This window comes from Rhinolophus sinicus, linkage group LG14 (assembly GCF_036562045.2).
Source record: "Rhinolophus sinicus isolate RSC01 linkage group LG14, ASM3656204v1, whole genome shotgun sequence".
In the NCBI taxonomy this organism is placed as follows: domain Eukaryota; kingdom Metazoa; phylum Chordata; class Mammalia; order Chiroptera; family Rhinolophidae; genus Rhinolophus; species Rhinolophus sinicus.
Genome location: NC_133763.1, coordinates 44,164,257 through 44,291,978, shown reverse-complemented (window position 1 = coordinate 44,291,978; position 127,722 = coordinate 44,164,257). Strand labels below are relative to the sequence as shown.

The 127,722-nt window shown below is 41.6% G+C and overlaps 2 protein-coding genes and 1 pseudogene across 2 annotated transcripts; 1 reads left to right on the top strand and 2 right to left on the bottom strand.

Moving 5' to 3' along the window:
- Positions 1-36,067: 36,067 nt before the first annotated feature.
- On the bottom strand, positions 36,068-70,767 carry LOC141568649 (uncharacterized). Its single transcript, XM_074319091.1, has 7 exons — positions 70,624-70,767; positions 69,467-70,255; positions 66,568-66,645; positions 52,617-52,660; positions 45,516-45,637; positions 42,102-42,386; positions 36,068-39,626 (listed from the first exon to the last, which is right to left on the bottom strand). Exons 1-2 carry the CDS (start codon positions 70,765-70,767, stop codon positions 69,497-69,499), a joined length of 903 nt encoding a protein of 300 aa, XP_074175192.1. The 3' UTR covers positions 36,068-39,626; positions 42,102-42,386; positions 45,516-45,637; positions 52,617-52,660; positions 66,568-66,645; positions 69,467-69,496.
- SLC16A1 (solute carrier family 16 member 1) lies at positions 69,863-105,800 on the top strand. The gene is made up of 5 exons (XM_019730400.2): positions 69,863-70,003; positions 87,505-87,765; positions 91,890-92,033; positions 96,573-97,439; positions 100,187-105,800. Exons 2-5 carry the CDS (start codon positions 87,549-87,551, stop codon positions 100,459-100,461), a joined length of 1,503 nt encoding a protein of 500 aa, XP_019585959.1. The 5' UTR covers positions 69,863-70,003; positions 87,505-87,548; the 3' UTR covers positions 100,462-105,800.
- On the bottom strand, positions 94,413-94,706 carry LOC109446717 (large ribosomal subunit protein eL37; annotated as a pseudogene).
- Positions 105,801-127,722: the final 21,922 nt, after the last annotated feature.

Here is a 127,722-nt window from a genome sequence, read left to right as displayed (position 1 = left end):
TTACGACCAGAATGTAGATTCCTATATGTTCTCTTTTATAGTAGGTTAAAAATGACAAGTCTGCCAAAATGAATCCATAAGAGCAATGAAATTCTAATAAAGTATTTTATGAAACTTCGCAAGTTGACCCTAAAATTATAAATAAGAGCAAAGGACTAAGAAGAACCAAGACTATTTTTATAAGAAAAAGTTAAGTCAAGGGCCTACCCTTCCAGATAATAAGATTTATTATAAGATTTATTATAACGCTTATTAAGAAACTAGGGAAGAGGTATAGGGACAAACAAATAGTCAAAAGGACAGAACAGAATTGAGTCATACACATAGGAAAGTTGATATAAGATACAGGTCACATTACAAAGCAATAAGAAATGGATGGATTAATCAATAAATATGCTGGGCCATAAGAAACAAAATTTAGACCCCTCCTCACATTATAATAAAGATAAAACCCTAATAGAATAAAGACCTCGGGGGTAGAGAAGGTGTGACAGAAACTACTCCTTGCCCACAGAATCCATTCTCCCAATTCTTTTGTGATAATTACACTGTAGCTGGGTACCTTTCTAGTCTCCCCTACAGACGGGTCTGGTAATGAAATTAAGTTCTCACAATGGCATGTGAGCAGAAATGAGCTGCCACTTGCAACTCTGGGACTTGACATTAGGTATGCCTCCCCCGTGCTCTCCTTCTCTCCCTGCTGGTTGCTGTCTGAATGCGGCAGTGACTCAGCTTTGACTATACAAGACGGTGATATGCCCAAGAGGACAGCAAACCCACAAGATGGCGTGAACCTTGGTCCCTGAATGCCTGTGTATAGCAAAGTCACCTCAGCAATCAGAACTACTCATCTCAGTGGGGGCCGGCCTGGTGGCTCAGGCGGTTAGAGCTCCATGCTCCTAACTCGGAAGGCTGCCGGTTCCAGCGCGTCCTCTCAACCACAAGGTTGCCGGTTCGACTCCCGCAAGGGCTGGTGGGCTGTGCCCCCTGCAACTAGCGACGGCAACTGGACCTGGAGCTGAGCTGCGCCCTCCACAACTAAGATTGAAAGGACAACAACTTGACTTGGAAAAAAGTCCTGGAAGGACACACTGTTCCCCCAATAAAGTTCTGTTCCCCTTCCCCAATAAAATCTTTAAAAAAAAAAAAGAACTACTCATCTCAGGACTGTTTTGTGAGAAATACATGTCTCTGTTCTCTATATCACTGTATTTTGGGATCTCTTTGTTACAACATCTCAGTCTTTACAAACACAGAAACATTTTGTAACCATGACTCAAACAGCACCAACGAGATGGGAGAATGTTGGTAAATTAGACTGTATTAAGACGAAAAATACCTATACCATAAAACACCATACATAATGTGAAAATGGAAGCCATGATTGAAAGAAGATATTTATAATGTCTATCCAGAGTATATAAAAAAAATTCCTCAGATCAGTGGAGAAAAGATAAACAACCCAATAGAAAAACAAAGGAAATAAACATGAAATCACAGAAGAAACTAAATGGCCAAATAAACATAAAGAAATGTTCACGTTTAACAGTAATCAGATAAATACAAAGTAAAACTACAAAACACAAAACAAAACAAAAAAACTACCATTCACGTGCACAAATAGGCACATTTAACAAATATATTAAAGTTTAGTGATACCAAATGTTGGCAATGAGCAACAGAAACTCTTATATCCAGTTTTCGTAGCAGCTTAGTCTAACCACTTTGGAGAATAACTTGGAAAGATCTAGTAAAGTTGAAGATGCACATTATTACGATCCATTCCTAGGTGTACGAGTGTATCCTACAGGGAACATACACAGGAGTGTCAAGGGCAGTTTTATTTACAATAGCTGACAGCTGGAATGCTCATCAACAACAAAATACTTTGACATAGTAGCACCAAAGATAAATCTCAAAACCTAATGGCAAATGGAAAAAAGCAAACTGCTGACAGATATGGACAGTATTTCCAAAACACACAAAGTTAAAAATATGCAAAAAATACTATGTAGCAAATATGTAGTAAAAAAAAAAAAAATGCATGTAAATGATAAACACCAAATTCAAGAACATTGTGGCCTCTGTGGAGAGAAGGGGGGGGAATAGGTGTTTGTATGTGGGGCCAGGGGCAGAGAGGGTAGGTTGTGTGTGTGTGTGTGTGTGTGTGTGTGTGCGTGTGAGAGAGAGAGAGAGAGCCCATGCTTTGGATTGTCTTGCTACGGAAAGAAATGAACCTTTGTACGTAGGCCTCCAAAGACGGAAACAAAACTCCATGAAAAACCCTTTTTATATTCCTGTAGGCTTGCAAACAGTCCTATTTACAATGCTGTTTTAATGCAGTCTCCTTCCCTCCATTGTAATTTTTTTCAAGTTACCCTTAATCATACATCACCAGTACATACATACCGGTGCTTAAATTTCAGCAAGTATCACAATCACTTGAAGGGCTTGTTTTATACACACATTGTTGGGCTGAGACCCCCAGAGTTTCTGATTCAGGAGATCTGGGGGACACTTGAGAATCTGCATTTCTAGGAAGTTCCCAGGTGATGCTGAAGCAGCTGGTGGGACTCACCCTTTAAGGCCTGCAGTAAGGTCTGTTATACACAGCGCATGGGTTTTGGGGCTTGGGGGATAATAGGAGACAGAGGAGTGAAAGAAAATGTGGCATTCTCCACACTCACCTTGGGCCAAGGCCAGCACAGAAGCTTCTGATTCTAGGTGGTGAATGGGAGTGCTCACAGTGCGGCAAGTAGGGCCAGGGGTCAGCAGAATGAGTTTCATATGAACCCCCTTTTGCCTAAATGTCTGCCTGAGCGGGTATGTGTAATGGAAGTGATTGAGGAAATAACTGGGCTGACTTCACCATTCTCTCTCTCTCTCTCTCTCTCTCTCTCTCTCTCACACACACACACACACACACACACACACACACACACCCTGCCCCACCCCAGCCTGAGGGCATAAACCAGTTTCACACCCCAATGGTGTGTGTGTGGGGTCGGGGGCGGGGTTGAAAAATGCTGACTCAGTTGTGTTCCCAACAAACCCACTTATCCGTGCTTGAGCTTCTGAGCTAACTGGTGAGCCCCGTTCTCTTCTATCCTGCTAGGGCTGGGAGGGAACCTGCTCTCACTCAGGATGAGGCACTTGTGATGGTTGAATAGGCTCTTGGGAAGGCAGGGTTGGGTTATTCTCAGCAATCAGCAGGGGCAGTCGTGCGTTTCCCAGCCCTCCAGCCTCACCCTGTTTACCAGCCTTCCGGGCCTGGAATGTACTCACAAACTCTTTGGTTGAGTGAAAGCCCAGGGAAGGTGCCTGCGTGCCTGCAACGTGCGTGTGTGCACGCGTGCACACGTGCCCATGCCCAACCGGCAGCTGACGCCTCAGGGTCGTCGTTATCTGTGGGACGGAATCTTCCAGTCCCTGAATGGGACGCTGGTGTTCTGCCAAACAGCCGGACTCTCCGTATAATGATGTTCCCACTGATTATCCTGATGACGTCCGAGGAGACCAGGGTCCATCTGCTTGCTGCCAACCCTGGCTCCTTGTTCCACGCCCCATGGAAATGAGGCCGGCCTGCAGCTCCCCCCACATCACTTCCCCCACAGAATGCACAACCCAAGGGACCCTACTCCTGGGGCTAAACTGAAATGACAGTAACAGTTTATTAATCAGACTAATGAGATGCCTGGATAGGGAGCGAGAGAGAAGCCGGAAGAGGGACAAAGAGGGGACGGAGGACAGGAACATCCTACAGCACAGAGGTCAAGGCTAAACTTCAGAGAGGAACCAGCAGCTCAGTTTCGGAGAGTCTGAGGGGAGGGCAGGCAGGGATTCGGAAGACGGTTTTACAAAACTTGTATTTGTGTATAGAAAACATGCTAAGTTTTCACCAGCAAACTGTGACAGCCCCGTTTTCTGAATGCCTGTGTCCCCGGCACTGTACTGTTTTATATGCATTATCTCAATTAATCTTCACAGCCGCCCGGTGAGCTGGGAATCCTTATATTCATTATGCCCAGGAGAAAACTGAGGTGCAAAGAGGTCTGCCCAAAACCTCTGTAATAAATAACAGAGCCCAAATTCCTAACCACTGCCATTGTGGAGAGGGATAGAAAATGAGGCTCCAAGCACACAGAAATGTAGCTTCTACTGCGCGTTCCTCTATTTCAGGCACAGAGTGCTAAACCCTTACAAGTAGCAGCACCAACAACCCTGTAACACAGGTAGGTTTATTTTCCCTATCTTACAAGTAAGGAAATTTAGGCTCAGAGAGGTGAAGTAATTTGCCTAAGGCCACACAACGAGGAAGTGTCAGAGCAGGGATTTGCTGCCTCCATCTACCTGATTTCTTAACCTATATCATTGCCTCCCTTAACCTATACCAGGGGTGCCAAAAAAGTATACAAGTGGACACTTTGGTCAGCGTTGCTCAAGCAGTAGTTCGCTGTAATCAGAAGTGTCTGGATGCTGATGGGAACCACTTTGAGCACCTCTTGTAATTGCAGAAGTCAAATGTGATTTGTATTCACCTTACTGTACATACTGAGTATTCCAATTTTAATACAGTTTTCCTTTCTTAAAATGTGTATACATTTTTGGGGCACCCTCTGTACTTGCTCTGAGCTCCTGCAGGCGTCTTGCATAAGAGAAGGTTAGGCTGTGGGGATGATGAAATGTTTTCTTTTTCTATAGAGGAAGCTCCAGTTTGACTCCAGGAGACCATGTGATTCGGCCTGTGGACCTGAAACCCTAACCAAGTATGGAGGACACGTTGCCAGGACCTGGAGCTGGAAGGTTCTAAGGCATGCCCCCACAACGTTTCCTTCAGGGCCACATAAATCCGGCTCACTCCCCTCTGCGGGCAGAGGCTCGAAGGAGTTGTACAGACTCGCACGAACCTTTCCTCAACATTTGAAGATTTAAATTGTTTTCCTGTCCAGGAGACCAATGGGGGAATCTCCACGGGCAGCTGCATCCTTCCTGTTTGTCCTCCTGAAGCAGTTCCAGCTGACCAGCCGCGGGGAACCTGCTGTTTAAGCAGCTGGTAATGGACTGCCAAACAGCAGGAGGAGGGCCTGGCAGGCAGGGGTCAGCGCCCTCCTGGGACCATGGGCCTGCCTTGTAGAGAGGAGCCAAGGATTAAGGGCATGAGCCCAGCTGATGTGTGCACACCAGCCAGCCTCTGCTCTGGCTACCATATCCTCTTTTGGGTTTTGCAATAATAATAATAATAATAATAATAGGGGGTGGCCAGTGAGCTCGGTTAGTTAGAGCGCGGTGCTGATAACGCCATGGTTGCCGGTTCGATCCCTGCATGGGCCACTGTGAGCTGCGCCCTCCTTAAAAAAATAATAATAATTTTTTTTAAATGATGATAATAATAATAAATGCTTGCAGGCAAGCTCAAACCGTACAGAAGAATACCAAGTCAAAAGTAACACTTCTCTCTCTTCCCAGACACTGCCTCCTACCCACCAGGGACAACCACCATTAACTATTTGTTGTTTATCTTGTCATACCTTTTCCTGCTAAATCTTGGGATAAATGAGCTTACATATATTAATTTTTATTATCTAGTAATAAATGGGATTGATGTTGGTCTTCAATTTGATAACTAGCTCTCCAAAATTTTATACCAATTTACACTCCCACCAAGAAAGTAAAAAGGGCCCATTTCCTCCCATCCTAGGAAACAGTAACTTATTTTGTAATTTAAAAAAAACATGTAAAAAATGCTCTCTCCCACTCTTTCCCTTTCCTTCTCTCCTTTCCCCTGCTTTCTATTAAATTCACAACTTCTGACCCATACACATAACACAAAACTCCAAACGTTTGTCAGTAGATGAGAAAACAAGGGGAGGGGAAATTTATGGATCGTCAACTGGGCTACACAGAGATGCAAAATTACTCTATAAAAGGTAATGACTGGGCCAGCTTGTGGCCGGCCCGGTGGCTCAGGTGGTTAGAGCTCCATGCTCCTAACTCCGAAGGCTGCCGGTTTGATTCCCACATGGGCCAGTGGGCTCTCAACCACAAGGTTGCCAGTTCAATTCCTCGAGTCCCGCAAGGGATGGTGGGCTCCACCCCCTGCAACTAGAAACAGCAACTAGAAACGGCAACTGGACCTGGAGCTGAGCTGCGCCCTCCACAACTAAGATTGAAAGGACAACTTGACTTGGAAAAAAGTCCTCGAAGTACACACTGTTCCCCAATAAAGTCCTGTACCCCCTCCCCAATGAAATCTTAAAAAAAAAAAAAAAAAAAAAAAAAAAAAGGTAATGACAATACATCACGCATATTTACTAGGATTCATGTGTACAGCTCTACAGCCACCAGAAAATGTGTGGTCAAAACTCCTTGCTAGGTTTGGGATCTCATGTGATCCTCAGATAACCATGCAGTTGGAGCAAGCAGTAGCCCCCTATTTTAGAGATAGTAAATAGGAAGCCAACAAATTTAGGTGCTTTGTCCAAGGTCACAGTGATAGTCAAAAGTGGAAGTCTAAATCAGTGTTCTCTCCCTTGTCCTACATCTGTAACTTTTATACGTGTGTAAAATAGAGGGGTGTGTGTATATATAGATATAAATGCTAAGTGTACAACGCGTAACTTGTGAACACATATTTAGATCTTTCTACCTATAGATAGATACTAGGTATAATCTGTGTGCATAATACAATGTATATGAAATGTGGTAGATGGTACAGGAGACACTACGAGGGGGTCTAAAAACAAACCCTCACCTAAATGTCACCTTGCAGACCCTGACAAAAGTGTGTCAGGGACTAAAAAGGATTGGAAAAAGAAGTATAAATGAGATCGTGTATAGTTATGGTTCCAGAACAAACAATGTGTAAAAGGGGTTAAGTGCATGGAATTTTGGAGTCGGGTACACCTGCGTTCAGGTCCTATCTTAACCACACACTAGATGCATGACCTTGGACAATTAAGTGAAGGTCTCTGGGCCTTGGGCTTCTCATCTGTGGAAAAGATGATATTCTCTACCTCATAAGATTGCTGAGTGGATGACATGAGATAATGCATGTAAAACACCTTGCAGTGTGCCTGGAACCTATACGTCTCAATAAGTGTTAGATGTTATTAATTTTAATGATGCCTGCCTAATTCTTATTTCTTTAGATTCAACACAATTCAGCTGTCCATAAAACTAGGCCTGTGACTGAAGAAGTGGCAATAGTGAGAGATTAAAGCAATGGTCCTCAGCCCTGGCTGCCAATGAGAATCATCTGTCTGGTAACAAAACACTGATGTCTAGGCCAATGAAATCAGCATCTCTGAAGGTGATGAGAATCGCTGGATTAAACAGAGGCCTCCATGAGTGTGAAGTCTCTGGGGCTACTAAGAATCAGTGAATGAGGTTACGTGGAAATCAACGCTTTAACGAGCGAGTCCTCTGAATCTCTGACACCTGACTGTACACGATGATTGTCACTAACCCGTCCCCACTCTCCCAGTAGTCCTGTTTTATATTTGGAGATCGGTGTAGTCCTAGGGAAACTGACTCCTTCCCTGCTTTCAGAGGTCAAGCAGGGTGTCGTGCAGGGGACCCTGCTCACTGCACCATTTGTTGTGCGGGGCGGCCTGCGGGGTCTCTGGTCCCGCTCCCCACACAAGAACGCAGGATATGGCTAGGCCAAAAAGGAGCACCCACGGAGCCATAGGTAGGGAAGTCATACCACTATAGTCTTACTGGAGGCTGGATCCACACGACCTGCAACCTGCCATCCACTTCTCTGCATGCCAACCAACCAACTCACCAACCAACGCAGCTCTGCCGCAGCAGTTATATCAGTGGCCAATTGGCTAACTGGCTACAGACGGCCATCTACTACCCGAGCCAGCACCTTTCCACGTGAGGCCGAGAGCCTGGAAACTGCTCCCTGGGACTCTGTCCCCACACAGGGGACCCCTGAAGGCTGAGGCAATCATTGCATTTTATCCAGAGCCACCATGAAGCATGTGACCACAGATGTTGTAATCAGGGTGACACTCGGGACGGGGATAGTGGGACAAAGGCGCTGTCTTTCCTGCTGAGGATGAAGGGGACTAGTGCGGTGAGCCGTTTTTAGCCATCTTGGGACCCCAAAGGGAGTCAAGGTGAAAAGACAGCAGAGAAGAAAGAAAGGCATTGTTTTGCTGTAGATGAAACCTCCTCTAAAGCTAGCTGCCTCCCTACTTGCTAACATCATGAGCTGATCAATTCCATACTCGAGTCGATTTTTCCATTCGTTGCCACTGAAAGCACCCGAAAAGAGTATTTCTCCTGCAGGTGGCAATAACAATGGACAAGAAAGCATGCCTGGGGTTTCTTTCTATTTCACAGGAAAATAGCAAGTGTTTTGCTAGTCTCTTCCTATTCCTTCTAGAACCACCAGCCCGAGGTTGACCACCCTAAGCAAAAGCCAATAAACAACAACCGAAAATTATTTGCTTTTCTCCAAATCTGGTACGCTTTCAGGTTTCATTCTCCAGGGCCTTTTGCACACATAATTCCCTTTGCCAGACATACTCTCCCCCTCTTCTCTACATGGCAAGCTTCCCTTGTCCTTCAAGGTCCAGCTCAAATGCCACCTTCCCCATTGCCCCGAGGCATGGCAGAGGTGACTCCCTCGGTCCTTTCATGGTACTTTGCACACACCTTCATTATCGTGCTTATCACATGCTACGGTCAGTGTGTTTCTGTGCCAGTGTCCCCACCAGACCACGGGTGCCTCAAAAGCAGGGCCTCTACCTGTTTCACTTCCGTATCCCGAGAGAGGCAGTAAACGGGTCCTGGAGGAAGGCTGCCCAGATTTCACCCCAGCTCTACCATTTATCAGCCGTCACCTTGGGTAAGATACCTAACTTCTCTTTACCTCAATTTCCTCATCTGTAAAATGAGGATTAAAGATATCATAGATGACCGTTAGGATCAAACAAGATACTGCATCTCAGTCTTCTGGCACAGGTTAGCTATGATGATGACGATAACAACTGACAACAAAGACAATCAGCATCCACCCGAGTGCCTCCAAGTACTAAGGACGAAGCACTCATTCTTGTTGAAAGTGAACAGTGACCAGATTTCTTACGCTCAAGACCCCTAATTCAGTCCCATAGAGGCAAAATGCTACTCTCTCATTACTGCTGTGTCTTACACACTTTTTGACTCCAAGGGAAGAAGAACGTGAGGAAACCTTTGAAAGGGCTGACAGCTCAGGCTTTGCAGTTCTCAGGAACTAGGCCACCTCTGAAAAATTCCTTACAGCAGACTTTTTTGTTCTGCATGCAACCATTTTGAAGTTTTTCCAAATCCATTAATTTCTGGGCTCCAAACAACCTGATTTTTTTGTTTGTGGTTTTTTGTGTGTGTGTTTTTTTTTCTTGTGTAAATAGTTTTATTGTTAAACCTTTTTTTTCATAAAAATTTAAACAACACAAAAGAGAAAATTAAGTCATCCCTTCCCCAGTCCTAACTTCAGAGGTAATTACTGCTTTCTGTTTCCTGTATTTCCTCTTGGATATTTTCTTTTTTAAATTTCAGCTTTGAGGTGTAACTGACATATCATAAACTGCCTATATTAAAAATAAATAAATAAAATAAAATAAACTGCCTATATTTAAAGTTTACAACTGGGTGAATTTTGACACATGTATACACCTGTGAAACCATAACCATGATCAAATTAATGCACGCCCTATCACTCCCCAAAGTTTCCTTGTGTTCCTTAGTAATCCATCCCTCTCTCCCCAACCAGCCTTTGTAATCCATTCCCAACAAGCAATCACTGATCTGCCTTCTGCCACTATAGATTAGTTTACATATTCTAGAGTTTTATGTAAATTAAATAGCACAACATGGACTCTTTTTTGCTCTGGCTTCTTCCACGCAATATAATTATTTACAGATCTATCACGTTATTGTGTGCACCGATATTTCATTCCTTTTTATTGCTGAGTAATGTTGCATAGTATAGATGCACCGCGATTGGTTAGCCATTCATTATCCATTTCCAGTTTTCGTCAATTACAAATAAACCTGCCCTGAATGTTTGTGTAAAGTCTATGTAGATATGTAAGCCAGTCTTATCTGAATAACTGTTAAAATATTAACAGCAATAGGTATGAGTGACGGAGGAGGGGCTGTGGGGAGAGTGACAGTAATAACATGGGAGCTATTTCTTTTTGGTGTGTGTAGCTAACATTTGTATAAAATCTTAAACATCAAATTATCCAACTATTTATAAATAGAAATCATTGAGTTGATTGCGAAACTTAAGTTTCACCAGTCCAAGTTTCCACATAGTATAGACCCGACTCAACTGTCATCATTTCTGGCAGGAATCCAGAGAAAGTCACCAGCCATCTTGAATAAATACACTTTGCAAAAAACTCTGAAACACTGGCAAGAAACTCTCTGAGAGCAAGAACCTTGGTCAGTGCCATATTCCAGCACTTAGAGCCTGGACACACACACACACACACACACACACACACACACACACACACACACATTTCTCTAAGCAGCTCATTCCATTTTTGGACAGTTCTAACGACTATAAAGTCTTTCCTTATGTGTAACAGATATTGATCAACCATTTTGTCCTAATTATGCCCTCTGAAGCCACATTTTCCACATGAAACTAAAAATATTCAAAAATACAGATCCAGAGTCTTTAACCATTTGTGTTAAGGCATAGTTTAATTTAGGACTGAGGGGGAAAGAGTTTGCCACCCCAAAATATGACTCTTTGGAACACCGATTATTTTAAGCTGGGTAATTTTAAGAAACACAAACCTCAGAAGAAAATCTTCCCCTGACTGCCTACAAGAATTTAGATAGAGGACCTGCTCCGGGAAGGGAGCCATCATCGCGATCACTATAGTTTAATACGATCTAAGTGTGACAGATAGAGAGGAACCCAGCAAGGCCTGTTGCATCAAAGTCCTCTTTGAGTCCCATTATAAAAGATGGCCCAGCAGACGTCCATTTACCAAACACTTGCTTTTCCATCTCCACGTGAGTTGTCTTCCTGCCCTTTGAAGTCCCAAACCACAACCCCACTTCTCCTTAGCTCAAGATGGCATATAACCCTCAATAACTGCCAGATCTGTCGTTGGGTCCCATATTCTTAGGGAACCCTCATGTGTACATATGCAATAAATTTGGTCATTTCCTCCTGTTAATCTGTCTCACATTCATTTGATTAGCCTAGCCACAAGAACTTAGGACTGAGTAGGAGGAAAATTATTTTTCCTTCCTCACAGGACCTTAGTGACCTGGTCATTCTCCTGAAAGGCAGTGTGCGTAGTGGCTAAGCAGACCGGTGGAAAAGTCTGCCAGATCTGTGTTCAAATCTTAATTACAGTTGTCAGATTTGGGGCAAATGCTTAATCTTCTTATGCCCCAGTTTCCTCATTTGTGAAATGAGGATAGTAATAGCTATCACACAAGATTGCTGCCATAATCAAATGAGAAAACGTATACAAAAGCCTCATGCACTGTGTTATCATGATTGAATATCACCCAGTTTTTAAAGGATCTTCCTGAGGAATGACACACCAAACTATATACAGAGCTCCAGATGTGGCCACCCAGGGAAGAGTTCTTTAATTTTTTGTTTGTTTCTAGCAGTTGCACTAAAAATAATGAACATGCCCCACCCTGCCAGTGTTTTTCATAGGTTTTCCTTTGAAACATCATCCAAAAATTCATACCTGTTCAATCTGTTTCTAGACTTAATTGCAGCATGCAGTAATATTCTTAATTGGTTTGCGGTAATTATTTCAAAATAACAAGATCTTTGTAAATCTTGACTCTGTTATCTAATTCATTAAATATTGCTCCCAAATTTGTCACTTACAAATTTAATAAAAATGCTTTATTAAGTCCTTGATAAAAACAGCAAGCACCACCCTATTTACACATCTGGTAAATGTATCATAAATATAGATGGCATAAAATATTTCTAGAAAACTCATACTCATTCCATGTTTCAATTGCTTCCTTTATGAAGTGTCCACAAAACAAGTATCACTACACTATTCAGGGATTTTTTTTCCCCCCGTGATTGGCATCCTACTTCCTAGTATGAGGTTCTAGAATCTTCCCTTTTTCCCATTTATGAAATTTATGTTTTCATGTTTCCTTCAGACACCCTTTTATTCTTACCACAACTTCTCAAGGAGTTTTTAAAATTAAAATATATGTAACTTTTGTGCTCAAAGAAAGAAAATTGCTGGTAGATCCATGATCCCATCAACAAATTATTTTACTATGATGGAACATAATTCTCTGGGCTCAGAGATTCTAGAGGGCATTTTTCAAAAGCTCATTTACCATCTCCTTACTCTCCCCGACTCCAATTTCTGCCAGCATTGTTCTCCATGTCTTTATACTTGTTTTGCTTTTCCTTTTTTACCTTGCTATGTCTGCAGTGGCTAGAGTTTTGGTCTCCGTATTTCCTTAGATTGGGACAGACAAATATAAAACAAATAAGACAGTCCTGGCTCACTCTCCTCCTCGCTTTATCTCTCCATTAATGTTAAATTTGATAACTTCAAATTTGTTTGTCAGGTATTTGATGTATAATTTTTTTGAACCTTTTGAATGACTGGCATTTAAATAAATAATAGCATGTTGATATCTAGTGATGCTTCAAAATACCTTAACCATGAGTGACTTTAGGCAAATTACCCTCTCTGTGCCTCAGTCTCTTCATTCATAAAAATTGAATAGTACTGACTTCATAAGATTATAATGAGGATTAAATAAATTTGTGTATATAAAGTACTTAGAATAATATGTGATACACGGGAAGTATTAAGTGTTTTATTAATTGTTAGCCCAAGGCATTTGTGTGTGTAATAGACTTTACTAAAGATTTGGGGAGAGAAAGAGATTATTTACATTATAGAAACACAAAAAATTCAAACTGAATTTGATCATTTCTTCCCCCAAACCTCTTTGCCTATCTAATTTTCAGCCCCACCCCTTCCTTTGAACTCACAGAAATTCAGTTCCCCTCACTAATGCGAAATAACTGACCTCTCCTACTCAAACCCAGGCCTTCTCTGCAGAACTAGTAACTGTGTTCTGCTAAGTTCTGAGCATTTCCCCCAGTTCCAATCCCTCTTAGAAAGCCCTTTTCCTTTTTTTTTCTTTCCCCAATAATCCCTGGGAGGATCGGGGACCAAGACAGAAATTTATTTGTCTATCAACTTGCATTTTGTCATCTCCCTTAGAAGGAGTTATTGAGACTCCTAAACGTTTCAAATACATACTTTAAGCACGCTTTAATATACACAGTTTAAACATTTTTAAATCTATTTTATTATCTTCCTCAATATTAAATTTCATCAGTGTGTTGTCTCGATCTTGATATTTTACGGGCTGATGTCTACGAACAGTGAGGTTTTGAATGCTAATCAGTGTTTCCTAATTCTGAGAAAGCAGTCAGCAAGGAGGGAGTTGGCTCATTCACCCACAGATATAAAAATAGCACTGATATAGCCTGGGAGGGGAAGGAAATGAAGCAGAACTTGGGGGTGCTGCTTTCCCAGCTTCGGTGAACACCCGACAGCATCGCCTGCAATGGGAGCCACTCCTTGTTGCTGTTTCTCCTCCCAGATGAGACCTGGCCACTCCTGCAGAAGCCCCTGCTCTTGGACAATTCAGAGGGTGATGGGAAGGTCTCTAAGGAGATACTGGACTTCCTGCCACTGAAGGCAATTGGGGGCTCAAATGATTCACGGAAAATCAAAAGATGCGACCTTATTTATACCCCAAGCTACAAAGCATGTCATACCACTCACACCGGATTATGCAACCAGAAGTGTCCCAAGATTCATTAGCCTACTAAGACTACAGAATCAGGTCACATTTCTTTATATACACATTGCAGTGACTCCAAGTTTTCTTTTCTGAAATATGAGAAGCCAACTCTCATTGGAGTCCCACTTTACTGTCTTGTTTGTTTGTGGCAGGAATCCACAAAGAAAGTCACCATGGTCCTGGCGTCTGCAGGTTTTCTCCCCAAATACATCTGCCACCCTTGCTGCTGGCTCCCCAGCTCCAGGGCCACTTGATGCCATCAGAGGATAGGCTCCTCCCCGATACTGCTGCTGCTCCCCACCAGGTGTGTCTCTCCAACCTGGACACAGGCTCCTCCACCCTCTTCTCCCCAAAGCATAGCTAAGACCAGCAAGTCCAGCAAGTGGGTGTCCAAAAAAGCCTGACAGTAGCCTGGAGAATCACAGAAGGAATGACACTGAAATGGAGGGAAACCTAAACTGGGAGGGACCTATCGCTGCTCCTTGAATGTGTGAGTCCACACCCCCCCTAGGAGACTCTCTACCAGGGCCAGCTTCGTGGGCCTTCGACCTGTGCGATCCACAGGCCCACACACTTACCAGGGCGCCACGCTTCATGTTCTGCTGTCACCATCTTGAAATTCTTTATAATTTTGAACAAGAGTGCCTCTGTTTTCATTTTGCTCTGAGCCCTGCAAATTAGGTAGCTACTCACACCCTCTATTTTTTTTTTAATTGAGGTATAATTGTCGTATATCACTATATTAGTTTCAGGTGTACAACAGAATGATTCAATGTTTGTATATATTGTGAAACGATCACCACAATCAGTCTCGTTAACACCCATCACCACACAGCGCTGCAGTCACACCCTCTATTAACCATTCCTCTGCCTAAGCCCCTACCTGCCATGTTTGCAGAGACCAGGCTATGCTCACCAGCCAAAGTGCTTACGCTTATGCCCCATCTTCTTGGAGTTCTGGTTCAACTCCAGGCACAAAATGGCTTCAGCGACGCAACTCTGCTCACGATAAGGACAGCCAAGTAGACTATTTACGAGGTGAAATTGTCCTTCAAGTACCATAGCCATAAGGCAGTGTATAAAGTACGTTGATTTTAATACAAATAGATAAGCAGCATATACCTGGGGTCATAGAGGTAAAATTATAATGTGGACTCCAGATATTTGTTCCTACATAGATCAAAAACCAAGCCAACCAACCACATTTTTATCTAAAGCTATCTGTTTTGGTTGAGGGGCTTAGCATCACATAGACTGACTGCCTCTGTCCAGGAGGATGTTTTGGGGAGAGGCCAGTGTTTCCTGACACCAGAACATTCTGAAAAATATGGCTGCTGCTCTCATCTCCTCCCTGCCTCCACTCCATCCTAGCCCCTTTAGGGCAGTTGAAGTGATTTTCCAGACCTGACCCTGAAGGTACGTCCCCAGAAGGGGCCCTGCACTCTCTCCAGAAGTCCCAAGGGCTAGGGGTACAGGGGTGTGGCCCCCGATGGCCAGCTCCAGTCAGAGGTGGGATGGGGCCAAAGCAAGAACTGGAAGGAAATGGGTCACTGCCCCGTGGTTGGCAGCAGCAACTGCTGTGCTTGAGCTTTTATTCTGGGAACAAATCTTTGCCCTTTTCACCGGTGACCTATATGAACCGTAATTCCCAACAGCAATAATACGGAGCAATAAAGAAGAGCTGACTCCACATCTGCAGGGTAAGAGTTCCCTGGCAAGAGAAGAAAGACGGAAAGGCATGGTGCTTTTATGGAGACAAAAGAAACAGAGACTGATAAAATGAGATATATTTTTTTAAAGTCCAAGACTCGACTAACTGCCTCTCGATGCCTCCACACCAAAAAATTCCATCCACTTTTTGTTTTTTAATCCCTCTTCCTATTTTAAACACCCGTTCTTTACAAGGTGAGGTAAGGGTGCGCATGAAGGGGAAAGGGTAGCTGCAGAGCCAAATCAAGCTGGGAGGTTCAACTCATGGGAGCCGGTGGAGATCTTGGCAGAACCCTACTGCTGAGGTTGCGTGGGTCCTGAAAACACCCACTGAGCTGGCTACCTCTTCCTTCCCTGCAAACAAGATTGTAACACGATACTCTACTGCCTGAAGTGGTGACTTTGTGACCTCTAGGCCTTTCTCATGCCTTCTCTGCCACCCCAGCCCCAGGGGCTGTTCCCCTTTCCTTGGCAGTGCCAGAGTCCCAGAGTGTTATTTATCAGCCAGCAGCAGAGGGCGATCTGGCCTTGGAGAATGACCCGGTTAACCCGAGTGTCAGTGATGTCGGGATTGCTAATGACTTGCAGCTCCGTCAACATAAAGCGAACTCTTCACAAAGGCACATTGTCACTAAGCATTTTCCTTTTCATTCTTGAAAGCTCCACTGCCTTAGCTAACCCCTCTCCCTCCCGCCCGCCTTCATTCTTGCTCTTTCCTCTTCCAACCTCTTGGAAGCAGCAGGAAATGAACAAGGTCCACAGTGGAGAAAAACAAATCCCAGCGCCCTGCTGAGGGAAATGACCAAGTGGCATCAGCAGCTGCAGGAGCTATAGGCCGCTCTGTGTGTGTGTGTGTGAGAGAGAGAGAGAGAGAGAGAGAGAGAGAGAGAGAGAGAGAGAGAGAGACACGAAGATGAGAGGAGGGGAGGGGAGGGGAGAGGAGAGGAGAATGGAATGTGTGTGTCCAATACAGCAGCACTTTCCAAACTTTATTACACAAAATAATCACCTGGGGACCTTGAAGACATGCAGCTTCCTGGGATCACCCAGGAATTCTGATTTAGTGGGTCTAGAGTGGGACCCAAGACTTCGCATTCTTAAGACTCCCAAGATATTCTAAATGCTGACCCTGGAGGACCACATTTTGAGCAGCGCTGTTCTACCCCAAATAGCTCTGGATCAGAGGCTGGCTTGGATAAAGTCCTAATAAGATGAACTCGCCCAGAGCAGTCAGTCCAGATCCTTCCAAGTCCAGGCCAGAAGATGTCATAGATCAGCCTGCTGCTGCTCCCTCCCCTTGGAAAAGGAGCAGAGAACTTATCAACCCAGCATTGTTCGGAGGGGACTGACTTCAGATAATAGGCTAGTTTTCCACTGACTGTTACTTTCATCCCCACTGGCAGAATCACAGTCCTCCCCTCCTTCACCCCTGGGCAGGAGATGAATATTCTACCTCTAGAAGCCTGGCCTTGTTCAACTGTGCCCAGAGGCCTTTGTCTTCTCCTCAGCACCCTGCAAATCTCAGAAACTCTAGGTCACAGAGACCAGTGGAAAGAGCTAGTTATCCTCAAGAGAACTAAGCACCCAAAGGCACTTAGAGTGATTCAAGGAGAGCCACCAACTTCTGTTCGTGCACCAGAAGAGAACAAGACAGAAAAGTATCAAGGGACAGTTTTTACACACACATCCTAACCCCCGTTTGTGACAGGCCCAAATCAGCGGGATACTTCTATTATCTTTTTTTCACTCTAAGTTTCTCCGACTGGCGTTACATACAATTCAACAAACATTCTCCAGCACCTACTCTGTCCACTCCTTAGACAGACAGTGGGGGTGTATGGTCTCCAATAAGCCTAGTCACAGCCCTCAAGAAGCCCATAGTTTAACTGGAGATCAAGACTAACAAATATGTGAGAACGGTTGTACCAAAATGTAGTAAGAGCCTGGGGATACCAACCAACCAACCAACCAACAAAAAACCCTCCAGGCCATCAGAGGAAAGGGAAGGCATCCTGAAGGAAGGGACTGCACTGAGATTTGAAGGGTGAATGTGAGTTCACCAAGGAAACAGAGGGGCAAGGCCAAGAGGAGGGGCCAACTGGGTCTCGGGGTCTAAAGACTGTTGGGGTAAACGCTGAAATGCAAAGTACAGTTTGGGATGCGGCCCCTTTTCTAGCACCTGGTTCTTCAGCCCAGTTTGAGTATTTGTCACCACTCCAAAACCACAAGGGAGAACAAGTTTGTTTCATAAACCCCTGTAAGAACAGTCAGCAGGAAGTGCTCTCCCTGCTAAGTCCCCCTCATCCCAGGGAAGGACACTGGGTGGGGTGGGGGCGACTGATGGAGCCAGAAGAGGCCTATGGGTCTGGGGTCTGAAGCTCAGCTGCCTCAGATGTAACAGTCTGCGTGTCTCTGGCAGCTAAGGGGCTACTAACTCTATAGAAGATGAACAGAACGGGCAGAAACCACAGCAGGGCCAAGAAGACCAGTTCTTGAGTACAAGAAAGCCACCCCCAGAGCCTCTAGAGTGACTCAGGAGGACGTTGAGGGGCTGTCAGTTGTGTAACTCTGGTGGGTAGGGAACAGAGAGCAGTGCCTGGTGACTGTTACCGGGACCCAGTTTCGTCCATTTCCACATCCTCGGTTTCCATTCGTGTTCTTCCCTAAAACAGATGCGCCTCTCCAGCCCTGATTATCTCTTTTTCTCAACTGCCCTCTCTCCACTTTACAAAAAAAATAAAAAATAAAAAATTTATCTCTCATTCTCTGATTCTGCTAAATGATGCGTTGCTCTAGGGTATGAATACCACTGGTGCATCAAAGGGACAATTAATTCCACAATTATTTCAATAAAGGAACCAGCTACACCCCTTCCACTCTTTCCATCTCCTTAGACAAATTCCCAATATATTTTCATTTCTTAAGAAATGAAACAATGTTTATTAATTTTAAAATTTTGTCACATCTGTTGTTTTGATAAATGCTGCTACGCAATAGTAATATGTTTGAAACATATTAGAAATTTCCGCCACTGGAAATACTTTTTAAATGAATTTCAATTTATGTATTTTTGTTGCAGAAAGTTATATATAACAGAGGATTGATAAAATGCTTTCAGTCACTAAATTATATTAAGACAAGATTACATGAAAAAAGAATCGAAATACGATTTCAAAGAAAAAAGAAACGATATGAAACTTCCAATTTAGAGAGTTTAATCATGACGTAGCTAAAGCGATGATGGTAATATTAAATTACTATAGTATTTATATGAATTCTTTAAATTCATTTAAAGGAGTGATTTCATGGTTTTATTATATTAATATTTACAGAAGGCCAATAATTGTATTTTACAACTCTTACAACTCTTTAAGCTTACAATGAAAAATGTTAGATGTCAACTTTAAAATGTGCAAGTGAGTGTATGGTTTTTAAAAACTCTTTTAGAAAGATACTGGAGAAAAATAGTTCTACACAGTGTCATTTCCGGAGGAAAAACCTAGAAGGGCTGTGACTCAGAACTACTACAAGACTCTTCAGGGCCAGACCAGTCTTTAGCTTTCTCTCCAGCTACTTCCAAGTACCTACTTCCAGTTATCTACGCTATTAACTCACCTTGGAGTCACACCACCTCAGGTGGTGACTGATTCAGTCATGTACAGAAATACCTGGGCACCTTCGGGCAAGGAACTACACCTCTCTGTGACTCAAGTTCTAATTTATAAAATGGGAATAACACTTACTGTTTCTTCTATTTCTACTACTTTTTCCTACTACTACCACTACTTTTAAATTTATGTGAATTACCTTAAAAAGCACTTGGCACTAGAAACCATTATTGTCTATTTGAATACTCATTTAACAGAAATGGAAGAATGTGAAAGAGAGGTCAAGCCAGGTGTCAAAGGTCATTTGATTGGTCAGATACTTCCAAAGGACTATAACCCTGGAAAGCTAGCATTTACTCTACCCACCTCTAATTCCTGGCAGTGACTCAGAGCTTGTGGAAAAATCTAGAGGGATGGCCAAAACATCTTTTCCTAACATAGCCATTGAGAACAGTCCATTCTTTCATGGGTTTCTACTAAGCCCTGTCCAGAAACATCAGAGCCAGAGTAGGGAACCTGGGCTTAATACACTAAGGTTTCTTGTCTCCTTGTCTTAAGGCTGAGCTCCTCCAATAACAGAAAAGAGTAGGTACCTGTTAAAATCTCTTACAATTTCTCATTTGTTCATTAAATCCTAAAAAATCTTAGTTTTTTTAGAATCAGATAACTAGAAGGGCCTCGAGAAACCATTCTGAAGCAGGGTTTCAGAGACCCATTTCTGTCTCTCTCTAGTTGGATCCTCTCAATGCTGGCTGGCTTTGTCACCCTGAAACAAAGACAGATGGGTAATGGGAGGCACTTCTGACTATTGACCTGTGATTCTCAAACTTTTCAAGCAGCTCATGAAAATGCCAGCGTTCTTCTCAACTCAGAGAAATAAAGACACGAGACAGGTCAGAGATTTAAGGCCGGGAAGGAGAGGAAGCAAGGGCCTAAATTACACAATTCTCTGTAGGATTTCTAGTTTGTACCTGTCTGGTGCTCTTCTGTTAGTTGCTCCTGTTCTGTAGTTTGCATACTATTTTTGAGCTATTCTGATTGAGCTCTCTAGTTCTTGCCAGCCCATCTTTCCTCTTGTGAAAAAATAATATAAACGAAACCACTTTAAAATCCCAGAGGAACTGCCTTGCACACTTTAGTCCTCAAACCTTTGGTGTTAAAACTGGGCAAAATAACCTTTGGACTGGGCTTAAAGCAGCACTGTATCCCAGACAACTGTTTGCTATGACTATCGGCTGAAAATTAAAGACATTTTTTAGAATTAGCATCACTGTGTTAGCTTATCTGCACCTACAGAAATTCCTCCCTTAGCTTATTAACACCCATGGAAATTTCTTCCTTCTAGTCATGTAATTGTTCACCTCCCCTTTCTCATAAAGAGCCCTTGCCTTCACCTCCTAACTGGAACACTATTTGGGCTTCTGCCTGAATCAGTAATTCCTGAGTAGCTGTTCTTTTGGATCTCCACTTGTTGCTTCCAAGTTAGGCCTTTTACTTTTAGGTTAACATACACAGTGTCAGAAGCGGGATCTAAAGTAGCGTCCCCTTCGTGGACCCCTGGAACTCAGTGCAGTACCTACAGGGCCTCTTTGGCTCTCACTGCTTCCTGGAGAGATTGGGGAGATAGGGCCATTCATTTGGAAAAGACCCTGGCTCTAGGGCTCAGCATCTGGTCTCAGGTGAGAAAACAAAACAAGAAAGTCGGGAAGAAGCTTGAAAGCTAAAATTAGGCCCCGGAAATATCAAGACGCCAATCCAGTGGTCTTGGGAACTCCAAAAACAGAAATAAACAAAAAATTATGTCTCGGAGCCGACCCGGTGGCTCAGGCAGTTGGAGCTCCATGCTCCTAACTCCGAAGGCTGCCGATTCGATTCCCACATGAGCCAGTGGGCTCTCAACCACAAGGTTGCCGGTTCAACTCCCGCAAGGGATGGTGGGCTGTGCTCCCTGCAACTAGCAACGGCAACTGGACCTGGAGCTGAGCTGCACCCTCCACAACTAAAATTGAAAGGACAACAACTTGACTTGGACAAAAGGCCTGGAAGGACACACTGTTCCCCAATAAAGTCCTGTGCCCCTCCCCCAATAAAATCTTTAAAAAAAAGAAAAGATTATGTCTCAAGATCTAGCTTGAAGTAATGCTGCTTAGTATGTTCCTGGTGATCTTCATGTTGACAATAATTACTTCTTGGTCTAAAACTGATTGAGATGATGTTAGAAAAGCTAAATGAGAATTTCCGGGAGACAGTTTGGCAGCGTTGTCAACGGTCTGTGTTCCCGGAGGATCATTCACGTCATGCTCATCTGTCTGGCTGCCCATTATGTCTACTGAAAATATCTGAGATCTTTCTACTTTATTTCAACCATTACTTCTTAGAGATAACAGACTAGAAACTCATAAGAAAGTGCTAATTACACAAGTTGTGTAATTCGGAGGCCTCTTAAATCAATACAAAATAGTAGTTCTCAAGACTTCTAGTAAATGGCTTTTATTCAATGCCTATTAAGCCAGGAATTCTTTTTAACGTATTCTATCTTATACATAACAATCTTAGGAAAGAACTATTTTATCCCAAGAAATTCAGAAATTAGGCAGGTAGTGAGAAAAAGCAGAAATTGAAATCTGAAGCGCCTCTCTTCAGAATCTGTCCTCCCATTCTGCCTTCACAACTGAACCAAAACAGGCTCTAATTCAATCAATTATCTAAAAGCTACAAGCATCATCCTCGAGGCAGGAGACTACCCAGAATGCCCCTCTTCCCCCTCAATATCTCCTTCCCTCTCTCTCAGCATCGCTTCCTCTGTCATTCCTCACGTTCCCTGCTCTCTTCCCTTTCCCAGCTCCCTCAACCATCACAGGGTGTTCTCTAAAATGCCAGCACTCAAGCATTCCAACATAAAAGGCTGGAGCAGGGGTTTCCAACCGTGATCCAGATTTCACTTAGGCACCACACCACCCCCCACCTCTCCGGACCACTCCTTTGGAGGGGGAAGGCTCCAAGATGGTCTGGGAGCTATTGTCTCCAATTCAAAGAAACTATTGTCTCCGTTTCAAGCCTCAGAGAAACTTTCCATTCTTTTCAGGCTACTCAGGTTCCTTTGTTTTTTGTCTGGAGTCCCATCAGCTCGGTGTTGTAGGCCTGGTGGTCTTATGGGATATGGAATTAATTAATAAATGATATTTGTCTGGCAGGCCAAAGTCTCCTGAGGCACTGAGATCTACTCCTGAGAGCTACTTGGCAGTGAAAGGTTAGGGCTTGGCAGTTTAATTGCCAGTAACAAAATCTTAATCTGAAGGAGCAACTCCTTGAGTAAACAGTGCTACAGTGTTGGAGAGAAGCATGGATTGAAGGACTGAGTCAAATCATGTCACGTGTTCTGAGTTACCGACCAGATTATTGAACTTCTCTGTGCATATTTCCTCATCTATAAAATAACAGTCTATCCCACAGAATGGCCAACTAAATACAATGAGATAAATGCATCTGAAGTGCAAGCTATATAACTGCTCAACAAATGCTGTCTACAAACATTTTTCAAGGATCATTACCGCAAGTCAGCCTCTCACGATGACACAGGCGTGTGCCGACTGATTATTTCCTGTTTTCACCCTCAGAATTCATTGCATGTTTTGGATGATGTTGAAAATGCCTGAAACAAAAGGAGAGGGAAAGTGTAGGCTGGGTCCAAAGGGCATGTGCCAGTCTCTTCACCCTGAGTGAGGGCTGTGGCTGGCTGTCGCTTACTGGCTTCTGGGCTTACTGGCACAGAGGAAAAAGAGGAAATGAATAAAGGCCCAGTTCTCAGGAAACTCCCCCTTTAATAGGGAGCCATGAGTCATGCTTGGGAGAGACACCCCCTCAAACCAGATTTGGGTGAGTATAAATATTGAGTGTGTAAAGTGCTAGGAGGGAAGTTCTTCCTTGCACAGCATTTGACACAGAGTTTCATTGTGGCTGCCTGGTCAAGGAAGACTTTGTGTGTGACGCTCTGCCATCACCGGCCCGGAAGCAGCTATTCCTTTTATCCCTCCAGTATGTTCCCTCCACCACAGCGGCCACAGAAATTGTTCTGAAGCATGATTTTAATCAGGTCAGTTCTCAAATAAACATCTGCGATACCTACAGAGTTAAGCAAACCTCTCAGCCTCTCCAATGTGGACTCAACTTATCGCCCATTCCCCCCTGATGTGGGCCCGATAGCTGTACTCATTGTCCCCGGAACTCATCCTGAGCTTTGGCCCTTCTACACCTTTCTTTATTCTTTATCCTCTATCAGGAATGTCCTCTCCTTCCCTTGGGAAATTCCCCTAATCCTCTCCTAATTCCCTCAGCATTCTTTCATCTGAAACTTAGGCCTCTTACCATGTTCTGCTTGGGGGTTAAGATTCTTTGTAAAAATTTTCTTTTCTTTTCTTTTTACCAGTTATCAGATTGTTAACTCCGTAAGAGTAGGTATAATGTGTTACTCTGGCTGGGATGCTCTGCCAGCACTTAAAATGTCCTCAAAAAGTGGTTGGTGAATTGCGCCACAGCTGAATAAGTTACTTTCCCCCTTAAAACTGTATTCATATTTATTCTCCTACCAGTGCCCCTCCAAGGGAAACAGAATTGTGTTTCCCTATTTTACTGAACAGGACACTGAGGCCTGGAAAATATAAATTGGTCCGGACAGGGTAGGGGGTAGGAGTATGACAGAGGCCGATATGGAAACGTCCAGACCAAAGCAAATCACTGATGACTCTGCTTGTCATTCTCCTGTCTGTTTAGTCTCTCTTGTCTCAAGGCTATGGTGACAGTCTGGAATGAACTAAACCCTGAATAGCAACTGCAGGTCTGTAGGCCTGGGATGAAGTAATATGTCTCTTAACTCCTCAGAGAGAATTTTTAAAAATGAAAAGAGGAAAGGGAAATTTAGCCCTCAGAGAAATTTACTGCAATGTAAAATCATACACAGCTTTAAAATTCAATGTTTTTCTTCTCTGGAGACGCCCTGGGCAGTCTGTCTCTGCTGTTTTTCATCGTATAAATTGCTTTGCCTGAAAGGCAAGTGGGGGTAAACATAGTAGTATCTCTGATGTAACATTCTCTGACCAGGCCTGAACATGTCCTTGACACCGTCCCTTAAAAAAGGAAAGAGGAGAGACAGTGTGTCCTTGCTACTGTACAGAAAAAGAAACTACTATTCCCAGCCAACATCAGGGTACAGGGGGACTGGTGAGTAAGAAAGAATACAAATAACAAAGTGAAGCATGCTAGTGATTTGTTAGGTTTCCTGTGTTTGGCTGTGTCTGGCGGGTGGGCCAGAGCCAGTCCCCTCAGCAGTTAAGTACTGAGGTGGAGGTAGCCAGATGCCCCGCGCTGGAAACCACAGGCCGCTCAACTTCCAGTTCTGCCCATTGTGTTTTGAAAAGGGTCCTGCCTACAGTATTTTTTAGTTACTGAATCCCACTTTCTCCTCACTCTTTCAGGTCTCTTTTTCCTTAAGGCAACAACTTCAGGTTAGCGTTAATGAAACTTGAATTCGAAAATGGCCTGGAATACGCATGAAAATGATACTTGTGGTTATCTCTGGTGAGAGGACTTGGGAGGATGGGAGAGGAAGGTCAGGGGCTGGGGGCTGGGGGGAGGGCAGGGTGGAGAAGGGCTCAGAACTCTTTGTTCTGTATCCTCAGGCTCTTTCACAGGGACTTAGTGAATTCCATGTGTAAGTCTTTCAAGTAGGGGAGGAAGGGAGGAAGGAAGGAAGGAAAAAAGGAAGGGAGGGAGGAAGGAAGGAAGAAATTGCAAAACAGCTCACCTGTGATTTATATGTGAAACCTGATTTAGACATATTATGAACTCTAAATCACCCCCAAGTAAAGTATCTGTTTGGTTATCTTCAGAATAATGTGACATCTTATTTTCAGTGTCGAGGATAATGTCTCAACTCTCCCAAAAAATTCACACCCCTAATGTAAAATGTAAACTATGCACCACACATAAATATATAATTTATATATGTATGAACTATTTTTTGTGTGAACTATTTATAGTAACTTTATTTATAAATATATAAGTTAGACACACAACATACCCCCTGTTACAGATTCCTTTGTTTTCTGGTGATGGTACCGCTGGCTTGCGTGCCTACCCCGTTTGAAGACCGCCAGTCAAATTAACAGAGCAATTCTGTGCTAAGAGTTAACTGAATGCACTGACGTACATAAAATCCCTTACACAATGTCCGGCAGATGCTAGTTGCTCTACCAAAACTAGGACCCTTTCTCTCCTCCCCTTGTCCACAGCAGAAGGCAGGGCTGACCACAAAGAATTTCAATTTGTAAGCATCTGGCAGAGGAAAGTTAGAGCCAGGACGTGTTCGATATTATTTCACCAATTCTCCTCATCTTAACCCAGGGAAATGGAGGCCCAAGGAGAATTGCTTGCTTAATAAAGGACACAAATCCACTGAGTGGCAGAGCTAAGTATCTTCACGAACCCTTCTAAACTTCTACTGTAGCTCTGGCTCATTTCTAAACTAATTAAAATGACTAAATGACTAGTTTTTAGGTTAACTGCCTTCTTTTTTCCCTTTTCTTAACGAGTCTAGTTCAGACTTTTTATTTTACACTGAGATGTGCCTGTAGACGTAAAACTTGAGAGGAGATAGACATGCAATAAAATCTTGAATAATCACATAAAGTCCTGGGCTGAATGAAGGCACTCTGACTTCTCTCGGATCCCAGCACACGTCGGGAACAGTAGGTGTGGTTTATTATCACTATTTTTATTAGCATCTCTATTATTAGTGTTTCTAGCTTCATCAACATCCTCCTCCTCATCAGTTTGGCTTCCGTGTGGGAACTGGGTTTGAATGACGTGTTTTAAAACCCTGAGCAGGGGCCGGCGGGGTGGCTCAGGCGGTGAGAGCTCCATGCTCCTAACTCCGAAGGCTGCCGGTTCCATTCCCACATGGGCCAGTGGGCTCTCAACCACAAGGTTACAGGTTCAATTCCTTGACTCCTGTAAGGGAGGTAGGAAGCACTCCCTGCAACTAACAACAGCAACTGGACCTGGAGCTGAGCTGCGCCCTCCACAACTAAGACTGAAAGGACAACAACTTGACTTGAAAAAAGTCCTTGAAGACACACTGCTCCCCAATAAAGTCCTGTTCCCTTTCCCCAATGAAATCTTAAAAAAAAAAAAAAAAAAAAAGCCTGAGCAGCTTCTCACCCTGAGGGAGTAAGCCAGCACCCAGGTGGCTCGAGCCCCCGAGCCCCTTGTGCTAATGAGGAGAGCCCCAAGCTGCCTGGGTCGAGCTCCTGGAATTTCCTAATTTCCATCTAGGAAAACAGAGCTGTCCTGTGGAATTCACACACCATTTAGAGACATCAGAGAACTTCACAGCCGGGGGCCTTGTTATCTACCAGGTGCCAAAACCACCCCAGATTCTTCCCAGTTTACAAAGCACTCGAAGAGGTAGGGGATCTGACAGGCAGGTTTTACAAAGTTAAAAGAAAACAAAACAAAAATGGAAAGAAGAAGGTGGTGAAGAGGAAAGAAAAGACACTAACATGGCTTGACAGCCCACGTGTCCTGGACACCAGACATCTTGTATCTCTCGTCTCACGTTCACAATCTCCCTGACAGTAAGATTTATTTCCGTTTTACAGACGCTCACAGGCCAGGCAGGGCCAGACAACAACACAGTGGCAGAACCAGAAGTTGAATCCACACCCTTTTGCCCCTGATCAAGTGGGTGCACCTTCCACAGTCCCACATGGGGAAACTGAGTCCCAGAGCATTTTCCATGACCTGCAAAGTCACAGAGCTAGTAAACAGCAGGCTGACATCTGCCTGTGACTCAGACCTCAAGCTTGAGGCAATAGGGTGGTTGCTGGTGGGAAACCAAACTGAGGCAGAAGAAAAGGAAGCAGCATAAGCCGACCTGTTTAGACGATTAGTTAACTTGGGTTGGGGGTATGGTTTGCAGGGAAAATGTGATGCAAATGTGACACTATGAAATCATGAATCAAATGAACAAATAGGGTATGAAATGAAGTAAATCCTGGATGCTATGCTGGCCAGAGAACAAAATCTTAAGTTTCTCTTCTTGCCCTTAATTGAGTCTTGAAAACAACTACTTAAAATTTTTTTAAATAAGGTGATCCATGTTCATCATACAAAATTCAAAAGATACAAAAGATTTAACATGAAAAGTCACTTTCTTTCCCACCTCTGATCCCCCAGCCAGCCTGACCAACATAAAGTATGCAGAACTGATTCAGCCTAAACAGTGACGGTTCTAGGTATTAGAAAAGAATGTTCTTTACATGGTATGATTTGGGAAGTGTAGGAAGATCCAGTGCTTTGTCCAAAATATATCTCCCCTGGCCTGGTACCACCTTTCCCTTGCGGCCTAACAGGAAATTCCTCCCAGTGAAGGATAATCCTTACATTAAGCAAAGGTGGGAACATTACGTACTTCCAGAACTACACGGGAAAAGAGTAACTGTCAAACTCAGTAATTTTGCCGAAAGGAATTTCTGTTCAACCTAATCGTTATTTTTCCCGATTATTTTGTTCTCTCCACTCTCTTGCGCAAAACATACACCCATCTGGGGAAGCCCTAAGTGACCCTTTACTAAGGCAAATCTGATTTCAGGATTTTAAGTGTAACTCATTTGCTCACAGCCCCTCATTTTCCAGAAGAGCCAGCTGTACAAGAACTATTAGGTTGGTGCAAAAGTAATCGCGGTTTTTGCATTAATTTTTAATCTTTTAAACTGCAATTACTTTTGCAACAACCTGATAGCTTTGCTAAGAGGTGAAACGTGAGGGATTTACAATTGAGTGGCTTTCTCCCCTTCTCAATGTCCTGTTACTGACCTCTCAAAAGGATAATTTATGAAGACCCTTACCCTCTGTTCCCTTTTTATAAAGTCAAGAAAAAGGGGAAGGTGCTCTCTGAGGATGTGCCAACTCTCCAGTGTTGATTAGGTCTTCTCTAAGCTTACAACGGAAAAGTGAAGGAGGCAGAACTCACTCTGGTTTTGTCTGCGCCTTTCCAACAAGCAACAAGCGCTTTGCCCAACTTCACTGCTCTTTAAAGACTGTCTTGTTTCTATCAGTCTTGGGCAAACTCCTCTAATAAATCATTTGACCTGCAGTTATCTTCACTTTTTAACTTCCAATAATTTGGTTTTGGTCTCTATTGTAAATGTAATTAGGGGCCATTGTCTGCTCCTGAATGGGCGGATTCAAATGCTCCTCAGTCTTGACTGACAACCAGTCTCCTATTGAATTTGTTACTGCAAATCACAGCCTAAGAGATGGTTCTTTTTTTAAATTAAAACAATTTAATTTTTTAAATTAAATTATTAACTACATGAACATTTTAGCAACATTAATATAGTTCTCAATAAAAGGCAGAAAAGCCACCCATAATGGCACTACCACACCCCCCCCCAAAGAGACACATTTTTAAAAAGCTGTGTTTGTAGGGCACTAGCTCAATACATTATAGTTCCTCTTGTGGAATGTAATGCAACATTTGAAAACAATGAGATACATCTACGGATATAAAAAAAAACCCCACAGTAGTTATAAAGTGAAAATAGCATGATGTATAACAATATACATTATGCAATACTATTTGTGTATTTTTATAGATACATATCATGCTGAGATATGTATGCAAATTTTCTGGAAGGACATACAAGACATTAAACAGTAGTTAGTTGCTTCTAGAGTCTAGAAAATGGGAAGAGCTAATAAGAAAAAGGATTTTACTTTTCTACTTACACTTTTCTAGGTGGATTATTGTGTTTACAATGTGAATGTATTTAATTTAAAAAGTACTAACATTTAAAACAAAAGTTATGCTTGTACACAATGATTTTTTGAAATTAATAAAAATTTTAATTAAATGTCTACAGATGTAACACATAAGTTCATTATAAACTAATATTCAAAAGAAGTTTATTACATTTGGAAAGTATGTGAAGATTAGATTTCATTTCATTCTACATAAATTCACAAGATTATGTAATTTTTGAAAACCAAATATAAATTAAACATTCACTTAGTTTAAATAATTTCAAAAGAAAAATTATACAAAATTGTCAAAATTTGATTTGATTTAGGATGTGATTATGTATCATTATTATTTTTTTTAAGGAGGGCACAGCTCACAGTGGCCCGTGCAGGGAACAAACCGGCAACTTTGGTGTATTAGCATCACGCTCTAAGCAACTGAGCTAACCGGCCACCTCTGATTGTGTATTTTAATATGTATATGATACTACAAAGGTAACAATGCCTAGAACACGAAATTCTTAGGATGGACCTGGGCAGTATAAACTCCAAACTACATAAGAAATAAATCTATACTCCAAACTACATAAGAAATAAATCTATATCAAATTCTGCCTATGATATTTGATAAATGACTATCTGATGTGACTAGGGAATGACAAACTAGTTATGAAAGGAAATCGTTGAAAGGAATTCACTACCCCTTTCTGATTAGACAAAGTCTACGCCTTCTTGCTTTTCCCTGCCTCTATTTACCTGCTCTCACCACTGCCCCCCCTCCTTATCTTGGCCTTGGAACCCAGGCCATCCTCTAAAGTGAGCAAGAGATCACTGCTTCTAAGAAAGCAGTAGCATGTCTGCTGGTAAACCATGTATAGGGTACTTTTCTTTCTAGTTTCTTCAAGAAAGATACTTTTTTCAAAAGGTGAATTTTACAGTATTATATCTCAATTAAAAAAAAGAAAGGTAATTTTCATGCTGGAAGAGAAAGAACAAATATAGGTAAGAAATGTGAAATATCATTGGGGTGAGATAATAGGCGATGTTCTGCCACTTTGAACAAACAAGATTTCTAGTCCTAAACACTGAAAGAGAAAGAAACTGCCAAAGGGAAATATAAACATCACTGGTAGTCAGAAAAGCGTCAGATATGAAATGTACTGATTTTCAAGTGTGAAAAAGGACTGCTTTTAAAGAAGATTGACCAAACCTGCTTCAAACAGTTGCCTGTCTAGAGAGTTAAGATTGAGAAATAGAGCAGGATTAATTTTTTTTCATTATAATTATTTGGTACTACTTTGAAATTACATCCATACGATACAATAACTAAATTTTACCCCAGGACTGTTTTTCATGTGGGAAAATGAGACCTTTCTAATGATGGTCTGAACATCTTCAATGATCCCCGGAAATTTCTGGCATGGATTAAACAATGTTTCACGAGCACTTAAAGGAATTGACCCTACGTAGGCGCTAACGTAGGTCCACTTGAGCAATTTCATTAATCAACAAATATTTATTGTGCACCTATTGGGTCCCAGTTATCGTGTAGCAGAAATCAAAACAGGCCCATTCCTGCCCCTTGTGGAACTCTGGTTAGAGGAAGACAAATAACGACAAAAATTACAGCATTACAACTTGTGCTAAGTGTTGTGAAAGAACACAAGGGGATTTATGCGGGTACGTAATTAGGGAAACTAGCCTCACTGCCGCAGGGAGCAGCGCCAGAGAAATCGTCTGTGAGGAAGCAGCATGTAATCTGAGCCCTGAAGGATGAACAGAATTTAGGTAGGCAAAGTGTGGCGAGGGCTACAGAGAGAATCTGAAAATAAAACCCAAGTGAAGAAGGCATGAGGCAGCCATCGACGTGGCATGCTAGCGGATGGGAGACGAGGCTGAGGTGGCCGGGACAGTTAACAGAGGGAGAGTGTGAGAATGAGACTGTCCGGGTAACTAGGGGTCATCTCACACAGGCACTAATTCATGCTGTTTCCTTTTTTGAAGGGATTACTGGACAGGTAAATGATTACTGGACAGTACAAAGACACGCTAAATTTGTTTTCAGGAAGACAACTGATCAAAACACTTGGGATGAACTACACTTAGTTCTACAACCAAATTCTATCCAAAATCCACCCACTTCTCCCTACCTCTGGCTGTTCCCTAGATCAGGCCTCCACCTTCTCGCCCCTGGGCCACTGTTTTCACTTTACCTCCCACAACCCGTTCTCTATACAGCAGCTGGAGTGATGTAAAAACTGAATCATCCCATTTGAATCCATTGCTTAAAATCCTTCAGTGGCTTCATGGGTCACAGGCTGGGTTCTCTACCGATGTGGAGACTGAGTTTGGGATCAAAGATATTGCTTAGGGTTTGATACCTGGGAAAGAAAAGGGGCCAACCTATCAGGGAGCTCTGAAAAGGGTACTGTCGGTCAGAATTGTCCAGATCAAAATAGCTGAGCCTTCACACACACACACACACACACACACACACACACACACGCCTCTGCAGACACAGATGTGGTCTGCCCCAGGAAGGATGTGTCCTCAGGCAGCTATGCTCTCCACAGCAGAGGCAGACCCTGAAAGAGCTGTCAGCTTAAGGCTGTTTGCTGACCAACTCTTCACGGCTGGGCCTCCAGCCATTCCTTAAAGGGAGAGCTGGCTGTGACATCTCCTTACGCATGTCACCATTGCATTTAGAATTTTAGGACTTAGACCCTAAATGAACTGGCTCCTTTGCTTCTCCACTTGCTTCTGGTCACGATTTGCTCTTGGTTCACTAGCCTTCCTGTTTTCTTGAAGTTCACCCCCCTCCCCAGGGTCTTTGCGCTTTGCCCGCTTGTCTGGAACGTTATACTCCCAGGCTTCACATGGCCAGCTCCTTCCAAACTTGTCTGCCTCTCCCTCCTTACTCCCCCGTCTGCCTCTCTCCTCCTTACTCCCCATCTGTTTCATTTTTCTCATGCGCTTCAAGAAAATTGTTGAAGTTATTTTTGTTTACATGCGTCTTATCAACTAGAATGCAAATTCCATGTGAAGGTGGGGATCGAATCTGTTTTGTTCCCTGCTCTATCCCCGGGCGGTACCTGAGACATACTAGTAGAACTTCCGTAAATATTTGGTAGATTGAGTAGGACCAGGTACAGAAATGTACGTTAAATAATACTACAGATAGCTCCAGTTTCAGCTAATTGAACAACCTGCCCAAACAATATTTGTTGGTGCATTAAGGTTAACCTGAAGGGAGATTTCTAATTGGCTGACACAAATCTGGCTGGTCCTGTCAAATGGGTAGAAAGTCAATGATTTGTGTAGAAAGAAATGGTGTGTAATCATCCACATTTCTGGTAACACAAAGCTGGGAATATTTTGGTGGTTAATATATTGGATGATACATTTCAGATTCAAAAGGACCTGCAAGTCTATCAAAATTAGGATGGTGAATTAATTATGGTGTATTCTTTGTACAATGAACTACTGTGCTGCAATGAAATGAGTGAACTTCTCCTATCTGCAACTTCCAGGAACTTGACAAAGAAACTGCGGGGTGGGGGGTACAGGGCGGGAGGGAGGGGGGAACCCAGACAGATCAAAAGACAGTATATGCTGCATGAGTCTATTTCTAAGGATTTCGAAACCAGGCAAACGATTCTATGGTTCCCTTGAGGAAGTAGGAAGGGGCAGTGATTGGGAGGGGGCATGAGGAAGGCTTTTGAGGTGCTGCTAACATCTATTTCTTGACCTGGGTGGTAGCTACGTGGATGTGTTTATTTTACAATAATTCATTGATCTGTGCATGCTTCCATGTGTATTATACATCAATTTTAAACGTAACAGATAAAAGACCTGGGAGATGTATTGAATTAAAAGCTCAATGTATAGCTCCTGATTTTGAATGAAAGAGTTTGAATGTTTTGCCAGGATTATAACTGCTGTTGATTTGCAGTAATCTTTATTATAGTTAAGTAGTTTCCTTTGATCGCTTATTTCATAAGTTTTATTAGAATGGCTGTTGAATAGGCTGTAACACCTACTGCTGCAGGGATGTGGTGTAAAGGGTATTTCATGTGTTGCTATTAAAATATAAAGTGTGACAGGCTTTTTGGAAAGCAACCTGGTAACAGCTATTATGTAAAAAATATTTATATCCTTGACCCAGCAGTCTCAGTGGTGGGAATCTAGTCTACTGAAATAAAAACACTCGTTTCAATAAAACTGTTGAAGTAAAAACATCATGAAACATATTCAAGGATATTAGAGCAGCATCTTAAGTGGCAACACACACACACATACACATAACACACCGGGGGTGCTAAAAATATGTATACATATGACTTGTATTCATCTGTTGTTATTGGTATATATTATTACAATTTTAGTACAGTTTTTTCCTTTCTTAAGATGTGTATACATTTTTTTGGCACCCTCTGTATTGTAAATACTATGCATGCCCATCAATCGGGGAATGGTTGCACGAATTATAATCCATCCACATTTTGGAACACGCATTAAACAGAACGAGTTTATACTCTACCATGTGATTTAAAGGGATTTTACACAAGACATTGTATTAAGTAAAAGAGGCAAAAATGTAGTCAGTTTTTAAATGACAGAAAAGCTATACTGAATATGCATGCATTTGTTATTCGTCTATATATGATGCCTCATGTATGAGCACGTTGAAAAATGTCAACAACTCCGTTATAAAATGATTACTGGAGGCATAAGAGCTGAGGGATGACAGAGGAGAAGGGGGAAGAACCAAAGGATTTTTTGAAAGCTCAGTTGAGCCAATCTCCTATCGCAGGTGAAAAATCAAATGCAGTCCCAGGGACACTTAAAAGATTGTACTGTGTCCAAATCAAGGGAAGTAACAATCAGTGTACTGGGTCCGATTCAGATCAAACCGAGCATATTGTATCCATTTCTGGACACCACACTAAAAACAAATTTTGTTTTTGTTTTCCCCCAAAAAAGAAATAAACTGTTTTTCTTGTTATCAGAGGGATGGTTAAGAATCAGGTGAGTCTGGGTCCCAGTTTCTTTCTTTTTTTTTTTTTTCAAGGAGGGCACAGCTCAAGTGGCCCATGTGGGGATCGAACTGGCAACCTTGGTGATATCAGCACCATGCTCTAACCAACTGAGCTAACAGGCCGCCCCTTCAATTTCTTTTTAGGCACTTACTTAGCTGTGTGCCTTTGACAAATTATTTAATTCCTCTATGCCCTTGTTTATTTATCTGTACAAAGGGCTAATTACAGTTCCTGTCGCTCGGGGTTATTGTAGGATAATTATATATGCATGCCAGGACTGGCATCTGGAATAAACTCAAAATAATTAATGTGGTCACTATTATTAAATATACATTGTGAAAATTAGAATTTACATATAGGAAAGAAAATAAAAAAAACATAACCATAATCTTCCTTTCAGAGTTAACTACTGTTGACTTTAGGATGTTTATGCGTTTACTCAAGGTGATCTGAAAACTTACAGACCTGGTGAAAGCTTAGTTGGGACAAATTAGCAGCCACCAAATGTGTGAAGGGTTGTCCTGTGGGAGAGGGGTAGACATATTCTGAGGCTCCAAAAAGAAACACAGCAAGAGGCAAGGGTTATGACGAGAGCTGTCCTGCACCAAAACGGACCCAGTCTTGGCTGGCGACCATTTGTCAAAAAAGTTATGGAAGAAATGCCTGCGTTGGATGACAAGTCAAGCCAAACGGCTTCTAAAACTTTCTAACATTTTATGATCAAGAAATATTTGCTGAGCATATATATGTATTAGACTCACAGTCCTCATAAGACAATTTGTGTGGCTCTTACTATTAAATACTCGGTGGGAAGGACAGTTCATAGGTCAGGTAGAGGATCTGTCCCTCATACAAAACTGAGGACATGCAATTCCACCAATCAATCCCATTCGATAAAGAGAAAGAAATAAAAAAGAGGGGTGGGCCTGGAAAGAGTTTACATCTTATCTTCAAGTACTTTTTTCTGCTTTAATAGGCATGGTCTTTTCCTGGGAAAAGTTCCTGATCTGGAAAAAATTCATAGTAATTACTCAAGGGAAAGGAAAAAAACAAACAAACAAAAAATACATGAATGTGGTTGGAAAAAATCTAAGAACGTGGTGTTGGTGGGAGAAAACACTGAAGTTCTGCGTAAGACCCACCCAAATGCTTTTGATGTTTGACCAATTATTATCTTATTATTCTTCCTGCTATAGATGCAGCTGCAATTTATGTAGCAGGATGTTTAAAAAGATTAAAGAGAAGCTGTAGGAGGGTTCTGAGGTGATAAGAGTCCCTAAAAGATGTATTTATGAACGTTTAGAATATAAGTTCCTGTACAGTCTTAGAATAAATCATCCATTTGTTTTTCTTTTTTCTTAAAGAAACAGGTAAAATTTGTATTTCAATATGACTGCTTCCTGCCTACAAGTGATATAGAGATAACAGAGCAAAGCTAGGAAACAAATAGAGCAAAGAGAGGTTGGTGGTTCACTCTGTGATCCATGCTAGTTTTTAATCAACTTTGACTTTGGGGTCCAAAATATTTTATCCGTATAGTCAATAGTTTGGAATTTATAATATTTGGATTAAGCACGCTCATCAGAAAATGGATTATTCTATTGTTCAAGCGGAGAGTTGTATGGAATTTGTGACTGCAATGACTCAATGTAAAGAAACAAATAATTTTTGGTAGAGGAGTTCCTGGAATTGAAGTTAAGATGGGTTGAAGTGACTTAGGGTTAGAAGAGGGTTGTAGAGGTGCCTCAAACATAAGCAATGACTCACTGGTATTCAAGACATTCTGCCATGTGGGCTGCTTCCCTGATGTTACATCATAAATTTGCACTCAGTACCCAATGAAAGGGTTCTGAGGCATGTCCTCAGAACTTCTGATGTTAGTCATGAATAAGCTGCCTGTTAATTTCAATTTTCTCCTAGCAACCTAAGCCAATGCCTAGTGTGCTCTCTCTCTCTCTCTCTCTCATTTACCATTCTTTTTCTGAAATTTTTTTCTGACAGTGTTGTAAGCATGATTCCCTTTTCCCCTAACTACTTCCGTAGGTGTTTCCTAAAAACAAGGACATTCTCTTTTTATCAAAAACTTTTATTTATTTTAAGTGTTTTTCCAGGACCCATCAGCTCCAAGTCAAGCAGTCGTTTCAATCTAGTTGTGGAGGGTGCAGCCCATGTGGGGTGGCCCATGTGGGGATCCAACCAGCAACCTTGTTAAGAGCACCGTGCTCTAACCAACTGAGCTAACCTGCTGACACAAGGACATTCTCTTTCATAATCACAGCACAAGTATGAAAATTAAGAAGTCACCACTGTTCAATAATATCTAATCTACAGACCTCATTCAAATTTTGTTGGATGTTTCCAATAATGTCCATTAAAGTAAAATTCTAGATCATGCCTTGTATTCAGTTATCAAATATCGTTATTTTAGTCTCATTAATCTGGAATCGATTTTCCTTACCACCAATCTTTTGATTTAGAAGAGCTGCTTTAAGAGCCTGATGGCTCACAGCGATTTTATGGAAACTACTCTTTTGGGTTTGACATGTCCTTTATTTCAGCTCCTTTTCCCTAGGATTCCAACACGAATCTGGTCCATGCCCAGAATCACTCTCTTCTTCCAACCCTGTCTTGTGGGCCTCTCTTCCATTAGGATGAGCTTTCTTAATCCTTCACATACATGGAACCAGGTCCTCCAGACACATCCCATACCAGACTGTCAGCTTAAATTCTCAAAATGCCCCCACCCCATCACATTTGTTATTCTCTTAAATTTTCTGCATTAATGGTTTCATTCAGAAACTCTCTTGAAGACAGAAGACTAGACCACAGAAGCAGCACAGAAATAAAAGGACTGCAATCCAACCCCGAGGATTTCATCCAAGGAAAAGAACTCCCTCAAGATTTTCCTGGCTGGTGGAGACAGAAGAAGCCCGGAGAGCCTTTGGCGTGAAGACTGCGGGGGCCACATTTGATCACAATGGATACTATTGTCCTGCAAGCCTCTTGGAAAACCATCATCAGGGTGTGGATGTTGTTTTTCCAACAGGATAACAGACACCTAATCTATTTCTCCCTGATGCCTTGAAGGAAGACTGGCCAGGTTAGCAAAGTACTCTGGCTACGAGCCTCAAGGGTATTAACTGATTTGTGCATAGAATAAGCCCAAGAGTTAATGACCTTGAGGTCATTCATTATACCTTTCCCTTTCTACTGAGCTAGCTAGTCACAGGCTGGTTACAGCTGAGCATTTTATTAAGTTGATATTTTAACAACATGTAATTATTTGGGCTGAGATAAAAATCTCCTGATTACATGAAAGATGAACATGCAAGACCGGTGATTCTGAATTAAAGCCAGTGTTAAATCTGCAGCATGACGGATCTTAACAGCAGGCTCTCTACTGCGGTGACTGACGGGGTTTCCTCTCCCACAACGGAGGCCTCCTGAGGGCAGGGAGCTTTGCTCTGGTCACTGCTCTATTCCCAGCATGCGAGTGCCCGACTCATACCGTGTCTCCCCGAAAATAAGACCTGGCCAGACCATCAGCTTGAATGCATCTTTTGGAGCAAACATTAATATAAGACCCGGTCTCATATTATAGTATAGTGTATAAGACCGGGTCTTATATTATATTAAAATAAGACCGGGCATTATATTAATGTTTGATCCAAAAGACACAATAGAGCTGATGGTCCAGCTAGGTCTTATTTTTGGGGAAGCATGGTAGCAGGAGCTCAATAAATATCTGCTGAACAAATGAAAATGTCTGGTGGCGTAACAGGAGGAAATTAAAACTTACTAAATAAAATCCTGAAGGAATCATTGCCTAATTACCAGTATTCCACAGTATCAGTGACAGTTCTAAGGATGAACAACGCCGACTGGTACGAATGTGGCCTGAAGAATCAAACCTCCCCTCCACCTCCAGTAGTTCAAAGGTGGAGGGAGAGGGTTAAGTCTTGCCAAGAACTTACCTAGATCCTTAAAGGAACATTTAAAAACTTCATGTGTCTGGGAATAGCTAAGTGAGTGAACTATTATAACTTTAAGATCCAAGGGGCAAAGTTTAAAGGTACAAGGGGAGGAAAGGAGGTATGTTCACATATTACACAGGGTACAGTAGTCTCCCCTTATTCACAGGGGATACATTCAAAGACCCCCACTGGGTGACTGAAACCACAGACAGTACTGAACCATATATATGCTATGTTTTTTTCCTATACATATACACCTATGATAAAAATTTAATACATAAACTAGGCACAGTAGAAGGTTAACAATAACTACTAATAAAATAGAACAATTATAACAATATACTGTAATAAAAGTTATGTGAATCTGCTCTCTCACTGATCTGGTAACTGACATGGCTATTAAGTGACCAATGGGCAGGCAGTGGACACAGCATAAATACGCTGGACAAAGGGATAGTTTCATGTCCTGGGTGGGACAGAACAGGACGGCGCAAGATTTCATCACTCAGAACGATGCACAGCTTATAACTTATGAATTGTTCACTTCTGGAATTTTCCATTTAATATTTTCAGACCTCGTTTCACCGTGGGTAAGTGAAGCAGAACCACAGACAAGGGGGGGACTACTGTAATTAGGAAAATGTGGATCTTGCTCCTTATGAGTTTAGGTACGAGGATCTCAAACTGAAATGCTTTCAGAGGGCAGGCCAGCACTATGAAGCATTCAGACGTAATATAATAGGGAGGAGTAGAGACTGGAGGGAAATGGGAAACACACACCTCTTCTAAAGATGTTACAAATCATTTAAAGACAGCAACAACAACAAAACACCGTGACAGTCAGGCATGTCGATTGGATGAATGCACTTTATAGGCAGTTTGAGAGCGTTAGTTTAGATTTCATATTATCTGTCATTTAACAGTTGCCCTTGAAAGCTGTGTATGTGCATCGGTGTCACTGTGCTCCAGCTGTTATTGGCTGGATAATTTTAAGGAAGAAGAGGAATATCTGCTCTTCACAGCGGTGAGACTTAAAACAGGGACCACACTCGGAGGGCCCATGGGTGCCCTGGACTGGTCTGTGGGAGCTGCTTGAAGCATCTGGGTTTTCTTCACTGAATAACTCAGACTGAGAGAAATGAACTGCTGAAAGCAGCAAGAAGGCCAGCTCGGTGACTCAGGTGGTTGGAGCGCTGAGCTCCTAATGCCAAGGTTGCCAGTTCGATTCCCACATGGGCCAGTGAGCTAAGTTGTAAACAACAGCTCTCCCTGGAGCTGGGCTGCTGTGAGCAACCAGAGGTCGGCATGAGTGGCCGGCAGCCAGTGTGAACTGCCGTGTGCTGCTGTGGGCTCCCCTGTGTTGCCATGAGCAGCCGACCTACGACAGGCGACTGAATGCCTTAGCCGGGGGGACGGGAGGACGGAAGGCTCATAATAATACCAGCATGGGCCAGGGAGCTGTGTTGTACACAACTAGACTGAGAAACAACGGCTTGAACCGGAGTCAGGGGCGGGGAGGCGGAAGAAGTGGGGGGAAAAAAAGCAGCAAGAAAGCGTTCCTGGAATGAGACCAACTCCACGGTAACGACGAGAACTTCCCAAAGGCAGGTGCACAGCCCCGCAGCAGAGGTTAGAAAATGGCAGGACTCTCAGACCTGAGGGTAGGGTAGAAAGATTACAGATTAGGTTATCTACAAAGCAATTTCCTGGGAAGAGTGTCATGTCCTTAGCTTTCCTCAGACCATTAAAAAGGCCATTTAGCAAGACTACCATTGATACACTAAAACTAGGATGTACAAAAAATACATAACTTGATCAATTAGTATCACTAATCTCATTTTGTTCTCCAATCCCTGACTTCCTCTTATGGTTGCAGAGGTGATAGGGCACTTAATTTTGCTGGCCTCCCTCCTGAAGTCTTTCGTGAGTTCACCAGGCTGAAAGCAGTGTGACATGAGAAAGTTTACAGTGGAATATGGACTTTACCCTTGAATAGCAGGTCTACTGGCCTTGAGTCTAAATTTCTAATTAAGGGCAAGTATTGATGGACATCCAGGGAGGCAGCTTCCATAGAGCTCCTACCTATCAAATGCACTATGAGTTGTGTGATTACAGCAGATTTCAAGTCCAGTTTAATTATTTTCCCCCTTCCTACACTGTGATTCCCTCAAGTTACTCCAACTATTCGCTAAGTCCAAGAGACATACACCAACCACCTTGTGTGGTGGGAATGTGGAGATTAGGGATGAACGGGTAGAGACGTGTGCCCTACTTCCATGTACTCCTGTGCTACACTCATCGCAGGGAACAACATCCTGCAAGAGAACTGTGTCCAGGAGCTCCAGACACAGCTAATTGAGGGTGACCCATGATGGAGGAAATGGCTGGTGAAGAAGCACATGACGCATTGGACACCTGGGAAAAGCATATAATTTCCAATGAGGAGGGGGACAACTCGTAAGGGACATAAACTAATGCCCCTTCTCCTTTCTCCACTTCTACTAAAGTAAGGAGGTCAGGATAACTCTAGGATTGATTGTGGTAAGCCGTTCTTTTGGTGTCCATTAAAGTCATGCAGAGGTTATGGCTTGTTATTACATTGCTGAGATGTCGGAGGGTGTAGAGGACGACTGTCCATTCTTCAATAGCCTTCCCTCAGCCTAAAACAGCTTTGCACATCATTACTGGTTTTTTTTTTTGTTTGTTTGTCTGTTTTATTTTTATTAGGGAAAGGTTACAGGACTTTTATTGGGGAACAGTGTGTTCTTCCAGGCCTTTTTTTTCCAAGTCAAGTTGTTGTCCTTTTAATCTTAGTTGTGGAGGGTGCAGCTCAGCTCCAGGTCCAGTTGCCATTGCTAGTTGCAGGGGGCACAGCCCACCATCCCTTGTGGGAGTCGAACTGGCAACCTTGTGGTTAAGAGGATGCGCTCCAACCAACTGAGCCATCCGGGAGCTCAGCGACAGCTCATCTTAAGGTGCCGTGTACCGTGTTCAATCTTAGTTACAGGGGGCGCTGCCCACCATCCCTTGCAGGACTCAAGGAATTGAACTGGCAACCTTGTGGTTGAGAGCCCACTGGCCCATGTGGGAATCGAACTGGCAGCCTTCAGGGTTAGGAGCATGGAGCTCTAACCACCTGAGCCACCGGGCTGGCCCCTGCACATCATTACTGTTAAACAGAGCTTATGAGGCTGTCTATAGCTAAAATAATCATATTTTACAAACTGAAAAATTTCTGAACGTCATGATCTGAGGAGTGAAGGACTTTTGAGATAAAATATGTAAAATCTGTACTTTCCTGGATAATTTAGGACATATGGGTTACCACAACTGAAGCACACAGGGAAACTCACAGACATGTAATGACCTTCATCCTCTTGCAGTAGTAATTCATTTGGCCTCTCCTAACTTAGGGGCTCATGAATAAAGGATTAAGTTCATTTTGCCATCTCAGAGTAAAGATTAAAAAGGGTTTAAATCAGGGGATGGGTCGGACTGGCTACCTTCTCTTTTTCAGTTCTGGGTGACTTTTTGGTAATTTATAGAAGGATGCACACACAGCCACGAGAGTGGGAAAGTTCCTGCTCCTTTCTTTGCTTTTGCTGTTCAATCATTAAATGACTTTTGGCCAAATGATTCAGGAGGTTGTTTGTCAAGTGAAGGCCAACCCTTCTGAAATTTGCTCCCAGCTTTTCCTAGACCTAGACCTAACTGCATAGAGTCTTCTAATTGACTCCTACTATCAAAGATCAATGTGTAAAATATTCTGAGAGGTGAACGAATCTGTGTCCATGTTCTCCCGTTAAGGAGACTAGCAAAGGAGAACTGAGACCTCCGCTTTAAGAGTGAAGGCCACTGTATGTCAACAACACTTTAATTAAAAAAAAAAAATGCTAAGGCTACTTAGAAAATATGAAAACTAAAGAAAATATTACGTGAATTTCGTTTGTATGGGATCTTCAATTTGTAGTATTAAAAAAATTAAAGCTAAAAGATAAAACATGAAGGCCATATTCTACTCGCTCATGTTTCTATTGTTTGGCCTAGTGAACTTTTACCCACAAAAGTCTTTCTTTGAACAGTCTGATCAAAAACAAGGTCTTTAAATTTTTTTTAGATTGTTTACTTACAGCCAATCCTTTAGACAGGAGGCCAACTCCCGGTGGTTTCAAATAGGTGAACTCTGGACTGAAGCGATTTTTCAGAATTCCGCAACTTTCAAACAAACCCGTGAACGATGCCAGTATGCTTGACTTTGTCTGCTCTTCTCAAGTTATTTCCTCTCCCAGGAAACACCTCAGGGGTGGACTATGGATTTATGAGAACGATGTTAGTGGGTCATCTTTGTCCGGTCTGAAGTGAGGAGTGCAGCTGACTACGCCGTGACCCACAGATTGGGGCTGCAGTGGTTAGCTCTGCGACGGGAGAAGAGAAGGGTAGAAAAGTCAACAGAGCCATAGGAAATGTGACTCCATGTCCCTTTATTCATTTAGAGCCTTCTTCTTGTGAACATTTACCTACTGCTTGTTCAGTATAGGATCAAGGGTCAAGTTATAAGGGAAAAACAATTACTGTCTTCAAAGCCTCCTTCTTGTATTTTAGGAATGACCTGTTCCTGGGCTTCCCTGAGAAAACAAAGTTCAGATGCCCATTTTGTCCAAGGAATGCTTCAGTATCTTGAGGAACCATAACAATAGGACTTTTTTGGACAAAATGGGTAGTAGAACAAAGAGGAGACCATTGTAAAATTATGTCTGAAAATGATTATCTTAACTTCAAACTGCTGGTAACGCTGGCAAATCAATTGATTGATTTTTGTAAGGCTGCACTTACAGTTAGGAAATGTTTCCAGAACTCCCGAGCAGTGGGAACACAGTCCAGGGACTAGATATAAATGAGTAAACAGCTATCAGAAAGTACATGCACTTTGTTCCTTCGGACATTTAAGTGCCTTCACATAGTCACTCATCTGTGTATAAAATAAAGGCATTAAGTATACAGACCAGAGGTACTGAGAGCAGACAGCAGAGTCTGCTCAGATGACCTCGAAGACAAAGCAACTGGCCAGAGCTATGGAGCCCAGACAATAGCTCTGCTGGTTATTAACAACAATGATAAAATACCATTGATTGAGTGCTTATTATGGTCTACTAGGCTCTACTCCATGTAGTAAGTATAACTATTGTCCCCAATTTACAGTTGAGGAAACAAAGGCATAGACTGAGTAACCTTACATGGTATAATTGAAGGAAACAAGTTCAAACCCACTTCTGTCAAAACTTTAAGTCTCAACTACTTCGCTTTATTGCCCTTTCTTCCAGTTTTTTGCTGATGTATTTTTTAAAAAAGACAAATCTATAATTCATATTGCCTGAAAAAGAGCATAGGAAACTATGTAATATGTTTTAGGACATTTTAAATCTAATATACATAATTTTTTTTGGTATCTAAAAAACTTCAAACATCTAGAAATTTCACTTATATGTAAAAGGCAAGACCTTCATCTATTCACGTGTTGGTTCAATGAAGGTTTGACTGCATATCTTTTATGTTTGTCTCAACCGTGCCTTACACGACCCATTTTATTCAAAACTCGCTCAGCCCGGGGATGATCAACTCATCAGCATTTATTTACATGGGACTTTTCCCAGTTTCAGCGCCCTAAGCCCTGCACCCAAAAGACCTCTCAGTCCCAGAAAAATCAGCACAGTTGATCACTCTAGCTTCACAGCACATATAGGTGCTTTAAGGTTGCTTCTGAATGACAGTAGTGGTTATAAATAGGATCTGACAGGCTTGAGTCCTCTCTTGGGGAGAAAGACAACTTGTTCAGTTTCTGTTTCCGTGGGAGCACCTCAGGTGACGAGGAAAGTTTTCCCTGAAATCTCATCTCATTTTTAGTTTTCTATCACTATTACACAGCAGCTTTGCATTCTGCATTAAAATCTTTCTCAATGAACCTTCCACCCACTTTTTTCATCCTATCCCTTGCTACTATATGGAATGAACTGAATCCTTTCCCCATGTGGTTGCACATTAAATATTTAAAGAAATCAATCCTGCCCCACAATATTTTCATCTTCCAACATAGCTAACTTTTCACCATTTCTCATTTTCTTTTACTGTAATGATTACTCCCTTCTTGAATACAGTTCTGTTGAACCGTATCCGTTAAATTGTAGTTTCTAGAATTCTAATCAGCAGAGTAGAGTGGATGTGTCACCTCCTTTGTTCTACAATCTATGCTTCCTTTAATTCAGCTTAGTATCTTAGTACTTTCCTTGGCAGCATTAACTCAGAGTAAGATCCTATCTACTAACACTTCCAAGAATTTTTCTTGTGCTTCTGCTAGGCTATATTACTTATCCTGTACATGCAGTTACTCAGTTCTTTTTTTCTAGCATGAACTGAAGTGCAGGATCTTATATTTAACTCCGTTAAACTTAATATTCACCCCCCCCTTTTATAAATCCCCATTTGCAACATTTATTCACAGGTCTGCTGAGCATACTTTCATGTCAATGATAGAATTGTTAAAAGGAGAAGGCCTTCATTGATTATGAACAATCTTTCTTTGTTTATATGAATCTGATAATTAGTCTTTAGTTACAATAATTTAGCTCATATGTAGTTAACCTAATTCACTACTAATAATACATATTTCCTTACTTCATCCCATATAAGACCAAAGTGATAGGAATGTAAAATCAGAAATAGAAAAGGCTTTGTCACAATGAAGTATTTACCACTTTTGTCAAAACCATGGAATTGCTTTCTACACCATGTTTTTGTTATTCTCCACTTTATTTATTGGGGTTGGCACAAAATACATTTTGGTTACTATGAAAGATCAAATCTTCTCTTTAGGAACAAAAATTTGTCCTTGTTAAGGATGTTTAAAAAATACAGCACAGATTTCTCAGGTAAGTCCAAAAGAGGAGTTCCAAATAGGCTTAGGAGTAAGTATGCAGTCTTCCAAATTTATTCCTTTAAAGGGGAAGAGACATTATGAAAGTGCAAGTTTTGCCATGTTTGTTAAACCATCAGAGACAGTTTAAACTAGTAGTCAAATACGTTAGCTTTGGCCTGGTTCACACCCACCCGTTCTCCCGCTTGCCAGCTGTTTGACTGGGCAAATATATCAATGCACAGTGCCTGGCATCCAGTGAGAGCTCTAAAAATAAGAGGAACTACAATTTATTAAGTATCTTTTATGTTACCTACTATACAAAGTGCTCAACATGCTGTGTCCTCTCATCCCCAAGAATGCTATGAAGTGGACACTTGTTATCCCAAATCCCAGAGGAGACAACTGAGGGGCAGGAAGATTAGGCAATTTCCTGAAGTTGATAATTGAAGAAAGGATATATACCAAGTTTACCAGACCAGGATCCCAAAACACAATTCTATCCTGCCAGTCCCTGAATGCAGACAGAACCTCCCTAGGCCTGGTAACTTGAGAAGTCTGAGGAGGAAGGAGACAGACCACCAGCCAGTCAGGGAGTTTCCAGGGGCCCCAAAAGATTCTCACAGCATGGTCCTACCTTGGTGATTTCCCAGGGTCATCAGGTTCTGTCCTCAGCCCCATTGGCTTAGAAATCCAATCTCTGAACACACAGATATGGATTCATCTCCCACAGTCACCTCAAGCTCCCCCAGACTGGTACTGAAAAGCAGAGCATAGTGAAAATTATGAATAGAAATAGAAATAGAATGGCCACGGGCCAAAACATTCATGTCCTGTGACCAGCACTTGGGAATCAGATGGTAAGCAGCTTGCTTGCAGGCATGGAATGAGAAACAAGGGAGTCTGTTTTATGTCTTGAATGCTTGATAGGGGCAAACTCATCCAACTTCAAAGCAACAATGTACCTGCCTTCAGAGCCGAACAGGCCAGTACCACCTCTGACCTAAAAACACTTGGTTCAACACACCCGGTTTGCCTCTTAGATCCTTTTTCTCCCTAAGTTTTCAGGGCTCACCAGCCCTGACTCTGATATGTTCTTTCTTGAATTTAGGGTTTTTTTTTTTTTTTTTTCAGGTTACAGAATAGTTCTTTTTCACTAAGGTTTTTTTTTTGGTGTTTTTTTTAAACTAAATGTTTGAACTATAATCTGTTATGCATTGATTTTAAGATTTAAATCTAAAAGGGCAACTTGAATTCCAGATTCTTGGTTGGAAGACCTTCCCGAGGCCCCAAAGTACTGACAGCGCAATAGATCAGACCCTCTGGGAGCTGCCTTCTCCTTTCTGCTTCAGAATCAGAGACTGTTACCATCCCTTGTCACCCATCTACTGAAAATGAAAAGGTAAAACAATGTTTCTGCAGCTACTGAAAAGACAGCGTGCTTGCAGGAAGAGTTACATGGCTGTGCAGACCCCTGGCCGTACCAGCTCGGGGGCAGTGAGGCACATGGTGTGTAAAGCGATGTCTTTCATGGCTCTTTGCTGTGGGTCCAGTGGCTACACCAACAGCAGCACATCCTATTCTCACACAGAGCTTCCAGAATGCCTGGGAGTCTCCTGCTGATAACAGCATGGAATGCTTGGAACTAGTGAAAGGGAAGGTTGGAAGCCCTACCAGTTCGAGCCGCCAAGACTCCAAGGCGGGCAGCCGCCCTCAGAACCTTCAGGCCCAGGGTAACTGCAGGGCTTCAAGTTCAGGACTACAAGCTCACTGTCTGAATGTGCTATCTGACAACTGTGCAGGCAGACCACAGGGTAAGAAGGGTGTGAACAAACTCCTCTTCCGTCCTGTATCTTCAGGGGACAAGGAAAAGGAAGAGGGTCCCGACGGATCAGAAGTTTTTCAGCCGCCAAACTGAAAAGGCACAAGAACCGAAGGCCCTGCCTTCTGAGGCCTACAATTCCCAGTTCCTTTCCTCAGAACAGAAACAATCTCAGGTAGACCCAGGACTCCTGGTGTAGACACAGAACCCTGGGTAGACCTGGTCCTGTCCACAGCCTCTCCGTAAAGAGCTCCCTAGACGATGCTGGGAGAGAGGCGGGTAGGGCTGATCGGCGAAGTCAAGCGACTTACTGTCTCCCCTGAAGGCCAACGAGGGGACAAGGTCAAGTCCACTCTGACATATCATCTCTTACCTCACCCCACCAATCCCCAACATTCATCCATTAAAGTGAAGCTCCCACCAATGTTCATGGGTTAATGAGGGGGAAGATTCGGCCCCTTTAAGACTCCAGATTCTTGCAAGAAGTGTTTTCGTAACATTCCCCTCTGTGCACTCCCTTCTTGTCTTAAGTGGCCCTACCCATTGAGGTAGATTCCAGCTCTTTCTCCTGTATCTTTGGCTTGGCTCAAGCCTCGGACCCCTCCACTGCAGTGTATAAGCAGCGAGATGGCCAAAATAGGCAGTCAGGGAAGAGCCCAGGCATTCCTATCACATCTGCTCAGTCTCTCAGCCGTCCCCATGGCAGGGAAGCTCTCGAGTTTACAGGCTTGGGCCAGAGAGAGCGCCTCCCCTTCCTCACTCACCGTGAGACATGCAGCAATGTCTCTCAGAGGCTGGCTGCCGAGAGCTGCAAGTCAGAGGTGCTGCTGTGAATGTGGGTGGTCTCAGCGGCTCTGTTGTGGGTGCAATTCCTCTGGGTCAGTTAGAGCTGGGGTCTGAATGACCGTGACCCCAAAACGTCCCCTTACCCTTTCTGTTGCCATCATTGGCTCTCAGCAAGTTGCCTTTCATGATTGCCAGAGGTAACTCCTGTTATTGTTATTTTTAACACTTAGAGAGCTGGCACACAGCGTTGAAAGACCTCCACAAAGCCAGGCGACCGCTTCGGCCAAGTCTTGCTTGACTGGGTGATTCCAAAACGTTTGCTGAGCAGTGGCATGTGCAATGTACCACTTGACGCCATGGAGGGGAATGGAGACGAGTAAGAAAGCGGATTCTCTCCTCGAGCATGCAGCATTCTAAGGAAGACCCAGGAGCAAACGCAAGTCACTGTGTCATCAGATGGGGATGGAAAGGCAGGTCGCAGTTACACTCTCCACACCTGGGACAGGCGACAGGGCACTGTTGCCTGTCAGGCCACCAGGCAGATCCCAGACCCTCTCCTGGGGTAAAACTGATTCTGTTTTTGCCTAAGAAGCCAACACCAAGGTTAATAAAGCCAATGTAACATGCTAAGCACCACAAAAACTTCGTAATGCCCTATGTGCATATAACAGGAGCTCAGTGTGCTAGCACTTTTTTTTTTTTAAACGGACCTTTTAAATTAATAAAATGGGCTGCCCGCCGTTCTCTTCCTTTTCATAGCATGAGAAACAGAAGGTGCACTTTCCTTCCCTGTTCTTCAGGCCAATGAACACGAGAACAAACAGGGTTCAGCACCAGGAATAAAGTTGACTCATACACTCAGGCTTCTCTCCTTTTAGAACACACTGATTGAAGACTTGGAATGGGACAGCATTCGTTCTCACAGGGAAACAGACAAAGCTGCCAAGGGAGAGAAGGTGGGGAGAACAGGGAAAATGAGGTGAAGGAATAGGCGGCAGTGGCCGCTGCCCTGCTTTTGACAAAGTCGCTTCATCTCGGAAGAAAAGGCTGTTCTAGGAAGATTATATTCCAGGCAGAGTGATGAGCATGCGTAGAAATCATATGTATCCTAGGGGATCAAAGTAAGTCTCGTGCTAACATGAATAAGTATCTTTGTGTCCTGGCACCAGTTCAAGAGCCACACGTCTAGGATACTTAAAAACAAAATCAACAAGAGTATATGCTCTAACACACAGAATTAGTAGCAATGAGAGGAGGAAGAGGAGCTTTTTCAAGGCAGCGATCACGTGGGTGCCATGGAGTAATCTCAGGTTAAGAGCTGAGAACCTAAAACCCAGGAGATGGCCCAGGGGACCTGGAAGATCTGTATGGGACAAGGACATCATATCTTTCTGTGTGTTTCAAAATAGAGACACGAAGGAACAGAGGAGATGGGGAGCTCCACACTGGGCTCTCGGCTTTCTAGAGAGAAAGGAATTAAAAAGGTCATCTCTTCCTCCAGTGAATCCTTAGAGACACCATGTCGCTCGCTGCTTTTGCTACCCCTTCTGCATATAAATGTCGCTTCTCTTTGCCTACTATTTAAATATGCATGTCCGTTGTTATATAAACTATAAACTATGTACGGGCAGTGGTCATCTTTACACAGGCAGACCTCGGAGGTATCGCAGGTTCAGGTCCAAACCACCACAGTAAAGCAAGTACTGCAATAAAGCCAGGCAAGCTTTTTGCTGGTGGAGGGTCTTGCCTTCGGTTTGTAAAAAATGCAATTATCTGTGAAGCACAATAAAGCGAAGTGCAATACAATGAGGTGTGTCTGTACCTTTGATGGAACTAGCTCCGTGTCTTAAGAAATATTGTCTGATTTGATGTTACAGGAGAATTGGACTTCCAGGGTCAACGGTTTCAAGGGCTGGCAATCCTTAGGTCTGGCCAAGAATTTCCACGAAACAAGGCAATATTTGGCATTTACAAGTGCATTCCAGTGAAGTGAAGAGGAGTGTCAGATTTTGCAACAGTTTTGCAAATAAGATAGATTTTTTTGGAGTAACTGGGTTTGCAGAAAAACATGTGTTGAATAACAAAAAGTAATCCAGGTTATCATCTTTAGAGAGATTATGCAAAATATAATCTCTGCCAGATTCTAATAGTGACATTAGTAAGTTTTCTTAGCACTACATAGCATTATGCTAGGTATTATACATGTGGAATGTTTTTAAAAGTTGCTATTACTATCCTTAAACTTAAAATCTCAATGGGAAGTCAATGTGTATATACACAAACGAATCAGAGAACAATGTTACATCGAGTTACAAATTAAGTATTACAACATTGCTGTTAGGGAAGGTGTCCTAAAGAAGGTGACCTTGAGATGGGTCTTGGGAGTCTCCCAATTTTTATTTGCTCCCTTGAAGCTTTACAAAGTCCTCTATCCTGTGGACAGCTGAAATATAATAAAGTTTATTGCTTTAACCCTCCCCCTCACTTGAAATATTAGTATTTCAAGATATCATTTCATATATCTGGTGTAATAACGTGCTTAGCTCTTAACCTTATACCCCTCTAGCTTTTGACCTTGACTTGATAACCCTAACTGGTAGACTAAGCTTCACTCCAATTCTTCCTGCTAGAAGAACATGAGGAGACTAGGTCGGTCATTCGTTCAAAGAATTAGTCTCAAAGAAAATCAAGCTTTAGGGGTTCCTGCCCAGAACTAGATTTCTTGCTGGTAATTTCTCCCATGAATAGTTACAGGTCCCAAAACTATATCCTTGGGTTCTTTGGTTTCTATGGTCAGGTTTTTGTTTTTGTTTTTAGTAATAAAAGCGAATATTTATTGACCATGCTTTAAACATAATGGTAAGTATTTTATATGCATCATCTCATTTAGTTTTCCTAACAGCACAGGACTGTTATTTATCTCATTCACAACCAAGAAAATTAAGACTCAGAAGAGCTGAATGATTGGCCCAAGGCTACACAGTGACCTGGGACTGGAACCCAGGCAGTCTGTCTAGAACCCATGCTTTTATGGTCAGGTTTTTGAATGCCAACTATCCCTACCTGAATCTGCTTACATTATCTAATGCCTGTTCAGATCAACACCTTGAATCTTGGGTTCATTTTGGACTTTGACCGTAGGTACAAACTTCCTGCATGGTCCTCAGGGGCTAGTGTGGCACTGGGGTCACCGAGGCAGCAGTACACTGGTAGCTGAAGGGTCTCTTATTTCAAATGTTTCTGGCTACGAGGCAAGAGCGAGTGAGAGAACGCAGCTCTGTTTTAGGCTCAGAGTCATGCACTTGTTTGTGGTCCAAGCAGCCACCACGGATTTCTGCTTTAAGGAGTGAGGCAACGGCGGGGATATTTTGTGAAAAAGATTTCACACAGCATAAAAATAGGATAGATAGCAAGGTGACCGTCAAGACACTATGTGCCTTAGCATTGATATAAAATATAATGAGATAATGCGTGCAAAGTACCAAGCACGGTTCCTGGCACTCAACAAATGTTAGTTTTCCTCCCTTAACATACAGATTGTACAGTTCATAATGTGCTTTTGCATACATGAAATCCCCCCTAAAGCCTTCGGAATTAAATATTTCCCCCACAGTAGCACATCTGAAGAGTTGCAGGGCTGAGAGTCAGACTCAGGTCTTCAGACACCGAAGCCAGTTCTCCTTCCCCCAAGCCCCAGGCCCTTCTTATTGCGTGTCCTAGATTTACGATCGTGTAGGCTTGGATTAGAGTGCTAACAACGGGATGGAGATCAAAGAATGATCTGTGAGCACCTGCGTAGCTGAGCTGAGCTTCTTATTCTTAGGGCCTATATTATTATAGATCCTTATTTGTAAAAACAAAACAAAATAAAAACACCAATACTTTATTCCAAGATATATATAGTTTCTCATTTTAACATCTCTGAAATTAAGACAACTGAGGGTGTTTTCAGTTGTTTCTACTGCTCAGCTGTTGACAGTTACTATTGTCTGCTCATCTCCAAGTGTGGTTGTTAGTCCTGGTGGCAGGACTGGACAACTGAAACCTATGGACGTTTCAGTCAAAAATATTTAGGTACCATTTATGCAAGAAATGTGAATCCTAGTTGATGCATGAAAACATTCCCTTAACACTTTCCAGGTAAGATCAAAGAAGCACCAGCCTCAAAACTTGCAGAATGAACGTCAGGAGCTTGGAAGAAAATCTCAGAAAAAAATGGTGGCGCCCTCCTTACGACAGTGCATGACCAGGGCTCTTGATAGCAGAGGTGAAAAACAGAGGCATCAATGACTCAAGAGTTCAAAAGTGATTCAGAGGACAGACTCTGAATGTAAAGACTCTTTGGACTACCATAACTGAATTATTTCCTTTTTATTAATGCACAAATGTGATATATGATAAAGATCAATGTTTAAATAAACCTAAATAAGCCCTTTAATAAGGGCTGAGTGATAAGAAACCATTGTGCCATAGATTAACTTGCAGAACTACCTTCTTTCTCAGTGGCAAAGAAAATAATGGTGTGCTCTGCCATTGGTGGTGTCCTAGATTTTGTAAGAATGTCTGAGTTTATTTGTATAAATGCTTCATAGTTTATATAGTTAGCTCTTTTTGGTCATCATAGTAACCTTGTGATATCAGGAGCAAAATATTACCTCAAATGTTGTTTATGAGAAAAATAAGACAGATTAAATAACCCACTCAAACAGCATAGGATAAGGTCTCGTTCCTCTAGAATAAGCCTAAAATCCTTTTCTCTCTCTAAGATTTCAAGGCTTGTATCTTAGTGCTATTAAAAAAAAAAAAAGAAAAGAAAAGAGAGAGTAGATCTGGTGAGAATGAATCCTCTTGGCAAGGATTGTCAGGGCTTTAACAATAATAAATCACTATTACAAACAGCTTAGTGCCGCACCTAGCACATAAAAAGTATTAAATCAATCATAGGAGTTGCATTACTCAGAGTAGTTAATGCTGGCCGCCCCAGCAGTCAAATCCTGAACTCTTAGTGGCTTAACCAACAAAACTGATATCTCACACATGTCATATGTCTAGCACAGGTTGGCAGGCGGTGGAGGGTGTAATGCTCTACTCCACACCTTCACTCAGTAGCCAAGACGACGCACAACTTACCATTTTGTCACTGTGCCATGTGCGACCTGTAACCTCCAACGGTGCTATGAGGGGGAAAGAAGGGAGGACACATTAGCTTATAACTTCCTCAGCTTGAAAGTAATGCAAGTCACTTCCTTCACAGGCCACTAACCAGAAGTAATCACATGACCCCAACCTAACTGAAGGGAGGCTGGGAAAAGCAGAGGAGCAATGGAATATTTGATGAGTACAGCAGTCCTACAATGGTTTTCTTGAGGGCAAGAATCTATTTATAGCTAGTTCCCTACATCTAGAATAGTATCTGGTTTATAGTATTCACTAATAATTATTGAATCAATAAATGAATGAATGAATAAATGGCATGGGAAGCTGGTTTTCTTAGTTTCAACTATCAATCTACTATGAAAAGTTTCTAGATAGAATGAGATACTCAAGTTCAAGTTAATATTTCAGAAACATCTAGAGTTTACAAGAAGGTATTTTGGTAAAAATTTATTAGAAGTTGGCCATCTCATTGTCAAACGTAATTAGATGACATGAAATCGTTTCTTTGGGAGCTTAACGATTTTTTTAAATTGACTACAATACGAGGAAACACAACACTCAATTCTAAAAGCCTGTTTGGCTTCTTGGTTTCACTTTAAAATGAGCACAGACCGCACTCTTCCTAGAAATGATTGCTTAAGGAGTTGAGAACAATTTTCCACAATGATAAGAATTTAGATTGCGGTGATATGAAAAGGCAAGCAATAGTCAAGCATGGGGAACTGTACAAGGTCCTACCTGCATGATTAGGAAGGCACAGAGAGTTCAACATTGGGTTTTCAACGAAGGAATTTCAAAATGATTGTAAGATGTAATTCATCATTCATTCATTCAACAAATGTTTATTAAGCACCAAATATGTGCAAAGAACAATGATTCAGGCACAGGAGATATAATTCCTACCCTAATGGAACTTACAGTCTAATAGGGAAGACAGGCACTTAACTATTATAAGCATGATATAGGTTGCAAAAAAGGAAGTACCAGATACAACAGCGTGATGAAGTGGCAGACTTCCTGCTTTTGAGCAGTAAGAAAGAGTCAGGGAAGATCTTCTCAAGCAGAAATTGATGTTTCAACTTAAACCCAAAGGATAAAAAGGAAAAGTGAGGGGAAGAGAATTCCAGATGGAGGGACTAACTTATCCTCACAACCTGTACTATGGAGACACACAGGCTTACATGCTTAATTGCACGTACAGCTGGAGAAGTGGTAGAAGAGAGTGTTCAAAGGATATTGTTTCACAAGTGGTTTAATTAGGACCAAAGGACATATTCTGTACCTCTTACAGCAGCACACACAATTGTCAGTTAGACCCTTTCCTGACCCAAACAGTAGCTCAGGCCATTACTCAGCCATATAGGCCAGCAGGAACATCAAACAGCCACGAACGAGGCTGATGTAACAGTCTCTTTCACAGCGTGCAGGATGAGAAATGCAGAACCCTAAATGTCTTTCATGCAGGAAGAGTGTGAGGTGTAGTTGCAGAGGAGGAAGCGTCACCGGTGAAAGCCAAATGCTAAAAGCAGCTGCGTGTGACATTTCTGTCAGCAGTCTTCCCTCCCTCATTGTGCATGAGACACACATCAGATGTTCTGGTTTATGATTTCAGCGTTAGAGAACATACCCTTTGAGATCCCAGCTCATGTATCTCTTCCTGGCATGGTGCCTGCTCATTAGCTGGACTCTAAAGCTAATCTGGGAATGATAACCAAATGCTGAGAATATCGGGACGCCTTTCACTTACCCTCAAGGAAGTATGGGACCTTGTGGATTGGTGGTCTGAGGCCCAGGTGCCTGATCTCTGTACTTGCTAGAAAGTGACAAAACACAGTCTACCACCTTTTCCAGAAGCCAGACCATGTCAGAACACCAGGTCATGTACAACTGCTGTCTTCCCCCACTGGTAGCAGCTCAGAGGACAATCTATTCTCTCTCCTTTGGCCGACACAATAGAGGCTAACTCATGGAGGTCCCAGGTAGGGGACCACTTTATGCATTAGGGTCACTTTATGCATTAGGGAGACCTAGGGAGGCCCAAGTCTTTGCCTTTTCATATTGTGTTTAGCTCCCCAGGTAAATTAAGGTAGAAAAATCTACTATTTACAGGGGAGATAAGAGAGGAAAGCCACTACAGGCTTTTACTTCTTTGACTCAAGAGCACAGATCCTGATTTGACTGAGATGTCAGCAAATGAAAAGATAAGTTTGCATACCAATTAACAATCTCCCCAAAATTAAAAGTTCCTGATATTCTGATCATTTAAAAATATATTATTTTAGAGACTTCCATAAAGTATTGGTGAGGAAATCTGTTACTTGCTTCCAAAGATGCTGGGTCATATACTCTCTCAGATTACTTCCCCAAATTATCTCAGGCAACTATGAAAACCATTTTAAATGTCAAAGGGTTTGCTTTTTAAAGAGCAAGAGCACAATAATGATGACAAAAATCTGTTCTAGTCTAAATGAGTGCAGTCTCTGAGCACCAAGGCTTTGAGTGGCCGCATTTAAATGAATTTTTTTGTCAGAAATCTTTTCATAACCCGGCATTAGACCCAATTTTGGGTGATGTGAATGATGGATTGGCTTCGGAAGGAGTATGCTGAAGTTAGCAACAGTTATTTCAGGGTTTCTTAGTCCATTATTTCTCAACTCACACAAGTTTATGCCTGTTACGTTTAGGGCATGTTTAGTTACGTTTAGGGCAAAGTAACCCCTGGTAAATTCATTCATTTAGTCAACAATATTCAAAGAAAATCTACTTTATTCATTGTACTGATGAATAAGACATGATTCCTGCCTTATAACATATAGTTTAGTAAAGATTATTATATACTAGACTGTGAGCTCCAAGGTCAGGTTTTGGGTCTGTTTCAATTACTACTTTACACCCTGAGATAACAGTGTCTGTCTCATGGTGGGAGCATGAGAATGTGTATTACATTCTTTGACAACCTTATTTCATTTGTTGATTTAAACTTCATAAACATTTCAACATCAGCCACCAATAACTCAGATTTCAGCAGGGCCCAGAGGAAGAGTTGATTTTAATTTTTACTTCTTATAATCAGTCTGTGGCCTTGATGAGTTAATAGAACTGACTGAGGGAAAAGGGAGGATGAAAGAAAAAACATATTTAAATCAGCATCATAACATTTTACTGAGAGGTTTTACTTCAAATGGGTTATTCTGAAGGTAAGTACAAAGTGTGTGTTTTTAATTTTTTTTGGTAAATGCTAATTCGAAAAACAGGAAGCAAAGCTACGTTACCATGTTATTTAAGATATGATTTCTCTCTTTATCCTAAAGATTTTCCATCTCTTTTTTCAGACTTAAAAGAACACAGTTGCCAACTACTTCACTATACATAAGTAGAAGAAAAGAAAGATGAGATAAAAATCCTAGAAATTAGAATATCAAATTCTTGTCTGGATTGTAAACACTATTTGTGTGGCCTTGAATAAGTCTGGACTTTATTTTCTCATCTGCAAAATAAAGGGAATTAGACTGAATGATTTTTCACCCATCTTCCAGTTTGGATATCTTAAGATTTCTTCAGACAGGCAAACTCTCCCCTTTGTCATCCATGTTACATATGGAATGCTCAATATTCTCTAGTTGTTCTTTTTTTGTAATTAATAATTACTTACCACAGATGTTTAAAATAAAATAGCTCTTTCTTTACAGAATGTCTACCTAATTATTTTTTTTAGGTAGTCATGGTGCCACTGAAAAACTATTTAAAATATCCAAATAATGATATATAATAAAATAAATACTACCCTATAATCTCACCACTGAGGGATAAACATTAACAGTTTGAGTTATAATCTTCTAATATTACTTTTGTGCCCATAGTTTTGTGCATACTTACTTTACAAATAAAATTGTGATCACTTTGTACTCAGTGTTTTGAAACCTGCATTCTTTAATATCATAAACATATCCCCATATTTTTCTGAAGCATGATTGTTTTTCATGGCTGCATTTGTAATCTGTCATTTAGAAACACCACAAAAAAATTCACCTATTGTTTTCAGACATCTAGGTTATTTATAGTCTTTATTATAAATAACACTGTAGTGAACAAGCTTGTACAAGAATATCTGATGATTTCCTAAGGATAAGTTCTCATAACTAGAATTACTCCTACATGCAATGTATGAGAGTGCTGGTTTCCAGACACCCTTGAGGATTATAAAACTGGTTTTATAATTTAAAGAAATCTTTGCTAACATGCCACATGAAAAACTCTTGAGGCTCTGGGCTTTGTAATTTAGAAAAACCCTTGTCAATATCCACGTTTGATTATTATTGAACATTTTTCTGTATTTTGCTTTGGTTATTTACACTTCTTTATTGGTTAAATATCTATTCCAGTCTTCTGCCCGTTTTTCCACTTGCTCACCACTTTTCTTTTTGAGATACCGCAAATGCCTCATTATTTTTGATGGGGTAGATTTTATATGGTACCCTGCAGGTTTAGGGAGATTCAGTTGTTTCTGAAGATCAAAATCACCATACCATAATTATGGTCCCAAACCAACAATTAATGCCCTTTCTTTCAGTTTTTCTTTGGCCTATCCATGAATCATTTTATGATTTTGTTCTGCATTTTAAATCTTAAGCCTACCAGTAAAACATATCAGGACTCTATCCTGAAGCACCTTTTCCCATCAATATTTTAATAATGAAATATTTTGAATAAGATATTAAGACTTCATAATTTTTATGCATTGAAACAATAAATCTTAAACATTGGTAGGTCAATATTGGATAAACTGGAAAAATGTGAGTGCAATACAGGTACTTGATTTTTACATGTACAACCAACTAGAGTATATATATCAAAATTATGGCAGAACAAAAGATTTACATGTAGATAGGTCCCCACAACTTGAGTCATCAGATTCTGTGGGTCGACTAGCAAAATAAAAAGGTATATAACTTGGAAATGGTTATCTTCCTTAGAACTTTTTAAAGAACAAAAACTTTCATCCTGACAAATGTGGTGCTCTTTGGAGCCTTTAAAAACGAATCCCCTCACTGGGCTCTGGACCTACTGGCTGAGCAGGTTATTGGTCGTTGATCATTCAAAAGAACAACTTCTAACATGTTGACCATGTGTGAAATAACAAAGCACACCTTCACATAACTTATTTCCCCTTTACCTTTATCTGAGCTATATCTATTCTTTTCTGAGCATATGTCTATTATTATTCTTTCAATCTTTTTTTTGATTTGTGTTTTTTTGGTCGTTTCATGTGTATAACTATTTTTAGAATCTGGTTTTTTTTTTAGAAAAGGTAAAAGTTTGTGATAACTTTTTGATTCTGTAACAAACACTGTCTTTATTGACTTTCAGGAAATCACTTCAGGGTATTTTCTGGGGCATCCTTTTTTTAAAAAAACTAACATTTTAATATGGAAATGTGTTGGTTCTGATGTTAAAATTAATCTAATGTACCAAAAGAGCAATAAATCTTAACCATTAGAAACTGTTAAGTGAAAAAAGAGGGGCCAGCCAGGTGGCTCAAGTGGTTTGAGTGGCAAGCTGCTAACGCCAAGGTCACGGGTTCGATTCCCACATGGGCCAGTGAGCTGCACCCTCCACAGCCCTCCCTGCAGCCAGGCTGCCGTGAGCAGCCAGAGGTTGGCATGAGCTGCCGTGGGCTGCTGTGTGCTGCCGATCATCGACTGGCAACCGACTGCCTCAGCCGGGGGGCGCACAAGGCTCATAATACCAGTGTGGGCCAGGGAGCTGTGTCCTACACAACTAGACTGAGAAACAACGGCTTGAACCGGAGTGTGGGGGAGGCGGAAGAAAGGGGAAAAAAAGAAAAAAGAGGTGAAGAATAGTATATACAGTATGCTACCATTATGTACAAAAAAGAATATATCTATGTATATATTTCTATATTCATAGAATAAATACCTCTAGGATATAAAAGTACATATAAAAATGCTACTGGTGACATTAGAGGACTCTGGGGAGGTAGGGTGAATGGCTGAGGGATTTCCTTTTCATTGTATATTCCTTTGTACCTTAAAATTTTTGTTTCATGTACAGAATTAACAATTTAAAAACAATTTAATTATAAAAATCTTACTACACACAGTAACTATTCAATAAACATGGAATAAATGAATAAACATATTAAATAAAATGAATGAATGTCTTAAACCTGCACTTGAATTACTAAAGCTTTGTGGATTCCATAATGTATAGCAGTGGTGGTATTAAAATGAATGTGCCAAACTATAGCAAACTTCCTGCAAATGCCTTCAGAAATGACAGAAGTAAGATACAGCTAAGGAAAGAGCTTTGGTTGACAGAAGAACAACATTTTTATAATTGGTTCTAGGCTAGTGCTTTAAAAACTCCTAAGTAGACAAAGCCAGATTATCCTCCACTCCCTAAATCTGTGGAAGAATTATTATATACTACTCATTGGCAAAAACACCTTTTGCGGTCTAGAAGAAAATGCACTAACTCCATTATTAAAAAGTCAGGTCCTAAGCTTGTCTAATGGCAATTTTATCAACTTTCCACTCACAGCTAAATAGTGAAATTTCATAATTGCATGAGACGAAATGGCGTTTTAGAACAAAAATAAAGTCTGAACTGGGGAGAAAACTACTGTCGCTTTGTTAGATTTCTATTGCTCTTTTTACATTATAAGGAATAAGGAAGTTTCATATCCCTACATTTGCTGAAGAAGCTGGTCTTGACCCATATTTTTCTGAAAAATGCTGAAAGGTACACCAAACACTTCAAATTAACATTTAAAAAAATTTTTTTTATAAGCGTTTGAGCCAAACTGACAACATATGCTGGGGAACAGATCTCAAATGCTGTCCAAATTAACATTTTTATTGCATCTCTTACTTCAGTGAAGCTAATCAAGGATTTATACCAAATGCAAAGTTGTTTTAGGCTTTGTGTACTGCTTTATGTCCTAAGATTTCTAAGATAAGCAGAACAGCTACCTGGTGTAGTATATTCAGGTCAAGCCTTGGAGACAGACATGGATCTAGACAGTGACAGTTGCTTGGAGTCAAAATAATAAAGGAAAGACACTGGAATTCTAGTTATCCCTGTTGGGGAGGGGAAGGCTGAACTGTGGAATTTATTACAGCGCAGATGCTTAAAGAGTTTTGCCAGAAAAATAAATACAACCAGATAAAAATGGTTTTACATTGAGCAACTCTATGTAAAATGCTTACGACAGAGCCTGGCACAGAGGCCGTGCTGTATAAATGTTAGCTGCTATTTATATTTACCATCATCATTATATTGACACTCACCATTTCGAAATAATCAACAAATGTTTATTAGACATATATGTAGGTCTACACAAAGCAGTATATACAATACCAAGAGAAAAACCAGTCCCTCTTTTAAGAAGTTTATAGTGATAAAACTTTGAAGAAGAAAAGAAAGTAAAACTATAAAGAAAACAATCGTTTCTTTGAGGCAACGTCCATTGCTAGTTCAGGCAGAGTCCTGCATCAAAGGTTGAGAAAAGCTCAAGGCCTACGCTTTCCCAAACGAATTAAAAACAGAGATCACTAATATTTAAAATAAACAAATCGCACAGTAGTAATTTATGACTTTTCAACAATTCTGGTGTCATAAAACTTAACTGAACCAAATTTCACAACTATTTTGAATACAGGAATCAAAATTCCCAGGGAAGACAGGCACTTGAGTGAAAGCCTGTCGAATAATTTTTTTTCCTGATGAAGGTAGAATGCCATGAGCAGGCGCCAGGAGGAAGACTGCCTAGATCTGGACACACGGGAATGTCTTTTGCCTTCATCTACGTGTGCCTCCATTTCTGAAAACCTTTATTTCTGGATACCTTCCAGTCTAAAAAAACAAGAGGAAGAGGGTTAAAAGGAACTGTACTACAGTTGTACTAGATAACTGACAGGTGGAATATGTTTCTTAGTGAGTTATAATTATCTTGCACTCTTTGAAAAGGGGTAAGCAAAAATGTTTTTGGAAATAGTCCCAGTGTCTTTTAGAGATTGTTCTAAAAAAGTTACTTTCCAAACTGCCAGGAAGTCATATCAAACACTAACACCTAATTTAAACTTCCAACAGATAGATAGAAATCCTTGGGGCATTAGGCCTTTCTTATCTACCTCTAAATATACCCTTTCCCTTCCTCCTCCCAGCTTTCTCTCATGTGCAAATAAAGGAGAAATTTAAGTTGCTTTGCTAACCCAAGGAAACGTTTTCTATATGGAAAATGTATAAAGATCAAAAAACGTTTATATGGTGATCCCGTACTCTTAATTTCTGAATTCTATGGCTTTTGCATTCTTAATAGCAGACAACACATTAGGAGTTTGGAATGCTTGAATTTTAAAGCACAAAAACTGCATACATTTTTGCTAGGTCCTTAATACTTCAGGAGATCCACTAACAGCTCTTCCCATGGATCGGTAAGGCTTATGAATATGTAATGTTGGGGGCGGGGAGAGAGAGAAAGGGAGAAAGAGAGCACAAGAATCTAGGTCTTTCAGAGGAGGGAGGGCAAAATATGGAATTTAATTCTCAAGCCAATGCTTTTTCCAAAATAATCATGTACCTTAGGGAACGAAATAGAAAATAAAACGTAATATATTTAATTTGGATTTGGAGGTGGCCTTCTGAAGCAATTTATTAAAGTGTAAACAATAATTATGTAGGAAGAACCTTGTTAGTAAATATAATTATGGAACCATATTAATTTGCATTAATTAGTGGGGAAGCCAAACTGGATTATGAAGTTTTGGATTATACAACAGAATTGCTAAACTGCTCCCTTACTAGTCTATCAGCTTCTCTTTCACCTCCACATTATTCTGTATGCAGCTTACCAGGTAGAAGGAAAAAGTGCTTTCTGTGAAGAAACAGCACGTCCAAGGGCTAAAGGCTCTCGGGGGTGGGACTATGAAACAGCCCTGCATTTCCTGCCTCTTATCACCCTCCTCAGCCCCGTCCTACCCGCTGACCTCAGGATTTTGAACAAAATAAATGAATAAAAATAGCCTAACAGTTGAGCACAGGCTATGAGTGAAGTAGACCTAGGTTTAAACTCAGCCTTTTATTACTTATGAGCTAAAAATAACCCAATTTATGACTAAGTATATTTTACTGCCATACCTCTAAGTTTGGGGAGATGATATGGGATTTCCCGATTCCAGGTAGAAGACGTTTGTTCAGGAGCACAGCGGTAGTAACTGGGAGTTGCCCCGTCACTCCTGGAGTCCACTCCTCTCTCATTCCCCCGGATTCTGGAAGTGGGCTTGGTGGTCACCCCAGCCTGAATTACCTACTCCCATGTTATGGCTGAAGCATATCTGGGCGGTTTTATGCATGATGTGGTCTCACCTCTGTTGGTTAAATGAATCAGCTACTGAACCAGAGAGGATATACGTGCTAGTTAGAAGGCTCCCAGATTCACTTACCTTTTCAATGGAAACGGGAGCAAAGACCCATTATTCAGTTTGCCTCGGCCTGATGGAAAACGAGACAAACGCCATTCCCAGTCCTCTACCCTGATGTGTGTTGCCTGTTTGTTGTGCCTCTCGTTGACCGCTTGTGTGACATGTAACTTCTCCAGATTTTGGTTCCTGCTGATATGGCTATGGCAAGTATATACAAGGCAAAATAATGAGGTGTGTGTGCATGGGGGTGGGTGGGGGGGATGAGGGAGTGATGAAAACAACGGCTGCAGCAGAATGGTGTATTCGGAGCTAAGTAAGAACTACTGCACTTTTGGCTTTGGGGCACTGAGTAGACCAGCTGTCCCAGAGGTAGAGAGCACAGAACAAAGAAAAGTCCTCCACTACAAGACTTTCCAGTTCTTCTTGCTCTAGATTAGAGATGCTAAGCAGTGAGAGGTATATGTACATCTGGAAACTAAAAGAGGGCTCCTAAAGCAGGAGAAAATTAAAGCCCCTCAGTCTGAGACCATGAGCTTGAAGACCCTAGAGAGGAAAGAGCTTGTCTATAAGCAGTGTGAAGGCTGTCCACTGCAGAGGACCAAGTGGGCCATGTCGGTCACTGTGGCCATGGCGACCAAAATGGAATCACAGGGCTGGGATGGTAGACAACTGAGGATGAGGTTCTAAGGAAATCCACTGGGTCTCTTCACCCTGAATCCTGACCTGCCAAAGGTACAAGAACCTCCACGTAGGGAGGGGTCTGCCAAACCCTGTCACTAAGGCCCTTATTCTGAGATTAAACTTTTCCTTGGGGATTGTTTATAAATCAACTGCAACACAAGGAGGGCTCAGGAGAGAAAGCACTCCCCTTTTTGCCTGTTGCTTAAATACCGCAGCAAAAACGAAGCTGGAACAGCCTAGCTTGCTGCAATATTTGTTTGCCACACTCCCCAGCTGCCTACCCATTCCTCACTTTCTAACCCCCAATTTTCTGTCATTGTTGTTTTCCCTTACTCTGATACAAAATAAAATGTTAGAAGTTTCAAGAATTCTGTTTTCTTTTGAATTACTGAATAATGTATCATGTAGAAATGTGTTAGTGCTGTACGGGAAGTGCTCGTGCAGTGCGTCGGAAACCTGAACTGGATGCTGCGGTGGGTACGGGCCTCCCTCCACCACACTGCTCAGCACTCACTGTCTCACACTGGGCTGATCAGCTCTTCCCAGTTCTTGAAGGCTTTTCTGTTTGAATCCTTGACTTAGACTACATTTGACTAAAATTCAGGGATAAATGGAGATGCAATAGACAGACTTACACAACATGAATGTTTACCTTCACTTGTGGGTCCCCAGGAAAGCTTCCTGCCGGGCTCCTACTAGGCAGATCTGTGGCTGAGGCGATTTCCCTCGTATCAGTGAGGAGGGACCTCAACATTTCTTAACTCCTCTAAGTCCAAACCCTAAAAAGGTAAATCCCAAAGTGCCACCTTCCACCTGTTTCATGTTCCAAGTTTTTCTGCGTGAGGATTCTCTTCTTCTTTGAATGAGAATACCTACCTTACTTAGGGAAACCTATAAAGGTATGGCCTTGTTCTATGCCTGCAAAAAATAATCCTATCAGAGTACAACAGACATAGCTAAATTCATGATTTGTGCAAAAAGGGGTGGAGGGGAGGCTTCACTCTATAATACAGAGCTCAGAAGTGGGGTTGGTAGCCCCTAAATTTCACCTGGGCACAGGTGTCATAGGTACTGTGGCTCAGGGCACTGTGACAGATTCAGGGGTCTCACTGTAGATTGATTTCTATGCTTCACTTAAGACTCCCTTTCATCAGTGTAGCAGCATCGAGGTCCAGTTATAACACCCAGGTCTGGCTCCCCAGGGAGGTCATTATGATCAGAGGCCTCCTTCACTGTACAGTGGCACCCCTCTCCGGAGTCACCGCAGGCTTGAGGTGTAGCTGCTCAGGAATTCCAACTGCCTGTTGCTGCTGGGTGAGGACCAGAAGTTCCAAGCTCTCACACTGAATGATCTGATGACATGGAATACAGACACCAGGACACCCAGAACTTCCTGGATAGAGGTGATCTTAAAACTAAGCTGTTGAAGAAACATGTCCCAAGGTTTCATGCCCCAAATTTGGCTGCCTAGAGGTTCACAACTGTCAGATTCAGATAGGCAGGGATAGTTCCCTGCAGAGCACGTTCTGGTTTCAAAGGCAGCTTTCATGGCCTGCTGCTTTCATGATGATTGCTCAGCTCTATTGCGGTACAAAACCTAGAACAAGGTTGTCCTAAGTCACGATGGCCTTCAAAGCCTATGGATTAGTCTCCTATGGTATTAATAGTGATAAATGACCATTTTGACTCTGTATTTTTTATGAGAACTGATGATGACCACTTCCTGAAGATTCCAAACAATACTGATTATGTGACCTTGGGCAACTTACTTAATCTTTCTGTATCTGTTACTTCTGTATATATCTGTAAACTGGGGATTATAATAGTAACTGGTTTATAGAATTTTATGGGGTGCAAATGAGTTAATATGTATAAAGTACATAGATCAATGCCTGGCATATAAGTACTTCCTAAATCCTAGCTATTATCAATTTATCATTACGATCAGTAGTAGTATTCCCCCATCACCATCTGCCTAGAATACTAAAGACAGGAAAGGAGGAACGGAGGAAAAGGAAGGAGGGAGAAAGAAAAGGAGGGAGGCAAAATAGCAGCAAGGAGCTCGGGGTTAGCCAAGGTCAAACAGGCAAGGTCTGGCAAATATGCAGGACCATGCCTAGAAGAAATGCTTACTAGGGAAGATCCTACATAGTGATGTAGGTTACAAAGAACACAGGCCAAAGCTCTCCGTGCTGGCAGACACGGAGCAGGAGCCAAGCCACATCAGATCGTGGAATGGAGGGTATGGGAACTAGACTGCAGTAGGTAGTAAACAGAGCCTCCCGCAACGTGGCTGATAACAAATTACTTGTTACCCATATGGATTGTTTCGCAACCTTTAAAGTCTTTAAGCATTACTGTTTATCATAATTTTTTAGGTTTTTTAACCAAACTTTTGTGCTTTTTAATCTAAGTTCATTTTAGACAATCATTTAAAAACAATGTAAATGCCCCTCCCTTACTCTCAAAGCCATTGCAAATATTTAAAAATGTGGTAAACAGTATATAGAGTATGATTCTTAGAAAAACATGTATTTGTACACAAAAAAATTCTCAAAAACTCCAAAGAAGCAGTAAAGCAAAATTTTTCCCCCTTCTCGCGCCTCCTCCGCCCCACGCCAGTTCAAGCTGTTGTTTCCCAGTCTAGTTGTGTAGGACACAGCTCCCTGGCCCATGCTGGTGTTATGAGCCTTGCGCTCCCCCGGCTGAGGCAGTCGGTCACCAGTGGTGGGTTGGCCGCTCACAGCAGCCCACAGTGGCTCACAACGAGCTCCAGCTGCTCAGGGCAGCCCAGCTGCCTCAGCCCAGATCCAGGGAGAGCCACTGTTCACAATCGTAGCTGTAGAGGGCGCAGCTCACTGGCCCATGTGGGAATCTAACCGGCGACCTTGGCATTAGGAGCACGGCGCTCCAACCACCTGAGCCACCGGGCCAGACCATAAACCAAATTCTTGACCACCAAACTTATCAAACACACAAAAGGCTGGTGGTTGGAAATAACCATTTTTGAATAATGTCATGCTGAGGAAATTTTTATAGTAACCAATTTGTTTTCTACCAAGCTGTTTTGACCAAATTATCTCCTGCCAACAGAAAGCTACAGAAGCCAACTAATTAGGATGCCAAACTGCAGGCTGGTGAGATTACGTGAAGTGTCAAAACAGAGCAAGAAGAACCTCCAGAGAAATGGGGAGAGGTTAGGGAGGGGCTTGGAGTGCATCTCACCAAAGTGGAGTTAGTATTCCTTCAAAGGGCGGCAAGTTCATCCAGGTCCAGCCCTTTGGAAGAGGCAGGACTACCCCTGACACAGAACATGAAACTAGATTAAGACATTCTGAATCAGAGTTCTCTACTTTAAAGAAGGTTTTTAGAATGGGCGTTACCTCCCTTACCCTAGGTATTTGCTTGGTAAACTTTTTTTCATGCGTGGTACAAAAGCAAATTTCATGTTCATCTTCCTTACTAAATTATTATAAATTATAAATGGGGAAGTGTTCTTAATCGATTGATAATTACTGTGTTTTAAAAGAATCCTTTCCTGCCTTGTTTGGTGCTTAGTGAAATGGGGCTAATAGCACCCTCTTATTTCCTACCTCACAGAAATGATGGAATAATTGAGGAGAATGCAAGTGATGTGGTTGAATTCCAAAGAAAACACATGTAATTTTATTATTCTCCTTTTCCAGATAAAGCAACTGAGTAACTTCCTCAGCTTGGATGGAAATTAGCTGTTACAAATTTTCAAATTTTACATTTGCATTTTTTATCCCATTACTAATTTCTGAAGTTATAACTCTTACCTTGAAATCTTCAGAAGTTTTGTTCGCTGAACAAGCTTGCAAAGAGCAGATGACCCAGGCATCATTCAATCTATCAACCTTTAAAACAGAAAAGTAAATCTGGGGAATTTTGTGATAAAGCGAAAAGCCACTAGAGAACAAGCACCATGCTGTCTCTGATTTTGAAAGACCCCATGATGAAATGCTTTTATTTAAAGATTGCTCTTGGTACAGTAAGAAGAACCTGGAGATCTGGTTCTTCTGATCATGCCATTTTTTAGATGGGTGGCCTTAGAAAAGCCTTTTGGCTTCCATTTCTGTAAAATGTGGGGAATAGCTAGGTGATCTTCAACCTTCTGTCAGCACTAAATTTCTGATCCTATGCTTACCAGTTTATTTCTTCAATGTTTCATGGATTAATCATAAAGAAAACCTGGCAGAAAAGCAAGAATGTTATCTGTATCATTTCATCATTTTTGCCAGCTCACCCACCGTTTCTACTTTTTCATCTAAGAACCTTGATGTTGCTTTTGATTTTGCCTCTTAACACACTCTATGGACAAGTTATAATACTAATTCATAAACACGTGTAAAGCGCTTTCCAAGTTTTACAAATCACTTTCGTAAATACTATCTTATCTGATTATCACAACAGCTCAGGCTGGTAGATAATTATCTTCTATTTACCTGGTAAGTAAACTGAGGCCCAGAATAGTTCAATGAGTTAACTGCCCAGAGTAACACAGAGAGTAAGTTATGGCAACAAGCCTTCTGATTCCAAAGCCTGCTTTTCACAACAGTACAGTTCCTACTAGGGGCAGATCCAGATTTTGTGGGGCCTCAGGTACATATAATTTTGGTGGACATCTTCAAGAAACGGGATACAAAATTACAATAAACACTAAGTAAGATCCTGTAAACTGATTGTTAGGGCCCCTCACAGGGTATTGGAAAGGGTCTCGATTCAAGTGAGGGGCCTTTAAGTGTTAATCTTTAGGATGCAGTTTTACTATTTTCTTTCTTTTTTTAAAATTTTTATTGGGGCATATTGAGGAACAGTGTGTTTTTCCAGGACCCATCAGCTCTAAGTCAAGTCATTGTTTTCAATCTAGTTGTGGAGGGCGCAGCTCAATGGCCCATGTGGGAATCGAACCAGCAATGTTGGTGTTATGAGCACCTCACTCAAACCACTGAGCCAACCGGCTGCCCCAGTTTCACAATTTTCTATGATTATACATTTATTTAGTATAATATTTACTCTATATGCCAGACACATAAGTAAATACTAATTTTATTATTCTAACAACCCTATGAGGTAGGCACTGTTCTCCATTAACAACAGAAAATAAGGCTCAGAGAGATAAAATGATTTTCCTAAGGACACACAGAGAGCTAAGTGAGAGCCAAGTTGAAACTCAGGAGCTCTGGCTTCTGGGTCCACACTGTGAACCTACCACACTATGCTCCTCTAAAAGCCTTCCTTCGAGGTCCTAGGAATTACTTTATTCTACCACTTCCCACCACATCCCTTATTTTAGGCCCTGATAAATTTACACCTGAACCAGTCCTGGTTTGCTCCCTAACTTGACTGTCCTACCGTGACTGCTGCTGCCACCCTAACAATCCTAAAGCACTGCTGTGGTTAAGTCCCAGCCACTCCACTAACCAAAATGCCTTCCTTCTCAGCATTTACAAAGGTAAAAAGCAATTAGTGCTCATCAGCAGTAACTGGCCATGGAGTCTATATTGTCTTTTACTAACAAGTTTAACTGCCACTGAAAACTCTGTTGCTGTGAAAGCCAAGAGTGGGTGAAAGGAAAGCACGTGGGAGCTCTCAGAACCTGATCCTTCAACCTGCACTCCCCCACAGTCTCAGGCGCTTCATTTGCAAAACACAAATTTCAGGCCCATCCCTCAGGGTTGTTGTGCGAATTAAATGGGGAGTGTGTGTGAGTGTGTGTGAGTGTGTGTGTGTGTGTGTGTGTGTGTGTGGTAGGGCACACAGCCAGTGCCCTTCAAATGCTGGTTGATATCTGCCTGATTCAATCTCCCCAAAGAACTTGTAAGCTCTTGGAAGGCAGGGACCTGAACTCATAAATTTTTAATATTTCTCAAAACTCCTGGACATCAGAGACACTCCGTAATTATTTAATTTGACCACTTCAACAGATGCACTTTGGTACCTCAACTTGCTCAAGAACCTACAGTGGCCCTTACGACAGAATCAGATCCTGGACTGCAGTCCGACTTCAACTGTGGGCCACGTACTAGCTCTGCGACTTCTGGAAAATTCCTTAACCTCTATGAGCCTCAGGTCTCTCATTTGCACCATGTTACCGTAGTACCTAACTCACAGGGGTGTGAGCATAATTCAGGTGAAGTCCTACGTACATAATTAGCCCTTCAAAACTGTTAGCTATAGTTATACTTCGTCCCAAATATTCAGTGTCCAGGAAAAATGTGGCCTCTATGCATTCTCCTTTCTCCATGTTTCAGACATACACACCCTCCCTTCTGGGACCACAGTCGTCACCCTCAGACCCGCTCTTCTTTCCTGACTTCTGTGTTTAACACCCACCATTCATCAACTGCCACAGGCCACGCGCTGCAGTAAGAAAGTTCCATAAATTCTCTCATCTACACCGACCAAAAGCGCCTGTGAGGTCGGCTCTATTGCTGGCGCCGTTTTAGCGAACAGGAAACACGCCCCGAGGGTTTGAGTGACTTCCCCGAGGTCACCGAACTCCAGTCGCGAGACCACAGGCAGCGCCCTGACCTGCCACCCCTCGGCCTCTCCCCCGTCCCGGGTGCCCCGCGTCCGTTCAAAGCCAGCCCAGTCCCGCCACTTCAGTCGCCTCCCGGCTCCTCCGCGCGCCCATCGCCCCCACATCTGAGTCAGGCCCCTGGGGGCGCGCCTCACCCGTCCTTGGCGGCGTTTCCCTTTCCTCCGTCAGGAACCGAGGGTGAGGCCGACATTGGTGTCCCACGCGCACGTAGGTCGCCGCGAGCTCCTCGGACGGTCGAGGGGCAAGTCCCACCGCCGAACAGGGCGGCTCCGTCCGCGCAGCTGAGCCGGGGCGCAGCGCGCGGGTCTTGCCCGACCGCAGGTCACGTGGCGGGGAGGGGGCGCCAGTGCGCGCGACCCGGCGCGCGCGCTTGAAAGCGTGTGGAGGCGCGAGTGGCTGTTTGGCTGTTGTATCGGGGGGAGGGGGCGGCGGCCGGGAAGGCCGACTCCGCCCCCTGTGCGCATGCTCCGGCCCCGCCGGGTTATAAAGCCGCCTAGCCGGCCGGGCCCGACAAAGTGCTGGCGAGCTGCGACGTGACTAGCGGGCCGCGTGGGTGCCCCAAGAAACGAACGAGGCAGCCGGCAAAGGACGCAGCCTGGGCCCTGGGCCCCGCGGAACGGCAGCCGCGCCGCCGCTCGCGCACATGCTCGGCGCCGGAGCCGCGCATAACGGTTAGTTGGGTGGCCCCTGGCGGTGCTCAGCGTGGACTCCGCGGTGCCCTGGCTGCCTTTGGGGATCCGAGGCAGCCTCCGGGGAGCGGAGAGCATGGTCCTCAGGGGAGGGAGGCAGCCCACCAGGGCATCGTGGCCGCGGGCAGCCGCGTGGCCCGGGAGCGCAGCGTTGGTGAAGGAGACCTTGAGGCGCTGGGGACAGCGCCTCTCCCAGCCGCGCTGCGGCCCCGTGGTCAGGTGCCGGCCACCGGCCTGGCCCAGGAGTTAGGTCGTGGTGAGCGTGACCTTGGGGAAGTTGTTTCCCTGCTGGTCTTCAGGAGGCTCCTCAAGAGATGCTTTTGATCTGGAAAAAGGGCGACTTGGGGCTGGTTCACGTGGTGCCTCTAGACTCGCCTGGCCGCGTTCTGCTTGGAGGGCAGGGACTCAGGCGGGAGTTATTTTGGACTCGTGGCATGTCCGTCCCAGCCTCCTGGTTCAGCCAATCCTTGTCCCACCTGGTGACTTGTGATAGTGGTTTGGGAATCTGCAGTGACTGCAGGGTTCGCGTGGACTTTGCCGAGGGGGGCAGTGCAGCTGGCAGACTCCCGGGACGTGCTGACGGGGGCTCTTTGTCATTCAACCTGTGGCTTGTAGAACGTCAGCCGCAGCGCCCTCGTGCTCGTGGTCTTTAAGGCGGCCCTGTTGAGAGGACTCTTAAGGATAGCATTACACTTAGTCAGATGCATGCTTTTTGTTCCAAGAACATCCTTTTTTTCCACGTGCATTTTAGCGTTTCATTTCTTTGTCATGACTTATTTGGTGCGACAAGCAGTTGCCAAAACTAGTTTGCAATTAATCTTAACCAAGAAACAAACGTCTTACTACTTTAGCCGAGTTTCCACTGTCTGCTTATAAACTTAGGTGTCTACTGATAACAGTAAAATGTTTCCAGGCTACTTTATCCTAACTACCGTAGTTTTGAAATTTGTTTTCAAATATTATTCTGATTTCGAAATAAGATGTGTACACGTCAGAGCCCTGATAAAACAAACGTGGGATTAGTAACTACTGGAATGTTGTGATAAGGCAAACTCTGAATTGTGTGAAAGTTTGGGAAGAGTGTGAGTAGGAATTAGCCATCAATAATTTTTATGTCAGCTAACAGCCCAGTGAGGTAAAGCAGAGTCTATGTATGTTAAGCTTTTTAGTTAAGCATTAAATAGTATCCATAAATCTAAGTCTTACAGCCTCGGGTACAACTTTGCCTCCAAAGTGCCATAGAAATGATAAAGAATTCAAGACATTTAGCCCTTAAAACAGGTAGTGGGTATTACTTAAACAGATGTTGAACATACTTTAGTAATTAATTTAGAGTTTTAGATAGATGCTGTTCTTTCATCGGATTGCAGTGACCCTTGTTAAAGATGCAAGTTAATGGTCTTGGGAACACTGAGATTTTTATACCTGGATAGGTTTAAACATTGTGAGCTTAACATAATAGGCTGTAACGTGGCTATAACAAACCTCCACAGACTGAAAAGAAAAAAAAAGGATCATACCACCATAGGATGAAACCAACAGATTAGTTTTCAATAGTTTACATGTTTTTTGGTCTTTTAAATATTAATGCTTATAATAACTGAAAAAGATCTGAATGAACAGTCAGTGTCCCTTATTTTACAGATTAGGAAACTGAGGTTGGAGAGGTTGTGATTAATCATCTTAGTTCTGAAAACTTGTAATGGTTGGATGGGGATTATGTGTGTCTTTTGACTCACATTTAATCAACTGGCACTCCTGAGCTTTCACTAAAAATTATAAATATGGATATAAATGATCTCACACTGAAAATAGATACTTTGAATAATAACTTAGGTCCTTTCCCATTGTGTTTTCAGTCCGCTTCATAATATGCATTCTTATGAGGATTTAGCTCCTTATAAATGCTTACATGGCCAGTCTGTTTTTGTTGCAGATGAGGAGTAGGAAAGTGGGACTTGCGAATGAGAAAAACAGACCACAAAATTGTGAATTTTTATGTATTCAGCCATTTGTTATTGGCTACCAGGCACTGTGAGAGACTTAGGATATAACATTTCATTTCAAAGCTTTATTCTCATTCTAAAAGTTTCAAACCATATTTTTAAATATGTATTTTTTCCATCCTTTTCTAGTAACTTCTTATACACATAATAATTGTTTAATAAATATCTCTTGAATGAGTCTGAACGTCATTATGCTACCTTTGATCCTCATTATCTTAAAGAACTAAGTTTTCTTGTTTGAATAGTAACAAAGCACAAAGGTGTATTGGGTATTGCTTGTCTAGCATTAACTCACTGTTAATTGATTTTAAGTTTTTTCCCCCCCAAAATGTGTCAAAAATACACACAAAAAACAAAAAGTTGATATTTTGACCATCTTATGCATTTAATAACAATTTGAGCTGCTTTGTATAAAAGTGACATTATTTTTATGTATAAAAAGTTTCGGATATATTCATTCGGATATATCCGACCGTCGCGGCAAAATGGTTAAAGCATTATCCAGTATTCTCATGTTTATTTGCAAAGATTTTTAGAATATATTCACAGACACTAAAGTATCAAAAAGAAGTCAGCAGGGGTGGCCGGTTAGCTCAGTTGGTTAGAGTGCAGAGCTCTTAACAAGGTTGCCAGTGTGGTCCCACATGGGCCACTGTGAGCTGCGCCCTCCACATCCAGATTGAAACAATTACGTGACTTGGAGCTGAGGGTCCTGAAAAAACACAGTTAAATAATAAATTAAAAAGTTAAAAAAAAATCAGCATTATTACCTCAAAATATACTACAGTTAAGTAGCCATTTTAATTGCTAAAAATATAAATCTTAAGACTGTTGTCGTTAAGATAATTATCGGGGGGGTGGGAGATGAAGGTAAGGGTGATCAAATCTATGGTGATGGAAGGAAAACTGACTCTGGGTGATGAACACACAACGGGATTTATAGATGATGTAATACAGAATTGTACACCTGAAATCTATGTAATTTTACTAACAATTGTCACCCCAATAAATTTAATTTAAAAAAAAATAATTATCAGGTCCTTTATTAGAAATATGCGAATTTTCAAATGACTTTTATTTTCTTGGAAACTACAGTAATTGTTTTTGTTTTTTAATTATTTTTATAAGAATTTATTTGAGCCAAATTGATGACATGCTGGGGAGCAAAATCTCAAATGCTTAGATACTACAGTAATTGTTAAACCACTCCTCTTCCATCTACTCCATCAGGTAGTATTCTAGGTGATAGAGTAAATGCAAACAACATTACACAACCACAACAGACTGATGTAAAGATGTGTGTTTCTAATCTACAGGGCAGGTATTTCATCAGCTTCTTTAGGGGTTCCCCTAGTTGAGCAAAATAAAGGCCTGTATCTAATATATTCATATAAGATAGCAAGCTGATAAGATTTGAAGCAATTTCAAGCACATTTGCTGATGCACCCAAAAGAAGGCAAGAAAATACCCCAAGTCAATTAAGATGCTCACTGTTTTATTTAACTTCAGTCACTTAAAATTAACTCCTTTGGAAACAGTCATTTTTAGTTAATGTATACATATACTTCCTTAATATAGAGGAAAATTATTCTGCTGAAGTTGTGACAATCCCTTTTTTCTTCCTTAGCATTTTGTTCCCTCTCATTTATGAGGTCTGAATCTATGAGGATGTAGTGCACAAAAATCAATGGCCAAAGAATTTACATAACCTGTGATGTCATGATTACACAATCCTGTGGCATCATGATTTGTGCGCTGCGTTGCATCACAGGTTCTGGCTATGTTCACTCTAACTTCAGAACAGAGGTACAGGAGTTAGGAGCAGGAGTCCTTAGGGTCTCTGGTGCCACCAATTCCTTTGGCAGTTTGGTAAAATCTATGGAACCCTTGTCAGAATAATGTTTTTAAATGCATAAAATAAAATACAAAGGTATAATTGTCAAAATATTTTAACTGGATATAATAATGTGCTTCTAAAGACAACAAATGAGATAAGATCTAGTAGTGGGTCTAATAACCACAGTAATTTTGAAGTAGAGATAATTTAAACAATTTCAAGATAGCTGCAACCTCCGTATCAGATATGAAAATATGTGATTTCTATTGGTGATGAAGTCACAGGTACTGTTAATAGTGCTATGGGTTGTTGCCTACATTCAGAGTTGAAACAAATTCTAAGCCTTACTTAGAGGTTAATGAAAAGATGTAATTTTTTTCCCCTAACCAAATTCACAGACTCTCTAAACTCCATCCACCATGGAGGATCAATGTGCAGATCCCAAGTTAAAACCCCCTGATAAGGGAACAGAAGAGAAAGTTAATAAAGTAAAAACTTAACTTTGGTTCTCAAAACTCAATGAGGCAACTTACAAAAGCCCTGTTACTGTCCAAAATAGTTTAACACACCAAAGCGATATCATCAGCCTTTCACTCATCTAACAATCTTCAGGAGATTTACATAGGAAGAGCAGAGTCACAGGGAAGAAATATGATTTAACCAGTGATCCAATATGCAGCTTGTAATGCCTGTGTATTTTGAGGAGTTGTCCTTTATACGAAGGTTAGGTCACTGTAATCAAATCAGATTCCACAAAGTGATGAATTGTGATTAGCAGTGGGGTAGTGTGGGCAACCAGCAGAGCGGGGTCCTACTGCTTTGGGCAGAGATGGTCAGTCTCTGCAAATGGCTCAGCCCTTCCAGCCAGACTATTGTGGTAGATGTGAACTCCTCTGTCATTGTGTGCACTGTGACCCCAGAACAGAAATCACCATTTCCATAAGGTCCTTACTGCTCTTTTAGTCACTTCTCTGCATGACACTGTGAATGTCAAATATATCCAAACCTGTAGAGAATTTTTACGAGTTTATTTGAACACAAAAACAATGGACAGGGCTTGCTTAAAGCAAAGATAAAAACTTTTACTAAAAAAGTTATATGCCAGGCCGGCCCAGTGGCTCAGGCGGTTAGAGCTCCATGCTCCTGACTCCGAAGGCTGCCGGTTCGATTCCCACATGGGCCAGTGGGCTCTCAACCACAAGGTTGCCAGTTCAACTCCTCGAGTCCTGCAAGGGATGGTGGGCAGCGCCTCCTGCAACTAAGATTGAACACGGCACCTTGAGCTGAGCTGCCACTGAGCTCCCGGATGGCTCAGTTGGTTGGAGCGCATCCTCTCAACCACAAGGTTGCTGGTTCGACTCCTGCAAGGGATGGTGGGCTGTGCCCCCTGCAACTAGCAACGGCAACTGGACCTGGAGCTGAGCTGCACCCTCCACAACTAAGACTGAAAGAACAACAACTTGAAGCTGAACAGCACCCTCCACAACTGAGATTGAAAGGATAACAACTTGACTTGGGAGAAAAAAAAAGGCCTGGAAGTACACAGTGTTCCCCAATAAAGTCCTGTCCGTCCCCCCCCAAAAAAAAATTTATATGCCTTGGGCAGGACGACTACCCACCATGACCTGCCCAGTTAGGAATTTCTGGTCAGATCACCCATCCTGTGAGGTTACTTTCCATGGAACCCCTTTTTTCGGATACACTCAAGGGCTCAAGGGCTCAAACTTGTTGCTTATATTACCCTTCCTGCAATACAGATCCATTGTAAATTGAATCTTATGACCAAAAAAAGAAAAGAGGAAAAAAATTTTCAGGGAAAAAAGCATGGAGGACATTTCAATTTGCCAGGGCAAATTAAAGGAAAACTAACATATACAACTTAAAAAGGTAACTTGGAGCCATACATTGCAGAAGGCTTAAATCAATCCAGACCCATACTAAACGTGGGCACTGGAAAGCCGTGAGGACTTTGATACAGAAATGACACAATGAGAACTGGCAGCACATGGTAATACCGATTGGAGAACAGGGGTGACAATGACAGAAGATAAAAGGCCACTGCACCAATTGCAGCAGCAGCCTAAACTAGATAGCAGTAACAAGAATGAAAAGGGGGGATGGGCGCGAGATAACAAGCGGGAGAAGGGTTTGGCACGTAACTGCATTTGGTAGGGCAAGGAGCACGCTAGAGAAGTATTAACATGACTCAGGTTTTAAGCCCGGCTACCTGGAAGAAAGGTAGACAGAAGAAAAGACTAGGTTTGGGGGATTAAGGGAAGTTGAGAACAGGCAGAGATAATGAGCTTTAAGAGCAACATATTAAGTTTGAAATGCCCAAGAGACAGTGGAAAAGCCGATCATTTATAAGAGTAGTTAATCTGTGTCTTTAAGGAACTTAAAATCTGTAAGGCGGTTACAGGTAGTGACTGAGATTTGGTAATGATTCTACCAGAAGTAGGGAACAGATAAACTCTTCAAGAAAAAACAGAAAAGACCAAAAGAAATCAATTAAAGAACAGAAATCCTAAATGTTCTAAACACTAAAAGCCATTTGAAATGTTAACATCTAGTGCTTAAAACATTTCAAGGACGTACCTTGAAACATTTAAATACTTTTCTCCAAAGAGACAGTGTCTCAATCATATTGTAATAAAACACACAAATTTTGCCTTGCCCGTCCTATTCAAACTACTTCTCTTTTTAGAGTTATTCTAGTTAATCAATTAAGAAGGGGTGTTAGAATTAAAGGCACAGTTAATTATGGAACTAGGGCGTTAATACAGCAGAACGAGGGACAACCTAACATCTTATGCCTCCTGGTGGAGATACACACCACCAGCTGTGAGTTCAGTATGCCCGGCTCCCTTGCACCATCCTTACTCTCAGGAAACTAAACCTGAACTGATCTAACCTTGCTCAGAGTCTTCAATCTAGCTACCAATTTACAGGAAATACACAGGATAGAGGGACATGTTAAAACTATACCAGATGGACACATTCAACAGAATCCAGAATGAGCAAAGTGCAGGAAAAATAACCTGGTTCCTTCAACAAATTATGAGGAAAATAAGAGAGAAGGGGGAACCTTTCAATTAAAAGACATACCAACCAAACATAATGTGTGACCTTATTTAGAACCCAAATCAAGCAAACCAATTATTGGAAAACAATTTAGGAAAACTTGAATACTGCCTGGTTATCTGGTGATGTTAATTTTTAAAGGTGGGATAATGGTATTGTGGTTACAATTTTTTAAAGAGTCTTTTAGAGATATACTGAAATATTTACAGATGAAATAAGTATAGGTCTAGGATTTGCCAAGCAATTATCCTGTAGAGGCTGGGGTGGGGGCAGGGAGTAGGTCGAGAGGTATAGATGAAATAGTAGCGGCTCTCAATTGTGTTTGAAATTTTCCATTGCAAATTGTTTAGAAGGGAAAACGTAAGAAAACATCACTACCAGTAACACCAACAAAAACACAGAGGACAGAAATGGATTTGAATTTTGTTTCCAAGCCTTCCAAGCTGAGCAGCCCTGGGCTAGTCATACAACCTCTTAACGTCCCTATTGGTTAAATGGACACAAGTTCCACCTAATAAACTCCTATTGGCTCAAGCTAGAAACCTGGGTGCTGCCTTTAACTCTGGCTCCCCCAGTCTCCACAGAATCCCGTCTGTTCCCTGGTCTCTCTCATCCTCCCACCACTGTCCGTCTTGTCCATCACTGCAATCTCACAACACTCCAACCTGTTCTGCAAACTGTCCAGAGATGTTCCTAAAATGCAAAATCTGATCACGCCATCTCCGGCCCGCCTTAGAACCTGGAAACTGCTTTCCATTGGCTTCAAGACCTTAGTGCCTCCTTGAATTTTTCGACCTAATCTCTTCCCTAATTCCTTACAATGACTTAGAAGGCCTTGCACTACTTGATATTGTCGACCTGTCCAACTCTGTCTCTCCCCATTCTCTCTGCTCCCTCTTTAGCTTTAGCTTTGGTGAAATTCTTTCAGTTTTTCTAATGCACCCTGTACTCTGTGGTTTCAGTACTCATGTCTGGAATGCGGTTTCCACCATCACTCTGGCCTTGCTAGCTCCTATTTATCCTTCACGTCTCAGCCTACATAGTACCGTGTTTCTCCGAAAATAAGACCAGGTCTTATTAATTTTTGCTCCAAAAGACGCATTAGGGTGTATTTTCAGGGGATGTCTTATTTTTTCATGTACAACAATCTACATTTATTCAAATACAGTCATGTCGTCTTCTGGAACATCGTAATAAACGTACTAAATGCATCCATCTGGCTGACGATCTTAATTGGGGCTTATTTTCGGGGAAACACGGTATTTCCTCCGAAAGGCCTACTCAGTTTGCTTCCACACATACTACGTTGGGTGTCTTCTCACACTTACACAACATAGTGTTTGTTCCCATAGGAACCTGTACATCTGTATCATAACAGTCAATACTTGTTTATAGAGTACTTATAATTACATATTTATGAAATGTATATTACTATGTTGTCTCTAGTCCTCAAAACTTAAGATATTTTTAATGTGAAACTGTACTGTTAATTATTTCTATGAGTGAATAATAGCTCAACTCAGCTTTTTGCAAGAAAATCAAAAGTTTTCTTTGTTCATCTTTTAATGAATTATAATCTACTTATTCTCCCCATTAGACTTCAGAATATTAGAAATGAAGTAGATTCTAGCAGAAATACCACCTGTTACATTCAAATACTTGTTTACATTTAAAGAAATATAAATCAATAACAATCCTGACAACACATCTATTTGTAATTTTAATCCAGCCGTTACACATTTCTTACGATTCTGGAACAAGATGGGTCCTGGGTTAACAAGTTGAAATGGCCCACTTAGATGGCGATTTGTTGAACAGATTTTGGGATTGCTGTATATAGAAAACAGAACATACGCGTATACAGATATTCCAGAATATAACCTGGAACTCTGCCAAGCAAAACCTGCCATTGAAGGACATAGCCTCCAACTTCTAGACAAGAATAGATAATTAATCTGCTACTATAAGAATATTAATTTTCACCTTGGATGGTGTATTCAATAGCTGATGGTCTTCAATTCTTTCTGTTTGAAGTCATAATTCAGCAGGAGCAAAGTTAAACGGGAGATTTGTGCTTTTCACGCTATATCCCCTTGAAAGAAATCTACTTACTCCTAGAATTGGAGCCGTAACCTTAGTAATAAAAGATGCTGACTTGGATCTCAGCATTGTACTCTGTTCTCCTGTTTTGCTGATTGTCAACTGAAGTAAAAATAGTTGCTAGTTTCTTGAAAACTCTTAATAGTAAACATTTTGATAGGTATTTCACCATTTTTCATAAAAATCTTAACCTTCAAGTTGAACTACTAAAGGGAGAAATATTTTTATTGGAATTTGTTTGATTATGCTTATATTAATACTTTGCAAATCAGACTTAAAAAGTAAAAAGTTTCTCTTTTCCTTATTTTGAAAATTCTTGTTCTCAATTTAAAATGCTCATTAATATATACCACTGTTATCTAGTCTATGGTCTACAAATACTTATTTTTGAAAGAAATTGCACTGGTGTGGGGAGAAGAAATAAATGAAATATTTAAATTAACGCTCAACAGGGAAACCAGAACACGAATTGAGAGTTTCTATATGTTACTGGGAATATACTTCCTCCTCCTACCCCCTGTATAAAATCATGCTTATTTGGATGAACACATGCCAAAAACCACTGTCTTATGAGGAGAATTTAGAGTGTCTGTTACAGAATCAGATGATCAAACATGACATTGGCTGAGATTGACAAAGGAGGGTTAATTAAGTAAATATATATACATATATACAGAGGGTGCCAAAAAATGTATACACGTTTTAAGAAAGGAAAAAGCTGTTAAAATTGTAGTACTCAATATATACCAATAACAAAAGATGAATACAAGTCGTGTGTATACATTTTTTTGGCACCCCCCGTATGTACACACATATGTACATGTATATGTATATTCAGCATATTAGTTGGCCATTTGCAAGTATGATCAGCTTCATCACTTCTCTGTACTACTTATAAAACTTCAATCCTCATTTCTAAAACAACTACAAGAAAATTGGGATTGACATTTGTAAAACGGGTCCCAAAGTCAAGATGAATTCATTGGACTTGTTCATCAGCATAGGCCCAGTCAAGCAGAAGTATAAACAAGAAGTGATTCGTAATTTTTTTTTTTTAAGGAGGGCACAGCTCACAGTGGCCCCTGCAGGGATCAAACAGGCGACCTTGGTGTTACAAGCACCGCGCTCTAACCAGCTGAGCTAACAGGCCTCCCCAAGTGATTCATACTTACTGTTAAGTCTTGGGCATTCTGTACTTGCTTATGCAATTTAGTTGAAGTTGCATATAGCCAAAATTTCCCATGTTTGTCATTCATGGAAATAGCTCGCCTGGTTTTGTTTATGGAACAGCAGAAGTATCTGTCACTGCTGCTATGTTGATAAATTGATGTAGAAGGTGATATACTGATTGCCAGGAAGCCCTGCAGGAAAACTTAAGCCCATTTCATTAAACAAGTCAGGAATATCTATGATGTATCTCATTTGGTGATGGCACTAAGTTTCGTTCTCTGGAAATCTTTCTCCGTGCTGGGTCTTTATGTCCACCTGTTTTCATGTTATCAGCAAATTTATGTTTCTGCCTTTTCAAAGAATTTCCATCCTTGAGGCTTTGCTAAGCAAAAGTAGCTGAGTAATATTCAGCGAAGACCCTTCATAAGAAGCTATCATTCACAAGGGAAAAAAGTGTCATACTTGAACAATCTGTACAGAAGACTGCAATGGACACAGAGGTGGCAGAAAGGCTGGGAATTGAGGGGTGTTAGTTGTTTATTTATGTTGGAGAAATCCTCCCCCCTCAACCTCCGACACCCCTTCCTGTCTTCTTTTAGGTGGTGAAAGGGCCCTGAGATCTAACAAACACCCTCCATTTCATCACATACCCTTTGGCACGTGTTACATGTACTGAAGCAGCAGCCCTTTTCTAGGTCACAGTAGAAACGAAGACAGTTAGAAATGTTAGGTTTCATCTATTTCATGGTGCTTACAGCTTTCTTGTTGGGAAAAACTTTGAACAAATTCCTAATTTAGGTAGCAAATACTGTCCAAGAATATGTATGATATTTAGGACTACAAGCAAACATGAGGACGATTCCAGGGACTCTTAAAGGAAATGAAATTATTAGTTCTTTTGTTCTATATTATTGCATGTTCTTTTTCTTTTTAACTGACTAAAAAGTTTTACATCCTTGACCAAAATTATTTTAATAAGTGAGAGTTTATATAAATATTTACTACTTTTATCAAACTATAAAATATATATAGTTTAAATAGACTTATCACTTACAGTGAAAACAATAGTCCATTCTGCACCATCTCCTAGCACCCTTTCCCATATACATATGCATCAGCCTTTCCTGTAACTAACACGTCCCAGTTATACATTTCGTCACTTCTGTGATCAAAGAGAGTTAACGCTTTACAGTAACAGCCATTCTCAAAGTGTGGTTTATGGACTCAAGGACCGGAAGAATCAGGGTGGGGTCCTTGGGCTCCACATTGGAACTAATCATTTAGAAACAATCACTTATCAAGTTTTGGTGCAATATCAAAGAAGAAACTCCACAATTATCTGAAAAGGCTGTTAAAATACTTCCTTTTCCAACTAGATAGCTGCTTTAGGTTGCTTTGGATCAAAAACTTTGATTTCTGTTGTCTTAAAAAAGAAATACACTTCCTATTTATTGTTAGGATGGCCTGACCATGTCAATAATAAAAAATCTGAAAATTATTGGTAACTAAAATATTGATGTTTTTAGGGATTATAAATATGAGCTAAATAAAAACAAGATCTAGAATCAATTTTAGTAAATTGTTGAATTTCTCTTCAAGGATAGAACAGTATATTTGAATTCTTGTACTGTGGGCTGGATTTGCTCTGAATGATAAGGGAGATACAGTTGGAAGTTTGCAGAGCCAGGTTTACATTTTTTTAGGTTGGTTATATGCAGTTTGATCAAAATCATGCATTTTATAATTGCTACCGTGTTTCCCCAAAAATAAGACCTAGCCGGACAATCAACTCTAATGCATTTTTTGGAGCAAAAATTAATATAAGACCCAGTATTATATTATATTTTATATTATACCCGATCTTATAGTAAAATAAGACCGAGTGTTATATTAATTTTTGCTCCAAAAGACGCATTAGAGTTGATTGTCCGGCTAGGTTTTATTTTCGGGGAAACACGGTAAGTGTTTGGCTAGCCAGCTACAGTAGTTACATTTCTCCTTTCACTGGTGCTGTTTGGTTTTTTATTGTTTTTTCTTCACTCTACTCAGTTTCAAAACGGAAAAGACTACAAAAGAAGGTGAGATTCCTTAGACCTTAAATCTAGGAATCTACCTGGGGGCAGATGGTTCTGCAAGCCACGAAGCTGGACGATGGCCAGTTTTAAAGTGCAGTAGACTCGCTACTTTAGCAGCAGTAGCTTCAGTAAATCAGCTTTTCTGGATTTGAATATTTCCATGTGAATTTCAAATCTAAAACTGGTGTATACTTGGTAACAAATTCTTTTAAGATTATTGATTTTAGATACTCTGTGCCTCTTTAAAGTTCACAAACTGGCAATTGTCATTTTAGGAAATGACAGTGGCTTTGGTTTAAATATTGATGGAAAAGTATACAGAACATAATGAATACTAGTATTTCCAAGGGCTTTTGTAACTCTTCTGGAGAGGGGCAGAGCGTGGGGGGTAAGGAGCACAGGTGGGCTTTCCAGATTAGTTTACTTGCACAATTCCTGACAGTTACAAGAAAAAGAGAATTCAGGAAATCTAGAAGATGGTTCTTATTACCACCATCATTGCCAAGAAAAGTTAGGGCTTTCTTGTTTCCCATTGTCCTTTACAAGGCAAATTAATGAAGAACTTTCTCATCACCTTATCACTTTTTTTTTGGTTAATCTCCCCATCACTTTCAGGCAACTACCAGAGAGTGAAAATAATAGCTAAGCTAATCGGACGGCCACTGTGCACATTGTAAAGATTAATCTCTTAAACTTGAATCTCTTTTAGCTTCTGGACTTCAGTACTCCTTCTCAACCGGAGCTTTGAATACTGTACACCGGGGCCTACTCTACTCATAATTTACTTCTTGAATGAACCCTTTTGTTTATAGCGAGATTTGGTCAGTTTGAAAGAAAATAATATTTAGATACTGATAATACATACATACTGTTTTCTACTATGTACCATCAGAATTTTTAATTTAATAAGGACAGCCATTTGTCCGATGGTGACAGAACTGTGTTGGATCCATGTGTGATTTTTTTTGAAGTGTTCTTTTTTTTTTCAAAACTTGGATATTTTTATTCTTATACTTGTTTCCCTCTGAATATTTTTAAAGCTTTTTGAAGTTTTAAATCTAATTATGACACAATGGAATAAGGTTTTATTAACTGGATGAGGCAAGTCTTAGTGACTAAAAATTATAACTGCTTTAACTGGGGCAAATCATAGCTGGCAGCTAAGCTCGGCGTTTAATCACGTCCGGCACGTATTAGCTGATTGAATCAGAGCCTGGCGTGTTAAATAGCTCTACCGCTCTACCTCTGTGTGTGGGTGTCTCCCTCTGTGTGTAAACATTCTGAGGCAAATTAATCTTTTTAGTGGTTCTTTGATTGAAAAATTTCAAGTGCTTTTCTCTTTATTCATACTTAGATGAAGGAAAAACTTGTAAAATTAATGCCTGGAGCAGTTCTATTTCATATAATTTTAGAATCCAGATTGTTTTCCTTTAGCAGAACTGAGCTGTTAAATAGCTTTTTATTATATTCATTTCAGTAGAAATTTTAGGAAGCTTCAACTTATATTTTTATCCCACCTGAATCATAGGAAAGTGAGATGTCCCAAGACAGAGATCATTAATCTTTAACCTGGGTTATATTTTTAAGGGAATTATTCTCCAGATTGTCAGATTCAGATGTATCCTTAACTATTTGGTTGGTGCAAAAGTAACTGCAGTTTTTGCAATTATTTTTAACCTTTTACCGCAGTTACTTTTGCACCAACCTAATGTTTTAAAAATCATCTCTCCTGAGAATAGATGCCTGAGGTCTTCTGCTTCTCCTTTTCCAATGTGCAAAAGCCCTTACTCACACAACAAAATACCCCAGGCTATAAAAATCTCTGGAGCCCCCAAATAAGGGAAAGTTTCAGAACGCATAGTCCCAGAGAAAGTCCCATGACAAATCCATTGAGGGGTTAGGTCAGAAATATTGGATGAGACAGGACCTCATTCCATGTGGACAACAAATTCCTTCCTTCTCTATTTTCTAAATTAGAATTAGATTTAGAAAGTGAGACAGTTATCACAGGGATGTGTATCAACACATTTCAATTAAAATGAGGTATGACTTTGACAAACTTATTTTACTTGATTGGTTTAAAAATGGACTGGCCAATTAGATTATATGGTGAGTATGTTCCATAAGCTGGGCTAAGTCTTTAGTGTCAAAGTTTTGGTAAATATATTTAAAGCACATAGATTACAACATACACTAGAAATTATATTCTTTGTAACTATTAAGCTTAATAACAAATTTTAAATGTCAAATTAATATACAAGAGGGTACATATTGTTTTCTGTCTACACAAAAGCCTGCACACAGAAGTTTACCGCAGCTTTATTCATAACTACAAAAACTTGGAAGCCAAGATGTCCTTTAGTAGGCGAATGGATAAATAAATGGATACATCCAGACAATGAAATATAGGGCTAAAAAGAAATAAGCTATCAAGCCAGAAAAAACATGGAAGAAACTTAAATGCTATTACTAAGTAAAGAAGTCAATCTGAAAAGGCTACATACTATATGATTCCAACTATATGACATTCTGGAAAAGGCAACGCTATGGAGACGTTAAAAAGACCAGTGGTTGCCAGGGGTTATGGGGGAGGGAGGGAGGAATAGTGGGAGCACAGAGAATTTTTAGGGGCATGAAGCAACTCGTTATGCTGCTACAGTGGTGGATACATATCATTATAAATTTGTCCAAACCCATAAAATGTGCAATACCAAGAGTGAGCCCTGGGAATTGACTGAGGGGTTGTTGGAACTGGAACAGGAATGTATAGCTGAAGATGAAACAGAAGAAAGAAGAACCCCCAAGAAAATTCACAGTGAGATGTTTAACAGAAGCTTTTGCAGACAAGCTCTATTGAAAGTTTGAAAACATACCCGGACACTGAAAGGTTTTCAATACTAGAGAGGAATGTTCATGGTACATATCTGCTTACAAGCAAGTCTATGATTTAATTGAAAAAACAAAAACAAGTAAACTACCATGGACATATTTCTGAAAAGAGTGACACCTCCTCAAAGAGTGCCTCAGGCAGGTCCTTAGGACGAATTCCAGAAGAAGGCATTGTTGTCTTAGAGGACAGCTCCCTGCGTGTCATTGCCCCTAAACTCCTGCCGGTGGGACAGGTCGAGGAGGTGGGACACAGGCTACTGATGACCGGGCCCTGTGTAGGCCCAGCCAGTGTGTGTGTGTGTCTTAGTTTTTAACAAAATAGTTTAGACAGTGAAAACATAGAAAAAAGCTTATAGAATAAGGATATATAGAAAAAAGCTTTTTGTACCACTGTACAATGTGTTTGTGTTTTAAACTATTATTACAAGAGTCAAAAAGATAAAAAAATAGAAGTTTGTAAAGTAAAAAAGTCACAGTAAGCTACGGTTAACTTATTGAAGAAAATTTGTTTTTCATAAATTTGGTGTGGCCTAAACGTAGTGTTTATAAAGTCTACAGGAGCGTGCAGTCATGTCCTTCCCATCCACTCACCCTTCCCCCCTTAACTGACTCGCCACAGCAACTTCCGGTCCTGCCAGCTCCGTTCATGGTACGTGCCCTGCACAGGTGTACCACTGTCTATCTTTATACCACATCTTTACTGTCCCTTTTCTATGTTCAGATATGTTAGATACACAAATACTTACCGTTGTGTTACAGTACTCAGTGCAGTAACATGCTGTGCAGATTTGTAGCCTAAAGAGCAGTGGGCTGTACCCTACAGCCTGGGTGTGCAGGAGGCTGTACCGTCTAGGTGTGTAAGTGCACTCTGATCGCACAATAAAGGAGTCACCTGACGACGCATTTCTTAGAACATGTACCCGTCATTAGGCGACAGTGACTATATATCGATGTATGTGCCTATAAGCAATATATTATTGTTTTGCATGATTTAAAATTTTATATAAATGGCATGTGTCTGTGGTGGGTTTTGGAAATGGTGTTCGGCATCCATTACATACTCTTTTCAAGTGTACTTTGCTATATTGCAGCGGCTTCAAAGCTAAAAACTACATTTCCCAGGTTCCCTTGCAACTGTATTTCTGAATCAATTTAAATTCTGCTAGTCAAGTGCCTTTTATGTGACATTTGTAAGGCAGAATTGGAACTGATGTCTCAATGTCTAGTTACTGGCTTTGAGATTTTGAGAAACTGTCATAGGAAGCAAATGCTCTGGAGATAACAGCGGACAACAGCCTCTTATTGTGGTATCTTCCTGAGTTTGATGAGTATCTGATTTTGGCAGCTTCTTATCTCGCTGGCTTCCTATTTGTGGCAATAGTGATATAACATATAGAGTCAAACGCTTTCTGGTTATACAAAAAGGAGCAGCTTTCCAATGGCCTGAGTAGTGCTTTGTAAGAAAGTTTCATGGGTCCAAAGGAACAAATGTTGGGGACCCCTGAGAGTGAGAGCTCTGGTAACATCCTGCTCCTTTGGGTTGGGATCCTGAAGGGTGAATTGGAGGCAAACCCGTTCTCAAAGGAATAGCAACCTAATTTTTGCTGTAATACAGTCTGAGTGGAGCCAATTTGAAATGAAGATGCTAACATACTGTTGTAGGATGAGTTATAATATAGGGTGGAAGCTAGCTTTAAATAAATTAAAGGAGACCTTTACGAGAAAACAGGTAGGCCTACCACCAAACATTCCCATCTTCTCCTTATTTATAAACTAACAGCAAGTTTCAGTTTCTAAACATGCTATTCATTAGTACTAGGTGGCTTCAAGGAAAGGGATAAACTTTGATTTGAAACTGCCATCTTTTGACATAATCTTCCAGCCCATGAAATGGAACGTTTGTGTCTTCAGAATGATCTTTTAGTTTGCAGATTGCTACAGATCTAGTGAGTCAGGTACCCATTTCCTAATATTTTAAATCAGCATATAAATGAGAGAAAGTAAAAAGAAAGTTAAGTACTGAAGAATACATTTTGGGAAAAGGGAAAAACGTATAAAGCCTATCTTAAACTGTGAAACTTTTGTAGGGTGTGTGTTATGTGAACTTTGCAAGCAGAAAAGTAAAACGAGGCATTTAGTTAATTTACAGTAATTTGAGGAATTATCTTAAGTACTAAAACAAGTAGGCTTATTATCTAAATACAAAGGCTACATTTATTGAAAAGGACTTATTTTAGCTGTGGTTCCTTAAATGGTGATGAGCTGTTTTCCTTTAAGCTAAAGTGCTTTATTGCTGATAAACTGTTTTGATTTTATATCTTTCAGATAATTGGATTTGAGTTGCACTTTGGAATTCATCTACACCTAAAATGCCACCAGCGGTTGGAGGTCCAGTTGGATACACACCCCCAGATGGAGGCTGGGGGTGGGCAGTGGTGGTTGGCGCTTTCATTTCCATCGGCTTCTCTTACGCATTTCCCAAGTCTATTACAGTGTTCTTCAAAGAAATTGAAGGTATATTCCATGCCACCACCAGTGAAGTGTCATGGATATCCTCCATTATGTTGGCTGTCATGTATGGCGGAGGTAAGTACCCACTGCGGCCGGCTGCTTTAATGTTCATTAAGCAGCCAGAGGCCCTGTGTTCAGTAACGTTTTTTTATGACTTATTCACTGAGTGCTTTGAAATGTTATTTCATGAAGCTTTACGTCTAGAGTCACATTTTTCATTCCCGTTAACAATGACAACTTTTGCTGTGTTGTTCCACTACTGTATTCTGAAACAGAATTGAGAAATTATGAGGAGGCCTAATTTGCTCCCCCTTCGTATTGTTGAGCCTAAAATAGCTCTCAGAAAAATGACTTATGCACCACTGATATTTCTAATTGCTTTCTGCTAGACTCTTGAGATGTAAACGTAAAGATTTTTAAAAATTGATGTTGGGAGAATTAAAGTAAATCAGGCTAACCTGAATAGCATAGTTCAAAGTCTCAGGTGAAAGCTTTTCATGGTATTAGAAATAAGGAACTGAATAAAATCTCCCCCTTGTTCCTTGTGATATTATTAGTCCTAAAAGCATTTTAGCTGCATGTTTAACTTAAGTTTATCATTCTCTCCCCTCTGTCTTCTTTGACATGTTATGAAGGAAATGTGGAGACGAAATTGCTTACTTAATAACATCATTTAACATACTGTTCATTTCACCTTGGCATATCAAATCACAATTTAACATGTAAAAGGAAAAACCCTACCATAGTACTTAAAATATATAGTTATTTAGTTAACAGAGATTCTAAAGCCAAGTGTATTTATTTACTGGGATTCACAATGTCTCATGTTGTTTATTACATGTTTTCCCTTCCGTTAATCTTATATTTTGGTGGCAGTTTAGTACCTCAGATTATTTTCATATATAGCTCTTTAATAGCCAATATAAATGTTTCGTATTTTGACTATAAAACCTTAGCCTGAGGCTTCTGACCTGATGGCCAATTCAACTAATATTTTTAGTCCTCTGCACATATTCCAACTAGGCTAGGTGTTGTGAGAGAGAACACTGGTCTTGAACCTTGCCTTTGGGAGGTTTAGAATCCTATTGAGACAATAACAAATTTACGAAACAGGAATAAGTAGTTGAAGTCATAATTTAATTAAGTGGATAATTTCATTGCACGGAGAAAACGTAATCTGGTTGCCTTAGAGAGAGATGCATTGGATGACTGAGAACAGGAGTGGGAAGACTTTTTTCCACTGTACATCTTTTTGTGCCTTTTAAATTTTGAATGTAAGCCTGTTTTGTCTATTAAACTAAGTACTTCTTTAAAGAACTTAAGTGCTAAATATTAGTACTTTTTTAATAAGTTCAGAGAAATCAAAAGGGACTTTGGACATTATCTAGTTTCTGAGAGCCAATCACTTTGGAGGCTTTGAACTCCATCTGCCAGGACTTCTCATCAGGTTCTGACTGTAATCGCTTGAAGAAATTGGTATAAATATGACCCAGAGATACTCCAGGTGCTCAGGGTATCTTTAAGCTGACTACAAACCAGAGCTTCACATGTTGCTGTGCCAGCTGCCAAGAGCTTGACAGCCACTTGCATTTTGCATCAAAATTAAGTGATGTCAGTTGTGCTAATTGCACATGACACTTTCTTTTGGGCAAACAGTTAGTTCTTTGTCCTCGCCCAGAGATAACTAGCACATTTCTCTGAGTCTGTGTTCTAATAGGCCTATAAACTGTACCCCTCTCTATTTTTAATGATGGCTATTGGGGCCATCCTTCCTGAAATAACTCGGAAAGACAAATTGCCTATCAGGAGCCTTGTGGCAGAATTCTTACTAAATAGGTTCTTTTGTTTTGATTGGCTCTTAAGTGGTATGTCCCCTCAGAATTATCATCACGTTTACAACTGCCAGAATCCCTTAACTTGTGCATTTGGGCCACACCCTCAACACTACTATGAGCTGGAAGTGGTTTAGTTTTCCTTTTTTCAGTGCTTAGATTCAGCAATACCTACTGATGCTTGTTAGAGTGTAAATATATTTTTCAGAGGAGGAGATCTTAGTTGCCTACTTTGGTTGATTTGAGTTTTTCCTTTCTGTCTTTTTAACGTGAAAGTGTAAATTTACATGTTTTCAGTTCCACAGTGATGTCATCTTAACATTTCTATTTAAAATACTGCAAACTTTACAGCATTAATTTCTATTTCACGGAGTGTGGCAGTATTTTGATCTTTGTAATACAGACTATACTGACTGTTTTATGAGTAGTTTATATGAAAATATTTCATGAGTGAGTATTCTTTCAGTATTTACTTCACCTTACACAAGCCATAAGTTCAAATTATTCCCAAACCATCTGTGGCCTAATTATTTTCATGAAGTGACTTAGAAAGTCAATGAAAACTTCCTTATGCATCTCCTTGGTTGAGCCTGGAGTTTCTCCTGGCAGCCAGTTATTGACCCAGCCCCTTAGAAAGACGTGGTACTCTGCAATACTAGGACATCAAAAGCTCTAATTCCTTTTTGCATACACGCATACACACATGCATATCATAATTAGAATTTGGGTTCTATGGGGCCAGAACCTGTCTTTTAATCTTAAAACACCACACTGCAACTCTGGATAGTAATAGAATATAAGTAACTGCAGAATTTTCCATAGTGTTTATGGAAATAGAATATGTCAACATATGATCAATATATTCTGAATATGTACATTATATCTATATTTTTAAAAATAGACTTACCATTCTTCTAGGGAGCTTAGAATAAACAATAAGGTCAGAATTTACTATGTTAATAGAAGTGAAATATGATTTGTATGTCTTCTGCTTTATAACTTAGTTCTAAAACTGGAGTACATACAATGGGGAGAAAATGGGCTGGATTTGAAAAATAGACTGGGTCTCACCAGCTTTGTGACTGTGCAAGTTCAAACCTCAGTTCTTTCTTTCCTTCGTGTCCCCTTCCCTACTGATGCATTGCAGTGACCCTTTCTTATTTATAGTCATCTACCGTCACCGCAGACAAGTTGTGTCATGTAAACAAAGTTGTTGTTTCCATAAGTTCATATTCATGAAGTAGAGACATAAATATTCTTGTAAGTATAAATAAATGAAATTCAATGAATGTCATTCAATCTGTTATCAGCAAATAATATTAGTCTACTTAAGAGTTGTGTTATAGCTTTTAAAATATTGTTTGCTTTGGATAAGACTTTCTTATAATTAAGACAAAAATTTGGAAAAGGGGAATTACAGATCATACCAATTTGTGGCAAATAATGAGAGGCCATTTGATTTTTGTATTCAAAAACTGATACATGGAATGCATACAATCTTTTTCTTCCTGATTCTTAGAATACTTCACTTTTTATTTGCTTCCTTTTCTCACATTCAGGAAAAACTGATATTTTTTAATGCATCTATTTAGCTGAAGAAATTTAATCTGGTTTTCTTAAATAACACTCCATTTCCTATCCTCTTGAGTTGTTAGACCCAAGGACATTTTGACCATTCTCTGACTTAACCTTCTCCTGCAAGCACTGTTTCACAGTCTTGCTATCACAAAATAGTATAATATAGGCATGGAACCAGGTTAACTCTGAAAGACTTATTCAATTCAGTACCTGAAACATCCAATGTAATTGGAAACAGTTTTAAATTTAGATGTCTTAATTGCAAAATTACTTAAACTTGGAAAAAATAATTATGTATTTTGTCTTTTTTACTTTTTAAAAAATATGACACAAACCACAATTATGATAATATGTAAATAATGCTCTAAAATCATCTCATCATATGAGTGTGCCTGTCCAAAAATTAAAACAGAACTTACTAAATATATGTTGACCATATATCTTAGATAAATCAAGAAGCCTGTGAATACCCATTACCGAGACATTTTCAGCCAGTCTGCCTTATAAGAGAAAGATTAAGGGTAGACTAGTGTTTTATATTTTAGTAAAATCCCATCTAGTATTTCTAGATATAAAAGATACACAATCAGTGTTTTTTTAGCCTCTTTATTTTCCAGTACACGTACCTATGACTATGAAATAATTACCGAAAGCAGTCTTCTTACCATTGCCTTTTGTTGTATCTGTTTATTTGGTAGGACTTGTTATATGTAGTGTCATTAATGCCTTGTGTAGATGTGAGGGGTAGGTTCCTTTCCTCTGTACCACTAAATTTTGGTTGTCTCTTAGGTCCTATCAGCAGTGTCCTGGTGAATAAATACGGCAGTCGTCTAGTCATGATTGTTGGTGGCCTCTTGTCAGGCAGCGGCTTGGTTGCAGCTTCTTTCTGTAAGAGTGTACACCAACTTTACTTTTGTATTGGAGTCATTGGAGGTGAGTTGCTGTTGATTCATTTTCCACTATTAATTTATTGCTGGCTATTTGGTGTTCGTCTTTCAGATCTCTTGAGTGAAATTCCTTCCTTATAGAAATTACTTGATTATCATTTTGAAGAGCTATAAGTACATTAAGAGTACCAGAAACAAACTTTTAAAGAAATTTCTGTGATCCAGTATGTGGTCATTGTTTATTGAATGAATGGATGGATGAAGGAATGAACTGAAAGATGATTGCATCCCTTGTCCCAAGCGTAGTCAGTGGTGGTGGATAAAATGTGTCTGGCAACGTGTTGCAAAGGTGGTCGCTGGTTATTGTACTCATTACCTCTTCCTCTCATGGGGAACAGACTTCTATTGGAGCAGGAGAGAGTGTTAAACATAAATAGGGAATTATCTGGGGGTGGTGGTGGCTGTTAGTTCAGTTGGTTAGAGGGTAGTGCTAATAACACCAAGGTCATCGGTTCGATCCCCGCATGGGCCACTGAGCTGCACCCTCCTTAAAAAAAACAAAAACTATCTGATAGAATGTCCATATATATTTCTAAGTGATAAAGGATCCTCTTAATAATCCCTCCCCCCCTTTTAATAGCCAAATTAAGATAATGAACTGCTGGTGAGTATAATAAAGACTACTCGTCACTTCACAATCCAGAGAATATGACTATTAACATTCTGATATATATCCTTCCAAACTTTATTCTATGCATCTATAACCTTTCATTAGAACAAAAAAGGGTCAGATTATGTATGTTTTATAGCCAGTTTTTTTCACTTACTAGATCATGAACATCTTTCCATGTCATTAAATATTCTGATAGAAAACATTTTTTAATCTCTATTCCATTGAACACACACATACATACATACACACATACACACACACACGCACACACACCATAATCTTATTTGACTAGTCTCTTAGATATTTATTAAATATTTAGGGTTTTTTGTTTTTCCACTGTTAGTAAAATAGTATTATGTTAATAGTCCTTTGTGATCGTGAATATTTTCTCAGAATAGATTTGTAAAAGTGAAACTTCTACGTTTTTTAAATACATATAAGTTAACTTCCCTTCCATAAAGGTTATATTTAGTTCTACCACTATATGTGTGAGATAATATACCCTTGACAATAATGGGATATTATGTTTTTTAATCACTGCCAATTAAACAGATGAACAAATCTACTGGTTTTAATTTGTATCTCTTTGATTATTAGGAAAGTAAATGTTTTTATATGTTTGTGGCAGTATATTTGGGTTTTTTAAACAAAAAGAGCTACTGTTGTTTATTGATTTAAGAATAATGTATAATAACTCTACGTGTTAAATTATTATCCTTTTACATGAGAGTTATTCTTCCAAAGTAATTTTTTTTAAAATATTTAATTGTGGTAAAATACACCTAAAATTTACCTTGTTAAACATTTTTACGTGTTCAGTTCAGTGGTGTTACGTATACTCACATTGTTGTGCAAATATCACCACTATCCATCTCTGGAACACTTTTTTTTCCCTAGGACACTTCATCTTGCAAAACTGAAACTCTGTACCCACTACGTAATAACTCCCCCTCCTCCCATCCCCCACAGCCCAGGCAAACACCCTCCTACTGTCTGTCTCTATGAATATGACAAGTACCTCACATAGGTAGAATCATGCAGCTTTTGTCTTTTTGTGACTGGCTAATTCACTTAGCATAATGTTGTTTTGTTTTGTTTTTAACTTTGTATTTAAGTGTGTTTTTCCAGGACCCATCAGCTCCAAGTAGTTGTTTCAATCTAGTTGTGGAGGGCGCAACTCACAGTGGCCCATGTGGGGATCAAACCGGCAACCTTGTCGTTAAGAGCACCGCGCTCTAACCAACTTAACCTGCTGCCCCCAGCATAATGTTTTCAACGTTCATCCATGTTGTAGTATGTGTCAGAATGTCCGTACTTTTTAAGGCTACATAATATTCCATTATACTTACCGGGGGTGCCAAAAAAATGTATACACATTATAAGAGATATTATCTGCTCATGCAGTTCACCTTCGTCAGAAGTGTCTGGATGCTGATAGTAACCACTTTGAGCACCTCTTGTAATTGCAGAAGTCAAACGTGACTTGTATTCATCTTTTGTTATTGGTATATAGTGAGTATTACAATTAATAGTTTTTTCCTTTCTTAAAACGTGTACACATTTTTTTGGTACCCTCTGTGTACACCATATTGTATTTATCCATTCATCTGCTGATGGACACTTGAATTGCTTCCACCCTCTAGGTATTGTGAGTAATGCTGCAGTGAACATGGATGTACAAATATCAGTTCTCAACAAATTTTTTTTTTTTTTGAATCAAAATATGTATTGCACAACTAATCATTGAAATTCTTAAGAGGAACTGGATGCTGCAGCAGCTGCCCTCTTGGGTTTAGGTGTTGTTCCTTCACGGAATCCATGCCCGAATCTGCAGTCTACAATTTGTAGGTGCCTCGTCCGACCAGTCCCGATGGCGTTTCGTCTTGTAGCCTTAGCACTCCAATGGTGCTTTCTCTTCTGCGTGGCACGCTAGCCACATTTGCCACAAGTAGACTTCTGAAGGTGGTAGGCGTTAGAGCCACAGCTGCGGCATAACTGGTGCGTCTTATTGCGACACTTTCCGAATGATGACGTTCCCTTCATCATCTGGCCGAGACCAAAGAGCTGAACAAATCTTTTGCTGTTAAATTTTGAGAAAATTTTTAAAAATTTACCATTTTCCCACTTTGTTCCCTCTTTAAGTGTCTACAATTTTCAGGTATTCAAAATTCTCAGTCTATGATTTCTTTTATGTTATTCTTAGAAAGGTGTTCTCCACTCCAAGATTATGAAAACATTTGCCTGCTTTTTAAAATACGCTTTTTTTATATTTAAAACTTCTGGATGGATGAAAACATTTGACATAAAATGTGAAGAAAGAACTATAACTCTGTTCCCACGTGGCTAGTTTATTTGCTCTTTTATTCATTCTTCAAATATTTATTGAGCAACAAGCATGTCACGTCAGGCACTGTTCTAGGTGCTGTGAGGACAGAGTGACACATTGGGCAAAGGCACACTCTTTCATGGGAGGAGACAGCTAGTATTGCTCAAATATATGAATAAATAAGAAAAATATCAGGTTGTGATAAATACTAGACAAAGCCTCAGAACCATATTCTGACGGGGAAGGACTGAGTGGTCAGTGAAGGTGAGGGCTCACTGAAGAGAAGATCTTAACAGAGATCTGAGCAACAACAGGCAACTAGCTGTGAAAAGCGAGGGGGAGGAAGCCGTACCCGGCAGCAGGCTTAGTGCGGGGGAGGATGGTCTGGTATGAGGTCAGGGAGCGAGGCAAGGGCCAGGGTAAAGGTTATGAATAGAAAGCCCTTAGGTTTGAAATAGGGGTGTGACAGCTCTGGTTTATCGGTTGAAGCCTCTGTGAATAGCTTAAACATAAATGGCAGGGAGGCAGAGGGGGCCAGGGAGAACATCTAGAAGTTATTTGATTATACTAGCGCTATTTATTGAATAATTCTTTCTATAGTAATTTTTCTTTTTTTCTTTTCTTCCTTTTTTTCCCTTCAGTAATTTAAAATGTCACTTTTATCTTACATTAAACGATTATATATATTTCAGGTATGTTCCTGCACTTTCTATCCACTTCCACTGATCCATGTAGATTTCCATATTCCTGAGTCAGAGCCACACTATTCTAATAGTAGCAGCTTTTATTTGTAAGTCCATTTAAGTATCCGTTATGGTTAGTCCCACTCCTCCTGCACCACCACAAACTTCCTGGTCCACTCCATGTGTTCTCTAAGTATGTTTTAGCCGTTCTACCTCATCTCCACAGTGAAATGCCCTGACAGTTTCATTGGAATCACATTAAATTAGTGCATTCATTTGGGGAGAACTGACATCTTGTCAACGTGTTTTATTATCCAAAAACGTGTGTGCATGTCAATTTTAATTCTCCAACCCTTCAGGAAAGGTACACAATTGTAGTCATTATAAATTGTACACTTTTTAGTTTTTCGTACTATTGTAAAAGGAAAATTCTGTGTTGCATTTTCTGTTGTAAAACCATTTTTCCTCTATTTGATGATTGTCTACTGAATGCTCGTCTATGATTATAGTGATCCATAGAAGGCGATTTTGGAGATTTGAAAAATAGGCAGTTATTCACCTTTAAATACTATAAATAACAATAAAAATGCCTGATATGTATTGAGTGTTTACTATATGCCAGGCACTGCTCTAAGGGCTTTACGCACAGCAGTGCTGTGGGCCCATTTCACGAAGCGGGCAGGTCAGCGTGTCTGACATCACACAGCCAGTGTGATGCTGGTGTTTGAACTCACTGGTCTGGTTTGTAGAGCTCACACTTTACACCCCTATACAATTTGTCCTCTAATAATGGGGATTTGTGTCTCCTTTCCATTATTTATACCTTTATTTTACTTTGTCCGGTTAAGTGGTTTTAGAGATTTGACATTTATGACAGTATTTGGTTCTTTCCCCTCCTCCCAGGTCTTGGTCTTGCCTTCAACTTGAATCCAGCTCTGACCATGATTGGCAAGTACTTCTACAAGAAACGGCCGCTGGCAAATGGATTGGCCATGGCAGGCAGCCCTGTGTTCCTCTCTACCCTCGCCCCCCTCAATCAGGCTTTCTTCGGTATCTACGGCTGGAGAGGAAGCTTCCTAATCCTCGGGGCGTTCCTACTCAACTGCTGCGTGGCCGGAGCTCTGATGCGACCGATAGGGCCTCCAGCAACCAGTACAGAGAAATACAAGTCTAAACAGACCCTTCAGGAAGCTGGAAAATCTGATGCAAAAATAGTGGCAGGTGATGCAAGTACAGATCTCATCGGAGGAAACCGCAGAGAGGAGAAACCATCAGTCTTCCAAACAATTAATAAATTTCTGGACTTGTCCCTGTTCACTCACAGAGGCTTTTTGCTATACCTCTCTGGAAACGTGATCATGTTTTTTGGATTATTTGCTCCTTTGGTCTTTCTTAGTAGTTACGGCAAGAGTCGGCATTACTCTAGTGAGAAGTCTGCCTTCCTTCTTTCCATTCTGGCTTTTGTTGACATGGTAGCCAGACCTTCTATGGGACTTGTAGCCAACACAAAGTGGATAAGACCTCGAGTTCAGTATTTCTTTGCTGCCGCTGTTATTGCAAATGGAGTGTGTCACCTGCTAGCACCTTTGTCGTCCAGCTATACTGAGTTCTGTATTTATGCGGGATTCTTCGGGTTTGCATTTGGGTGGCTCAGCTCGGTATTGTTTGAAACACTGATGGACCTCGTTGGACCCCAGAAGTTCTCCAGTGCTGTGGGATTGGTGACCATTGTGGAATGCTGTCCTGTCCTCCTGGGACCACCACTTTTAGGTATGTATAGTATGTCTCCCATCCATGCTTCGGTTAACATAAAACAGGCTTCGAAGATTGGGAAGGTGATAGAAAACAGAGACCGGTGAGCTTCTTGATGGTAGAGAGCAAGTCTTTCTCATTTCTCTACCCTCAGTGCTGACACAATGCTTGCCACAGCATAATTGCTCAAATACAGAACTGAATTAAATTGAACCATCAAGCTGACGGGGGAAATAATTTTTTACTAATGACATTATTTCTTAAAATGTTTTCTCTTTGTAAAACTTATATGCTTATTGTACAAAAACATGTAAAATAGACCCCACCTCTAAAGCACTGGTGGTAATTGGCATGTTAATAATGGAGTTTATTTTAGTAGTAATAATTAAAGTAGTAGTAGTAATAATAATGGCTACCATGTAAGCTCCTAGTGTACCAGGGACCGTCCTAACCATTTTCTGTATCGTCTTATATCTCACAAATCTGAGGCAGGGAGGGACTCTTAGAGTTCTCACCTTATATGTGAAGAAATAGAGGCTTTCAAAGGTGAAATAATTTGCCTTAAATCACACAGCTAGTAAGTGAGTATATAATTTGGGAACTAGTTCTTAAATCTTTTAAATTAATAGCTCAATAGATAATACATAGTGAAAAAAATAACTTAGCTCTCCTTCTGGATGTGACTCATACTTTTGAAAGTATGATTTAGGATGTGAGTGAAGATACATAAAGGACCTACAACTGACTTTTGATAATGCTCTCTTCCTCATTTGATACCCAAATGAGTTGCCAAGCCCTGTCAGTTTTCACTTCCTAAATCTCTTTCCAATCTACCACTTTCTCCATCACAATACCTCCTTATCCATAGTTCCTATCTCCTATCTGGGCTGCTCCAGTAGCCTCCTAACTGGTCTACCTGTATCCACTCTAGCCACCTTCAATCTGTTTATCCTTGCAAATGTAATCTGTTACTCAGCTGATTAGAACTCCCAGCTGCTGCCCATTGTTCTTAGGCTGAAGATCAAATTCCCCAATGTGGCCTGCAGTGACCTTTGTGTCCCCCCATTTCTTTCTTTCTTTTTTTTTTTTTTTAAAGATTTTATTGGGGAAGGGGAACAGGACTTTATTGGGGAACAGTGTGCACCTCCAGGCCTTTTTTCCAAGTCAAGTTGTCCTTTCAGTCTTAGGTGTAGAGGGCGCAGCTCAGCTCCAGGTCCAGTTGCTGTTTTCTAGTTGCAGGGGGCACAGCCCACCCTCCCTTGTGGGAGTCGAACTGGCAACCTTGTGGTTGAGAGCCCACCAGCCCATGCGGGAATCGAACCGGCAGCCTTCGGAGTTAGGAGCATGGAGCTCCAACCGCCCGAGCCACTGGGCCAGCCCCTGTGTCCCCCCATTTCTTGATGCTCACCTTGTGCTCTCTGCTCCAGCAGCCTGGCCCTCCTCCCACCACCTGCCTCTGCACCTGCTGTGCTCTGCCTGGATCCTTTCCCCACCCCCTTTCTCCCAGAGAATTCCTAGCCTCCTGTAAGTCTTAGCTTACCTGTTAAGAGAAGCCTTCCTGACCCTACTTACTTGCCACAAACCCCTGTTTTCTGCCTTCAAACCTTCCTCGTAGCACGCATCACAGTTGATGTAATTATTTGACTACCATCCCTCTTTTCCACTAATCTGTAGCTATTATCTCTTTTGCTCACCCTTCTCCTCAGGGCCTAGCAGACCCAGTCTCGTGTATGTAGAGGCTCAGTCAAGACTGCTGAGTGAATGATGCCCCGAGTTAGAAAACCATATGGACTCATATTTGAATTGGTTATATTAAGTCCTTCGTAGGTGTAGAATAGGGTTGTCCAGAGTTTATTCCTTGAGATACAATTCGATGACATGCTAATAGATTGCTTTAACAAGGATTTCATGGCCTGACGAAAGCAGTTTGGAAACACCAAGATATAAGTTTATTACCAGATCTCATAAAGTCTTTAATAGAAGATACGCCATTTCCCAAGATAATCTGACTTTGGAAACATTAGGGAGCTTCCAGTAGCACAGTGGTTACGGCACAGGCTTCCAAGTCAGGCTTTCTGGGTTCAAAGTCAACCTAGTTCACTTGCTATTATTATCTTATACATATTTCATAAACTATCCATATGCTATTTCACTTTTTATATTATACATACTATATACTACTATATTAGCTTGTCACTTACTAGCTGTGTGACCTTGGACAAGTCACTTAAGGTTTCTGCAATATACAATGGGAATGATAGAATCTGCCTGTTGTGAGGATTAAGCACTCAGAATGGATCCCAGGAATTGACTGCTGTTGGTAACTTTTTAGCCTAAATGAGTGTTCACAGGATCGCTCTTTGGAAAATGCTGATGTCAGAGAACGAGCATGGGCCTGGAAGACTGGAATTAGCTCTGTGACCTCGGGCAAGACTCCTACACGTCTTTCGAGCAACAATTTTTTTCCACTGTGTATTGAGAAAATTGATTATAGGTGATCTCTAGGTATTTTCCCAATTCAAATTTGCCAAGATTTCATTATTTTCAAGTTGCTGAAAATAACAATATGCAAGGCCATCCAAAATCAAGTATGACACCATAAACAAAAATCAGGTCATTTTTAGCAGTTCCTTTTAAAACTAATTGTCATTTGTGGGCTATTGGAGGATTCGGTTGGTATCTTTCTGAGTGGATCCTTCAGCTTTATTTGGAAAAGGCTCTCCTTGTTTATCTTTATGCACATAACTGTTTTGATGGTTTTCCAGGTCGTCTCAATGACATGTACGGAGACTACAAGTACACGTACTGGGCCTGCGGCGGGGTCCTCATTGTCGCGGGAATCTATCTCTTTATCGGCATGGGCATCAACTATCGACTTGTGGAAAAAGAACAGAAAGCAGAGAGGCAGCAGAAAAAAGAAAGTAAAGAGGAGGAGACCAGTGTAGATTTTGAGAAGCCAAAAGAAGTTACGTACGCAGCCGACGCTCCAGAGCAGAGCGGCTTAGCAGGAGGCCCCAAGGAGGCGGAGAGTCCAGTCTGAACACGTAGGGCCAAAGGGTAAACGGAGCAGCTTGCGACCCACGATATCTGAAAATGTTCTGCTGGCCTGTGATCTGTCTCCCAGTGGTGCTCAATGCGAATACTGGACATTTGTGTGGAAATCCTCCCAGGTGTTCCTCGATGGAATTTTTGTTTCACTCCTTACCAGTAGCCTCAATTAAAAATACCATATCCTTTGGAGACGGAGTGGTTGACAAAGAGTGAGGAAAGGAAGTCGGGTATTTTTTTTTTTTTTAATCTTAGCTTTTAACAGTGTCATGAAGATTGTAATATGTGCCTTAAGTTTTAGTCTTTAGAATCTTTAGGGAGCCTTAACTTTTTAAACCATTCTGCTGAATTCATCTATTTTAAGTGTTCCGTTACAAGGAAAAATAATTTGTTTGATGCAAATCTAAAATTTAATATTAATCTTGCTTCCCTGTTATTTGTAATACAATGTCAGACATGATCACTGAACAATTTATGGATAGAAATATTGGTTGAAAGTTGGGGATTTTATGAAATCTTGACTAAAATATTTCCCTTGCATCGATGGTTGCCTGGCATATGTGCCTGCTTGCTATATATTTAGGAAACTTAAGGCATAAAATTTTGGAAACATCTTGGCTGTTCCAGACACGTTGTACTCATCAACACCCCTCGGGTATCTTTTCTTAGGATGGTTATTAGAAGCTAAGTTCTTGAGAGTTGATTTCATTAAATTACTATTTTTTGCACCCCTTTTTACAGACACATTTTGAGTGGTTATAGATCATTGTCCCTTTTGAGGTCAATTAGTATTATTTTTTTCAGTGTAAAAGTTAGTATTAAAATATACAAAACTATGTATTTGTGCCTCCTTGGTAAAGATAACATATCTAATTAAATGCAGACATATTTCAAACAGCAGCTGAATTCAGCTTAGGTTTTACTAAAACCTCAGTTAAACTGTGAGACTGGGAATGGTTTTGTTGTTGTTTTTCCTGAATTTTTTTCCCCTTTGATTCATAGAAGTTCCATTTATATCTGTGTGTAGCTTAGAGCTGTGTGAGATATTCAATCTTTGTGTGTTTAGTTTTTTTCATTTGTGTTTTTTGTTTTTGTTTTAATGTTTGCTAATTACAGAGAGCCAGAGAGATTTGGCCCCAGGCAAACCTGTAAGGATAAGATTGGGAAATTGCTAAGTATTTTTAGTTCAATAAACTGCTTTTCTTTTTCCCCCAGAGGTCTTGAAGAAAATTAGAATTATTGGACACATTCTTACTCTCCAGACAAACCTAAAAACTTTGTGACCCCTTTCACTTAACCTGAAAAGTAGAGAAATGCATTTAGTATAAGGATAGGAGGGAAGATGGACCAGAATGAAAACTAATATTTTTTTACCTACTATCTTTTAAATTGAGGCAGAGTAATGATAGACAGTCAATGAATTATATATTCAATGTATTTTAAAATATTATTGTAATTGACAGGGTGAAAGTATAGATTAAAAACCTTGTAAGAGGCTGGCTTTTCCAAATAAAAATTTTTTTTTTTTTGAAGAAATGTTTCTTCCTCCAGATGTTTTATTTGAGAAAAATATTACTGTGTTCATTTTTATTATTAAGATTTAATTTGACCTTTGCTAATATTAAATTTAATCATTCAGCTTATGTGCTTTGGGCTTTGTGTACATGACTTATTTTAAATTGATTTTTTTCCCCTTTCCTCTTCTTTAAGGCAAGCAAGAGGGGAATTTTGAAACAACCTCTCTGAAAGCACCCAGAGCAGTTAATCGTAAGGACACAATGAAAAGTCCCTTCCCATGCCTGAGTGTCATGGCAGATGGACGAGGCATTTACAGGAGAAGCCTGCTGTGACTTGGCAGGCTGGCTCCCGTTTGGACTCTGCCATTTTCCATGGACCCGAGTTCATAACCTTTATGTGCTTCTTTCCCCTTCTATAAAAACGACGATCACCATCAGTGAGGAAATATAAGGAATTATGGGAAAGAAGAACTAAATGGAGCTATGTGTAGGCTTAGTTTCCCCCCATCCCAATTGTTGAGCTCCATCCACACATAATCCCTTGCTTGGTCTTTGTTCATTAACTGAATCTTGTTGGTAAAGTGAGGGGTTTATGGTGCAGAGTAACCACCACTTGTTAGAAGGAAGGGTTCCGAAGTTGCTGTATTCAGAAGCAAGGGTTCAAAACTGGAGCTAAACCTTTTATCACCCAGTCCAACTGAAGATACAGGCATAAGGGATTTATTCAAGATCAATGTTGGTAACAGAGCCAACACTAAAACCCAACACGGGCCTACTCTGCCATCTCCTCCTTAACAATCAGCTAATCCTCTGTGTTGCCATGCTGTGCTCTACAATGGAAGCACCTAGGCTTTCTAATCCAGTCTTGTCCCTTACTCCATGTGAAGACTGAGTTTTATTTCAGTTCACAGTTTCGGTGACTGCTTTGGGAAAACGTATGCATAGAGTACTTGCCTATCTTTGTTTTTCTCGACCCCACACCCTCTGTAAGCCACAGAGAGAACATATACAGCTCGTAAACAGCTCTGGTGCCCAAAAGGGTTTGAGTGTACGGTTCAAGAGTGTACGCGGAAACAGTCCACGTCAAAACTGGAAAATCATTTAAGGACGGATAGGCTAGAAACTGCCAATGGTCCTGGTACCAAATGAGACTATTATCATGTTATATTCAAGTCTACCGAGAAATTATCTTAAGTAGCCAAGATAAATGAATAATTTCTACAAAAAGTATTCAGGAAAGGACGACCCTGACTTGCTAGAGGAAATTATGGACAATTCAGAGAGGTATTTTATCCCTGAATTAATCACATTGATGAATAACCTGGATTCCTGGGTTGCCTGAACTTACTATTTTATGTTTGTACCATAGAGATACATGTCAATATTTATCCTGTATTTTAAATAGGAAAAATATTGTTAAAAGCCATTTAATATTTTTGTATGACCCAATGTTTTAATGTATTGAATTTCAGATTGATAAACTGGGTATTGGTTTGTCTGAAAAATCCAAATATCTGGGTTTTACCTTCCCTAGCAAATGGGTCACAGTATGATAAACTTAATAATCAGGTGTGTCTCCTCCCCCCACCCCCCTTTTGGTTGGAAAGATGAGGAAGGGTTAACAGTAAATTTCCATCTTTGCAACATGGCTTGTTTTAATAATCAGGTCAGACACTTGCCTAGAAGACATGAAGAAAGAGGTTAATGATAGGTATTCTTTCAATACCTGACAGGAAGTAATAGCCCGAGCTTGTCTGACTTGCCCAAAAGTGAGCAATTAAGCCAAGTTGCTTCAGAGTTGAGAAGCATCTAAGGGAGTTTCAAGCACATCGCTCCTCAAATGTTCTAGCTTTATTTTTAGATCCAGTCATCTTTCCTCCATTCAGCCGAGGCCATAGTGACAAAAGCATTCAAATCAGAGTAATTGGTAGAATATCTCAGTGGAACAGCAGTTGATTTACTTATTTTTTACTGACGTTACTCTGACCTGCTAGTGGAGGCTGGGATAGCGAGCAAAGCGACCAGCCTGCTCCTGGCTGCTTAACAATGGAGGCTGCCTCGGTTCAAACAGGCTGTGTGAACCTCAAACAAGTTACTCAACCTCCCTAAGCATCAGGGTTTCTTCTTCTGTGAGGTGTTAATAATTAGCGCCAACCTCCCGGGGGTTGTCATGAAGGTTAGCTGATAAGTGACATCTCCTGTGAAGCAAGGGCTTAATAAGTGCAAGCATCTGACTATTTTTTTTTTAAATCAAAGAAATTAATACTTGGGAAAATGAGCTCTTCTAATTTCCAAGATGGAGCCTTACTTGGAGAGGATAGTGTGAGAATAACTCTTGAAGAATATTAGCTGAATGATCAAAGTTTCCTTTTTGACCAGATCCTCCTTTCGTCTTATAAATGCAATAGTTTCTTGGTAAATGAATGGACGAAACTAACAACTCACAAGGGTGGTGCATATATGTTCCGCTCCTGCAGTCCCAAAGCCCTTCCTCTCTCTACTCCAACGTACACGGCCTCCGTACACGGCCTCCGCGGGAAAGACAAGCCCGACTAGCAGATAAACTTCCCCCTCAATATCTCTGAGTCTAAACGAGAACAAATATAACTAGTAACTGATGGCGACTAACGTTCTTTTTCCCTAGTAATGTCCTTAACTTGAAAGACTGGTAAGGTTTCTATTTTCCCTACTCCATTGATAACATGATTTAAATTATAAATTATCATCAGTTGGTGGCTGAATAAATGGGCTTAACATTGGCAAACCAATTTCATAATCTTTGTCAAGTACCATGAGTTCACATCTTTTTCCTAAGAATTCCACGTTTGGAATTTATATCAGAAAATTACGACTGTCTTTGAAATTATCCGTTTATTTGAAAAATCCTACAATGTGTATCAGTAACTACTTAAATGGATGGTATGCAGTTCTTAAGAGATAAACATGGTACAATGTTAAATGAAAAAGCAGAACACAAACTGCCATGATGTGTGTCTACACATATGCATAGTGCACGGGATGAAAAGGACACACAAATAACGCTAATCATTTTGTGAGCATAGTAAAATTCGAGGTGACTTTTCGAGAAAGTGAAGCTGATGATTATTTATAAGTGGGTTATTTTTTCCTGCTTCAAGAGCTGCGTCTGATGAAAAGGAAATGAATGTGACGTGGAAGAGCACAGAGCACAATGGTCTCAAGTTAGGATTTCATCATTCAGCTGCAAGTGAATATTGAACTTAGGAATTAGGAAGCCAGAGCGTTCAGCAGTTCCCCAAGTCAGTTACCGTTGTCTTAAACAGAAGTCAATATCAGAAAAAAATACATGGACGTCACAAAATGCAGGAGGAGTATTTGCTTGTCTGCCCAGCAATCATTTGTTTATTTACCCACAAGCATTTGCCTGGCCCTTCCTACGTCCTAAGCATTATTCCTGGGCTTTGAGAAAGACACTCAGTATGTCTTCCCATTGTTAAAAAACACAGACAAACCAAACTGGAGTCGCTTTTGTTAAGCCCCATCACCAAACCAAAACTTAATAACTAACCTAACTGCAGGTTCGGCCTCTCCCAGAAGTGGAATTTTAATCCAATCAGGAATTTCCTGATCAATGTTTGTGGGGTAAGCTGCCTGATAAGACCCGTCTTCCCCTAAGAGGTGTCCTTGCCTGAAATCCACTCTGAGCTGTTCATTCCCACCCTCTGTGCTTAGAAAACCTTCCATTTTGTACAACTCATCTGAGCGCCCTTTCCGTTGCTACATGGGATGCTGTCAGATTCACGAATCCCTTAATAAAGCCCATTGGATCTTCACATTTATGTGGTTGCATTTTGGTTTTTTTTAACACCATGCATCTTACAATCTGGCAGGGGAAGGCAGACAGTGAACAGCAAGTTATAAGGAAAACAGCGGTCTTCACAATAAAGCAATGGCTGTAAGATCAGCCCTCATTAGTTCATTCACCTAAACCGAATGTTCGGAGCACCTTCCACGTGCCTGACTGCTGGCTGGACGGGATGTGACTGAACAGAACCCAGTTCCCGGCACCCACAGCTTCTAGGTGAGCGGGGAAGACGTAGTGAGTGCTGGGAAGAACTTCACATAACCCACCGGAAGGCCTAAGAAGAGCCAGAATACATTGAGCAAGTTCATTTCTCTGAATCTCTGGTGAAATAAACATAATAAAACTTGTGAGGATTAAGTGAAAGGACACCGCATACTGTTGCCTGCATAGTAGTGGTGTATTGAGCACAGAATAGTTTTCAAAGTCAAAGCTGAATCTGCTTGAATATTCTGCAATGCAGAATAGCAAGTATCAGTCAAATCATCAAGAACAAAGAAGAGCTGGTAGTATTTGTATAGCTCATAAGAGTTTACAGAGGCCCTTCGAGTATATTCTATCATCTGATTCCTGCAAAATCCTGGGGGAAGGGAGATAATGAAAAATACTAACGCTTTAGCTGGGCCTTCATCCTAGCAGGCCACCTCCCCTGCTGTCAGAAGAGCACAGCAAGACTGCAGACCGTTCAGTGGCTCGAGCTGAAGCGTACAGTGGATGGGAGTTGGAAACACACAAGAGCGGAAGAGGCCGAATCCTGGGTAATCTGGAAGGGTGGTTAACGACCCATCACTACGGCACTGCACCAAAATGAGTAAAACGGTCCTATCCCCAACCAATTCACAATCTTACAATGCTTTTCCTTGGCTTTGGAATTCATAACATGGTTTCTTCACTTGTGGATTTCTTTTCCTAATGTGCTTTACTGATTCCAGAATTAAAAGTTTGCATTTCCTGGCCAGCCCGGTGGCTCAGGCGGTTAGAGCTCCGTGCTCCTAACTCCGAAGGCTGCCGGTTCGATTCCCACATGGGCCAGTGGGCTCTCAACCACAAGGTTGCCAGTTCAATTCCTCGAGTCCCGCAAGGGATGGTGGGCTCTGCCCCCTGCAACTAAGATTGAACACGGCACCTTGAGCTGAGCTGCCTCCCGGATGGCTCAGTTGTTGGTTGGAGCATGGGCTCTCAACCACAAGGTTGCCAGTTCAATTCCTCGAGTCCCGCAAGGGATGGTGGGCAGTGCCCCCTGCAACTAAAATTGAACACGGCACCTTGAGCTGAGCTGCCGCTGAGCTCCCGGATGGCTCAGTTGGTTGGAGTGCGTCCTCTCAACCACAAGGTTGCCAGTTCAATTCCTTGAGTCCCGCAAGGGATGGTGGGCTGTGCCTCCTGCAACTAGCAACGGCAACTGGACCTGGAGCTGAGCTGTGCCCTCCACAACTAAGACTGAAAGAACAACAACTTGAAGCTGAACAAAACCCTCCACAACTAAGATTGAAAGGACAACAATTTGACCATTGTTCCCCAATAAAGTCCTGTTCCCCTTCCCCAATAAAATCTTTAAAAAAAAAAAAAAAAAAAGTTTGCATTTCCTGAGCTTACTCTGGCCCGGTCCCAAGAGGAAGTGCCCAGCAGTCATTAAGCCAAGAGGGGAACTGGGCTGGGATTTAAAAACTCACCTGGGGTGCTGGCAATCTGCACGTGCTGATTCTCAAGAGGTTCATAATGGTTGTTGTCACTAGCTTTATCTCTTCCTTTCTCATTTTTTTTTTCGTTTAAGGCCAAAGAAAAGGGCCTGAGTACTTTTATGCTTTTTATATGCTTTTCAGAATGGGAGCAGGAGACACTTTTTGATAACAACCCTTTTCCTTTAAATTCCAAGTAGTGATGTTTCTCAAATGCTACGAATGAGCAAGAACAGCCCGCAGCAGGAGCTTTTTCTGAGCGAGGCACGTGGAGGGCTCCTGAACTTCCACCTGTGCCCCAGCCTTTCCCCATGTACCCGTGTATTTCATCAGTTGCCCAAACGTGTAGATTAAACTGCTAACTGTTTCTTCTTTCCATCCCCTCCTTTTTCCCTGCCATAGGCTTGGTTTCTAACAGCCTCCCTACCTCCATTCTCACCACCTCCAATCCTGCCTCAATGCTGCTGCCAAAATGATTTCTCTAAGAAAAACAAATCTCAGCTCCTTTTATAACTTTAATAAAAGCGATAAAGATAAAACTAATAAAACTCATCTAATCATGTCACCCCTCTCCCTGAAATCCTATAGTTGGAGGAGCAAGTCCGAACTCCTTTGCGTGACCCCAGTGCCCTTTGGATCAGCTCCTTAAACCTCCTCAGGCTTATCTCGCCAGTCCTCGGCCCACATCCTGCTCTCCGGCCCAACTGAATTTCTTAGTTCCTCTCGTGCGGGACTTTGTTTCAGACCTCTGCCTTCTACAGGGAACTCGGGCCTGGAAACCCCGTCCTCCTTTCTCCACACCAACTCCTATTCATCCTTTGAAACTTGGTTCGTGTGTCCTCTTACAGGAGACCTTCCTTCCCTGATTCCCCAATTTGTTCTGATTGCCCTTATACCTTTGTGTCAAATCCCAGGCCGCTGGGTATAAATTTCAGATAGGCACTTACTGAGTCTTTAGGCAAGTTACTTAATCACTAGGCCTCAGTTTCTACATCTGTAAAATGGAACTAGTAATAGAACACCATACAGGGTTTCATGAGACTTAAATAAGGCAACAGCTATAAAACCCTCAGCATAGTACCCGACACAGAATGCTCAGTATTATCACTGCCTCTGACACAGACAGCTCCCACCACTATTAAAGGGTAACTGTCAAAATGGTAATAAAATCATGACTCTCATGTAGGTAAAATAAACACATTTATATAACTCATCAATTAAGGTAGGACCCAGGCAGATTTTACAACTGTTTCAAATGAGAATTTCATTTCCGGAGGTTTATTCTCACTACCGACTAAAATTCCTTTGACTCACCGCGAAGACAAACAGTCTGCATCACACGTCAGACAGGAAACATCTGCACCCTCATCAGCCCTCCACACGTGAACATCCATCTCCGCAGTTATACAACCACCCGGCAAAACACAACACAGATCCCTGCGGAATCAGGTAGCACGCAGCATTCCTGCAGGGAGAGGACACCCAGCAATCCTTTGCCCATTTTAAAGTCTTTCACAGTTTTTCCTAGAACCGCAGTGGATTGTACTCCTTTGTTTGCTTTTCGAAACCCCTACTGGTCTGTGAGCTGCTTGAGATGAAGGAACAACACGTACAGCGAGAGGTTCCTTTTGACTTTAGGAAGCTTCTGCAGGAAGTGACATTTGAACGGGGCAGAGAAAGAAAAGGCTACATTTCTCCTAGAGAAGAGCATCCAGAGAGAGCTGTGTGGGGCCACAGCAGAACTCACTGGCAAGCATGGGCTAGACACGGAGTCTGTGTCAGGAAGATAAAAAGATGAACGAAGTCTGGTCTCTGTTTTCAAAAACCTCTCAGTCTGTTGACACCATAAAAAGAGATCAGGGGCCGGCCCGGTGGCTCAGGCGGTTAGAGCTCCATGCTCCTAACTCCGAAGGCTGCCAGTTCGATTCCCACATGGGCCAGTGGGCTCTCAACCACAAGGTTGCTGGTTCAATTCCTCGACTCCTGCAAGGGACGGTGGGCAGCGCCCCCTGCAACTAGCAATGGCAACTGGACCTGGAGCTGAGCTGCGCCCTCCACAACTAAGACTGAAAGGACAACAACTTCACTTGGAAAAAAGTCCTGGAAGTACACACAGTTCCCCAATAAAGTCCTGTTCCCCTTCCCCAATAAAATCTTTAAAAAAAAGAAAAAGAAAGAGATCAACGCTTACAACAGAGAGTCATGAGGGCCCTAAGAATCCCCGAAACCAAACTTCAAGGACGTGAGGACAGAGCGTTTCCCAAGCCCAGGTCTGATGAGGGGCCTGACAGGAGAAGCCTAGAGGAGAGGCCTGTGAGTCAACCTCGGAGAAATGAATGAAAAGCCTCTGTTCTACTCCCGTTACCAGACCCCTTCCCCCCTTCCTATGTTTTGCTGGACTTCTGCTGGCAGATGGATGGCAGTGGAGAATTAATGTCTGAGTTCCCTCCGATATCTTGGAACGGAAGTCCTCATGACAGGCCGGAGAACCCTGCAGCACACCTGAAGTCTTGCTTAGGCAACCAGCGCACTTCAAGTTACTGCAAAGAAAATGGTGTTCACCTGCTGAACAATGGTATTTTGAAAGGGGGACTAAGCAACAAGGAAACTCAGGAAAATGTGTTCTCCCCTAGGATGTAAGCTCTGTGAGGCAGGGAGTATATCTGAATACGCTTGTTATGTGATAGCACTCATTTGCTGAATATATAAAAGACTGAACAAACGAATGAGTCAATGAATGATTGAGGGGGTTGGGAGAACCAGCTGCCCTGTTCAGTGCCCTCAGATGCAGTCAGCAGAAGACTGGGGTCCTTTACATACTCGAGGTATCAAACAACTCTTTTGGTTTTCTCTGCTCCCCACTGGACAATCCTTTGGCCTCCCTTACCTTCAGCTGCTAAATAGGAAAGGATACGCTCAGCGGCTGGGCAGCAACATTCCAACCTGAGTGCCAGCCACGCTGTACCCATGAATTCTGGTGTGTACATCAGCCTCTCAGGTCCGTCAGGCTCCCAGGCTCCATACCACCCTGAGACACCAGCAAGACCACACCACGGTTAGTTCACCAAGGTGGTGCCACCCACATTGGCCTCCTGACCCACGGGCCTGGTGACACTGCCACCCCACCATCTGCCTCTTTTTGACTCTGCACTGATCACTGAAGTGTTTCTCCAAACACTGCCAACCTGGCCTGGCAAACTCGGGTCCAGCCATGGAAGCTACTGACGTGGTAGCCAGACAGCTGGGCTGCCTCAGCGGCCTCCTGCCCCATGTGTCCCATCTGGCTCAGCCCCAGCCCCAGCCTCTGGGGCAGACGCCAGGCACCTGAGCTGCTTGTGCTTCTCAGGAAGGGGCAGACACCTCGGGAACCTGCTCAGGACCTGCCGTGGGGTCAGCCCAGCCCACGGCCTGAAGGCCCGCTGAGCCTCCTCCCACACCTGGCACACGTCACACATATTCCTGAGGCAAGAGGGGTCATGGGCTCTGGGCTCAGAGAGACCTGGGCTCCGAGTCTGGCTCTGCCACTCATTGGCTGTGTGCTGTGCCTCAGTTTCCTCATCTGTACAATAAGGGTAATGATAGTTGTACCAGCCAGAGTTCAGTACAGGAACAGGAACCACTTGAGATATTTGAACAAAAGTGATTTGATCTAGATGGTTGCAGTGGTGGGGGAGGGATTTACTGGGGTGGTTGCAGTGGCGGGGGAGGGAAGGAGGGAAGGCCGAGTCTCTAGAACAGGGGTGTCCATACTGCGGCCCATGGGCCAACTGCGGCCCATGATCCATTGTTAATTGGCCCGCAGCAAATCCCAAAAATATATTTAGTTTACTTAAATAAACCAGGTGAGGCAATACGTACTTCACCTCGAGTGAGTGGCCCGGCTGTTTGTGTATTTTACCGCATATGGCCCTTGGTGAAAAACGTTGAAAAAAGTTTGGACACCCCTGATCTAGAACATCTGCTCCCTTGGCCTGGGCAGGAAAGGAAAGTGGGCATCTGGAGGTCGCCACTGTCACTACTGAGTTCCGGGATACGCTGACATGGCTGTGACCCAGGGGGCAGGCAGGGCCTCCACTGCTGCGGCCAGGGCTGGGGATGCACATTGGACCCCGCTGCGGGAGAAGACAGACGTCTGCGTGACGCTGCCTCCTGCCAGAGGGAACTGTGAGGGCAGAGAGGGGGCCCTAGGCCAGTCTTGGGGGGGGCGGGGCGGGAGGTCAGCGACAGCTTTCCAGTATTGGTGGTTTCTAATGAGAGGCTTGAGAACTAAAACTTAACCAAATTAAGCAGGAGGAAACAAGGGTGTGCGTGTGTCTGTGTGGGTGACAACGGTAAGTTCCACCTTGAGGGAGACATACATGTACAAACCCCTAGAAGATGGAGGTTGCTTGGCATTTTCCATGAGTGGACAGTTCAGCCTGACCAGTGCCGAGCAGTGGGTGAGAAATGAAGCTGCAGAGGAAAGCAAGGCCATGGAGATCTCACGGGACTTTCCTGTCACTTTGGAGAATTTCACCTTTGTCCTGTGGGCACTGGGGAGCCACAGGGAGTATTTAAGCAGGGAGAAGGATCGTCCTCTCTCTGGTTTCAGAAATACCACTGTGAGGTCCGTTGTGCAATCAGCTGGAAGAGGGCAAGACTGCAGGCTCGCCTTTCAGTTCGGATGTTGCTGTGTCTGGGCTGGAAAGAATGGTCGTCTAGAGGACGACGAAAAAGGCAGAGGAGATTCAGTGGAGTTTAGGAGGAGGCAGAGGCAACAGGAGGCGGGCAGGAGTGGGAGCAGGGAGGAACCTGGGGTGGCTGCCAGGTTTCAACAGCGGCACACCCGGAAGGGCGGAGCCCCCGTCCACTCTGGCACTTGAGCCTGGGGTGGTGCCCACCCACGGCCTCCCTGCTTCTGGACCGAGTTCACAAAAACCCCTTCCCTCCCATCAACTTTACGGCTTGCATGCAATTCAGTTCCACCAACATGTATTAATCAGCTATTATGTGCCAGGAACCACAGAAGCTTCTCCCAGCCTCACCTAAGTGAATTTTAACTGGATGACTAGAGGCTCTAAAGCTGGGACGGGAAGTTGCAGATGGACACACAGCCTGTATGCTGGCCCTCCCCTGTCCCCCAGCGCTGAAAGAACTGGACCCCTCACCTGTCATCCCCAGGACAGGAAAGGTACAAGCGACATCAGCAGGGCCATAGACAAAGCCCCTGGGCTCCAACCTCTGTTGGAACAGGCAGCCACCCCTGACCTCTTTCTGCTCTGAACATTGTATGTTCCTTCTGCTGTGAGATCCCAGAGGAAGGGAGAGACCCACCTCCTCATTCACCCACAGGACTTGCTGCTTGCCATCTAATAGATTCAGTCCTGGGAATTAAGGCATTTTCCCAGAGGCCCTTGTCAACAGGGACATTAACCCGTGACTGCCTGGGTAACATATTAACTTGCATTCGCTATCACAGTAGTGCAGGCAAATTATAAGACTGCTCTTATCTGAGCTGAGGGGAGAGGCCTGCAGTCATTCCAGGGAGGTCTGGGCATGGGAAAATAATGATAGCAATAGCATTTACTATTGAACCAGCACTCTCCAGTTCTAATTGCTAAATCTTTATAATTCTGCAAGGTAATTATTGTGTCCATTTTGCAGATGATGAAACCGAGGTTGTTAGGTTATTTGCTCATTTGAGGTCACATGACTACTGGTGGCTGAGCTGGAATTTTAACCAACCCAGGCCTGATGCCAGTGCCTTCTACTCAGCGACTACGTGAGAGAGAAAAGATAACTTCCCTTCTATCCTTCTAAGTTCTTCTGGCTGGTCTAACAACCAAGTTAACAGGAGACAGACTTACAGGAGAAAATAAGCACATTTATTATGCATTATATACGGGGCTTCTAGAAGTATAATGTATGGCACGTAGGGACAGACCAGGCAGTTAGGCTTCCACGCCATGAGATGGGAAAGCAAACGTTGGTAAATAAGTGTGTGCTGGGCCGTCTTTAACAAGGGCACACACAGGACTTTGAGCAGGTGGGCCTTGCTGGGTTCCTTCCTGTTTACCACACTAGTTCGTGTTAAACTCTCGTCATCTATGATGATGGCTCCCTTCCCGGAGCAGGTCCTCTATCTCAATTCTTGTAGGCAGTCAGGGGAAGTTTTTTTTCTAAGGTTTGTGTTTCTTAAAAATAATCAGCTTAAAATAATCGATATCCCAAAAGGCCTATTTTGGGGGGGCAAACGCTGCTCCCCCTCAGCTACGTGGTCACTAAACCTTGCTCCTGGACCCCTGCTCCCTGCCAAGTCCAGTCCTCCCTGGAGCAAGGATGTTGTTCTCTTATCTTTCTCATGGTTGTTGGGCTGGGCCCAGGAATTGAAGCTCCTGGGAATGATGGGGGGTCCTGAGCCGAGGCCAAGCTGCTGGGGAGAAGGCTGGACAAGGACACAGGGATCACCTGGAATTCTGGGGGCTCTGTTCTTGGTCTCCCCTCCCCAGCTGGGGTCTCCTAGGCTCTGCAGCATCTGCTCTTGTCCCCATGTTTCAAGACCCGGGACTCCTGAGCTTGTTACTCCTCCTCGTCGTCTGACTCTGAGAAGCCGCAGGACTTCGTCTTCCCCCTGCCCTGGGACACTGTCCAGGGCCCCAGCCTGCTGGCCTGGCCGGACACTGCCACCTTGGGTTTAAGTTCCAGCAACCCTAATGCTCTCAAATCCCCAGCTGAGATGCCAGGCCAGGGTACAGCTGACAGAGCTTATTCACGTGCAGTGGCTGCCCAGTGACCATGGTGGCAGTGGGGAGAAGACTGTAAGCCCCTGGTCGCTGTCCTCCCTGTAGGGGAGGAAAAAGAATTTTCCCTTCTGAGTTCTTGGCTGAGGCCCCTGGAATGAAAGACAGAATAACAGGAGAAAAAAGAACAGACGTTTATTCATGTGTACACCTCATGCACACATGGGAGGCACTCAGGAAAAAATGAGTTAACTCTCCCAGCTGGCCTACGCCAGCAGCTTAAATACCAGCTTTAAAGACAAGAGAAAGAAAGGTGGGAGTGGAGACCTGTTATGGAAGGTCATTGAGAAAAGCAGGGTAAACAAGGGTAAGGTTTGTTAGAAAGACTTAAGTCACTGCTTTCTCCACTGATAAGGTTCTCTTATGATTTAGGCATCTTCTCTTCCTAGTACAAAGAGGGGGACACGCTTGCAAATAGAGATTTCCTTTATAAATGTAAATTTCCCTTTCAAAAGAGCAATTTCTACTCTATATTCAGAGCTTCTCTTGTGTCTGTTGTTTCTCAAAATAATCAGCTCAAAATAATCATTATGCCCCAGAGGCATATTCTGAGGTGGCACATTCTGCTATCCCCAAACCTGGGCACCCTGCCACAGCCCTAGGCAGCTTTCAGGAGAAAAGAATGTCCTGGTCTAAAGTGAGACCAATGGTGTTTCTTGGGTCATAAGACCTCAGCGGGGTTATGACCCTGGGCACGGCTTGGTGACACCAAGTCGGTGAGCAGCAGGCTCCATCCAGGGCCTGGCGGCCTCTGCTAAGTGATTACCCACCACTAGAAGGCCTGGGGACCCGCACACCCACGGGGAAGTCCCAGTAGACAGTCCTGCGGGGCCAGGCGGAAGGCAAGGGCTTCTGCGTCCTCTTTCAGACTGTGGACTCCTTGAGGGGGAAGCCGCTGAAGCTCCTCGGACGGGGCCCTGCTGCAGGTTCCCCTCCATGTTAGTACCAGCCCCAGGCCTCGGGAAGCAGGAGCTGACCCTCCCTCCACTGTATTCCTAGAGAAACCCACACCCCCACACCCCATATACAGTCTCTCCCAGCACAGCACAAGATCCCACTCACCCAGCTCAACAAACAAACATTCCCCTCCTCCCAGGCAGGGAGCCCTGACAGACACATGCACGAACTCCTCAGGGCCTGAAAGCCCGCTCTGTCTCCAGTTGCCACAGCGACTTCACACTGACCATCAGGGTTGGACCACACAAGAAACCTGGAGAGAGGGGCTGGTCTGTGGGCAGACAGCACGCTCCCCTCCCTACTCAACCCCACCTTAAGGCCTCCCCATCTTCCCTCCCTTCCAGCCTCCCCCCAGCAGGAGGTGGCAGTGTGGGGCGCCCTCGTGTGGGTGAGGCCGGCCCTGCAGCCTCGCTGCCAGGCTGCCCTCCTCCTGTAGCAGCGAGAACCCTCCTCTCAGAGCCCTGGGCCCCCCCTGTCCCCTGGTGTCACAGCTGTGCCTCGGCCCACGCTCACTACTTGACTGGCCTGCCTCCAACCTAGATGCCCTCCTCCTTTTACCAATGAATATTTTCTCACTTGTATTTTAAAATACAATATTCTGCGTATATAAAAGGACACATTTAACAAAATGTTAGCTACAAATCATGTAATTAACACCCGGAGCCTGCCACCTGACAGGAGGGCTGGAATATCACTTCATAAGTTTCATCTTCCTCTTCACCTGCTCCCTCTTGTATGCCCCCAACGAGAGGCCACCACTGTCCTAATTTCATGTTTTCTCTTGCTTTCCTGGTTTGTTCCACTTTTTTTTCAAAAATTATTTATTGTGGTAAAATACAGATACCATAAAATGTAGCACGTTAACCATTTTAAGGGTACAGTTCAGTGGTATTAAATACATTCAAATGTTATGCCACCATCCATCTCCATGCCTTTTTTCATTGTGTACAACTGAAACGCTATATCCATTAAATAGTAACTCTTGTTAATAGATAAGCTGAGGCATACTACAATTTTTAAGAGTTTATTTGAGCAAAAATCTATTTGAATTGGGCGGTATCCAATCACTAGAAAGGAGCTCCACGGAGCTGTACTAAATGAAAGACTCTTATAGGGGGCAGAAATAAGGAAGTCATACTGGGAAAAAAGCGGGTTGGTTATTGCAAAGTTCCTTTCCTTCAGGGAATGGCAGGGATCAGGCAGACTCTCTAGTCTGATCAGGTGAGTCCTGACTGACTAGTTTAAGATTCCATTTCTGGGAGAGCCGAAACTGTAATTAAGTTTCAGTTTGGTGAGGTGGGCCTTAGGATAAGCAACTCCATTTTGGGCCTGTTGTCTTGTTTTTAACACTCTCTATTCCTGCCTTCCCCCAACCCTGACAACCACCATTTTACTTTCTATTTTTATGAATCTGACTACTCTAAGTATCTTATTAAGTGGAATCATGCAATTTTTGTCTTTTTGTGACTGTTTATTTCACTTAGCATGTCCTCACGGTTTACTGATGTGAATGTCAGAATTTCCTTCCTTGTTAAGGCTGAGTAATATTCCATTACATATCTACCATACAAGTGCTTATCAATTCATCTATCAATGGATACTTGGGTTGCTTCTGAGTTTTAGCTACTATGACTAAGGGTGCTCTGCGCATGGGTGTACAAATATCTCTCTGAGACCCTGCTTTTGACTCTTTGGTGTGTATACCCAGAAGTGGAACTGCTGGATCATATAGTAATTTCATGTTTAACTTTTTGAGAACCCACCATACTGTTTTCAGTAGCAGCTGCATAATTTTACATTCCCACCAACAGTGTACAAGGGTTCCAATTTTTCCATATCCTCACCAACACTTGTTTTTTTTTATAATGGCCATTCGAATGGATATAAGGTGGTATCTCATTGTGGTTTCGTTTTCACTTCCCTAGTGATTAATGGTATTGAGCACCTTTTCATGTGCTTATTGGCCATTTTATATCTTCTTTAGAGAAATGTCTATTCAAGTCTTTTGCCCATTTTTTAATCGTTTTTTCATTGTTGAGTTCTCTATATATTCTGGATAGTAATTCCTTTTCAGTCATATGATTTGCAAATGTTTTTTCCCCTTCTGTGGGATTGATTTTGTACTCTGTTAGTGTCTTTTGATGCACAAATTTTTCTAATTTTCATGACGTTCAATTTGTCTATTTTTTCTTTCGTTACCTGTGCCTTTGGTGTCATAGCCACGAAATCATTGCCAAATCCAATGTCATGAAAAATTTTTTTTTAAACTTTTATTTTAAGTATGTTTTTCCAGGACCCATCAGCTCCAAGTTGAGTAGTTGTTTCAATCTAGTTGTGGAGGGCACAGCTCACAGTGGCCCATGCGGGGATCGAACCGGCAACCCTGGTGTTACGAGTATCATGCTCTAACCAACTGAGCTAACTGGCCTCCCCATGAAATTTTTATCCTATGCTTTCTTCTAAGAGTTTTATTGTTTTTGTTTTTACATTTAGGTCCTTGATTCATTTTGAGCTAAATTTTGCACATGTTGTTAGGTAAGGGTCCAACCTCATTCTTTTGTATATGGATATTCAGTTTTCCCAGCACCATTCATTAAAAAGACTATCCTTTTCCCCATTAAATAGTCTTGACAGCCTTATTAAAAAGCATTTGACCATATATTTGAGGGTTTATTTCTGAGTACTCTATTCTATTCCATTGGCTTGTGTGTCTGTCTTCATACAATGCTTGGATTGCAGCTTTGTAGTTAGTTTTAAAATCAGGAAGTGTGAATCCTCCAGTTTCATTTTTTCGAGATTGTTTTGGCTATTTAGGGTCCCTTGAGATTCCACATAAATTTTGAGATGTATTGATGCAAAAAAAAGAAAAAAAAAATCATTGGGATTATGATAGGGGACTGCACTGCATCTATAGATTGCTTTGGGTAGTATTGACACTCTAACAATATTAAGTCTTCTAATCCATGAACATGAGATGTGTTTCCACTAAATCTATGGAGACTTAGTCTGTGGCCAAACAGATGCTCTATCCTAGAAAATGTCCCATGTGCACTTGAGAAGAATGTACATGCTGTTGTTGTTTGGTAGCGTGTTCTGTATATGTCTAGTAGAACTGGTCATTCTATTGTATTATTCAAGTCCTCTATTTCCCTATCTTCTGTCTGGTTGTTCTAGCCATCATTGAGAGTAGCGTATTGAAGTCTCCACTATTATTATAGAACTTTCTATTTCTCCCTTCGATTCTGTTAGTCTTTGCTTCACATATTTTTCCAGTCTGTTATTGTATGTAAAGGTTTATAACGGTTATATCTTCTTGCTCTATTGAATCTTTTATTAATATATAATACCCTTCTTTGCCTCTTGTAAAGTTTTTTTTAATTTAAAGTCTATTTTGTATGATATTAGTATAGCCACCCATGCTCTCTTTTGATTAGTACTTGCATGGAATATTTCTTTCCATTCTTTCAACCTATTTGTGTCTTTGGCTCTAAAATGGATCTCTTGTAAACAGCATATAGTTGAATCATGTATTTTTATCCATTCTGCCAATCTATGTCTTTGAAGAGTTTAATCCATTTACATTTAAAATAATTACTGACAAAAAGGGACTTCTGTCATTTGACTGAAGGCCTCAGTTCCTCACAACAAGACAGCCTGAGTATTCTCAAGTCTCGGGGCAGCTGGCTTTCCCCCAGACTGAGAAATCCAAGAGAGAGTGTAACCAAGATGAAAGCCACAGTGTTGTTTTATCACACACACACACACACACACACACACACACTACACCATCACTTCTTTATCCTGTTTGTTAGAAGTGAGTTACGAAATCCAGCCCACACTCAAAGTAGGAGATTGAGGCTCCACGTCTTTAAGACTCCACCTCTTGAAGACAGGAGTATCAAAGAATATGTGAACATATTTTTTAAAATCACCACAGCTCTTTTGCAAGCCTCCTCTCTCACCTCACCCCTTCTTCCCCAGGGCCCTGTGAGGTAAGCATGGCAGGTGATGAGACCCAAAGAGGTTGAATGACTTGGCTGTACTCACCTGCCTGATATGTGAGGCTGGAACTCGGGATCTCATGAACCTCCTCTCCTCAGACAAGAACCCCTCACCTCTGCATGGCATGTGTCACTTTTCTTTTTTTTTTTCTTCCCCTGAAGGTACAAATGAGAGTCTCCTCACTTATACCAAGGCCTCCTTTTTTTTTCTTTTTTTGTGAAGGAGAACAGGACTTTAATGGGGAACAGTGTGTGCTTCCAGGCCTTTTTTCCAAGTCAAGTTGTTGTCCTTTCAATCTTAGTTGTGGAGGGTGCCGTTCAGCTTCAAGTTGTTGTCCTTTCAGTCTTAGTTGTGGAGGGCGCAGCTCAGCTCCAGGTCCAGTTGCCATTGCTAGTTGCAGGGGGCGCTGCCCACCATCCCTTGTGGGAGTCGAACCGGCAACCTTGTGGTTGAGAGGATGCGCTCCAACCAACTGAGCCATCCGGGAGCTCAGCGGCAGCTCAGCTCAAGGTGCCGTGTTCAATCTTAGTTGCTGGGTGTGCTGCCCACCATCCCTTGCAGGAGTCGAGGAATTGAACCGACAACCTTGTGGTTGAGAGGACATGCTCCAACCAACTGAGCCATTCAGGAGGCAGCTCAGCTCAAGGTGCCGTGTTTCAATCTTAGTTGCAGGGGGCGCTGCCCACCATCCCTTGCGGGACTCGAGGAATTGAACTGGCAACCTTGTGGTTGAGAGCCCACTGGCCCATGTGGGAATCGAACCAGCAGCCTTTGGAGTTAGGAGCACGGAGCTCTAACTGCCTGAGCCACCGGGCCGGCCCATGTGTCACTTTTCATACCACTTTCTCTTCTCTCTTCCACCTCTGGTCCTCGTGACAATTCTGTGAAGTACATCAGAGATTACTAAATATCAAGAAGCCAAAAGAAACCTGGGTTCTGGTCATGGCTTTGGCACAGCTAAACTGTGTGATCTTGAAAAAGTCCAGACCTTTCTCTGGTCGCCTTATCCTTCTCTGTAGGATGTTACAGGATTAATATTGTAAAAAATTAATAAACAGAAGTCACATTTAAAGTGAAGCAGAGAGGCCAGAAGGGCCTCTCCTGCCCTACATGGATCACAAAGCACAACGGGAGACTCTCTGTAACAGCCCTTCGCAACTTCCTCTCCCCTCCATAAAAGAGCTTTCTCTCCTTTGTTTGAGCAGACTTGCAGAAGGCCACCGTGGTTGTATGTTCTGGATTGCAATTTCTTGTCATTCCTGAACAAACCCATTTTGCTGGAGAAATACTGGGCTGAATTTTTGTTTACGATCAACAATATTCAAAGAGGATACAATGACTTTTTTTTAGAGAACTTTTTATTGTTTAAAAATTATAATTGAAGCTTCAAAAAAACATACAACCCAACACGTCTCAATTCCAGTGAATGACAACTCTTATATTGACATAAAATACACCTATGTCAAAGAGTTTAACTCATAATTAATGAGGAAGGCTTGAGATATTACAACCAATTCTGAGAAAAACGCAAAGAACCACAAGTTTATAGTCAGACAAGAAATACTGAAATAAATGTATAAATAGATGCAAAACTGGAAGAACTGGCAAAATTGGTCAATACCCATAGGAATCAATTGCATTTCAATTGTGGAATAGTCACAATGTGCATTTCTCAAAAACGAGTAAGTTGCTTTACTATCAGTTTTGTACCATTTCTACCTCTATAGAGTTGTGAAACAGCCTAGTCAAAGAGAAACCAGGCAGAGACAACCTGCATGGATGAGCTACCCAGGTCAGGACCCCCACTTCATTTCAAAGACTCACAATTTTTCGTCACAAGGATAAAACTATGGGGTTAATCCCTGATTCCTGCCAGCTTTAGCCCTAAGCCTCAATTAGCAGAAAGAAAATTGAGAGTCAGCTTGTGAATGGCACACTGGGAGCTGTCTCCTTCCAGCTTCCACCGCCAGGATCTGCTTTTCCCCTTCCCTCAGCTCAACCCAGGAGCATAAGGATGAAGCACCCTCTGCCCTCTCTGGACACCAGAGATTCCTTTTGAAAAGAATTGAGTTTTCTGGCTCCTTCTCTTGTCCTGGTCCAGAAGTAGGACCTTTATCACACTGACTTTGTAGGGGCTCAGAATAAGCCACCCCAAAATATGCCTCAGTGGCATACAGATTATTTTGAGTTAATGGCAGTTGAGACCTTGCAGGCTCAACAGAAACTTCTGCTCCCTCTTTAACTAGAGGAATTTAAATTAGGAGCCTGGCCCACAATAAGAGTTATCACCAGAAATGCCTTTTTACCTATCTGTAAGGCAGAGCAAACTAGTAATTACTGAACATGTGCTCTCCCTGCAATTGTCTTCTGAAGCCCCAAGGTGTATTACCTCATCCCTAGCTCAGAATGTCTTACATACCTCAGTCCCCCTTTCTATTAGGTTGGTGCAAAAGTATTGTGGTTTAAAAGGTTAAAAATAATTGCAAAGAGCGCAATTACTTTTGCACCAACCTAATATCTCTGAATCTCTGGTGTATGTGAGGTCTCCGACTGCTCATGTATGTGGGGTTCCCATACACATGCATGTAATTAAATTGGGTCATTTCTCTCTTGTTAATCTGTCTGGTGCATAATTATTAGACCAACTGAAAGAACCTTGAGGGTAGAGGAAAGTTTCTTCCTCCCATACAACTTGAAGTATGCAATGAACAGCACGTAAGTCAAAACCAGCCTAATTAGCAAAGGCCTTCTGTTAACAAGCACCTTTCATTCCATGCAGGAAGCTAACACACTCAGAATAAAAAGGGGGAAAAAGCCATTATCTTGAAATGCCTGGGCTGCTACCTGGGCTGAGCTTTATGAAGTCATTATGGGTAATTATGGGTCTATTACAATCTATCATCCCAGCAAGACAACCAGCCCCAATTATTACAGTTAGAGCCTGTGGCAGCGTATAACCCCTCTGAAGCAGGGAAGTTAAGGGAAACTTTCTAGGTGGTGGTTGTTTTAAGATTTACTCTCTTAGCAACTTTCAAATATACAAATAGTATTAATAACTGCAGTCGCCATACTGTACATTACAGTAACTTTCCATTTGGGTTCTCTTCCATGCCACTTCTTGCCCACCAAACTTCCCCACCCCACTATCAGCTTTCACCCCAACGGATTTGTTACTCTTTTGTGACTAGAAACTCCCAGGAGCCTCAAAGTGCTTTCCTAATTCTCCACTCAACTCACTCCCAGCCAGCTTCTCCTTTCAGAGGGAAAGCTAAAGGGGAACACAGGGCGTGAGACGGAGAGAAGAATGGGTATCTTGAGTTGGGAGGGCCAGAGAGGAAAGTGGCATGCCCAAGATCACACAGCGTGGCTCCAGCTGAGCTGCGAAGCAGTGAAGGTGGAGAGGAGATGAGAAGGAAGAGAAGCTGACAGCTCACAGGAAACACTTGAGGCTTTTGCTGATCTCCTTCTGAAGGGGGCAGGCTGGCAGGTTAGGTAGGGAAGGAGGTACACGGGTCCTTCAAGATCCCCGCTCAGTAAGACAAAGGTGATTTCCCTTTATCTATCCAGTATTGCAATTGACCTCTGTGGTAGATTAAACAAGGCCACAGATCCCTCAGCAGAATCTACTTCCCCTTTGAGTCTGGTCTGTTCTTGTGACTTGCTTTGACCAATAAAATGTAGCAGAAGGGATATCGCAAGAATGCCAGAGCGTAGGTCTCAAGACACTTGCAGATTCTGCTTTCTTTCAGAACACAGCCTGAAAATTGCCAAATCAAAAATGAAAAAGCAAGTCCAGCTTCCTGGAAGGTGAGAGGTGTGGGGACCCACTGGGACTCTCGGAGTTGGTCAAGTCAAAAAACGTGAGCTACAGAAGACTCGGAAAGAAATCTTATCTGAACTTTCCCTGTTTGACTGAAACAGAGACTCCTGAAAATACCATCACTATCTCCCCTGTTCCCAGGGAGCTTCCTGTGAGTTCAGCTGCCATGGAGAAGGGCTGACCATTTCTATTAGCATCAAAAAGCACAGCAAAACCTTCCATATTTTCCCAGGGGCCCTAATAAACCCCCCTTTTAGTAAGAGTGTGTGTGTGTGTGTGTGTGTATCACATTACTGGAAGCTCCTATGAACATGTATATAAACCTTGTCTAGGCCCTCACTGGATCCAAATTTTGGAAGAGGAAAACTTTTCCTCCCAACAGAGGCTATGTGGAAGAGAATAGAGAAGCCCAAGGTACAGTCAGCACCAAAGCTCCAGACATGTGGGTGAGGCCACTTTGGATCTTCCAGCCCAGCTAAGCCCAGCCAGCAGCTGAATGTATTCACATGAGAGCCCAGGCAAGACCAGCAGAACTGCCCAGGCAACCCACAGAATTGTGAGAAATAATAAATAGTCATTGTTTGGGGCTGCTTTGTTACATAGCATTAGGTAACCAATAAACTCATAGTTTCCATGTCCTATACACGCCCTGTGCTTTTTTTCACTCTGCTTCCTGTTTGGAATGCCTCCATCACAGCCCTATCTTCTAAGACTTTTTGCTTGACCAAGCTTTCGTCAGGCCCCGGAACCTTCTCCTAGGCCCATCTCTGCACATCTTTATAAAATCCAGTTTTAGAAAGAACCCTGCTTAAGTCAGTTTAGCAAGAAGCTAAATGAGACCTGATCGGGTCTCTCATCCTCGAGCGACGTCTGATCACTCTGGTCTGTTCTCAACAAGAATCCTTTCAGCCAGTTCAGCCAGAAGCCCCCATACCCCTGGGATTTCCTTAGTGATTTCCCATCCACTGACCCCCACCCTGTTCCCTGGTTATATAGTCCCACTTGCCTGTGCTGTATTTAGAGTTGAGCCCAACTGCAAAACCCATTCCTACCACCATGGTCCTGACTGAAGTCTGCCTCACCATGCTTTAACAAGTGTCATTGAATAATTTTTTCTTTAATAATTCACATGTTCAACCACACTTATCCCCAAGGCCTAGACCAAAGAACCCCACCTCTTGGCAGGAAACCCCAGCTTTCCAGTTGGAAGAGATATCTTCTCTCCCCTGAATTCCCACAACCCCTCATCTTTACCTCTCTTATTATGTCAATGCTTTCCTGTGTATCGGAGGTACCGTGTTTCCCCAAAAATAAGACCGGGTGTCATATTAATTTTTGCTCCAAAAGACGCATTAGGGCTTATGTTCAGGGGATGTCATTCTGAAAAATCACGCCAGGGGATTCTTTTCTGGTTAGGTCGTATTTTCGGGAAAACACGGTAGTTATGGGTCATCTGATTTCCTCACTGAATGGGCCACTCCTTGCAGGTCGAGTCTCTATTCATTCATGAGCACTTCCTGTGTGCCAGGAAAAGGCAGGAAATGTATTTTTTTCTTTAATTAAATGCCATCACATTTGAAAAAATTCTTAAAGATTAATATGTTCCCTTCTACGTGTGTAGTAGTCTTTTCATTTTCTGTTGTGAGTCTTTTATTCACTGCTCATCTATTACAGGCCTATTTTAATCATAACTATAAATGAGATATTTATGTGGTGAAGATTTTAACCCTTTCGGACCTCTTAATAATACAAGTACAGGACTCCAAGATATATATAATATACCAGGGGTGCCAAAAAAAAGTATATGCATGACTTGTATTCATCTTTTGTTACTGGTATATATTGAGTATTATGATTTTAAAACAGTTCTTTCTTAAAATGTGTATACATTTTTTTTTGGCACCGAGTGTGTGTGTATACATATATGTAACTAATATGATATTAATAACAGCTATCATGTATTGAGCCCCTAGTCTGTAACAACCCAGATAGCAGGTTGTTGATATACAATAGCTCTTTTAATTTTCCAAGCAATTCCTTTTACAAAAGAAGAAACAGTCTCTGAAAAGTTCAGGAACTTGCAAGAGACTTTATGACATGGTCATGATTTGAATGCACTTCTTTCTGACTCTAAATTGTATGTTCAACTCAGCCATGCTCTACTCTTTCTAATTAAATACTCCTTTAATTACTTTTTTGTCAATATTTTTTATGCATTTTTTGAGCTAGTATGTTTTCGCTCCCATACGCTCTTGAATGGTAAACTACATTGATTTTTTTACGACATTGGTAAAATACACTGATTTTTATATTGCTGCATATTAATCTTTCTGTTGTTCTTCATTCCTTCTTGATGTTCTAAGATCCCTAATTAAATCATTTTATTTCTATTTAGAAAATTTCCTTTAGTCATTTTTTTAGGGTAGGTCTGCTGGACAAATTCTCTTAATTTTCATCTTCTGAGAAGATCTTGATTTCTACTTCATTTCTGAAGGATATTTTTGCTGGGTATAGAATTCTGTGTTGTCAGTTCTTTTGTTTCAGCACTTAAAATGTGTGCTACCTTCTTTCTGATCGCCATGATTTTGGTGAGAAAACTTGCTGTCACTCAAGTTGTTTATCTCCCTATAGGTAACATATCTTTTATCTTTTACTGATTTTGAGATTTGTTGTTTTGCTTTTAGTTTTCAGAAGTTTGACTATGTGTCTTGGCATGGATTTCTTTGGGTTTATGCTATTTGGTATTTATTAATTTTCTTGAATCTGTAGGTTTTTATCTTTTGCCAAATTTAGTAAGTTTTCAGCCATGATTATTATTATTGTTAATACTTTTTCATCTCTGCCTCTTTCTTGCTCCTTTCAAGACTCTGGTGACAAAATTGTTAGATCAAGTCCCTGAGATTGTTATTTTTTTTCTTTTTTCTATTTTTCTCTCTGTTGTTCAGATTGGGTAATTTCTATTGTTCTGTCTTAAAGTTCATAGATTCTTTGTCCTCTCAATTTTGCTGTTGAGCTCCCATTCACTGAGTTTTAATTTGGTTATTGCATTTTTAAGTTCTAAAATTTCCATTTGGCTCTTATCTTCTATTTCTTTACTGAAACTATGTTTTCATTATTTACAAATGTGTTCATAATTGCTCGCTGAAACATTATTATGATGGCTGCTGTAACACCCTTTGTCAAATAATTCTAAAATCGTGTCATTTAGGTGTGGATATCTAATTGCTGTATTTTCTCTTTCATGTTGAGAGATTTTCCTGGTTCTTGGTACGAATGATATTTTTTATAGAGACATAAACATTTTGGGTATTATGTCATAAGACCTTGGTTTTATTTAAACCCAAAAGGAGAAGATAATAACTTCATGACAAAAACAGTGATTTATTGGCTGATCTCCTGGCCAAGAATTTCCTGGAAAGATTAAGTCATGTTGACACTGGCAGTGTCAGTTCTCAGTCCTGATTAAGTTACATGGATGCAAGTGAGCTCAATTATCGTCTGCTTTCTCTACCTTCACCCGCACCAGTTATTCTACAGCCTGAACTATCTGGTATTAATATCAATTCAGATCTCTACCACCGTTTGAGTTATTGTAATTGCATATCAAGATTCTGGAAGTGATCATTTTGACCCTCTACAAGTATCAGGTTTCTTTCTTTAAAATTTGACTTATCTGATGAAAGAGTTAGCTCGTCAATAGCATTTAAGTCACACAGTTGACTGCAATAAACAAGTAGCATTAAGAGAAGGGTTACATCAGAGTTTATACTTTATTTCTAAGCCAGAATTCAAGTGTGTCCAAATTAAACCAAGAGAACAAATATCATCCCAATCTGAATAACACACAGAACCAGATATGGGAATATTAGTTAAATTAATTAATCACATGATTTCTTTGTTTGGTGGATCTTTACAGTAATATTAAAAATCCTAGAAAAATCTAGGGACATAAGTAAAACATTCTTCCTCTACAACAGCACATGTTCCAACTCAAGAGCATCAAACCCAAAGCAACTCTATGTCTCATGTCTGAATTTCATGAACCTATTGGGTCAAGTGTTCTATGATCTAAGTGTCACTGTCTAGCTCTCCTACTATTCTCTGAACCATAAAATGTAGGGTTCTCAGGAAAATACATAGAATGAAAATTTTGATTCCTTACTATGATACTTTTCCACCTGATTTTTAGAATCAAAATATAACTTAGATGCTCTTTGGAATGATGATTTTTGGACCTAACCTTTTTCTGTTTCTGATTTCAAAATGGTATTACATTTATTTCAACAAATCCATATACAAAAAACTCTGAAAACAAAAATAAAGTGCTAGCAATCAATCAATCAATCAATGTGTATATATTAAAAAAAAAGTAGGATTCTCGGCACTTTTCAGGGCTTGTAAATTGTTTTAGCTAAACCCCAAGTAAATTGTAATCAGGAAATGGTTTCATACTAAGAAATGACCAAGGATGCAAAAAGCAATATTAAGTATAGGGACATTGTAAGTATAGTTAAGAGGTAAGGAGCGTCTGTTAACAATTCAGAACCTTATTCCAGCAAAGAAAATATATGTATATGTGTATATATATATATATATGAATGACTAGGAAAATAAAGAACAAAAGCGTAGATTATAGCAAGACAATCTGTTCTTCTACA

Excerpts from the sequence above, each read along its gene's own strand:
- LOC141568649 (XM_074319091.1), bottom strand. The coding sequence starts at position 70,767 with ATGCACGTGGAAAAAAAGGATGTTCTTGGAACAAAAAGCATGCATCTG. Across the intron at positions 70,256-70,623 it reads TGACGTTCTACAAGCCACAG|GCCGGTGGCCGGCACCTGAC; the intron begins GTTGAATGACAA and ends CTCCTGGGCCAG.
- SLC16A1 (XM_019730400.2), top strand. The coding sequence starts at position 87,549 with ATGCCACCAGCGGTTGGAGGTCCAGTTGGATACACACCCCCAGATGGA. Across the intron at positions 92,034-96,572 it reads TTGTATTGGAGTCATTGGAG|GTCTTGGTCTTGCCTTCAAC; the intron begins GTGAGTTGCTGT and ends CCCTCCTCCCAG. Across the intron at positions 97,440-100,186 it reads CCTGGGACCACCACTTTTAG|GTCGTCTCAATGACATGTAC; the intron begins GTATGTATAGTA and ends ATGGTTTTCCAG.